Source organism: Xenopus laevis, chromosome 9_10S (genome assembly GCF_017654675.1).
Source record: "Xenopus laevis strain J_2021 chromosome 9_10S, Xenopus_laevis_v10.1, whole genome shotgun sequence".
Taxonomy (NCBI): Eukaryota; Metazoa; Chordata; class Amphibia; order Anura; family Pipidae; genus Xenopus; species Xenopus laevis.
The window spans coordinates 44,128,859-44,273,037 of record NC_054388.1 but is presented as its reverse complement, the minus strand read 5'-3'; the positions used below and the strand labels follow the sequence as shown (position 1 = coordinate 44,273,037).

The window sequence follows — 144,179 nt, the reverse complement described above, 5'->3', positions numbered from 1 at the left end:
CTTCCGACTGTGCTCACATTCTCAGTCATATAAATGAAGCCAAGGACCATCTCAGCTGGTTAAAATAAGATGTTGGGCCCCCAAATGAAACCAGCTTATCCCATTAACTGCCCACAAATCACTGCTGACACTTTCACCATAAGGAGGAACCTACAGGTGGGCCATGTATCACTGTGGCGACTCCATATCCTTGCTAGGGCTCACTAGGTTTCATCAATTAAAATATGACCTATTTTTAAAGGCTGTACAACCAGTGTTTAATGGAACAGTTCTATGTAAAAATAAAAACTGGTTAAATAAATTGGCTGTGAAAAATAAAATTGTTTCTTATATAGTTTAGTTAGTAAGGCAAACATGTAATGTATAAAGGCTGGATTGACTGGATGTGTAACATAATAGCCAGAACACTACTTCCTGCTTTTCAGCTCTCTAACTCTGAGTTAGTCAGCGACTTGAAGGGGGGCCATATGGGACATAAATGTTCAGTGAGTTTGCAATTGATCCTCAACATTCAGTTCAGATTCAAAAGCAACAGTTATAGCCCATGTGTCCCCCCTCGAGTCATTGATCGGTAACTGCCTGGTAACCAATTGATGTTAATTCCAGCACTAAAATATACACAATTTAAGTAATTTATATAGTGTAAGTGAAGTTTATTTTATGACTAACATCATAAAACAGGATTTGGAATTATTTCTTAGGGTGACTTTTTGACATTTATATGTCAAACCGTTCCATTTGTTTCTCACTCAGATCCAGCTAAATGGGAATCTAGAAGGGACTGGAAAGGGGCACTACCATAGAGGAGACTTGCTGTATGATAGTTCCCATCAGTTAAGAATAGCCATTGTACACTAAGATGTAATTGAGGCTACTATCAGCAACAATCTCTTCCCAGAGGATGTCTTCAACTACCATCTCTCTCTCTACTATACCTGTTATCCCACAGTCACAGTCCCTTCCCAGAGGTTATTATCGCCACTGCTACTATAGGCACTATCACTCCCTACTATACCTGCTATCCCACAGCCACACTCCCTTCCCAGAAACTATTATCCCACTGCTACTATAGGCACAATCTCTCCCTACTATATCCACTATTCCACAGCCTCAGTCCATTCCCAGAGACTATTATCTCCACTGTTACTATAGGCACCATCTCTCCCTACTATACCTGATATCTCACAGCCACAATCCCTTCCCAGAGACTATTAAAACACTGCTACTTTAGGCACCATCTCTCCCTACTATACGTTGTTATCCCACAGTCACAGTCTCTTCCCAGAGGCTATTATCCCCACTGTTACTACAGGTACCATCTCTACCTACTATACATGCCATGCCACAACCACAGACCCTTATCAGAGACTGTTATCCCACTGCTACTATAGACAACATATATCCTTACTATACCTGCTATCCCACAGTCACAGTCCCTTCCCAGAGACTATTATCCCACTGCTACTATAGGCACCATCTTTCCCTACTATTCCACAGTGATCCAGCAAATTAATACTAATCATTCCATTGTATGCTTTTTACACTGCCATTATGCCCTATGTGTTTTGGCAGAAGCTTGGTTTTTGCATAAATTATACCATATATACTGTACTCCTGCAAGTAGTATGCTTTCTCCTTTATTTAATTCACTACATGGAATAAGGAATCCAAAATCCAGCAATAAAACTAAATTGATCATCTTTGTCATTGCCAAGGACTGTGGTAACCCTGAGGCAACTTAGAACTGATTTTATATGTAGAGTTTAATGGTGTGCCAATTCTGAGCTAATCCCCAATCAAGATTTAATGTAAGCCATCCTGTGAGCTGGAAACTAACATGGTAACATTATATGAAACATGCCAGATGCCCTAACCATAAATGTCCCTTTAATCGGATCCAGGTTATATCAGTGCACTATAGATACATTATTGCAAGATGGCAACATCTGGCCATGAAGGTGACAGGAAAACAAGATAGTGACACTAGGCCAAGATGGCGATACTGGGGTAAAATATACACTGGGGTGATAGTAGGATACGATGACAGTAATCTACTAGACATACTGGTCAAAATGGTGCCAGTTAGAGAAGCTGGATATAATAACCTTAATGTTTCATAATGCACAGAAACCTCAGCTTCCTGGGAACTGAATCTGGGTGATATTTGGCCATGGCCAGACCATGACCGACTGATCAATTATGTGTGTGTCTAAGTTTTAGGGTGAAAAGGAACAAAATTGCCTTGCAGAAGGGGCTTTTATGTAGCTTTATTGATGCTGGGTGACCTGGCAAACCCACCTCAATGCTGCCATACACTAAACCTGATTTTTCAACCACAAGCATTTTTCTCATAGATAGACTGTTGCCTTATGGGTAAAACATGGCAAAGAGCCTTGTTTTTTGGCATTTGTTTTTTAAATGAACCCTGTATTCTTCAAATGGTAGCCTCTCCTTGGCTTGCTTGTCCTCTGCTGGTGGAACCGGCCTGCTGGAAGAGTATTGGCTCCTATAATGACTGGTAATAAGAGAAGTGCCTGTAACCAATTTTGGGGAGAAAGCAGCATATGTTACAGCACTTTGCAGGCAGTCTAGACATTTTTTTAATAAGGAAAGGACTGAAATTGCATTTACATATCAACACCATATGGATCCCCTTCAGATATAAATATACTTATTAAGAAACATTCAATTAATTACACACTTGGCAGATATTTATAGAGCAGCAATTAAACGTGAAGAAAACTATATCAGTCCCCATATACCTTGCACCTACTTATGAAAAATAAACTTGAAAAATTTTTCCCATTCCTATTTTTACAGTTGGGTTAAAAAATAAATCGGCGAAAGGAAAATTACATACACTTCGGGGCCCATTTACTTAGCTCGAGTGAAGGAATAGAATAAAAAAAACTTCGAATTTTGAATGGTTTTTTTGGCTACTTCGACCATCAAATGGGCTACTTCAACCTTCAATTACGACTTTTAATCGAACGATTCAAACTAAAAATCGTTCGACTATTCAACCATTCGATAGTCGAAGTACTGTCTCTTTAAAAAAAAACTTCGACCCCCTAGTTCGCCACCCAAAACTTACCGAAGTCAATGTTAGCCTGTGGGGAAGGTCTCCATAGGCTTTGCAATTTTTTTTGGGTCGAAGAAAAATCATTAGATCGATCGATTAAAATCCTTCGAATCGAAAGATTCGAAGAATTTAATCATTCGATCAAACAATTTTTCGTTCGGCGAAAGAATTGCGGTAAATCCATCAACTTCGATATTCGAATATTAATTAACCCTCTTCATGTATTTCTGTACCTGATCTGTAGAGTGGTGCAATTACCTTACTGCTCCAAGTTTTCTCCTCGTTAGTTATTGAGGTGGGTACTGTTCTGGGTATGTTGCGATAGAATAGACCCCAGAAAGTCCCAGACTCAAGGAGTGGGCTGGACTAAAACATTTTGATGACAACTTACTGGATGAGGTGCAGGGAGTCTATGACAGTGGGTGGTACTAGGAAACTCATGGCAGATTGCCACTTGGGACTAGGATTCTGAAACTTTGGCAGTGGTAGGGACTAGAACACTCAGGTTTGATTTTTATGTTGGATTGCAACCTCACCAACAGATCTTCACATGTATGACCAGCATAACACAAACTGAGGGTGGGACAAGAACCCCTTGAGCGCATTTTACAGGAGAAGGGTTCAGTGGGCTAGAGAAGAATTTTTAATGGCATCTTCCATGGATAGAGTCTTTAACTGAAAGAGTAAGGGGCAAATTCACTAAGCGCCGAAGCGCCGAACGCTAGCGTCAATTCGCTAGCGTTGGGCATTTTCGTTACTTCGCAAATTCACTAACGAACGCTGGCGTAGATTCGCTAGTGTTACTTCACACCCTTACGCCTGGCGAATTTTCGCTACGGACGTAACTACGCAAATTAACTAACGCGCGCAGTGTACTGAACGCTACCTTTTACGCTAGACTTCCTTCGCCACCTCAGACCAGGCGAAGCGCAATAGAGTAGATAGGGATTGCTTCAAAAAAAGTCAAAATTCTTTCTAAGTCCCAAAAAACGCTGGCGTGTTTTCTACATTATGGGTGATAGGCTGAAAAAGATCGAAAAATTTTTTAGGGCTCCCCTCCTTCCCCCCTACATTTCCTGACTCATGGCAACTTACCTATACAGTGGGCACATGTGTAGAGCAAAATAAAAATTTTATTTGATGTTTTGAAGGTTTTCTAGGCATTTGTAGTGCTGATACGTATTCCTCCATTGAAATTTGAATTTGGCGCCGTATGCAAATTAACCTTCACTAGCATAACTTCGCTTCACTTAGCGAATCAACGCTAGCGCAACTTCGCAACCTTACGCTATCCCTGAGCGCAACTTCGGATTTTAGGGAATTTGCGGAGCGCTGGCGAAACTACGCCTGGCGAAGTGCGGCGAAGCGCAGCGAAGTTGCGCCTGGCGCAACTACGAATCTTAGTGAATTTGCCCCTAAGAGTCTGTCCTCCTTCCCAGGGCAGATGGTGACATTTTTGTTTGGGGAGACTGCTAATAGAATGCTTCCCATTGGATACCATAGAATTATATACAGTATACAGATATATAGCAGTTAGTATGTTGCTGGGAAGACATAGCTTTCCTAAACTATTTTACAACTATGCACTTTCAGTCTTCATTGGCTTCCTGTCCTGTAATCAATAACACCACTTGGCCTCCAGTTTGAGTGTGCAGTGATCCCCAACCAGTAGCTCCTGTGCAACATGTTTCTCTCCAACTCCATGGATGTTGCTCCCAGTGGCATCAAAACAAGTGCTTATTTTTTAATTCCAGGCTTGGGGACAACTTTTGGTTGTATAAAAACCAGGTGCACTGCCATATGGATCTTCAATGTAGGTTGACAATCCACATAGGGCTACTAAGTAGCCAATCACAGCCCTTATTTGGCACCCCAGGAACAGTTTTAATGCTAGTGTTGCTCCCCAACTCCTTTTACTTATGAATGTTGCTCATGGGTTCTAAAGGTTGTGGATCCCTGCCTTAAAGTGTACTCAATTCTTTGTTTCAAGTCTGGAAGATTCTTACCAATATTGACCCTATGTGCATTATGCAGACAGCTGAATGCACAAGGAGCAAGTCATCAGTTAGTACTTGTGCAATACATTGTGGTTTTTTACCTGAAGATCTGTGGTTTCCTACATATTTGTAAAGCCAATGACACCACTTCCCTTGCCTTGTTCTCCCTCCCTTACCTTGGCTTGGATTATTATTAGCCTTGCCCTCCAGGCCAAGCCAAATTCAGCAGTGGGGTTGAACAAACAACATTATGTGTCGCAGCTCAGTCCCGTTCAGCATCCCCTGCTGCAAAAATATATATAAAAAATAGAAGGTGAAAAGGAAATTTGTGCTCCGTTGCTCTTCTGAAAATTAATATTGTGTAATGGGCTCCAATAATAGTGAATAATTGCCCTCACAATAAGGCAGGGCTTGTGGCTGTAAATGTATTTACAAGACATTAGAGATGTCGCGAACTGTTCGCCGGCGAACTTGTTCGCGCGAACATCGGGTGTTCGCGCTCGCCGGAAGTTCGCGAACGTCGCGCGACGTTCGCCATTTTGGGTTCGCCATTGTTGGCGCTTTTTTTTGCCCTCTCACCCCAGACCAGCAGGTACATGGCAGCCAATCAGGAAGCTCTCCCCTGGACCACTCCCCTTCCCTATAAAAACCGAAGCCCTGCAGCGTTTTTTCACTCTGCCTGTGTGTGCTGAAGAGATAGTGTAGGGAGAGAGCTGCTGCCTGTTAGTGATTTCAGGGACAGTTGAAAGTTTGCTGGCTAGTAATCGTTTTGATACTGCTCTGTTATTGGAGGGACAGAAGTCTGCAGGGGTTTGAGGGACATTTAAGCTTAGGTAGCTTTGCTGGCTAGTAATCTACCTTCTACTGCAGTGCTCTGTATGTAGCTGCAGTGGGCAGCTGTCCTGCTTCTGATCTCATCTGCTGACTGCTGCAATAACAGTAGTCCTTGTAAGGACTGCTTTTATTTATTTTTTTGTTGTTTTACTACTACTACTACTACTACTACTATAAGAGCCCAGTGCTATTAGTCTAGCAGTGTTGGGGAGTGGGACTGGTGTGCTAATCTGCTGCTCCTAGTAGTTCAGCAGCACCAACTTTAATTTTTTTTTTTAATATTCATTTTTTTTTTATTTTACTTTTTTTTATTTTACTACCGCTGTAGTAGTGTATAAGTTGACCTTTTAGGCATTATTTGCCCTGTAGGCATTATTTGCACACTGTTTTCTTCAACCCGCCATCGAGCTGTGTGACCTTGTTCCCATTCTGTCTAAATATCCATAATATTACCGTCTCCAGAAAAAACACCGGAGTCACTTTTTTCAAGCAGCATTCATATATTTTACGTAATCCGTATCCACCGCTGTAGTAGTGTATACGTTGACCTTGTAGGCATTATTTGCACAGTGTTTTCTTCAACCCGCCATCGAGCTGTGTGACCTTGTTCCCATTCTGTCTAAATATCCATAATATTACCGTCTCCAGAAAAAACACCGGAGTCACTTTTTTCAAGCAGCATTCATATATTTTACGTAATCCGTATCCACCGCTGTAGTAGTGTATACGTTGACCTTGTAGGCATTATTTGCACAGTGTTTTCTTCAACCCGCCATCTAGCTGTGTGACCTTGTTCACATTCTGTCTAAATATCCATAATATTACCGTCTCCAGAAAAAACACCGGAGTGACTTTTTTCAAGCAGCCATAATATATTTTACGTAATCCGTATCCACCGCTGTAGTAGTGTATACGTTGACCTTGTAGGCATTGTTTGCCCAGTTTTTTTGGCCGCAGCCACTGAAGCACAGAGGCCAGAAAAAATATGCCATATAAATGCTGAAAATAGTAATTTTTTGCCATACGTTGACTCAACGTATATGGCAAAAAATGACTATTTTCAGCATTTATATGGCATATTTTTTCTGGCAACTGTGCTTCAGTGGCTGCGACCAAAAAATGCATATTTTCTGCATTTATATGGCATAATTTTTCTGGCCTCTGTGCTTCAGTGGCTGCAACCAAAAAAATTTATATTTTCAGCATTTATATGGCATAATTATTCTGGCAACTGTGCTTCAGTGGCTGCGACCAAAAAAATGCATATTTTCTGCATTTATATGGCATAATTTTTCTGGCCTCTGTGCTTCAGTGGCTGCAACCAAAAAAATTTATATTTTCAGCATTTATATGGCATAATTTTTCTGGCAACTGTGCTTCAGTGGCTGCGTCCAAAAAAACTGGGCAAACAATGTCTACAAGGTCAACGTATGGCGAAAAATTACTATTTTCAGCATTTATATGGCATATTTTTTCTGGCAACTGTGCTTCAGTGGCTGCGTCCAAAAAAACTGGGCAAACAATGCCTACAAGGTCAACGTATGGCAGTTGTTTAAAGAGAACAGTAGATTACTAGCCAGCAAAGCTACCTAAGCTAAAATGTCCCTCAAATCCCTGCAGACTTCTGTCCCTCCAATACAGAGCAGTATCAAGCAGATTACTAGCCAGCAAGCTTACTATCATCTGTCCCTGAAATCACTAACAGCTCTCCCCCTACACTATCTCTTCCAAGCACACACAGGCAGATTTTTCAGATACATTTTTGCCCTTGATCCCCCTCTGGCATGCCACTGTCCAGGTCGTTGCACCCTTTAAACAACTTTAAAATCATTTTTCTGGCCAGAAATGTCTTTTCTAGATGTTAAAGTTCGCCTTCCCATTGAAGTCTATGGGGTTCGCGAACCGTTCGCGAACCGCTCGCATTTTTGCGCAAGTTCGCGAATATGTTCGCGAACTTTTTTTCCGACGTTCGCTACATCCCTACAAGACATCAGAGGAGCCGAGACAAGGGAGGCCTTATTCACAGGAGAGTGAGACTCACTCTGAAGGGGAATAGTTAAAGCAAACAAAGCTGCCTGTTACAGACATAAAAGGGCCAATGTCACAATGTCACTGATTTGCAGATGGAAGGAATTAAAGCTTAGATTGGTCTGTTACAACTTGCATTGTCCCCCCATTACACATCATAAGTTTGGCTTTGGGTAGGAACTGTTGTGTAGATATGAATGATGAATCATGTGCAAGTGATATAAACCTGGAGCTACTGGCACCCTAAACAAGGTAGTAATTACAAGGTTCCCACATCAGGTGTCAGTACAGCAGACTTGTGCCAAAAGAATCACATGGAAATAATGCCAAGTGAAGTGACAGTTGTACTATAGATATATATAGTGAATAGAGTACCCCCTCTTGTAAAATATAAGGATATTATAAGTTACCGAGGAGTTTCATGACCATATAAAAACATGAGGCCGAAGGCCGAGTGTTTTTATACAGGTCATGGAACTCCGAGGTGACTTCTAATATCCTCATATTTTACAAGAGGGGGTACTTTATTTATTATAATACACAAATTTCAGTGAGTCATGTGACAGAAATTACATCAGAACTCACCGTTTATAACTGATGACATCAGAACTCACCGTTTATAAGGATATAATTTACAAGATATTCATGGCTTTTGTGTATTATATCCAAGATATATGTCCTCAATTAAAGTTAACAATTGAAAGTTCATTAAATATCACATTTAAAATGGTACATACTGACACCACATGGCCCACCTTACACGTTTCATACCCTTTGGGGTCAGTATGTACCATTTTAAATGTGATATTTATTAAACTTTCAATTTTTAACTTGAATTGAGCCTTGGGACAAATATCTTGGATATATATCTGTAGTACATTGTGGGTGCCTTTGGAACTGGGGCAAGTCCCTTTGGCTCAGCCTGGATCCACAGGAATCATTTACATAGACTCCCCAGTTGTGTCCACTTTGCTTTTACACTCCCCCCCCCCACAATTGTGTTCTGACCAAACACCTGTATTTTCAGTGCTTTTTTGTATATGCCCTTTTGTCCTACATTTAACTTAGATTGTAAACTCTTGTGACAAAGGGATTGATAAACAATAACATTGAATGGTGTGTAATATGTACAAGATTCTATGATGGCTGCTGACATTTCTGGGCAGCTATATCATGGTAATTACCTATAGCGCCAACATATTGCACAGCACTCTTAACCTTTTACCCCCCCCCACACACATACATATGCCACATTCAAAGGAGACTCATGTAATTGCTTCTGCTCAGGGAAAAATAAATAAAGTTTTTATGGATTGGTGAATTAGCCTTTGAATTCAACTTGATATAGTCCCATGTATTGGGAGGCTTAGGGCACCCACCCCCCCGGCATAGTCTGATTCTTTCAGCAACATGAGCTGGGAGATGGGGGACATAGCCGGGAGAAAGGCAGAGTTTGCTTGGGTGTCACTTGTTTAATGAAAGCTGGGGGGGTGGGAGGTTTGGATTTTATAGGTTTATGTTGGCTGCAACAGGACTGAGCACTTTTATAGGTTTCTATACACTGGCGCTGGCCCATTCCCCATGAGTCACAAGTCCAATGTAACAAAACAAATAGAAGAATGTGATTGGTTTTTATACTAAAGCATGGCAGTAAAAATGGCTTCATACAAGGCTGTTTGTCTCTGGACCCTGGCGTAGGACCTGTTAACTGGCAAATATTAACACTATATAATGGAGGCCTTATATTATATTATACCTACCTGCACTCAGCCACTCAGTTAAGCAGCACCTTCTGTGACAGCCCAGGGTTTGCACTTAAACCAAGATATTTTGTGATAAGCCATTCAGTATGGCAGTTAGAGTGTAGACTTATATTAACAACAACCACATTTCTTTCAAATTTTCCCTGACAATAAAATACTACTTAATATGAATTTAAAGCTTAAGCGCTCTTACAGGCGAGTGTTTTTACCTGTGCTCCCCTGCGTTCCGGTTTAGCCGCAAGGGAGCGCAGGAGTAGACGCACTGAATTCTTTTCAATGTGGCTGTACTCACACAGACGCATGTAAGCACCGAAACGCAGGTTGGGAGGCAGCATGTTGCATTTTACCTGCGTTCAGTGCTTATATGCTTCTGTGTGAGTACAGCCACATTGAAAAGAATTCAGTGCGTCTACTCCTGCGCTTCCCTGCAGCTGAACGAATGAAACTGGAACGCAGGGGAGCGCAGGTAAAAACGCTCGTCTGTAAAAGCCCTAAGTCATACAAACCAAGCACTTAATACAAAGATATGTTAACGGTTGACTTGTGGAACAAAGGTCCCAGTTCCAACTGGGCATTAACCTCTAAATTGTTTAGGTCCATCTATAGTGATGGGCGAATTTGCGTCGTTTCTCGTTTTTTGACGCCGGCGCCCGTTTTTGAAGAATTTTTTGCCGCGAATTTTCGTGGGCGTTTCGCGAATTTATTCGCTGGCGTGAATCGTGCAAATTTGGCGCGAATTCGCGCCTGGCGAAGAAATTCGCCCATCACTAGCCATCTATTAAAGTCGTGAAAGTCAGGGTGCAAAGTGCAAAAACACTGGTGCAATCTGCAATGCTTTTGCACTTCACACCCTGCCTTCCATGGTAGATGAATTGTCACAGTTAGAGAAGAATAACAACTTCAACCACCACAAAAGCCTCCTGGCGAGCGCAGAGTTAATCAGAGCTCCCCATCAAACCATTATCACATATTTATACATGAGCAGCAGTTTTTCCAAGGCAAAGTGAGCCATCAGAAACAGATGTTCTCCGAATAATTAAGAACTTCTATTTCTGTGGGATTGTGAATGTCTTCCAAGTCTGCCCCCAAATAAATGACCAGCACTTTCCAGCGGTTTCCCGAGGTATTTGGATAAGGGGAGGATTCTCATTAGTGATTGCATTAGAGAGACATGTACAATAAGAGGGAGATTGAACTCGGCTGTGTCAAAGGGTGATATGTCTGCTCCGTGGGTGGCATCTGGGTGATTCCCTGCACCCCTTCCATTTGTTTATTCTTCTTGTTAAAATGTAGTTTTGAATGCAACTTTTGCTAATTCTCATGGTGCAAATCATTTTTCTAGGGCAAATTATGAATATTGCAGGCTGATTACACTGCTATTGCTCATTTAAAGGAGAAGGAAAGGTTAAAACTAAGTAAGCTTTATCAGAAAGGTCCATCTAAATATACCAGTAAACCCCCAAAGTAGTGCTGCTCTGAGTCCCCTGTCAAAAGAAACACTGCATTTCTTTCCTTCTATTGTGTACACATGGGCTTCTGTATCAGACTTCCTGTTTTCAGCTTAAACCTCATTGCCCTGGGCAAGAGCATGCTCAGTTTGCTCCTCTTCCCCCGCCCCCTCCCTTCTCTACTGTAATCTGAGCCCAGAGCAGGGAGAGACTCAGGCAGGAAGTGATGTCACACCACATTAATACTGCAGCTCCTATCCTTAACAAACAGAGAGTTTCTAGAGCTTTTTACTCAGGTATGGTAAAACATTCTACAGAATAAATATAGCATTCTCGCTTGCACTATTGTGGCTAATCTATTGGCAATAAAATGCCTCCGTAGCTTTCCTTCTCCTTTAAAGGGTGACAGAGTAGTTCCAGGTGAGGCTATTGCATGGTGCACAGGTACATGACCCTTAAAGTTATTGTGTAACTCTCTCCAGCCATGCAACACCATTGAGTAAAAGTGTGATGCCTCTCACCCATTCATTTCTCACACATAATGTTTATTATATTCCAAAGAGGGGATTGTAAGAAAGAAGAATAGGACCCCAGACCGCCCCAGTGGTACTTGGGTTGGAGTAGATTCCCTAAAATAATCTTTTTATACCGTGCCTGACCTATCCAACTAATGTAGGAGAGCTGAGTGAAACAAAAACCCTCACTGTGTCCAAGAGAAGGGATTTTATTCCTATAGGTCCCGATTCTTTCTGGTTGGATTTCCATGATCCTAAATAATGCTAATTTGCTTCCCACAGTTAAAGGAGAAGGAAAACTCCAAACCAATGGGGGTGTGCCATATGTCAAGGCACCCCAATGATAACAATGACTCACCTGATACCCTGGGCAAGTGATCTTCTGCATCCCTTCTTCTTTCTTCAAAATTCATTGGCTGTAACATCAGCAGTAGAACAAGAAAGCCCAGAAGGAAGAAGGAGGATCGCTCACAAGCAAGTGCTCTGGGCCAGTGCTGTTTTCTGCTAACAGGAGCACTGGCCAGGGGTATCAGGTAAGTGGTTACAATCCTTGCGGGTGCCCTAAAATTTGGCACCCCCCTTAGATTGGAGCTTTACTTCTCCTTTACACATAGTGATTAAAACAAGGAGAAATATATGTTTCCAATTTTTGGGTCATGAAGCAGATTTTGCAAATCATTTAGGTCAGATGTTTAGTTGTTAGTTAGGTTAGTTGCTGGGGTTCTTTCTTCTAAATCAGCCAATCCCTTCTTTTGCCATCCAATCAAATAGTATCTAATACTATATCAATGAGAAGCTTTTATGTTCCTAATAAATGCTCATAAATTGTAATGGACCTGCTCCTATAACCATGCCCCCTGTGATTGGCTCTGAGTATTTGTGAATTTCAGCCAATTGCAGAGAATAACCTCCTATGAACCATAAAGAACCTGTTCCCAGGCTCGACCCTTAGACCCGGCACTATTTAACCAACAACTGTACTACAGTACTTTTTATACAACCCCCACTGCTACCAACTAGTGTGCAAAACTGGTTAGAGGTTTTCTGTTCCGTACAGTAATTATTTATAAACCCCTTTATCGGATGCAATATACCTACATGCACGGACTAACTGGGATACAGAACCAATGTTTGATGTTGGTTGCTATTCATTTTCTGCACATTTGGAGATGTAACTTGTTGCTACCATTCTACAAGTTGCCTATTGATGCCCAGAGCAGACTAAGCTGCTCAGTGATTAGCTGGTGCCTATCCAGCTTATGGGGTGCTTAGCAAGCAAGCCCATGTAGCATTAAGTCTATGAATTATTTAAATATGTGCAATGACAGGTGCGTGCCTGGAGTCAGACATAAACACAATGAAGGTATAATTTATGGGGGAGGGATTTAGAGCACAGGTGTAGTAATTAAGGGATAATTAGCTGTTAAGCGATGCCTCGCCTCCTCTCTTTCGTTAGCGGATGCATTTCAGCCCCTGTTTTTCCTATTTTCTATAAAAAGGGTAATTTCCGCTCCTTTTTTCTCATAGGCAATTAGATGTACTGGAAGTTTTGATAGAGATATTTCTTTACATGAGATCAATAGAAGGTGGTGATTCCGCTGAGCACTCATTTTGACTCTTTCACTTCTCCTTCCCACGCTCATACCTTCAATTCAGTGATCATGCCTGACATGGGTGTTCATGGGTTTCAGACCAACTATGCTAATTTGCTGGAAATATTCTATCAAACAAAGCCCACCCTTCCCCAAGCAGCAGCAACCATTCAACAGCTTATTATCAGGGGTGTCTTGTGGACTGGTGATTTGTTTTATCAGTTCTTTGACTTTTTTAAGGAAGGAAGTGACAGAAAGTGCTACAGTGGATCTGCCTTCATATCCTTGTTTAGTGCCAAAAATAACAGAAACCATATATATTTCTTAAAAGGGTTATTCACCTTTTTTTTTTTTTAAAGGTTTTTTTTTTTTTTAAAGGAAGGGTTATTCACCTTTAAATAAATTATTAATAGTCTGATGTAGAGAGTAATATTCTGAGACAATGTTTTAATTTTTTAGCTTTTGAGATATTTCACTTTTTATTCAGCAGATCTGCAGTTTGCAATTCCAGCAATTACATAAATGAGATTTGAACAGTTGCTTAGAATAAGCCATTCTACAACATTCCAAGGGGCAAATTCACTAACCTCGGAAAATTCGCCAGCAACGGCTTCGTTCACAGCGCAACAATTTGCCAAGCATAGATTCGCCAGGACAACCCTAATTCACTAAAATCCAAAAGTGCATCCAGGGCGCCGAATGCTAGCGAAGTTGCGCTAGCGTTACTGCGCCAAGCGAAGCGAAGTTGCGATATCGTTGGCTCATTTGCATACGGCGGGTTAAAGTTGAATGGACGTATATGTTGCAGCAAATACATTACACTTTAATAAAATAAAGTTGTTATATTGCCCTACACATGAGCCCAGTGTATAGTTTATGTGCCATATGTTAGGAAATGTAGGTGGTGAAGCTGGTTACCCCCAAAAAAAATGAAGCTCTTTTTCAGCCTATCACCCTGAAAAAGGTAAAGACGCTAGCGTTTTTGGGACTTTCCAACAATTTTTTATGGAACTCCTATCTACTCTATTGCACTTCGCCTGGTCTGAGGTGGCAAAGACAAGTCTGGCGCAAGAGGTAACGTTCAGTAAAATCCGCATCTTAGTGAATTTGCGTAGTTACGTCCATTCGCCATAGCTCCAATTCACCAGGAGTTAGGGAGTGAAGTGCCGCTAGAGTTAGCGAAGTACCGACATGATGTCTGCGCTAGTCACTTTGCCCTTTAGTAAATTTGCCCCTGGTTTACTTAAAGATGAACACCACCGCTTTAATTAAATAATTGTTTTATGAAAAAGGTGTATTCGACATTGAACGCATATGTAAAAGAGCATCTTTAAGAGAAAAAAATCAGATTCTAAAAATAAAATTATCATAGGGGTAATTTTTTTTTATTGAAACTGAGCCTAAGTAATATCTCTGCCTCAGTATGAAACAGGATTGAGACACCAAATAGAAAAGGAACAATGTAATGTGGCACTTGAATCACCACCATTTTAGCCAGACACTACTATTTAGTTGCACGTGGTGACTTGTCCGCACATCAGGTATCAGATGGGCTTCTTGTTCAAGTGAAGCAAAATCCCTTGTGTGTGTCTAATCAGTGGCGTAACTACCGGGGGAGCAGGGGGTGCGATTGGGCCAAGTCCCGCACCCCCTCAGGGCCCCCCGGCAGCTCACGTGCCACTTATTCCGGCCAGTTCCGGGCGCATGGCGGGGGGCCCGGCTGCGCGTCCAGCGCCCCCCTTTAGTTACGTTGCTGTGTCTTATTAATTATAGTAATTAAATTTTTGCTGCTCCTATGTACCTATATGTAGCCAGAGTTGTCTTTAGGGGGTGCAAGCAGGAGCAACCACCCAGGCTGCTGGCTATCCCCACACAAGATGTCTCCATATCCTTACGCACATGCTGCTCCTTCTGTAACAGAACAAGGTGGTGGCTGTTCTATTGTCAGAATTATTCTTGCATGAAATTAAAGAAAAGATCATTCTGGCGCTAGCAGCTATTACAGTAGGAGAATCAGCCGTCTCGCACCATCCCATAGACACGCCACCGCCACAGGGCTTTCTTTTAATCACACTTTGGATTAATCCTGGTGCACCTCTGTCTTTATACCTTGCAGGCATATGATAATCTCTGTAACTGCAACATTAAATGCTTTTGAATCTGGTTTAAATTAGGATTGCAAACTTCAAACTGTCTCTACAACTCCCAGGATTCTTTGCCAGCCACAGAAGGTCATAGAGTGCCAACCCATCTGTGGCATTTGAGCAGCTAAGCTTTTCCCTGATTGAGAAATGAAGATTTTTTTCCAGGCCCATTACGACAATAGGAGTGGCAGAACTCCGTCTCCAGTCCTCAGCATTCAGCCACAAAGGCAGGCCATTTAGTTAATGACTGCACTATACTTGTAGGAAACAGCTGAATATTGTCTGCTAATATTCTGTAGTCAAGGAACTATTAATTCCGACAGCTCTCTTATAATCAGCCATTGTGCCGAGGCGCGCCTGATGGTGACCGCTCAAAGCGAATGGCCGCTTTGCCTTCCTTTCTCATGATGGGTGCCTCTCTCAGAAATAATCGGCATTCCCCTATAGAAAGCACTAATTGAAATGAGAACAAATGGAGAAATGTGTGCTATGTTAATGAGTAAGAGTTTGTGTATATGCTGCTTGCTAGAGCTTTGACCATCCGTACGTAATAGAGGAGAACATATCTGAAACCGAAGATGCAAATGGAAATATCTTCACAGTGAAGAGGTATAGTTTCTTTACAATATGGCACTAGTGTAAACAGTAAATTTCACTGGGCTTTTCCCTTTTTATTCCCCTGTGTGAGCTAAGACTGACTCCAACTATGCAAATGGAAAATGTAAGCAATGCCTCCAGTAACCCTACTGAACACAGGGAGCAATGGCTCATATTTTCCTGCTGAATTGTGCTTAGTAAAGGGGAATTTCTATCCTGGTACAGTCAGGGCCGGAACTAGGGGTAGGCAACAGAGGCTTGTGCCTTGGCCAGGGTTGCCACCATTTCTGGAAAAATACCGGCTTTCCTATATATTTATCTTTTTTTCCCTAATAATAACATTGGGATCAACCATCATTTTTACCGGCCAGGTGGCAACCCTAGCCTTGGTGCAACAGGGTGGGCTAAGTGTAGAGGAGAGATCAGCTGGGTACCATGTTGAATGAATAGAGACTGGGGGAGCATTCTGATCAAGTGCCAGGTGGCCTGGCTCTGTATATAGCTTTATTGTATCTGTCCCCATACAAACTCTGTGCCAACTTGGGAAGGGGGTTTTACCTGCTGCAGCTATGAATGTAAAATTCCATTACAGGACCACAAACGAAACCTTGTTTGAGTGGACCATTGATTTTGTGAGGAGAGCAGTCATACCATGGCTATGTATTTGTAATATGAGGATCTCCAACTTGATGGAAGGGTTGGACTGGAACATTGGATACTGGGAAAAATCCCACAGGACCCTGGTCTGGTGGGGCACACCAGCGGGTGAAGCAACAGGAGCAGCAGGTTAACAGTGTAAGTGTTCTCCATCCATAAGTGTTCTCCATCCTGGCTCTGTTCTTCTGGTGGCATGGCATGGCAGAACTGATAGCAAGCAACAAATAATATAATAAGAAGCATCCCGATTCTGAGCAGAAATTCGGACCACACACACCTTTTATCCATATGTAGACTCCATGCCCTTAATCAACATCACCACACAACACATATAGGCCAAAAGGGGTCCCTAGGACCAGATGGGCCCTAGGCAAGGTCACTTAGTAATTAATCAGGCCCAGGTAACATCTGAGATTCCCCTAATGAAAAGTGAGTTTTGCTATGTACATGTAGTATAAATGATAGAGTGTTTCTGGTGACACGCAATTGACATGCATCCCAGGTTATACTGGCCCAATAGGGGGGGGGGGTGGAGAGGAGAACATCTACCTCTCTAAAGGAGAGTAGACCTTGTGTAGATAGTATGCAGAATAAGTGGGTCATGAATTGCACCATCTTTTTTACCTGCCATAATCTTTGCAAACCTCCCGACCTATGAACCTCTTTGAAATTCAGATCAGAAATTTGATCGCTCTTGGATTCACTTATTTAAACAACCCCCACCACCTGAGTTGGTTAAATTATTCTACAAATCTCTTCCACTTTTCTGTAACTCGGTACTTCAGGCTTCCCCAGAGCACAGCACTCTACTACTTCCACTTAACCTCTCACATGTTCTTTTAGGAATAATAAATAATGTTCTGAATAACTGGTGTTGTTGTGCTGCCGGCAGTGCTGTACAGATGGTGCTTGATGAGGTTTTCACAGACACAGGGAAGACTATTGAATATCATTTAAAACTAGACCTTAATCATCACAGCCTACTTGATTATACCACAAATTCTTTTTATTTACATCACCAGATTTGAAGCCCTTAAGGCCAGTGTTTTTACGATGTTCCATGAGGTTGGCCTTTCCAATGAGTTACTAGAGGGGATGTTCTCAGGTACATGGATGCTGGATTAAAGAGATTGGAATCCCCTTTACCTGTTGTCTTACATTGTGTTACTAGAGTGATTTCTCTTTGGTTCAGTTTTATTCATGGCCCAGTTTTAAGGTCCTTGTGGTCCTCTACAGTCAGTAAATTCAGTGCTTATTTGAACTGCATCTAGAATAAGATTGTAAGCTCTTAGGGTTGTAGCCCTGCAACACTATATACAGTAATAAAGTTGTATTAGTGGCAGTCCATTAATATCAGCTACATGGAAAAAGGTCCCCTTTCTGTTGATTGGCTGTAAACAAAACCAATTTAAGGGTAGGGCATAAAGGGTATTTACCCAACTGGTTATGCTGTGTACAGATTATAGTTTTACTATATAGAGCATGAATGAAGCTGTAGCTGTCCAGAGAGGCCCAATTTACAATGTATGTAATTTCATCTTCTTCTCACCTCCGCAGAGGACTTCAGCCTTCCTGTAATGCCAGGCCTCTGCTCACCAACTTCAGTCCAACTTCCAAGTCCAGTTGTTACCAAATGGAATCGTTCTAAAAATGGCATTTATATAATGTTAAATTGTAAATGCCATGTTGCATACGCTATATCTCACTTATTAACTACACTGTACATTATTTTGGGGTCAATACAGTTACCAAGACCTGATGTATCCCATGTTTTGAAAGTCAGAGATCTGCAGAAATTCAGAAAACTGCAGGGATCAAGTGTGCAAAAACCATGATAGTTATTGCCCATTTTTTGCACTTTGCACCCTGCCCTGAATTGACTCTAAACAGTCTAAAGTCTTTTTTAAATCTCCTTTTGTTTACAGTGAGGCTTTGGTTATTTTGCAAGAACTGATCAAGATCAATGTCCCCATGAAGATATCTTTGTCTCTAGTAGTGATCTTGCTCGTTTTATTTCTTCTTTTGGAAGAAGCCCTTCCTAGCAGGAAGAGAAGCAAGGAGAAAAGTGATTATCACAGCTATACCATTCTTTTTCAGAGGGTGGATTAAGTATGAGGCACTTAGTGAAGATGTATTTTTCATGCCTGAACTGAAAGAAGACAGAAATAAATGGGGGGTAACTCTTTTGCCAACATGGGAGCAGGTGGACAACTACATTCATTATTTGGGCCACCCATCTGGCTTTCAGCTGACACAATTAGACACCCAGCTCAGGTTGGGTTACAGATGTGGGGTGGACCGCTCTAATGAGCTCAAAAGATATCTGCCAAAAAACAGGATAGGCAGAAGATACTAATTTTCTCTAGGGAGCAAGTTGATTTAACCATTGTACAAGGGTTTATTCCTCTTCTTACTTTATCTATGGGACTTGCAACCCCTTATGTGCCAGGTGCATCTAAAATTAAAAAGAAGCTCATCTTATTATATACCAAGGCAGTTTTAATGAAGTTCCAAAATGAAGCCTTATACTTTGCAACCAATCCAAGCAGCGGAAATATACTATACTTATTACTTTCCACAAACTCCACATCCCAGCATGCACCAAGGGAACCAGCAGTTGGCTATAAGAGCATTGATTAGAATATGAAGTCAAGGGTAAATCAGTTTTGGACACTGTCTGTGATGTTTGATGACCCTAGATTGGAACATGTGATCAACTGAAATAAACAAGACTTTTCTACATTTCTACATTTACAGAGATACTTCACTTCTTCTCATGTGATGTTCAACTTTTTTTAAATTTACCCTCAGACGCAAATTGAATATGCCTTCCTTCAATAACCGAGTCTCGTGTTAAGTAGCTGTTCTAAGAATGATTATAAACAGATGAAACAACCTTGAGCAAACTATTTTCCTGAACCACAACTTCTCAATTCAGATAATGACCAAAGTGTTTACATTCAGAAGCTTCTGGGTTGAGGAATCCATGGCAGCATTGATCAAGCACATGATGGGGGAAGAGATAAGGTAACTCAAGTTAAAACATGGAGACGGCAGGTAACGCTTGTCTGAATGCAAATCCGTTTCAATAAGACATTCTTTGTTCCACGGGCTGCATGTGCTTTATCAGAGCCACAGATGTTTGAAAGCTGTCGGGCACAGGAATTCTTCTTGTACAGGAATTCTGATTCCATATTGTCCCAATGTTTTTACTAAAGTCTTGTGTTACGTTTTCTAATCAATAAGCACAACAAGCCATTAAGAATACTCCAGAAGACTTCCTGACAAGTACCACTGTGACAACATTTTGGGCCTCTACAGAGGCCCGAAACGTTGCAACATTTTTGTGAGCTAAATAAACACCTACAGTATCACGGATTCAATTGCATCAGTTGTGCCACAGGTATATTGTTTTGTTTGAATACAGTCTTTGGGCAGCTTTGGGCCTTATACCTGATGGCACCTGAGACCAAACGGTGTTGTATACTGGTGGAAGCACTCCATCTTTGGATTCAGGTACCACTGTGAGTCTGAAAGTGATAGCCTTCCCTACACTTCCCACTGAGCCTGCTCCCTGGAGATGAGACAGGACAACCCCAGCTAAGGAATAGCAGGAGTGCCAGGAAAACTCACTAAATACACAGTCTCTGAGTATGTAGAAATAAGGCATTTAACTGCAGGCAGAGATTAGTAGTTGTGCAGCAGCTGTGGTCAAGGAACAGGTCGGGTCAAAACCAGAAGATCCAGAAGCCGATATGTCAAAGCCAAGTGGGTTACATAAAGAGAGAGGTCAAAGAACAAGCCATAAATCAGGAATCCAGAAGTCATAAATCTCAAAAGAATGCTTAGTGTCAGCCAAAGATGATCACCTCTCACTGAGCATAGGCCTTGGTGTCAAAATGCACATATATGTCAAAATGTATGCTCTTCAAAAATGTGCTCGTCAATGCGCACACTCAAACGTGGGCCTGTGTCGACACGTGCTGTGAGGACACTCATGCGCCGACTGGGAGGACTCATTCCGAAGATTACCGAAGCGGCTGAAGATGGCGCCCATGAACTCTGTGCCTGAATCTGCACCAAGGGGTATGTAAAATGATAGGGGCATTTGCCCGGGGTAATACTTAGGCTGGGGGAGGAGGGAGGGGGGTCTATGTAGGGTAGGGGGGGTAGGGTTTTTTTTTAAGTTTAGGGTTGAATTCTCCTTTAAGGTGGCCATACACAGGCCAATATAAGCTGCTGACAGACCAGGTCAGCAGGTTATTGGCCAATGTATAGGGCCCTCTGACAGGTTCCCACGATCAGTATCTGGTTGAAAATCGGGCAGATGTCGATTGGCCCAGTTTAAAAATCAAGTCAGATGCGGCCCTCTATCCAACAAACTGTATTCTCAGCATTGTGAACCAATCATTGGGCCCAGGGTAGATACAAAACTTGCAAAAAATAGTGGGAGCACTTACCAGGTACTAGGATTCACCTGTGCATGTCACAAAACCGAAGATCCCAACGGTTGCTTCCAAAGAGAGAGTGAGTTTGTAGGTGCAGCACCAAGGAATCCAGGAGGTAGAAAAATTAAAAATATAAACCTTTATTCAAGCATTTTAAAATGGTAGTAGGAAAAAACATGCCCCACACTAAACAAAGGGCTGTTCACTCAACGCGTTTCATGGCTCTCGCCACTTCCTCAGGAGCTAACAAACACCCCAAACACCAGATATATATAAGAGACATCCAGCCCCTCCCTGTAGCAGGCCCCCACCCCTCCCCACAAGGTTTAACCCTTTCAGTGAAAACCGTATGTAAACATGCATCTTCAGACAAAGGTTAACCCCCACATTAATACTCAAAACATATACAATAAAATCAAACCAAACACAATATAACAAATCATCATAAAAAGCAATACATAGTATTCATCTTATCTCTCCCACTCCAGATAAACACTGTTGCTAATAGTAGCTAAAGACTCCAAAAAAGTGAACATTGATGTAATAACCATTTCGCTTATGTAATATAAATCTAGAAAGCCCTAATAATCCCCGAAATAAATATAACGAAATGTATCCCTCATTCAACATTTAACTCATTAACAGCATATTAACATAAAGGATACAAATATTATCAGTGTATCTTAATAATGACTCAATGGATTGAATATCCAAACCCCATGATATCACGAACAATGATCCGCCAAAAATTAATAGAAGCAGGAAACCTCCCACTCCCTATTCAACCCCCCAAAAGATTCAGTTGACCTAAGCTGATATATCCAGTATGCCTCCTTACGTAGTAACAATTTATCCAAATTCCCACCCCTTGGTCCCACTGTAACTGTATCAATAACCTGGTAATGTATTTTAATATCCCCATTATGTTTGTCCAATATATGCTTAGCCACTGCGGACTTAGTGTCCTTTCTGTTCACTGAGGAAAGGTGTTCCAGTACCCGTGTACCCGCTCTTCTTACAGTTTTACCCACATATTGGGCCCCACAGCTACATGTGACAAGGTAGACCACCCCAATCGAGGCACAATTAAAATATCTCCTTATACCATAAGTTCTCCCCGTTGACGTTGATCTGAATTCCTTTGAAACAAGTAGATAATGGCAAGATTTGCACCTGGTTCTGCCACATCTATAATTTCCCTTATATCTAAGCCATGTCTTATTGTTACCACCCCTTCTGGAATCATAAAGGCTTTTCGACAGCCATGACGCTAAATTCCTATTCCTCTTAAACACAAAAGAGGGGTGGGGGTCTAAAACAGCCGCCAATATCGGATCCTGCCTCAAAACATTCCAGTATTTACTTACACTAGTTTTAATAAGTCTGGTGCTTCTATCAAAAGTAGTGCAATACCGTAGCGTACTGTCTTTACGACTCGTTCCCCGTCTACGATCTTTATCCCTAGCCAAAAGGGCTTTTCTATCCAGCGAGACTGCCTTCTCATACGCCTCCCTGATTACCTCAATCTCATAGCCTCGTTCCAAGAACCGGTCCCAAAGTTGCATTGCCTGCACGTTAAACCGCTCCCAAGACGAGCAAATCCTACGTAGGCGAATAAATTGCCCTACCGGGATTCCCTTCTTACAGCTAAGGGGGTGGGCACATCCCAACATCCCAATATATCCCACCTCAAGTTGGGCATATCAAGGAGAGAGCAGCTCATTTGGGGACCTCGCCAAACTAGCAGATCTCTTCGTATATGGCCACCTTTAGCGCATAGTTCCTTTATTAATTTTCACTGGCATCCATGACAACAGAGAAGCATTCACCTTCTCTATGCTGTAGACTGCTAGAAAACCTTTTGCACTCAGTGCTAATCCATAAAAGAAGAAAATCATTTTTTCATGTCTTCCATCAATAGACACTGAACATATTTATTAAATGAATATCTGAAAACAAACTGTCCACAACGGGGGAAAAAAGTCAAAGTATTCACGGTGTGCCAAGCATGGCAATAATAATCACTTCACATTGACACAAACAAATGATGGTCATTACTTATTTTCCAAGTCACCAGGTCTGTCTGCAAAGATTTAGATTTAGGATTTTTCGCTTGCATACAATGCAATTGTAACATGCCTAGACTTTAGCACAGACTTACTGCTCTATACGGTTCTGCAAGGGGCACATACAGTATATATAGGCACTTAGTGGATGGAGAGTAGACTGTTTATTTTTTTGGCTGCCTTGGAACGACAAAGAGATTGAATGCACAACACAACTATCATAGTGTAAAAATAATTTTATTTGGGATTTTCCAATATCTTTAATGACTTCATATATTACAGTGTAGTGAGTAGGTCTAACTAATTTAAAGTGTGCCTGGTTGTTATTGTGCATGCCCAGGTCAGACCAGGAATTCCCGTTTAGGAGAGTTAATTTTGGGATGGAAATTTTACTACGATATTGAAATATTACTGAAATCCTGAGCTTAATAATGAACAAATTTGTTAAAATGCAAACAATTAAATTTGAATTAAGAAATCTCCCAGCTCAAACCAGGCTGGCTTGTTGGTGAAAGGCGTATTGTTTTTGAAAAATGTTTTGAACTGCTGAATCTGTAAAAAATTAAGGTAATCATTTTGTTGCGATTTTTTCTGGAGTTTTTCTGAACTCATTTTTCTAAAATACGCTACAGAAAAAAATGGCACAAATGGTTTTGAGAAATTGGAGAAAAAAAGAGATTTCTACCACTTAGGATCCTTATCATTCCCTTGGTAAATTTTGTATAAATAAAAGAGAGTCTCAAGTTTGCAATGTTTTTACCTACAATGCAGCATTTTTTTTATCTTCCGAATGAAATCTTTTTATTACCTTCCAGTTTTTCAGCACTGTATAAAAAATCTGACAAGTCTTCAGTATTTTTGTTTTCTTGCCAGAATAAAAAATACTGATTGTCTGTTGGAATTTGGAAAGTCTTGATCAGGACAGAATATATTTACAAATGCAAAATAAAATGATATAAAGAGCTTTGACAAAATAACATATTTTATAACAGTTGTCTGTCAGAAAGTTTTTGAATATCAAAATTTGAGGAAATTATTTTCTTTTTACAGTCGTCTGTTGGAAAGTCTGGGACAAACGCAAGATAACATTTTTGAAAGAATCTTTTTTTGCTGTAATATTTTAGAATGTTTGTTGCTCAGAACAGAATATATTTTAAAATTGAAATACATTATTGTCTTGCTAATATATATATATATATATATATATATATATATATATATTTTTTTTTTTTTATTATTATTATTAAAGGGATACTGTCATGGGAAAAGATTTTTTTTTTAAATGAATCAGTTAATAGTGCTGCTCCAGCAGAATTCTGTACTGAAATCCATTTCTCAAAAGAGCAAACAGATTTTTTTATATTCAATTTTGAAATCTGACATGGGGCTAGACATTTTGTCAATTTCCCAGCTGCCCCAAGTCATGTGACTTGTGCTCTGATAAACTTCAATCACTCTTTACTGCTGTACTGCAAGTTGGAGTGATATCACCCCCCTCCCCTTTTCCCCCAGCAGCCTAACAAAAGAACAATGGGAAGGTAACCAGATAGCAGCTCCCTAACACAAGATAACAGCTGCCTGGTAGATACAAGAACAACACTCAATAGTAAAAACCCATGTCCCACTGAGACACATCCAGTTACATTGAGAAGGAAAAAGAGCAGCCTGCCAAAAAGCATTTCTCTCCTAAAGTGCAGGCACAGATCACATGACCAGGGGCAGCTGGGAAATTGACAAAATGTCTAGCCCCATGTGAGATTTCAAAATTGAATATAAAAAAATCTGTTTGCTCTTTTGAGAAATGGATTTCAGTGCAGAATTCTGCTGGAGTAGCACTATTAACTGATTCATTTTGAAAAATTTTTTTTTCCCATGACAGTATCCCTTTAAGGACTGCTGTTAGAAAGTCTCACTAAGTACAAAATATATTTGCAACGGCAGAAAATATTTACATTTTTTTATTATGCCAACAATGGTGAACAGGTGACGGTGATGCCCCTAAACATGCCATGCAAGTGGTTATTGGAATAAATAATAGATAATAACCCCACATCCCCCCCAAATGTTATAGAACTTTCAGCATGGCTAAATACGTTTGGAGCAGGCCAGTCCTTTAAACTTTCTAGGATTAATCTGGAAATGTAAAATGGTGCTTTTCCTCTAGTAATTTGAAATCAATGTCCCAGTTTGTCTGTAATTTAGAGATTCTATTTTTATTGCAGCAGCATCTTGCCCTGCTCAGGTCTGTAAGTCTCCCCTTCCGCACTGCTTGTTCTGTTCCTTTCTGGAACCCTCTTTGTTTGGGCCTCGCACAAGCGTGAAATCGCTCTCAGATGTGACGAGGGTCGGGTAATTATTACCAGCAGAGGCAGAGCACAGAGCTTGGAGTTAGTTCTCTGAAGGGAAAACAAGGTACTTCAAATATAATGCAAAGAACATGTACAGGTCACACAAGGACAAATAAGGTACTGTCTGGGCTCGTTATTTCAGCATGGGGATAGCAAATCTTTGGGGAATAAGCCTGTTGCTTAAAGGGGTTGTTCACCTTTGTTATAACTTTCATTATGATGTAGAGAGTGATATTCTGAGACAATTTGCAATTGGTTTTCGTTTTTTTATTATTGAAGGCTTTTGAGTTATTTTGCTTTTTATTCAGCAGCTCTTCAATTTGCATCTTAAGCAATCTGGTAATTAGGGTCCAAATTACCCTAGCAACCATGCATTGATTTGAATAAGAGACTGGAATATGAAAAACCGAGTCGGCAGCTTATTGGCTTGTGTGTGGAGTCATCCACACACATGGGCATAACGGGGAGAGATGCGCTCGTTTGGCGACAAAACAAGCGGACCTCTACGTCTATGGCCACCTTAAGGGTGAGATTTGAGAAGAAAGCCCACTTGCTCTCATAGATACACTCAAAAGCCTGCTGTGAAGGTCAACAGCCTTGGCCCCCTGTCGCCATTCTTTTTATACAAAGAACGATTTGCGGCACTTTCCTGTAATTGATACACTGCAATGGCACAGGGTCCTGCAGGAACAGACCCCTCTCTCTCTCTGTGGAGCATTCATTGGTCATGGCAATCAGATCATGGTAAGTGCTGGCAGCAAAAGGTCATGCTTTTCCTTGGCCTGTAGGGCTGTGTGGGCAGAACAAGCATCTTGCCAGCTAAAACATTGAAATTACCAGGTTAATCAGCACAGCCACTTGCTTCTCTTCTTTGGAAACAAATATCACACATTAGGCACTCATAGGCAAGCGTTAGGTACTGCTAATAAAATAAGAAAAGGAAAATCTAAACACTGCCTCTGTGCTTCAAACTCATTAGAAATATTCCTATTTTTTTTCTAGACTTTTTCTAGATTAGACTGTTCAATTAAAGTCCTGAGGGCTATGGCACCGGCAGCATTTTAGTTCTCTGTACTTAATGTAACTAGTGATGGGCAAATAAATTCACCAGGCATGGATTTGCGTCAAATTTCCATGTTTTGCCGCCCCCGAAAACATTTGCAAAACTGTGGCGATAATTGGAAAATCCGATGCGCATCAAAAATTGTTGTGCGTCAAAATTATTCGGATCCCCATTGACTTAAATGCATTTGGACAAAAAAGTGGCACATATAAAAATTGTCCCTTTCATCAAAATTGTCGTGCGTCAAAATTATTTTGACGCTCGTTGACTTCAATGTGTTTTGAAAAATTTTCACTGTGTCCCAAATTTTTCAGTATAAACGTATAAACGCCACAGATTCACCCATCACTTATGGCAACAAGTCAATTGTTTCAAACTGTCCTGGCTCATTTTCCATTTAACGTAAGGTTGTGCCAGCACCCAGGTTTGGTGAACATGATCCATTGGCACTGGCTGACCAGCAGCACCTCCTGAGGCAGAATATATTCCATTAATAATCAATGTTCCCCACACAGCAACCAGTACAGAAACATATGGAAAGCAATGCCCTAAATTGTATTAAAAAACTGCAGCATTTAATTATACATGACATTTTCCATTATTTATACCATGTCTAGATGCTGATACTGTTTCTACTGAAGAAGATACTAATAAATATTAGATACATAATTAAAAATACCTCATTAAATCTGTGGCTAAACTGCATGCAACAAGCTTGTTCCCTAAATCATTCAATAGATTAATTTAAATGGTTCCATATCTCTGCTCCGGTGAGGCACACAAGTTGTGTGGCTGCAGGCTGAGTCATACAGGGAACACAGTATCACTCATGTATGGATAATGTACCCCCTACAGTAAATTATAAGGATATTAGAAGTCATTGAGGAGTCCTGTCACCATATAAAGGTGCAAGGCTGCAGGCTGGGAACTTTGAGTATCACTCATGTATTATAAGGTATAATGTACCCCCTACTGTAAAATATACAGATATTAGAAGTCACTGAGGGGTTCTGTGACCATATAAAGGCACAAGGCTACAGGCTGAGTTATACAGGGAATTCTGAGTGTCACTTATGTATTATAAGGGATAATGTACCCCCTACTGTAAATTATAAGGATATTAGAAGTCATTGGGGGGGTCCTGTGACCATATAAAGGCATAAGGCACAAGGCTGAGTTATACAGGGAACCATGAGCATCACTTATGTATTATAAGGGATAATGTACCCCCTACTGTAAATTATAAGGATATTTGAAGTCATTGAGGGGTCTTTTGACCTTATAAAGGCACAAGGTTGCAGGCTGAGGGGAACCTTGAGTATCACTCATCCTATATAATAAAGTTGAAGTGTCTCTGCGTCCAGTCCCATTGTCCGTGGGATTGCGCTACTGCGCATGTGCCCCACGGACCGTCTGACTACATATGTTCTAGCGCCCGTTAATTTAACAGGCTTAATGTCTAGTGTATTATAAGGGATAATGCACCCCCTACTGTAAATTATGAGGATATTAGAAGTCATTGAGGAGTCCTGTCACCGTATAAAGGCACAAGGCTACAGGCTGAGTTATACAGGGAATTCTGAGTATCACTCATGTATTATAAGTGATACTGTACCCATATTCTAAATTATAAGGATATTAGAAGTCATTGGGGGGTCCTGTGACCATATAAAGGCACAAGGCTGCAGGCTGAGTTATACAGGGAACCATGAGCATCACTCATGTATTATAAGGGATAATGTACCCCCTACTGTAAATTATAAGGATATTAGAAGTCACTGAGGGGTTCTGTGACCATATAAAGACACAAGGCTGCAGGCTGAGTTATACAGGGAACTCTGAGTATCACTCATGTATTATAAGGGATAATGTACACCTTACTGTAAATTATAAGGATATTATTATATAAAGACACAAGACAGCAGGAGTATCACTCCTATTATATATTATCTATTATAAATAGTGATGGGCGAATTTCTCCTGTTTCGCTTTGCTGAAAAATTCACGAAACGGCAAAATTTTTTAAGAAAAAATAGTGAAATTAAAAAATTTACGCCCGCGTCCAATTTTGGACGCACATCAGAAAAGTTGCTTGCATCAATTTTGACGCTGGCATTAAAGTCAATGGGCGTACGAATAGTGTTGATGTGCCGCAAGTGACTTTTTAGACGTGCGTCCAAAATCTTTTTGACGCCGGAAATTCGCCGCAAATTTATTTGCCCATCACTAATTATAAATTATCATGTATTATAAGGGATAATATACCCTCTACTGGGAATTAAATGGATAGTAGAAATCAATGCTTTATTAAAATAAATAGCTCTTTTAATTATAAATTATAAACATTTTTTAAAATGTATTTATCAACTGTTTTGCAACCACTTGACTTTAAACGTAAGGTTCAGAAGGGTCCTATTACTAAGTAAGAGGTCATGTTTAGGAAGTCAAGCATGACAGGGAACAGAAAATAGTCCTGCGCAAATGGTGTTGTGGATTCAAAGAATTGCCTCCGAGCAGAGAGGTAAGAGAAGTCCGTAAAGTGCAGCCTTCATTAGCTTTCACAACCTGTGAGTGATCACAATGATTAAGTAATGTGAGCAGCCCAGGTTGGATCCTTCAGTTTATTGTGTCCTTCGCTATGTGAAGCTGCCAAGCCCCTCTGTCTGTGTGGCAACCAGCCCACGAGGAACATCGCCCAGGAAAATAGTGAACAGATGTCATGCTAGGAGGTTCGTAAATATTTAACGACAGCCTGTGAAAGTGCATTGTGGAAAGGGAAAAAAGGGGAAAGAAAGAGCGAAATTGAAGAAGGCTGCAAAAAAGAGATGCATTTTATAGAATAACAGCTGCTGGTAAATGAATAGAGGTGCACTGTGCAATTTCAGGTGCACTGGACAAAAGAACATCTATGGGGTATGATTTATCTACAGATTAGTCTATCTCTAGCTACTTGTACTGTCTCCCTGACAATTATCCCTGGGCCTGCTAAGATTACAATTCTACAAGAATGTGGCATCTATCATCTCGAAACCTGTTATTCATTCAACTATAAAAAAAATTTATCTCGGAATTCCCTGTATAACGACATACCTCCCAACATTATGGGAATAGAAAGAGGGACAAACAGATCTGCTAGGCGAAAAAAAAATTGACCATGCCAATTTTTGAGACCACACCCCCTAATTACCATGTTCATTTTACAAAATTTGGCAGGTTATGAAAGTCTGAACACATTTCTGTGGTTTTTATGTGTTATTACAGTTTTGCTAGTGAAGGTGAATTGCCCTTTAAGGTGCAAGTCACAGTTTGCCCAAGACACCTGCTTATATTAAATTGTTACAATTGATTTTTTGCTTATCTTAAATTGTTACATAGTATCTAAGTGCACCTACCATATATTCTGGGCCAATTCATTTAGAAACATTGTATCATTTTTTGGCTGTTCAGTGTAGGAGATCAAAGAGAAAGTCAGGACATTTCAGTAGCAATCTGGGACTGCAGGCTGGGCTGTCACAATAGGGACTGTCCTGCAAAAAACTGGACAGTTCAGAGGTACGTAACTCAGCCTGCAGCCTTGTGCCTTTATACAGTATGACAACAGAGCACCAGTGGGCCATGAAAATTATTTCTTTATTTCATCATTATTAAAATATCATGAAGCGCACATACAGACTGCGCTTGACACATTTTGTGGCTATCGGCACTTCCTTTATGACCACACTGTCTGGGGAAGATGCGCATCCAGCAGCACAGCAGGTGAGCGAGATCGATTGTGAGTGCTCCTTAAATCGCTAAGCTGGTTGTACCTTTATATGGTCACAGAACCCCTCAATGACTTCTAATATCCTTATAATTTATGTAAGGGGGTACATTATCCCTTATAATACATGAGTGATACTTAGAGTTCCCTGTATAATTCAGCCTGCAGCCTTGTGCCTTTATATTGCCACAAAACTCCTCAGTGACTTCTAATATCCTTATTATTTACAGTAGGGGGTACATTATCCCTTATAATACACGAGTGATACTCAGAATTCCCTTTATAACTCAGTCTGCAGCCTTGTGCCTTTATATGGTCACAGAACCCCTCAGTGATTTCTAATATCCTTATAATTTACAGTAGGGGGTACATTTTCCCTTATAATACACGAGTGACACTAAGAGTTCCCTGCATAACTCAGCCTGCAGCCTTGTGCCTTTATATGGTCACAGAACCCCTCAGTGACTTCTAATATCCTTATCATTTACAGTAGGGGGTACATTATCCCTTATAATACATGAGTCATACTCAAAGTTCCTGTATAACTCAGCCTGCAGCCTTGTGCCTGATATACTGTATCTTTTGTAGGTACCAACACTTGCTCATCGTTTATTTAACACTGGGTTAAAAGGAATGCATCGCATTTGCCTTACAGTATTAGTTCCAGTTGCAGATATGACTTTTCATGCTGAATGCACCCAATATTTTGGATATTACAGGAAACATTGCTTAGCTATATCTCGGGCAAGACACAGACATCGGTTCCATGAGGAGTGATAGATGCACAGAAGAACACTGGATGATTTATTGCTCATTTCAGATATTGTGACGTTATTTTACCCATGACTTGTTTTTCTTCAAATAAATGGACATTTGGGGAATTTTAGCAGTCACTGCTCAGATTTGGTTTATAAAAAGAAATGAATTCATTGTTATTTACACTGCTGGTGCAGCATGAACAGAACCAAATAAATTGTATTTACTTTTGTGACATTTTCTGTCTTCCTTCGCAGGATTTCCTTTGCAGGATTAAACTAAAGGTGGTCATACATGGGCAGATTTAAGCTGCCGATTCGGGTTCTTAAGACTGATTTGGCAGTTTTTTTCTGCCGATGTATGGGGTCTTCCGAAAGGCCTCCATGACGTTTAAAAATTTCAGGTTTGCTCTAGTCCTGTGCTGATTGTCTGTATACAGGGCCGGAACTAGGGGCAGGTAGAAGAGGCACCTGCCTAGGGCGCAACAAAAGGGTGGTGCTGGAAAGGTACCTGTTTTCTGCCTACCCCTAGTCCATGTTCGCTGCTTTCCCCGCCTCCCTTTCCTCCGGCACTCTCTCCCCTCACCTCCTGCTCTCTCTCCCCTCCCTTCTTACGCTCTCTCCCCTCCTGCTCACTCTACCCTCCCTTCCAATGCACTCTTCCCTCTGGCTCTCTCCAGTCGGCTTGGCCCGGCGCTGCCTGTATATAAGGGTGGCCATACACTACAAGATCCGTTCGTTTGACAGATCTTCCCCCCCCAAAATGCCCACTAAAGGCAAGGCAATATCGGGCTAATCTGATCGATCTGCCCAGAGCTGAACAATCGGAATACAATGATGGGGATAGGCGCTGACAGGATGAGGACTGCATCAGCTAGTTAATGTGGTCCTCATCCCTTTAGCTCCTATTCCCATCATTGTAATCATTCTGCTCTATGGCAGAACAATCCGATTAGCCCGATATTGCCTTGCCTTTGGTGGGCATATTGGGGGAAAGATCTGCCAAACAAGCAGATCCTGTAGTATATGGCCACCCTAACATACAGGCAATCAGCACAGGGCTGGAGCAAACCATAGCCAACCAGATCATTTAACCATTCACAGGACCAGAGCAACCTGCAGCCAGCTAGATTATCAGGGCCCAAAGATCAGATCACAACGCGGGGAAAGCTGGTGGTTTGAATGAGGACCACATCAACAAACTGATGCAGCCCCAGATCAGATGGGATTGTTAAACCTGCCTGCCAGATATTGGGGAAGCCCATCAGAGGGCCCCATACACTGGCCAATTAGCTGCCGACAGATCTGGTCTGGCAGATTTTATTGGCCAGTGTATGGCTACCTTTAGGGCTCTTACTGACGAGCGGTTGAAGCTGCGCTCTCCCCTGCGTTCTGTTTTTCTGTGTTCAGCCACAGGGGAGCGCAGGAATAGATGCATTTAGCTTTTTTCAATGGGGCTGAACTCACACAGGTGCGTGTAGGTGCCGAACGCAGGTTGAGACGCAACATGCTGCATTTTTCCTGCGTTCGGCGCCTACACACACCTGTGTGAGTTCAGCCCCATTGAAAAAAGCTAAATGTGTCTATTCCTGCGCTCCCCTGCGGCTGAACGCAGGGGAGTGCAGCTTCAACCGCTCATCAGTAAGAGCCCTTAGATCAACCTATAGCCAAGCAGATCATTAGACCATTCACAGGGCTAGACCAACCTGTAGCCAATCAGAATATTAGCACATCAACAACTAAAAGGTAAAGAGAACCAGTTCCAGTTGAAGTAATAAAATAACTGCAAAGGGAGTCTGTATGGAAGTAAATTGGCACATGCAGCTGTTTATGTACATTTGGGTCAGGGACTCATTAGAGTAGTATTCCTTGAAGCTAAGATTGCTGAACACGTTTCTCTCAACACACACACACAGTCTGCCCTCTCCTGCTTGTTGAAACTGCAGAGTGATGAGGAGGCAAGTTCAGGACGAGTCTTTCATGGGACGAGAGAGTTTATTTTATATGAAAGCAGATCTGTTAGGAAAATAATCAGAGCCCCCTTTCTCTCATTAGAGTGCGTCTGATTCACAGCTGGGCAATCATAAGGCTCCAAGTGCAGCTTTCCTGAAGGGTACCCCCTCCTGATCCATGACATGTGGATGTAAGTGGGGGGCTGGCACACAAAAACAAACAGCTATGATGGCCTCCTAGTAACTGTTAAATGGCTATTGGGCTAATTGTTAAAAAGTAGAATTTGATGGCAGATAGAAGGCACGTGGCCCACACAGGCAGGGCAGCACTAATAACCCCTCCCCAAGTTACACAGCTTTAAGCTATAACAAGCCGCATTTATATGATGTGAAATGCTAGGATACACACAAGGCATCAGCTCCAGCTCTTGGAAATGACAGAGAATTTTCTGGATGAGGTTCAACAGCTGCTATATGCAGATATTAGGAGGCCATTGGTGCACCTTTAACAACCACACTTCATAGATCAGGAGCCCTGTGATTGCCCAGCTTTCCTGCTCTGCCTCCTATAGGATAATTATGGACCTACACAAAACCAACTATTAGGTGTTCTGGCATCCCAAATCCCCTTAAATGGATGCTGTCATGATTTTTATGATGTAGTTTTTATTTCTAAATTACACTGTTTACACTGCAAATAATTCACTCTACAATATAAAATTTCATTCCTGAACCAGCTAGTGTATTTTTTTTAGTTGTAATATTGGTTTGTAGGCAGCCATCCCGGGTCATTTTGCCTGGTCATGTGCTTTCAGAAAGAGCCAGCACTTCAGGATGGAGCTGCTTTCTGGCAGGCTGTTGTTTCTCCTACACAATGTACTGGAATGTGTCGCAGTGGGACATGGGTTTTTACTATTGAGTGCTGTTCTTATATCTACCAGGCAGTTGTTATCTTGTGTTAGGGAGCTTCTATCTGGTCACCTTCCCATTGTTCTGTTGTTAGGCTGCTGGGGGAAAGGGAGGGGGTGATATCACTCCAACTTGCAGTACAGCCGTAAAGAATGACTGAAGTTTATCAGTGCACAAGTCACATGACTGGGGGCAGCTGGGAAACTGTCAATATATCTAGCCCCATGTCAGATTTCAAGATTAAATATAAAAAAATATTTAGGATTTCAGCGCAGAATTCTGCTGGGGCAGCACTATAAAATGATGCATTTTGAAAAAAATGTTTTTTCCCATGACAGTATCCCTTTAAATCGATCATTCCCAGGCCCAATTCTACTTGCACTTCCTTCTGGGAACCTGATTGCAGGGGTCAAGCTTTTAATTGCAGGACAGGAAACTCACAGAACAGCTGCCATAATGTCCCTGTGTTGGCTTCTATAGATCTATTGTGTTTTCTCCCTGGAAGCTGTATAATTACCCCAAAATGCTTATTTAGAAAAAGCTGCCAGAGCATCAAATTGGCGGGGGCGGTGGATTAGAGAATGGATCTCCCTGTCACAGGCAGAAATAAATAAACAGAGATGATGAGAAGCTGGAAATTTGTGCCATCAAGAGAATCTAATAAGAGACAGGTGAGCACTAGTATGGGCACACAGGGAGATTTGTCGCATGCTGTAAAATGCGCTAGTCTCCCGAAAATGCTTTCCCACCAGCAATAATGTAAACCACAGGTGTAAAAACATACAAGACGCTTCAGTTTTCCAAAGCCGCCTGAAGTTCTCTGGCAGGAAACTTTGGGCGACTTTGGATAACTAAGAGACACGTAAGGCTTCCCACTGTCGATTAACATTACTGCCAGTTGGAAAGCAGTTTCACGAGATTTGTCTCCTGCAGCAGTAACAAATCAGTGTGATGTCACATTGCTCTAAAGGGAACCCCAATTGAAAAAGCTCTACGTTATAACAGTAAAAGGTAATTTTGCAAGGGAAAATGAATTTACATTTATTATCTATTTGCGAGCATGTGTGTCCCTACCAAACACAATTTATATGATCTGACTGCGACGCAATTTAACCAATTGTCCATAAGAAAACACTGGATGGCACAGCAAATGTGGGCTTAGTGAATGAGACCCAGATAAGCTGCTTATTTGTCAATCAGAATATATACATTAGTAATGTTTCATATGTTGGACAAATATCCTTAATATTACCTGCTGAGGGGTATGAGCTCATACTACTGGCAGTATAATTCCCATTCAAGTGAAGCAGAAAGCTAAGGGGCATTTCTCCATTACAAAATTGTGCTGATCCAATGATGCAAAAGCTCCACCCATCAACAGTCCCCATTTATATGGCAGGCACAAAAGCCTTAGGGTAAGGCCACACGAGGAGATTCGGGGAGATTTTGTCACCTGACGACTAATCGCCTCGTCTTCTGAGCGACTATCACCCCGAACTGCCTCAGCGTGTTTTCCCATAGGCTATAATGAAGAGTCAAACTTCAGGTGACTATTGAAAACGTATCACCGCGTGTGCATTAGCGCAGGCGACTTTTCATTACAGCCTATGGCAAAACATGAGGCAGTTCGGGGAGATAGTCTTACCCTTAACATAGCCTTAACATAGCCTTACCCTTAACAAGGGAAAAGATTGAGGTTACAACAATTGTATGCTTGAGTCAGCTGAAATCCCCCAACATAAATGCAATAATGGGTGCACGACCATCAGTGGTCCATCCTCCACCATTAGTGCAAAAGAAGGTTTTTGTACAGCACCAGTAGATTAAAATGCCTTTAATAGTACATTACATGGCAAACAGCCTGGTTGAGGTTAATCAGAAATGCACTTATTTATCAATCTCTCCCTGTCTTGCTGCAGGCTCTGGTCAATGGAGGATGCTGGGATCAGTAGTACAGTGTGGCCCTTTACTATAAGGAATACCCAAGATTTTGTGAAGGCATTTGGCATGATTATTAAACCCTTTGCGTTTCCGTTCCTTCTTCAGCCCACCAGCACTCTTCCCTCTGGATAGGACCCAGGCTGGTTGTTAATTTCCTATTGAGGAATATAAAAGTTCTGCCGTGGTTCTATAAAGAGATGGTTGGTTGTTTGTACAGGTGGTGCGAGTAGGCAGAGGGTTTAGCGCAGGCTCCTAATTTTCCAGTGGCTCCCCCACATGCCCTGTCATTTAGTTAGTTAATAATCAGGGGGGGGGGACGTACCACTAGTACCAATCTGCCTTTCTGCGGGGTCTCCATAATCAGCTTGGTGCTGAGTCAGCGGGGGTCATTCCATTCCATGGCCAGGGTGGCAGTACACTCAGCACTTTGCAGTGACTACTCAGCTACTTTACTGATCTGCTTTTTCCAAGCAAGTCTTGTCTGGGCGGGAGTAACAGCTTCCAGAAATAGATATTTAGGGGAACTGCCAATGTTACATTGATGTGTGGGGCCTACTGGCTCCTACCAGCTCTAGCAGAAGAAGATGCAAGCTTTGCCAGGGGTAGTATAAAAATATTGAATCATGAAGCTAAATATTTCTTGATTTTAATACTGCTCTGTTATACATACAGTCAGTCCCCTGGGTTACATACAAGATAGGGTCTGTAGGTTTAGGTTAAGTTGAATTTGTATGTAAGTTGAAGCATATACATTTACTTATTAAATGCAACTTAGAGAGATGTCTGTCTTAACATATGTAAGTTTTAACTTTCTGTCCACATTTATTTTTACCTTTCTGTGCTCCGCAGTAGAAAACACATGCCAGAGGGGATTGGGGCAGTTGGTTTATTGAAGCTAAATGCTAATAAAAGTCAAGTAAACCACAGTACATTACTGTAATAGCCCCCTGATGTAAGTGTGAGTTGTATGTAAGTCGGATGTATGTAACTCGAGGACTCTCTGTATAGCTAGAATCTCAGCCATAAAGCAGGACAGGACTGCTGCTTACAATGGGTATCAAACAGGATCTGTGCCACTGTGACAGAATGCTCTGTTATAAAGATAGCTAGAATCTCAGCCATAAAGCAGGACAGGACTGTTGTTTCTGTGGGTTTCGGGAACTGATGGGAGCTTTCTTTTCTGGCTAAATGTGGCACTGAACCTTTGGTCATTAATGAGGCCCAGATCTGTTCATTTGGTCACAAGGCATATAATCAGGAGCCTTGAACCATGTCTGGCCAAGAATCACAAACATGGGCCAATGTGATTATCAGACAAATTATTCAAAAAGCATGCAGTTAAATTATAGTTGACAACAGTTGGTAAACTCACCAAAGTAAGTTTGGATCAGGCCCAAACTGGCACATGCCAGATGGGCCACTCTATGTGATGTTCAGTGGGCCGGAGAAACCGCAGAAGGGAGCCAAAGCAAAGCCTTCGAAGCCAGTTGAAAGGATCCAAAGCTGCAGAAGAGACCGCCTGCCAAATTTCAAAGGTAAGTTCCACTGAACACCAATGGTTTGTTATTTTTTTTTTTAACTTTTATGGAAAGAGCCCTGACCACCAGAGTTTTTTTTATGGGGGGGGGGACCCTGGCCACCAGTGTTTTTTTTTATCTTGGGGGGGGCTGGCCACCAATGTTTGTTTTTTTTGACTGCCAATGTTTTTTTTTTTACTTGTAAGGGTGACTCTGCCCATCAAACTTGGGGGGGGGGCTGGCCGCCATTGTCCCACATTTATATAGTACGTGGACTGCTTTGATTTTTTTTGCCAGGTCTGCCTTTTACTCCCAGTCTGGTCCTGCATGGGGTCCGGATGATCACACCCAAGATCTTCAGCTTGGGGGTCTTTAACCTCCCCTAATGTGATCATCAGTCAGGTGGATTTACCAATGAGCGTTACTAACTGGAGTAAGTTGTTATTTTTAGAGAGCTGATTCCATTATTACAAAACAGTTAATGGATAAAGCAGCAGTACATTCTATCTTAGCACAGAGAAGGAAGCAGGCCCGGATTTGTGGAGAGGCCACCAAGGCCTAGGGCGACAGGATTTTAGGGGGCGGCATGCTGCCCAATCACACCCACATTGGTTCAAAAACACTGGTGATGCGCAGGAGATACGATCGTTTTTAAAACTTCCTGTACGCCAATCCCCATTGCTTTGGTCCCGATGATGAAAATTTGATTGAATAAAAGGGAAGGGAACGGAGTGACGAACAACTGCGGGCCTAGGGGCACCTGCTATGTAAATCCCGCCCTGGGAGGAAGGTGCATTTTTCTGACTGTAAAAAGCTGTATTTATATTGGACAGATTTAAATCCCGTAGGTACATGAGGACATGTGACTATATAAAGTGACTATATATAGATAGATATACGTCCTCCTGGGGTGTTATGCCACCACTTTTATTCAGCAGAAGCCATAAATGATTTCAGTTCTGTGCAGACACTGGGACTGTAACCTTAGGCCAGCGTGTGTTCTATCCCAATCCCTTGCTCTTCCTGCAAGCCTTATTGCCACTAGCTAATTACAGTATCACATTAACGACCCTGCAATCAGTTGATTGGAAAGCAATAACCCCTGTCACTAACTGCCTCCCATGAACCAGATTGTGATGTGTTTGAGTAACAGTTACACGCAGCTTGGTTCCTTAGATCGAAACAGGAGAATGATGGGTGTTGACTCCATTGTGCCTCCACTGGGGGCCATCTGCCACTGGGCCATGTTGCTTTCCCAGAATCCCTTTGGCACTCAGTGGCGTGTGCATCATTGAGCATCTAACTGCTCTTTGGTATGTAAATGCCAGCAGTGTCCAAGCAGATGTGAAACATTTGGTTCAGTTCTTGTCCTCTTGTAAGGAATTAAAACATCCTATAAAGGCTCAATGAGCAAACAATGTTGGGAACAATGGCTTTCTCCCTTGGTGGGCTTTTCTGATCTAAATGATACGTGGCCGGCCTGTGCCAAGTGTTTATGACAAGCTCAGCCCAAAGGGAAGGTGTGGTTCCAAGCCGACCACTTCTAAGAACGGGACTGAAGCAGCACAAATTCCTACATTTCTCCCCATCTGTCTCTGGTTAGTAAGGATTGCTTCCGTCTGAGGAATGTAGCTGTGCCGGCTTTATAGTGGCTGCACCTGAGCAAACCAGCAATATAGAACATATCAGGATCCAGGGTATTTTTGGATCATGACAAATACACACGCACATCCACACACACACACATGAAGGGGAAATGAGAAGAAAGTATAGAATTGTGGGTAATGCAAGTAATAGCAATAAATATATAATTTTATCTAAAACAGGTGGCCCCCAGGATGCCCATTTAGAAATTGCTCCCCCAGCACTAAGGGCCTGTGGGTGTGAGAGTCTAAAAAGGCCCACAGTTGGGTGTGGTGGGGTGGCCTGGAGATCCCAATGCAGGAATGGCAATCACCCCCTAAATATATTATAGATATAGTCAGAATACTTATGCCTATTTCAGTCAGACCCCCTTACAGCCCCAAGCCAACTTCGAAAGTGACAGTAGCTCCTGGCCTCCCACAATTGCCTGTGTTAATCTCTGGGCCTAAAGAATCGGCCAATCATGTGATTTTGATGGCAAATAAGAATTTCTGTCACATGTCCACCAAGAGCAACTTTTACTGGTGTCTTAATCCAGAATTATAGGTAAAAAAACATGGCTATTGCATCCTATTGCATCCCAGCATTAGAAATGTCAGTCTGGACATATAACTGGGGCAGAACATTCAGATACAGGGCCGGGAACAGGGCCGGACCTAGGGGTAGGCAGAATAGGCACGTGCCTAGGGCGCAAAGCTGGGGGGGGCGCCAGGCACATACCTCCTCTGTCTCTCCTACCCCTAGTCCAGTCCCCGCTCTGGCCAGCATGTATGGTCTGTCCCTTTTGTGGCGCATCTTTGTTTCACGCATGCGTGCTCGTGGGTTGTCGCGTATGCGCGCGCCTATTCAAAGATTACATTGGTCAGGCTGCCTGGCCTGACACTGGCTGGGAATGTCAATCTGGACATATAACTGGGGCAGAACATACAGGGTAAGGAATGTCAGTTTGGACATATACTCACCACCCATCCAGGGCGATTGCGCATACTTTCCCTGTCCTATCAGTCCCCTGAAATCGTGCTGGCCTAGGCCCGGGCCTTTGTGGCCTTGCCATAAATCCGGGCCTGCCCCCATCCTCCTGCCAGCTCACGTATTTCTATACTATACATCAGTGATCCCCAACTAGCGGCTCAAAAGCAACATGTTGCCCACCAACTTGTTGGATGTTGCTCTCAGTGGCCGCAAAGCAGGTGTTTATTTTTGAATTCCAGACTTTGAGACAAGTTTTGGTAGTATAAAAAACACATGTACTGCCAAACAGAGACTTTTGTAGGCTGCCAGTACACATAGGGGCGACCAAATACACAATCACAGCCCTTATTTGGCACCCCAAGGGACTTTTTCATGCTTGTTTTGCTCCCCAGCAACATTTGAATGTGGCTCACAGGTAAAAAAAGGTTGGGGACCCTATTATAGAGGAAGCATACTTTGTGGTCTGGGTCTCCCCTTCCCTCCAGCAATCACAGGGACTGTTTCCCCAATAGCGATGCTACTGCATAGAGGGCTGGGATTGTCAGTCTGAGCAATACATTTTTGCCCACCGTGAAGAGTTCAGCATGCACATTGTAACACTGGTGCCAGTGATCACATGGGTGAATTAATCACACCATTACATGTGTCCGTCATTTTTTTTTTGTTTTTTTTTTACAATTTAAAGAAAAAAAAACTGATTAAGGTTAATGGTAGAATTCCGCCTTTAAGAGGCGAATTTCTGTTTTTTAAACTGGAAATTCGGCTTTACTAGAACAAGAGAGCGCAATTGTGCTCTCCGAACTAGTGCTGCAGCCTCCCCCTGCGACAGGTAAGCAGACAAGGGGGGGTGGCTCCTGCCTCAGAAACGGCGCTGGAGGCATTTGCATATAAATCACGCTAATTCATTTGTGTCAGCGCTTGCCCAGTCTCATTTGCCTGCGTATTGTAAATTATACATATAGATTACAGTCACGGGTTTCATGGCAAACTGATAAATTGCTTGTGAATTCTGCCTCTGAACATCCATTACTGCTGGTTCCTTCATTTAACCCTTAATGTGTCTATGACAGTGCACCATGATGGGACCAATGAGAGTGAGAGTATTTTCAGGGCGAGCACAACCTAATTGGGAATATCTGAGCCCATATTTCATCTAACTGATGTGATTGTTTCTTGTTTGTGTGTTTAGCTCACATTGAAAGCTGAATATATATATATTATGCATATGGCACCAACTGAAAACTGAAAAAATAGTGGGCATTGCTTAACAGTGCCAATATTGGAGCTCTTAGTCTGGAAAAGCTCAGCAGAGATTTGAAGGCTGAATAATAAAGAAAGAAAGAATAGAAACATAGGCTATAAAAATAATAACATCCTACTCTCACAAATTCTTTCCTTTTTTGTTTGCCACATGGTACCTTCAGTGTAGTACAGAACATGAATATACTGTATACTGTGTGTGTATATATATATATATATGTGGGGACACTTCACGTGTATTTCAAAATTTGCGATTTACGTGTTGACATGTCCGTGTGGTCTCATCTACGTGGGTGAGACCACCCAGATGGTCAAATCACGTATATCGCAACATCGGTCTAGCATTAATTTGGGCAATACCACATTACCTGTCTCAAAGCATTTTGTTGATTTGGGACACACGGCAGATCAGCTTAAATTTATGGTTTTGGAAGTAGTACCGCCCATGAAAAGAGGGGGGGATCGAGAATTGAAACTTAAAAGAAGAGAGGTATGGTGGATTAATATGCTCAAATCTTTATATCCTCGGGGTTTAAATCGTGATTATGACCTGTTTTTGTTTCTATAGATACATGTATATGATAATGCTCTGTACCTGTGTATATGCAAATTTTGAGGTCATTTCCTGTTTTTTTGCCTATATAATGTGATACCTGTGATAAGCTGAGAGAACTCTTTTTGGGCTTGACAAAGGGCACATATGTTGTCCGAAACGTTGCCTTGAGTGATGCTCTGATCTTTTAATACACTTTTTTGCAATTGACGAGTGCTGCTTCTTCTTTACATACTCTATTTGATGTGGGGATGTGACGGCGTCTCCTATTGGAGCGAGCACCGACCAACACAGCAAGTATACTTCTAAGAGTGCTGGGGCACCCATTGTGTCATTTTCTATATATATATATATATATATATATATATATATATATATATATATATATATATATATATATATATATATATATATATATATATATATATATATATATATATATATATATATATATATATATATATATAGCTCTGGCGATGTGTAAGTGGGACGATGTTCCGGGCAGACCTCACCTGGGTCCATCTCTGCAGCAAAGGTTAATGTGCTGCGGGTTAACTTCCTCCAGTCTTATCGGTGATTAGCAGCCCAGATGTATGGAGTGTGCCACCAGCTTGCGCCAGAGTGTGCCACCGGTATTGACCACCATCAGAGATGGGCCGACGCCGGGTTGATGGCCTTGATGAAATGGTTAATCCAGTGGAAAAATGGGGGATTGATATTTATTGTTTGATTCCGAATTGTTTCTCAATAAGCGACACATTTGTAACATTAATAACAATAAGTAGCATGCTTAGATGGATTGAGTAATATAAGGCTATATTGTGCCTTGTTTTTAACTAGGGGTTTGATAACTTGTTTTTAACTTGCTGTGTATTTTTGAACATATGTTATACCTTGCCGATATATGGTGAATGAATGTGTTAATTGTTTAATTGATTTTGTCTGCGACCATGATTATATGAGTTTTGTTATAGCTGATGTTTCCCGCCAGTGAGTGAATATAAGGCATGACTGTGAATCATTTGGCACTTTGAGAAAGGCCTTGGGTAGGCCGAAACGTCAGTCCTGTGTAACTAATAAATTATTTATTTTTCTCTATAAGACCTGTGAATGCGGATCTTTCTACAGTTGTTGGTAGATAAATAGATGCTGGTGCACACAGGGATTTTTTCTTCAGAGTCTGTTTTTATTTAATCGACGTTTCAATCCACCTTTGGGATCTATAATCAATCAGGTAGGTACCAGGCTGGGTAGATGGGGGACTGGGTTTGTGTTGCACCATGGGAGGAAGGTTGGACAGAAATTGCACATTTCTTATAGATGCTGAAGAGCCAATTTTCTGTCTAAATAAAGGGGAAACAATGATCCAAAACTTAAAACGGGCACACAAGTGAACTTGCTGCTTTAAACTCTGGGCATCTCCACTTACCTTATCTTTATTAATTCATGGCAGCACCTGCCCACTATCTTCCAGATGTCCCCTAGTCTGTGCCAAGTTCCTACAATGCCCGGCTGTCCTTTCTCTTGTGGCAAAGGTGGTCTCTGGTGGTTGGGAGTACAGAGCAGGTGCAGACGGCCCAGAGTGCTGGAAAGGGTAGATGTTAAGCTCAGCAGATGAAAGGTTATTACTCCTTCGCTGAGCCACCCGTGCCCTCCTGCATCTCCGATTTACAGCTTCTAAATTCTCCCATTGTGCCCATTGCAGAATTATTAGAGTGTGACGCTGGATAAAATTCAACACCTGAGTCTTGTGTATCAAAAACAGTCACATCTCTGCCTGGTAAAACAACTAGAGCAAACACACAGCTAAGTAATAAAAGGCTCCTGGAGATGGAACGGTTTCCCTACAGACCCATTATTGTACCAAAGGAAAAAATACAATTAATTTCATAAGGGAAAAGAATTCTTTTATGGGAAAGGCATGCTGTAAAGTGAGACCATGTTGCTGATACTGGCTTTGGCTTAATGTCACATGACTAAAGGGACTCGCTATTATGTGAAATTGTTAGTAGGTTTTGAAAAATAAAATATTTATTTTACATTTTAAAAAGTTGAACTAACCTTGATTAGGTAAGTAGGTGTCTTATACTCATTGTAAGCAGCAGCTAAAGGGGCCCTGACCCAACCTACCAGGAAGGTTTGAACTGAAATAGCCAGACCACACTGATGTATACTAACAGATGAGTGTCACAATCATGTTATAACAGTGCCCCACAACAGTCTTACACTGCAGTCCAATAAGTACCATGTGACTGAAACCAGTGATCCCAGAGCGCAGTTCAAAGACCACCTCAAAAATTATTTTCCACTTTAAAATGGGGTGATGGAACATAGAGACTCAAGGTAGAGGAAAGTGATCTGAAAATATAGAAATATAGACCAGCCTGTTGTACGGAGCTTTCCTTGCAACAGCCTGAGGTCAATCCTGTTCAATAACGATGCCATCACTTATAATGGTTGCAAAGTTAAAGAAAATGATAATGACAAATCCAGATGTGCAATTGGGGCTATAGGGCCAATTACAAGCCTCCTTAATATCCCCTCCCTTTTTTCTACCAATTTTGGCAACAAGAAAAATAACCCCCTGACACAAACCTCTTCCCTGAATTGGCTGCTGAGGGAAGACTGTAATTTAAGAGGTTTAGGCAATTACACCATTTTAATTAAATGTGTATATATGAGACCTGGGTGCGCACACTAAATTATTCCAATATCAGTTTATTATATTAAACAGCCATATCAAAGCCACAATGGCGCATGTTTGCTGATAAGGGATGGGTGGAATTGATCTCTGACCAAAGTTAAGCTATTTATTTAAGTGCAGACATTAATTTGTTGGAATTCATCGAAATGTTGCTTTAATTAATTTTAATTAGAAATGTCACATATACAATATTTATTTAAAGGGATACTGTCATGGGGAAAAAATTTTTTTTTCAAAATGACTCAGTTAATAGTGCTGCTCCAGCAGAATTCTGCACTGAAATCCATTTCTCAAAAGAGCAAACAGATTTTTTTATATTCAATTTTGAAATCTGACATGGGGCTAGACATTTTGTCAATTTCCCAGCTGCCCCAAGTCATGTGACTCTTTTGAGAAATGGATTTCAGTGCAGAATTCTGCTGGAGCAGCACTATTAACTGATTCATTTTGAAAATTTTCTTTTTCCCTTACAGTATCCCTTTAAAGGATATTTAGACATGTGAAGGCGTGACTTCAAGTGCTGCCCTATCAACACCAGGGGGCAGTACAGCATGGGTTAGTATAAACCCCATTACAACATGGCGCCTAGTTTCTCGTACGACCAGATAATTATGGCTCTTTACAAACTCCTAATTCCACTCTGAATTGAAATTCTCTCATGACTTTAAAAAATAACCCTATATTAAGGGTTTTACATCATTTGGATGGGGCCCAATATCTGTATTTTATGCTGATGGCCCAGTTGTACATATTAATTGCCTGAGAGCAATAAAGAATGGGGCATGTATCTCTCACTCGGGTCCTCTTCAATCAGGGGAAAATGCCATTATGAGATGGGCTGCCAGGCTGTGATGTTATATGTTGGGTTAAAGGAAAACTATACCCCCCAAACAATGTAGGTCTCTATTAAAAGATACTGAGTAAAACAGCTCATGTGTAAAACCCTGCTTCATGTAAATGAATCATTATCATAATAATATACTTTTTTAGTAGTATGTGTCATTGGGTAATCATAAATAGAAAATTGCCATTTTAAAAAATAAGGGCCGCCCCCTGAGATCGTAAGATTCACTGTGCACACATACAAACCACATGTAAGGTCACATGAGCCAATTAACAGACAGAGTTCTGCCTTTTGCTTCCTCACTTCTTCCTGTTACAGTTAGAGTTGTAGTATTTCTGGTCAGGTGATCTCTGAGGCAGCACAGATAGAGTCACGAAATGGTGGTTCAAGGCAAGAGATGTAAAAGGGCAATACTTATGTAAATATATATTCCAGTTTGGTAAGATTCTTTAATATGTCATTCAATTTGATATTAACTATCTGTTGCATAAGTATTCATTTTGGGGGTATAGTTTTCCTTTAAAGAGATGAAAAGAAATTCAATCACTGACCCATTATGAGAATATTTTATTTGCTGCACCTGCACTCCTGAATGTAAAGACGTAGGGGGTCTCAAGATGGCACCACAGCAAAGTCTCTATAGATGGAAGGGTTATCCTTGGTCCTTAATTTATGCATCTCAGCTAAATGATGTCTTGTAGGAGCTTTAAAGAAGAACTAAACTTCAACTAAAGAAGTAGGCTAGAAATGTACATTATGTTTTGGGCTTCTGTACCAGCCCAAGGAAACCACAGCCCTTTAGCAGTAAAGATCTGTGTCTCCAAAGATGCCCAAGTAGCTCCCCATCTTCTTTTCTTCTGATTCACTGCACATGCTCTGTGCTGCTGTCACTGAGCTTTTAGGGACCCACTCACAATATACAGTACACATAGAATAGAAATCTCACTATATACGACTTAATAGTAATTAATACAGATAACTAATACATGAGTGCAACTAGCATCAGCTCTGTAGCCACTTTCATTTTCTGCTTGATAATTTGCATCAACCCCTAAGCTTAGCTTCTCAACAGCTGCTCAGAGCCCACTGAGCCAAGATGGTGACCCCCTGTGACAAGTTTGAAGTACTGGATCAGTGCTGCTATTGAGAAGCTGAAACTTTAGGCTGGTGCAATAAGTTCAGTATATAAAATATGGCCATATTTATTTTTAGGGTTTGGTTCTCCTTTAATTATATTATTCAGAGAGGTCTCAATGGGTTCTCCTCAAGGGGGCACAGGCTATAAGTCCCATGTCCCATGTACTACCCATGTCTGTCCCAATTTTAGAAAATTGCTTGCAAAAACTCATCCACCCTGTTATGGCCAAACAGTAATGTAACTAGGGGGCGTGGGGCCTGGGTGCAGGCCATGCGTCAGGGCCCCCCAACCCCCTCCGGAGATTTTTTACTGCGGATTTGCGTCCGTGTGAGCAGCGGGCCTGTGGGGGTGCGGGCCCTGGTGCGATCCCTTGCAGTGGTTCCGCCACTGTGGCCAAACACTCCCCCCATCTGCTCAAACCACACCTACTCATCGTCTGATTCTGACCCTAACCATAACAATGTGTGCCATGCTGAATTTTGAAATTCCAACCTGCAGTTACTAAAATACAACTACCAGCACCCCCTGTAGTTGAAGTTTAACAACAGCCATAAAACATCAATGTTCCCATATGCCCCAGGCTGTGTGGACATATATACTTCCTTCCGGATAGGGAGGGGGGATCACTTGAATCATACATAAATAGTGGGGCCATCCAACCTCTCTTAACCTTCTACTCACCTGCGTACAAGTATTTCACATGCAACACTCAATAGGCCAGGTGAGTTTTGCAAGGTCATGAGTGCAGGTTCTGAGTGCTGCTATATATTTTTCTCTATGCACTTTAAATGTATCGATGATATGATTTTATCAGCCACCATTTTTTTGTGCATGGCTTTAGGGGCAACAACTCCCTTCAACCTCATCTAGCAGAGATAACTACAGCAGAGAGGCTGTGTTAGGGGGACTGCTGGGGTATAATTTGCACAGGATAGCCTCAGGGCACCCAGGGTCAGAGTTGTGTCAGTTCAAACACAGATAATTAAGGATAATGAAAGGGTTGCACTTTGGAGCCAGTCGTTAAATAAGCATAACAACCAAAACAATCAGCAACGTAAACATCCAGATATACATGTTGGAAGCTCGTATTTGTTCCTGTCACTCTCAGGATTATCGCTCAGGCTTAGTGTTAGCGAAACACATTGGAGTCCATGGGCGTCAAAAAATTTTGACGCAAGCGGCAATTTTTATGCGCGTGACTATTTGCTCCAATGTATTAAAGTCAATAAATTTCAGAATAATTTTGATGCTCCATTTTTTTTAACGTGTGCAAATAGTTTTTTTGCACAGCGGACTTCTTTGCCATGAAAATGCAGAAATTAGACGCAGATTCATGTCTCGTGGATTTATTCGCCCATCACTACTCAGGCTTAATCCACTACCCTCCGGTGCCACTTCCATGTTCAACATGTTCTGCTATTCCCATGTAAAGAAGAGCAAGCGTGGTACAGTCAATTGTCTGCTGCAGATCATTATGATGTGGGGGAATGCTGTAACCTCATCTGAGCAATCATGGCAGATTCCATAGATATGAATAAAACAAATATACAGATGAATGTCTCCATGTTTTGATCAACCTGTGCCAATAGCTTGTACTAAATATTTATAGGGAAATAAAACCCATGCAGATAATCAGGCATTTTGCTGGCTAAGTTACACACATGGAACCCATGCCTGGAAGTGGTTACTGAATAATATTCTCCAGCTGCCACAGACATACTAAACTCATTTTCAATATTTACTTTCACGTATACATATATATCTTAAAACATCAATGTTTTGCATGAATGGAAGAAAAAAATGTAAGTCAGGATATGTGGCCCTTATGCAAAGGAGAACTTGGTTTCCCATGCAAATGAGGGCTCCAGTATTTCCATAGACAAGCTGAAGCTTTAGGTGACAGTTCTCCATCCCATCGCTAGGAGCCCCAGTGAGTGCAACATCTGAACAACCTGTTTCTGCTTTATAATGGATTGCTTTATTGATCAGGGCATGTGTGTTTGCCTTATACCTCTCCTCCTATCCACTCCCCCAGCCCAGAGAGACAGATCTCAGCTAAAGATAGGGGTGTGTGCAGAGGTGAAATGACACACAGTTATACAGGCTCATAGAGAGATGGATAGAGGGGGTGAAAAATAAAAGGGAGATGTATAGGTATAGAGAAAAGGAGAGCCCAACATAGACTAGAAATAGGTAGAGAAACACAGAGTAAGAGATTCTGGAAAAGAGATAGAGAAAGTGAGTGAGTGAAGAGATTAGAGGGGAGGGAAAGAAAGAGAGAGCTATACATAGATAATAAAATAGATAGATAGATAGATAGATAATAGATAGATGATAGATAGATAGATAGATAGATAGATAGATAGATAGATAGATAGATAGATAGATAGATAGATAGACGATAGACAGACAGACGGACGGGCGGACGGACGGACGGACAGACAGACAGACAGACAAATAGATAGATAATAGGGGTTAGCAGACAAATAAACAGAAAGCATGGAAAAAAGAAAAACAGTACTTAGATTGCAATTTGCTTGGACCATGAAAGCCCTTCCTCTTGCCTCCCTAGGTGCACATTACTTCCTTTCCTTCTAATTTGTTTCCACTTCTGTATTATAAATAGTATAAATATTTAGCATTGAGTACTGGTAAGGTAACATGCAAGTGCAACTAAAGACAGAGAGAGAAAGAGAGAATCGAATAAAGAAAGAGAGAGAGAGGGATCAGCGATGTGATGTGCAGGAATCATCAAGTCCAATAGGGTCTCTGTATCCTGGCTTTCAATTCTATTTTCATAGGTGTCTGGGACACACCTCCCTTTCTCCTGATTGGTAAGCCCACACCCCCATTCATCTCATTTCCACATCTAATTGGCTGAGGCTATGCCTGTTCAGTGCCCTGATGACATTGAGAAGTTTGCTGTGCTGGGCACCACGTGCAGAGGGATTGACATCCACAAGCAGCTCACAGGCAGGGGGAGAGCTCTGGGGCAGAGGATGCTGGAGGAGCAAAGTGGCACTGGTACTCGCTTTATAGTGGAGGGGCCTGTAACAAACTGAAAAGACTGAGAAGTGTCAGGAAGCCCTGAGAATATTCCCAAGTAGCCCCCTCAGCAACAGGAAATTTGTTCAGAGAGACATCAGACCAGCACCACAGCACTGCTGGTTGTGGATTTAGAATGACCAAGAAAGGGGAGCCGCTAAAGTGCTGGAGAGAAACGAGACTTGATCTCTGCCTGTACTTCATCACAGTCTAAACTACCAATGCAGCCTGCGGCAATCATATCACTAAATCTCCTCCAGCCATGGCAGGTGCTATACAAGTGCATATCGTCTTGTTTTAAGGCCATTCTGAAAAAAATTGTTTCTGCATTTGTTCAATTCACTGTTTAAATAAATAGGGCAGAGGAGCTTGCAATCAACTTGTTTGTGGAGACAAGAAGTTGAGGAAAATGAACTGCTACAATAGCTACTAGCCTGGCTTTGGGTGTTTGGTGCGTGTTTAATGCTATGGCATTGGCACTTTGGCAACCTTAGTATGGCGAACTCAGCATGCCTTCGGCTAGCATGGCACTCCCTGCATCCCTGCCTGAGCCACTGCCCAGAAGCATCTTTAGGAAGTTTGTGCTGATGCTTTGTTCCCTTCTCGTGTCCCTCTATGTCTTTTACTGCCTGGCTGAGCAGTGCCAGAACCTTCCAGGACCCATCATTCAATCCCCTGAAGAAGAAGAAGGTGGGTATCAGGAGTCGGATATGACCATCTGGCAGTCAGTGAAAAGGAAGAAACTGTTGCAAAAGATGAAGAGGCAAAGATCAACAAAGGGTAAGGAAGCCCCCTGGAATCGACTTTTCGTTAGCCATGGAGTAGATATCTCCTTCCATGCCCACACTGGGGAAGAGAACAAGGCAAGTCATAGAACATCCATGCTTGATAGCACCCTGACTCCCTTGGGAGAAGGCAGCAAGAATCTGCCCCAAGCTATCATCGTCGGGGTGAAGAAAGGGGGCACCCGAGCTCTGCTGGAGTTCCTCCGGATCCACCCAGACATCAGGGCGGTGGGGGCTGAACCCCACTTTTTTGACAGGAATTATGACAAGGGACTGGACTGGTACAGGTGAGTTTGAAGGAAGAGAAATGTATGTAAAAGGCTTTATTGGTTTGTGTGTGAGATGTAGTGAATCTCCAGTGCCACTTGCTGGCCAAACACAGGAGAAGGCTCAGATAACAGGGAGTGCTCAATCCTACAAGACCAGCAGAAACCAGGCACTTGTACACTGACCACTATCTGTGAGACAAGAAATGATGCACACTTAGTTATCTGGGCAAATACAGAAGAAAAAATATCACCATTGTATCGATGTACCTATAAGGTTTATATCACAATAGGAGGTAGTTTATTTACTATACAATACACTAATGAAAGTTATTAGAAATAAGGTATGCCCTACTATAAAAAAGTTTCCTCAGCATTCCCTGCAGCCTTGTGCCTTTATATGGTCACAGAACCCCTCAGTGACTTCTAATATCCTTATAATTTACAGTAGGGGGTACATTATACCTTATAATACATGAGTGATACTCAGAGTTCCCTGTATAACTCAGTCTGCAGTCTTGTGCCTTTATATGATCAAAGAACTCTTCAGTGGCTTCTAATATCCAGATGATTTACAGTAGGGGGCACATTATCCCTTATTAGAACAGGAGTAAAACAAAGAGTTCCCTGCGTAGGAATTACATCAGTCATAATTGGTTTTTAGAGATGTCATCTGTGTCATCATCTGTGACTAAAATTTGTGTATTTATGTTTTCAGCCATCTCTGTTTATGTGTGTCTATATATATATATATATATATATATATATATATATATATATATATATATATATAGATAGACAGAGATATATATATATATATATATATATATATATATATATATATATACATATATATAGATATATATATATATATATGTATATATATATAGGTCACATAACGCCGAGGTGACTACTAATATCTATATAAATTTAAGTAGGGGGTACATTATGCATTATAATATACAGTCTTTGTGTAGAGTGTCTTACTTGCTTTGCTATATGTATAGACAGTATTTTGGCTTTGCTCTATCTGCTACAAAATTAAACTTTTAAAGGGATACTGTCATGGGAAAAATTTTTTTTCCAAAATGAATCAGTTAATAGTGCTGCTCCAGCAGAATTCTGCACTGAAATCCATTTCTCAAAAGAGCAAACAGATTTTTTTATATTCAATTTTGAAATCTGACATGGGGCTAGACATATTGTCAATTTCCCAGCTGCCCCAAGTCATGTGACTTGTGCTCTGATAAACTTCAATCACTCTTTACTGCTGTACTGCAAGTTGGAGTGATCTCAGCCCCCTCCCTTCCCCCCCCCCCCCCGCAGCCAAACAAAAGAACAATGGGAAGGTAACCAGAAAACAGCTCCCTTACACAAGATCACAGCTGCCTGGTAGATCTAAGAACAACACTCAATAATAAAAACCCATGTCTCACTGAGACACATTCAGTTACATTGAGAAGGAAAAACAGCAGCCTGCCAGAAAGCATTTCTCTCCTAAAGTGCAGGCACAAGTCACATGACCAGGGGCAGCTGGGAAATTGACAAAATGTCTAGCCCCAAAATTGAATATAAAAAGATCTGTTTGCTCTTTTGAGAAATGGATTTTAGTGCAGTACTCTGCTGGAGTAGCACTATTAACTGATTCATTTTGAAAAAAACATGTTTTCCGATGACAGGATCCCTTTAAGGTTTTGCCTTTGCTCCCCCTTGCAGATTAAATTTTCTCCCTGTAGTTCTTTTTTTTGGGGGGGGGGCAAGTGCTCTCTCTATCTTATAAACTGAGCATACTGACATTGGAATACTCAGTTTATAAAGATATTATTTACCGTTCGGTCCCATAGGAATACCCTATACCTGTATTTGTGAAACCCATGTCTCAGCATTCTGTATATTTATCCATTTATTCTTTATTTAAAGGGGGTGATTCTGGCACCATAACCTAAAATCGCCCCATAAATAGTCCCATGCTCCTCATTATTTTGGGCGACAGAGAATTCAGAGGGTTCACAGTGCCACAAGTGCGACTCATGAGCAGTAATACTGGCAGCCCCTGTATTATGGGAAGCATCTCATCACGCCGATGTCGAACAATTTGATTTTTAGTGCCTCACTTAAAGCTCTGGCAGAAAAATAAATCACATGGAAGCTTAAACTGAGCAGAGCTGAAATTGCCTGATTTGTCTAGAATTTTTTTTTTATGCAAGTCAGAAACTACTCCAAGCGAGTTAAAGTCGGACACACCAGTGCAATCCATAATTATGAAGTGACATCATTTTGTAATATATCACCCCGTGTTTACAGCCATTTAGCGGCAGGTCAGCTCAACCCCTGATTTTTATGAATGCAGAATTATTTTATTTCTTTTCTGGATGTTTAAGTCAAAATAAACGATTATTTTATAATTTCGCTGTCATTTCTTTACATTTCCTGAAACAGCGGCTTCTTCAGAAGAGCAGAGAGAAGTGATTGCATTATAGGGAACATTATAGTGATATATATGACAGGGACCTTCCCCCCCACCTTGTAATAAAACCGCGCCAACGTGGAGATTGGAAACTTTATATTTTTATGATTTATGGATTTTGTGCCATTGGGATATTGTTACAGAAGTAAAGGGAAGTAAATCTGTCTGAGATTTTTTTCATGTTGCTTATGAAGTTTTTGAAGTGGAATTGGTGAAAATTGTTCAGGGTGAGCCTGGAAGCTCTAGGGGAAATTTCCTTAATGAAGCAAATCGACGGCGATAATCTGGCAATACACGCTTATAACATAGGATTGCAGGCAAATCAAAACAAGGTCATTTTGGGAAAAAAACTTCTGCTGATGTTACTAATTAATGGGAAGTTTTAGGCAATGGACGAACACTGGAAAATGCTATTGCAATATATAGAGAATGAGAGATGTAAACCATAAATTACATTTATACATTATAAAACAAGTGCCCTGGGTAATGTAATAAAGGAGGAGTCTTAAAGAGATAACTTGAAAAGAGCTTAAGTTCAGCAACAATTGCCTGCAGGCTGATTATACCCACAGGCCTTACAGCTACTGAATCTATTCTATAGTGTTGAGGAGGCATATACCGATAAAGGGAAATTACATTGCCTACCCCCAGTAGTTTTGATTTAGTCCCATAGTGCAGACTCCAAATATAGGCTATGTATATTAATTGGTTGTTAGGGTCACACTCACCCTAGCAACCAGACACTGGTGTGAATAACAAACTGGAGGATCAATAGGGCAGAAAGATTCAATCCCCAAAACGATGAGTAAAACTTTGAAATTATCAGGTCAATTTAAGATTATATACTTTATTATATAAATTGCTGAAGAGATGATCAAATCTGACAAGCCAAGTGAATTTTACTGCCTCCTACAGCTGGACGTGAGGTACTACAATGAGGAGGGTTTTTTGCTCTTTTACTTACTGTTACTGAAGGGAATGAAGAGAAATCAAGAATATCCTTATTACTAATACAGGTATGGGACTTGTTATCCAGAATCCTCAGGACTTTTGGGATAACAGACATTTCCGTAATTTGTATCTTCATCCATTAAATTTACTAGAAAATCATGTAAAGTAAAACAAAGAAAAGAGTAGGCTGGTCTACAAGGTACTGTTTTATTATTACAGAGAAAAAGGGGATACTTTTTAAACATTTAGATTGTTTGGATAAAATGGAGTCTATGGGAGATGGCCCTTCCGTAATTCGGAGCTTTCTGGATAATCAGATATGTGGGAATAAAATTCATATGATGACTGCAGAGAGTCCCACCATTTCAAAAATATGTTTTTGTAATGAGTTCCCCTAGTGGCCAAAAAATAGGGGCTACATATATTAAAATATTTTGTTACAGGCATAGGATCCCTTATCCGGAAACCCGATATCCAGAAAGCTCCAAATTAGGGAATGGCTGTCTCCCATAGACTCCATTTTATCCAAATAATCCAAATTTTTAAAAATGATTTCCTTTTTTTCTATAGTAATAAAACAGTAGCTTGTACTTGATCCCAACTAAGATATAATTAATCCTTATTGGAGGCAAAACCAGCCTACTGGGTTTATTTAATGTTTAGATTAATTTCTAGTAGACTTAAGGCATGAAGACCCAAATTACGGAAAGATCCGTAACCCCAGGTCCCGAGCATTCTGGATAACGGGTCCCATACCTTTATAATGTGTCGCTTAACAGTAGCAGAGCATGCTGGGAAACCTATCAAGGGAAAGAGTGGAGAGCTCGGTGTTCTGTTAAAAATATCCCCCTAGTTTCTAGAACCCATCAACCATCCAACCCAACCATTCCACAGTTGGTTCTGGGCATCACTTAGGAAGCATTTCCATTGGTCACAATAACTGCAAGTAGTAAGTAACTCTGTGCCGATAGACTAATATGTACGACTCATGTTTGTCAGGATCATAATGATTTGCTTGACTGATATGGAAAGGTCCAAGACTCCAATTTGCTTTGCATACAATTTGCGCAAACATGGAACATTGCGAGTGCGACAGCTTCACCAGGGAAAGGTCAGGGAAGCTCTGTGTGCTGCATTCTTTGTAACAGCTGCGTCCAGCTGCAAGTCTGCAGCACAAAGGGCTTATCCCAGCATCCCTATAGCAGAAAGCAAGAGAGGAAACATGAGAGCCTGCTGTTAAGCCAGATGTGGCCCCTTATGTGAGCTTGTATGCTTTCTAAAATGTATGGATGCAAAGATAAAGATCCCGCTTGCCTCAAGGTCCCAAATTTCCAGTTGGTAAAAATTCTACACTCACCTGAAGTGAGACACAAATCCACCGACATCTCACCGTGGTGGCACCTCAGCAAAATCTGGGTTGTTTTAATGTATAGGCAAAACGGACACTTGGCCAGGGCCCTCTTTTATAACCTTTACATGAAGCATCAGCCAGAACGCTTCTCGGCCTTTTGGCTAAGATCAAGTGTAGTACCTTTGGAACCACTTGGTCCTCTGGCTGGCAAGACCAAAGAGGAGTATCTGTTCTAATGATCCTATCTGAAGAACGGAGAAACCATTGGTCCTCTGGACTAGGCTGACAAGCAGAAGCTTGATGAAAGCTGGGCCGCTGTGCTCCCATGAGGGTGGCCCCTGACTTGCATTTTGAGTCAGGGGAGATGCACATGCACCCATGCTTAATCAAGCTTCACTTCCTTTGCCCTTGCCATTAGGTGGGCGGGAAGTCTTTTCTTTTTCTGGCTGCCAACCAGAGCCTTGCAAAAGGCAACCAATGGCCTTGCACCGCCCACTCCAGCACCTTTTTTGTGTCTGGTTTGAGCACCCTGGATGGGGTCACGGTCTTTTGGCTGGACTCGCAGGCCATGACACGCCCTGGGGGAAGCTTCGGCAGAACCCAGGGTAGACGGGACTCCCCCTAGCTTCGGCGAAGGGGAGTCCAAACGTCCCCAAACCCCTTCGGGGGGGCGGGGTGGTGGGCCCTCCCTAGCTTCGGCGAAGGGGGACCCACCCGTTCGAGCTGTTCGCTGGCGGTAGCTGGGAACAGCTTGGGCAACGGAGCCCATGCCTTCAGGTAGGACTCGGAAGGATGATTCAATATCATCAGCCAGAAATGGCTTCTCTGCCTTTTGGCTAACATCAAGTGTAGTACCTTTGGAAACACTTGGTCCTCTGGCTGGCAAGATCAAGGAGGAGTATCTGTTCTTATAATCATATGTGAAGAACGGAGAAACACTTGGTCCTCTGGACTAGGCTGGCAAGTGCAAGCTAGATGAAACTTGGGTTGCTGTGCTCCCATGAGGGAGGCACCTGATTTGCTTTTGAGTCAGGGGCAATGCACATGCACCTATGCCTAATCATGCTTCACTTCCTTTGCCCCGGCCATTAGACGGGCGGGAAGTTTTTTCTTTTTCCGGCTGCCAGCTGGTGCGGTAGCCTGGGACACTTGGGCAACGGAGCCCATGCCTTTGGGTAGAACTCGGAAGGATGATTCAATATCATCAGCCAGAAATGGCAGGCCCCTCAATTTAATTACCCACAAAAACACAAAATCAGATACACCAATCCTGATCCTTTCAAATCTGGGTACATCTTGGCCACCCACAACTGCTACAACCCTAATCATGTACCCATTCCACCAGAACCCACCCATTCTGGTGACACTTCAATGTATTTCAATGGTGGAGTAAGTTGAGATTCAGTTACAGTGGGACAGTGGGTGCATGTCTGGACTGGGAGTCAAAATAGGCCCTGGCATTCCAAGTATACATAGGCCCAAATAGTCTTCCACCAGCCCACTAAATAGTGACTGTCTATGGGACCTTACAGCAGACCCTTTGGCATTTGCCAGAACTCACAGATTGCCAGTCTGGACCTGAGTGGGTGTCCAAGTGAATGCAGGTGACCAAGTGAAAGGGTTAAATCCGGTTGTTAATCAGATCTTTCTAATAAAAATCATTAATAAAGTAATTTTTTAAATGTCCGGTGTATAGGTGGGTTGTGAGATTCAGCTTGTATTCCATTAGTGAGAACAAAATGAGGAGATCTCTGGGTTGCCTGCTTTATGATCAAGGTCATCTCCTTAAGGTTTTTCTTGCCACAATTTTCTCAGGTCAGCTGTAGGAGAGATCTCTGATTTGGGTCCATTGGTACCTGACCCTGAACAAAAATTTCTACATCCATGTGCAATGTGACAGCCATGATGCTATATCCTTGCACATTGCAAGTCCTGCACTGGGCCTATATCTTTGGAAAGTTTGGACTAGTCTATCTATCAATTAATTAATGGCAAATAGTGAGATTGCAATCTGACAGAACCACAGGTATTAACTGTCAAAAACACACAGACCTATAGTATCTATGAAAAGTTGCTAGATATGGAGGGTGCAAGTGTGAGTCTGTTTATATAAAGACTGGGCAGTTGATGACAGCTGGACTCAGCCCAAGTGGGACCAGATGGTCTAGTGATGACCACTGGAATATAACAACTGTAGCTCAATATATAATGTACATAACAATGGGGTCACGGATGCCCCTTGATACTAACAGCTGTTATCTGCAATCGTTGTGAACAGTTGGGTTCAGATAAGAAAGATTTTCAGAGTCAGCTCTGTTCTTGATGGAGCTCGTGCAACCTCTTGCCAAGTCAGTGGAAGCTTGCAGATAAAGTCCAGAAGAGGTGGTGGGCAGCAGAAGAAGCCAGGCAAAAAGGGTTGATATTAAAACCAAACATCCCTTAGGGCCAGGCCCAGACTGGCAATCTGTGAGTTTTGGCAAATGCCAGAGGGGTTGCTGTAAGACGCTATAGACAGTCACTGTGAAGTGGGCTGGCGGGGGACTGGTTGGGCCTCTGTGTACTTTAAATGCCAGGGCCTATTATAACTCCTAGTCCACACCTGCTTAGGGCTACAGTTGTCTTCTCATAAGCCCATTTCATGTTTCTGAATCCTCAAAACCTTTTCCTCTAAAACTCCAGCCTATATTTTTTACCTCCTTTTATCCATATTTAATCGTAGCTAACATGCAAACACCACTTTGCTTTGAGTGTTCAGGGCACAGGTTGACCATTAAGCCCAAGGCTCTTGTCTGGAAGGGAATTTGCCACTGACTTTTTCCTTCTGCTTAATATTAAAGAGGAAGCTTTCTCTGTTCACAACCATGCTAATTTGTGCAAGACATTGACCATTGCATTGTAGGTTAGGTACTTTTTTAATTTAAGTGATATGCTAATTTCTTCCACTCCGCATACTAAACGCTTGAGTCTTCTTCTTATTTGATTGATGCTTGGCCTTTCCCATAGAGACCTACTGACATTGACCCTCTGAAAGGAAGTATCGCCAATCAAAGCTTACATCTAACTTACCTATTCATCCTCTCACTAACCTCTGGCCTATCTCCTTCTGCTGCTCATCACACTTCTAATTATACAAATCTTTGAGAACCTTCCCATGACCCTGATACTAATTACTGCTTCTATCTTCCTTTGTAAAGATATCTTTCTGAGCACCTGAGCATGATGGTTCTATTGCTCGTCTACAATTTTTGACGCTGTATGAAATATAAATGGCCCTTTATAAAAGAGTATACTACTATATAAAGGTTGAAGTCTTGCTCAGTGGTCTAAAGATGGTTTTAAAGAACAATATCCACAGCCATATTAATAAGATCCTAAAGGCAAAGCAAGGAAAACCTTCTTCAGTGGAAGAGGAAGAGAATGACAAGAGAGTCTTATCTATTTATCATGAGCGGGTCATGAAAACCAAAACAGAAAAAAAATATTTAAAGCTATTTTTAAGCACAAGCTCCAGAGGTCAAGTCAGTGGTTTCTGATAAGTTTGAGAGCCTTGATGGGTATCAGTCACTCAGTCAATATCACATTGAGTTCCAGGAAGATCCCACGCTTCTGTTGAAAACATAAATGCTTTAACTGGGAGTTGACACATCCTGCATTTACTGCACTTCACATACTTCTTAAAGGCACATCGTGATATCTTTAAGTTTTACGTTTATGGAAAATATATCTGAATTATTGCCTTGGAAAACTCTCTAGTCTTTCTCAAATACAATTACATAACACAGTATATCAAAATGGGTACGATGATGGGGACTAAGTAGATTTTCAGACAACAATGACTATTGTAAGGCAACTGAATAAATACAAATGTATGAAGAGTCAATAATATAGAAAAAAAAAATATAAACACCATAACATTTTATCTCTTCTTTATTTCATTGGGGTTGGAGCTGTTCTGTACATACAGTAAGGAGAGTGCTGGCTGGAATCCCTGTACCTGCTTACAGGTGCGAGTAGGTCCCTAGTGATTGATCTAATGGATTGTATTTTATCTGACACCTGTGGGAATGGGGTGACAGGGTAATCTGTCCTTTTGGCAGATAAGTAAAAGCTAAGGTGGAGCAGGTCTGATCCAACAGGAATAGCTGCTGAACAAACATAATACTAAACGGATTTGGCTCCTTTGTACTCTGCCGCTTTGGGGCTCTATAACCTGTAATTAGCAACCTTTGTTTGACCTAATCACATTGCCTTCATGTCAAGCAACTACTATTAAATCAAACACAAAATCGGATTAATGTGCTTAAAAAAGGAAGGTGTAGCTATTGTCAGCTTGGGATCAGAGAGCTGCGTATTTACATGTTTAAAGGCGAATTTCCCTCGGCTCGTGCTACCTGAAACCCTGCATCAAAAACAACACGCTAGACAATTAATAAACATAGGTACATTAAACTTTTACATTTATAAAAAAAAAAAGTCATATAGCAATGCATTGTCATCGAGTGGTTGGTGGGCTGTACATATGTTCCACTGGCACCAAAGGACACTGATGCTAAATGTGTAAAGAGTGGAAGCTTCTGTGATCTCAAAAGATATGACCACAGTCTTGTCATGATTGCTCCATCTGATTTATTATGTTACTCTACTGCAGGAGACCCCAAACTTTTTTTTTTTTTTTTTACCTGTGAGCCACATTCAAATGTAAAAAGAGTCGGGGAGCAACACAAGCATGAAAAAAGTCCCCGGAGATGCTAGATAAGGGCTGTGATTTGCTATTTTCAGCCTCTATGTGGACTGATAGGCTATATGAGGCTGTATTTGGAAGTATATTTGGTTTTATTCAACAAAAACTTGCCTCCAAGTCAGGAATTAAAAAATAAGCACCAGCTTCAAGGCCACTGGGAGTAACATCCAAGGGGTTGGTGAGCAACATGTTGCTCTCAAGCCACTGGTTGGGGATCACTGCTCAACTGTTTTCATCTTGTCCTACTGTCTCCATCTTGTCCTACTTTTTTTATCTTGCCCTACTGTTTTACAGTATCTTGCCTTGCTATACCTTACTAAGGGCATGTGATTCCCACATTGTTAATTGCTCTTCAAGGACACACTATGTCCCAGATTTAATGTAATCACCCCTGTTATGGGCTCTACTCATTCTAGGGGCCCACAGAACAGGAGTAATAGGCCCAAGACAGTTATTCCAGCCTTCCCTTTTGGCCTATTAACAAACCAACAGTTTCCAAGCGTTTTCTCCAGCTGAAAATATATCCATGAATCTGTCCATTGACCAGGAGTCATCTGTTCAGCTAATTAATTGCAATTATCAACTATTCCCTGAGGCTGGCAATCAACCTGTCTGAACTCAGGTACCTCTCGCCGCTCCCCATCTGCTTTCTGACATTCATACGCCTTTCGCCTTATCAGACCGAACCTGAAGCGCACGGCAGTCTGCTGCCAAATCAGGGTAAACTAAGAATTTCCTATTTATCTCCATTTCATCATTCACCAAATACTGATTTTGATCTTAGAAAGTGCTGAAAGGGCCCAGTGGGCTGAAATATTCCACCCTCGTCCCATACTTAATGAAAAGGTTAATTGTATTTAGGCTGGAGATGATTCATTGAATATTATTCAGCATCTGCAAACAATGATGTGTCTAAATAACTTGGTAAAGACCAAGTACATCTCTAAATGAATGTCCAGGTCATTTCACGCATAAGTTAGGGATGTATTTAGTCTTAGAATAGAACTGCCTGCATCAAACAAAATATTCATTATTGACTTTGCAGCTGCAGATTACGTGTGTCAGGTCTGGATAACAGGTCCCATACCTGTATATATCCTAGCCCTATATCCTGCCCAGAAAAAAGCCAATTGACTATGAGCTGGTAGAACCAGCAGGTGGTTTGTCAGCTGATAAAAACAATATTTAAAACACCCCCCACACACAAACACGGAACTTGCAACGATGCAGCTTAGGGGAAGGCGACAATCAGAGACCCATGTCATGCTTTGATATGTGTGTTCATTAAATTCCCTGATGGCTCCCGTCATTACTCCTCTTCTATCTCCCACCATTAAGATATCAAGTTCATTCAGTTACATCCACACTGGCAGTTCAATTATGCTCGGGCACCCTCAGTTGTTTAATTCAAGCACTATCTCTAGGAAGTCTGTCAGCAGACCTCCCTATAGAGGCGCAGTGATAGGGACAGCGAGAACCTCCTGTGCCCAGGGTGACAAATACACATGGTTTTATTAACCAAGCGATCATTCCAATCCATTAACAGCGCATACATCAGCAGCCTTCGGACAATATTATTACGCACATTCATCTCTCCATAAACAGTTATCCGACAGAGTCTGGTGGAATTAATGGGATTGACTCGGGAGCTGCAAGGCTCGGCTAGAATTAACCCTTAAAGGGGAACTATCGCGAAAATAAAAATTTCATTTAAGCTTACTCATACTGAAGTAAGAACCTTTCTAAATACAAAAATTCTAAATTGTTTCAGAAATAATCAAGTTTATATTCACTATTACTCTCTCAGCATCTGTTTCTCTTCATTCTCTCTTCATGCAGAAGTTGGGTGTCAGATGAATGATCCAATATATCTTATATCCTTTCCTAGCAGATGTATTAGAGCTCACTCAAATAACTGATTCCAGTACAAACAAAATCGAACAAAATAACTGCCTTTTGCACAAATTCTGCACATAGAGAGACATTATGTCTGGTGATTTTAATAGAGTGAGCTCTAATACATCTTCTAGGCAAAAGGAGCCTCCCTATAAGATCTATTGGATCATTCATCTGACACCCAACTCCTGAAAAAAGACAGAATGAGGAGAAACAGAAGCTGATAGAGGAATAGTGAAGATAAACTTGATTATTTCAGAAACAGTACAGAATTTTTATTTGATTGTATTTAGAAAGATTCTTATTTCAGTTTGCTGAAGCTAATATTACATTTTCATACTGGCATTACATAATCAGTAGTTGGAACAGTAGTTGACAGGTATGTAAATGTGTGCATGTTAAATTATCCATAACTGAAAATGACATCAATTAACAGAAGAGCTTTGAGGGTCCTTACGAGTCACCTCGTGTTTGCAACATTAAGGGCAGCTCAATTAACTGTGCAGCATAGCAATGTATATTGATTGGTAAAGTCGACTTGGAGTCAAAATGAGAAACTGAGAAGGGGGATCTGTGACTTGTGTGACAGATTATGATGATCTATCAAATGCACCTTTTAGGCTGGTTCCTTAAGCTGGCCATAGACGCAAAGATCTGATCGTACGAATCGAGGATTCATACGATTTTCGGACCATGTGTGGAGAGTCCCGACAACTTTCGTACGATTGCTGTCAGGGGCAGAACATCGGCTGATCTTTTCTTTTCTACTTTATTTGATCTGAATGGTTAGTGGCAGGTCGGGAGATGGGGATGTCCGATCGTACGATGATTTGTGCGATCGGATCATTGCGTCTATGGCCAGCTTAAGGGTTATGACACAAGGGGAAAATATAAGTGATTTGACCAGGGTTGGATTGAGGGGCCCACCAGGGCTGCAATTTTAGGGCCCCCTCCGGACACACCCAATGTGCGTGCACATGTGCGCGTGCATGCCACGACCGGCCCGAAAAAGGGAGGTTGTGGCAGGAAGAAGCAGCACAGGGTGTGGATCTGGGCCAGCGGGGCCCACAAGAGCTGGGGGCACACCAGGTTTTTTCTTGTTGTCCTTCTGGCCAAGTCTGACCCTGGCTTTGACCAGGTTTGGACTGGGTTGGCAGATGGGGAGAAAAACGCCATTGGGCCCCATCAACCCATACCTGCTCTAGCTCTCAGGTAGGACCCTTGCTGCTCCAGCCCACCCCCAGATTGCAGCTCCAAAAAGGATGTACCCGAGGTGGGCCCGGACACCCCAGTACAAAACTGTCTTTGATAGCCACACAATCGTCCAACCAATTATAGTATAAATCTAAAAAGAGGCAATTTTAAGCAATTTTCCTCCTGCCTGCCATGCTGGAAATCACACAGGTGGCGCTTTGTCAGTTTAAACAAACAGTTAAAATACAAGTAAATCCATGAGATTATGCAAACGCATGCTGACATGCTGAAAAACGGTAGCGCGGTGCTTAGTGCACTTGGTGTGACAAATGGCTCGGCATAGGAGCATATGACACAATGTATTTCATATAATATCCAGAGAGAGACACATTTCATATCATGCTGGGGGAAAGGTGTGATAGAAATCATAAGATGTAAAGAATTATGTTCCATGGGTAATGGCAAAAGCAAATTTTCCATCAGTACAGTAAAGTACAGTATAAGTCCCTGCAGGGGGGGATTCATTACAGACTGCCTTCCCCAGTGGTGTCATGGGGAAAAATCGGCACCCACAGCAAAATCCTTTTAGGGCTGTTCTACATGTTGGGCGTAAGACAATTTATACTTTTCAGTCAGTATCCAACTGGGCCCCCAGCAGTCTCAGAGTCTGCTTTCTCTACTCAAGCTAAATTAAACTGCATTTTTGCTCCATGTCCAACATGTTATCTATATGGAGATGCTTTATTTGCTTCTAATCTTGAAGGGAAATTCTTCTATTGCCTGAAATGTGTGATATCTGCTACTCCAACGTGATTTCCTTGTATAAATAAGGTACAAGATATTTTTTTCATTCTCTGTTAGTCTCTTGTGCCCAATTAAACCAGTTGCAGCTAGGGTTGCCACATTTTCTGAAAAAGATTACTGGCCGGTGGGGGGGCGGGTACAAAAGGGGGTGGGTTGTGATGCACAAAGGGATTGAGCCTTGCAATGTGATGCAAAAGGGGGCGGAGCAACATTGATGTCCAGAAGATTGAAAAAAAGGTAAGTGCTGAGCGAATTGGGGGTGGGCCAATGGCTTTTTTGAAGGGTATTAAAAATTACCGGCAACTATATTGCTGGTAAATTTGTAATACTGGCCCCAGCCATGGCAGGTGTTTTACCGGCTACGCCGGTAAAATACTGACCAGGTGGCATAGTTGCAGCCCAGGTGCCATGCTAGCTAAACTATGTACTAAGCACAATTCAGCAGGAACAGTCCCTTATTTGCTCATAGCCTGTATAGAAAGATACCATAAAACTATGTCAACTTAGTTATTCCCCGTACTAAGCACAATTCAGCAGGAACCTTCCCTTAAGTTTGCTCATAGCCTGTACAGAGAGATACCATAAAATTATGGTAGCACAAGTATTCCCCATACTAAGCAAGATTCAGTAGACATAAATATATGTCTAATCATGAAATCTGAACTAACAATAAGACAGAATATAAGGACATTGAGTTACTGAAAGGGGGAGTTATTATATGACACAATACTCCATGTGGAAACAGTTCTGTGAACAAATGAAGTAAATTGCACTGGAGCAGACTAAAAACATATCTCTGAGAGCATTGTGGTGGGTTCCAAGGGCTGGAAAGGGTTAAATTATATAAGCATGACTAGTTCATGTCCTGCTGCATTTAGGGGATTAGAATCAGGATTGTGGCAGAACCGCGACTCTTCGAGGAGATAAATTTCCATTCCTATAAGTAGACAAGAGGTAGCAGGAGGGGAACAGACTAATAGGAATTTGATGTTGATTGATACAACTTGATGAAAATTTATGACGTGGAATCATCGATGGTCACAAATGCAGGAGAGCAACGAGGGATTCTGGGGTCAAAGCCAAGAAATGAATTTGTGTGTGTGTGTTGTCTTTAGATGATAGAGAACTTTTCAGGGTATTGGGATTCTGAAATAAGAATAGATTCCATATGAGGCTATTGAAAGAAATAATTGTTGGGGCTGGGAACGCCTGCCTACTGATCGTCTCTGCTAAATTCTTTGCTTTTAACTTGGCTGCAGAAAGCTAGATATCTTTTAATGCTAAATTATTAGTGCTTTTTGGGGAAAATATGACAGTATGGGTGTCTCTAGCACAGACAGCTCATAGCCAACCAATGACCACCAGCAAGTATCACTCAGTATTGACTGACTGATACTTGCCAGTGGTCATGGATATTTCTAGTTAGATCATGATTGACTGATACCTGCCAATGCTCCTGATTTTTTTTAGGATGATCTTGATTGACTACTTGCCAATGGACATGGTTTTTTTAGGAACATATGGATCAATTCATACTTGCCAGTGCTGATGCAGTTTTTTTAGTAAGATCCCAACTGACTGATGCTTGCCAATGGTCATGGTTTCTACTGGGAAGATCTTGATTGATTGGCACTTGCTAAAGGTAATAGGGTTTTCTATAAAGATCCTACCAATGGTCATGGGCTTTCTATGAAGATCTTAATTAACTAATACTTACTAACTTAGTTTTCTATTAACTGATATTTGTCAATGGTCATGGATTTCTCCAGGAAGATCTTAACCTGCCAGTGCCTATGTTTTTTTAGGAATACTTGCCAATGGTCATGGGTTTTTCTTGGAAGATCTTGAATAACTGCTGCTTGGCAGTGTCCATGTTTTTCTCTTGATCTGCAGATACTTGCCAGTAGTGATGGCGAATTTGTCCCGTTTCGCCATGAATTTTCCAAATTTCCCACGAAACTCAGGAAACTGGTGAAAAATTTGCGAAACAGCGATTTTGACACCAAGTTGATGCCGGTGCCAATTAAAGTCAATGGGCGTCCATTTATTGTCGGCGACGTCTAAAAAACGTTGACGCTGGCAAATTTTCTAGCAGTTTTGCCTGATTACAACTACAACCACAGCCTCTCAGCTATGATAAGTGTTTGGAGTACCCATGCTCCATGGCAGGGAGAAGAAACAAAAGATTTCTGTATTCCTGGTTTTGCTGTAACATTTTAAGTCAACATTTAGATTAATGTTGGCTATTTACAATGTGCAGAGAATATTCATGGAGAAGCCGTGCAGTTCAGTGAGACATCATTCACGCCCCAGGGTTTAGTACAGAAATGCATAACTGTGAAGTCTACAATCTCCTACTATTCACTGGCTGAAAGATTTATCTCATAACAACTCCACAGATTCCCTCCTTCGCCTTAGCCGTGGGTCTTTGGAGACATTCTTATGGTGAATCCCTTGTTCAGCTGCGATGTTCGGATGACAGATTTTTTTGCCTTGCCAAGATCCCTATCTGCTTAACTAGTATGAATTTTAAATCATTTGGCGTTGTTCCCTCTACAAGACAAGATCTACTGGATTTGTGGCCTTCAATATCAGTGCCCAGTTCCATGGAAATTCCTTGCACTCAAGAAATTGACATTAGTTATGGGAGTCGTAATTCATACAGAGCACCAGGCACATTCTTATATTATTCTTATAGAATACTAGATAAGCAGCGTGTCATTGATCCATTCAATATAACACATAGTAACCTCAATAATACACTTCAAACCTTGGCCTCTTTGTCATAAAACTCAACCTTTTTTGAGTCAATACACCTGGAGGGTCACCTAGACTGCCGCATAGATACAAATGTGCCAATTACAGAGCAGACCTGAACAAAAATATGCATTTTTAGAAGCACAAATGATATTTAGAGTTCAGAATCATCACTCTTTTTAAGGCTTTCTAATGTCCGCAGTTAAAATGTTAAATGCTAGTTTTGCGGCGCACACACCCCAGGTTGGCTTCAGTAACTCATGAAAATGCCAGATGTAGAACCTTGTTGGCCTTGTTTGGCTTATTCTATTTTTTTTGTTGGGGGATGTATATTTTACCCCCTCCCCAGCATCCCCCTTTTAAGTTACAACAATTTGGGAGCCCTAACCATGTGGCAAAGTTATGATCCAAAGAAAACCAGCCTGTGTATAGCAAGATCATTCAAGTTATACTATATAAAGTTTTGCAGCAAATATAATTTGGATTTAATGGCATGAAATACTGTTGATAGATGGCTGTTTTAAGAGGCTTTAAAAGCAGCTTAAAATAACATTTGGAAATAAAAATGTGAAAGCTCAAAAGCTTGCTAGACTCATATAAAGTTTATAGACAGTGTATTGATTTTGCTGCACAATTAAGACCAAATATCTTGAACAAGAAAGACCTGTGGATACACTGTTTGCAGAGTTATGGAAATAATCTTTGAGCTCAGAATCTGGGTTTGCGGTGCAGATGTAGAGGAAGATACGGAACCAGGCAATGTTCTCTGGAAACCTTGGCTGGCAGTTGAGAATATGCCAACAACGAGGTAGAAAACACTTGTCCACTGATGCCTTTCCTAGAGGGAATGTAGCGGCGTTACTCCTGAGAAAGTTTGCACTCAATTACACCATGTCCAAATAATTACCAACAAAGCTAAAATAAGCTGGGGGTATATTGAGCTGTTAAGATTATACAAACTGTAGAGGTTTTCTTGTTAAAAGGAGAAAAATCAATGGAAGCCTCAGTTAATGGTATGGAAGGTCTTATCCTTTTCAATAGCACTTAAGCACTGACAATATCCATGGCATCATCAGGCAAAATTCCGTTAATGTCTTCTCTTTTTATTTTTGCTACATCTCCCTGCTAGCCAGATGACCTATTCAATAATGCCCATAGACAATATTAAAACAAATTAATTCAGGGGCAGATTTATTAAGGAGATATGGATTTTTGGTAAAAACTCACAATTTCGAGTACTAAATTTACCAGCTAAATTTCAAATTGCAATGTGAGATTTATAACAGCCAAATAATCGCCACCTAAAACCTGCAGTGTTCATGGCAGAGGTCCCTTGAACTATTTAAAGATGTTTATAGTAGAGTTTAGCAAATTTTTTCGCCAAGTTTCTCTGCAAAAATGACGCCCATAGACTCCAATGGGAGAAAAAAAATTTTGCTCGTCCAAAAAATAATTTGATGTGCAATATTCAAGTTTTTTTTTATGAAGTTTGAATTTGATTCAAATTTTTGGGTCGGGTCTATTCGATCAAATTTTAGAAGTTCAAATTTTTTCATCGATTATATACCATTCGAATTGTGAATAAAATCGAATTTATTAGAGTTTGAAAAAATTCACATTATTACTAAGAAGCATAAATAAGCAGGTTATTCCTTGTTCAGGTTCCTTCTTCCAGGAAAATGTTCCCAGATTATCAAATATGCATTCCCATTCTCTAGAGCGAGACATTCAGGCTTCAATAATTCACAAGGCTAATTAGAGAGAAGTGATCATCAGTAATTAGGGTTGATGAAGGCCAGTAAAGGCTTCTTCTCCTGATGGTCCCTAATGGCTTCTCAGTTTACGATATAGGAAAACTGTTTGTGATTCTTCTTTGAAAAGAAATGAAACAAGGGAATCTCATCAGTCTTTGTATTGATTCAATATCAGTATGCAATATGCCCCTATATTTGAACATTTTCAACTGAATTTAATTAAGATTTTTTTCTATTATATATATATTTATAAGTAACCAAAACTGAATGTTTTTAGGTAAAGCTCCTTAAGACACGGGTGAGTTCCATAAGGCATAACTGGCTGTTTGTTCATACAAAATACCCCAGCTGAAGGCATTTCTGACTCCAAAAGGACAATAGGGCCAGTCTCTAATGTAGAAGGAAGCCCCAAATTTCAGATTCTCATAAGCCATTCTGTGAAATGAAAGGTTGTCTCTTTAACATTCCAATAGAAGCTACGCTGGTGGTATGGGACCTGGTGCTGAATAAAAAAGGCTTTGTCTCATATCACATAAAGCCATGAAATCTACATCTGGTTCATATGCTGCTGCAGACATACACGCAATACTATGTGGTTTAATTACTTCAAAATTAGAAAACAAAGGAGAAGGCAAAGACCATAATTGGGATTAGGCACCAGCCATAACATTATATAGCTGCACATTTCGGAGAGACGACCAGCAACAGTGGAAAATCTCAAACTGTGATGTTTTATATTAACTTTTGGCTTTTAATTATGGCGTCCTTTGCAAAGTTATCTGTAGGACATTGTAATAACTCTTTTATGCCTGCTTTCTTTTTTTATCCATGCACTAGTGGGACCTTTTTAATAAAGCGGAACGTTTCCGTCAGTTAGTTGAGTTGGCTTTGTGTTTGCATTGACTTATATCGTTGACTTATTGTCCAGTAATAGTGTCAGGGAAATAAGAGCAGATCGGAAGGTGGAAGAGTTTAGGGGAAATGTACAATGATCATAGTATAGTGAGGATAGGAAAATGGATGAGGCCTAATATCGCAAGCCCAATCACGTCTTGTGTCTTGTAAAGGTAAATCACATTATTTAAGCTAGTAAATTGTGCTCCCATTCAAAACATACTAGTTTTGTAACACTGATTTAACTTCATTCCTTCATCCTCTTCCCTCCGTCTTTCTTTCCTACTTACCCTCTTTGTCTCACTCTTTCCTTCAACTTTGTTTTTTTTCCTACTTAAAGTGGCCATAGATGTTAAGATATTACTCTCCCTAACGACCAATTTCAGTGCGAACCGACAAATTCATCAAATTATCATGAGGTTAGTGGTCACCGAATGATCGTGCATCTAGCAATTTTTCATCCAAGATCAGTCAGAAAATTGAGCAGGTTAGGCAAGTTAGAAGATTGTCATCATTCACAGTGAAATCTATCCATTGTTTTGCAGGGCCAAGCAGGCAGCTACCCACCCACAGTTTTCCTGGCTTCAACTAGATAATATCACTTGTAATGGTCTTTTTAGTCGATGGACAAATCATCTTTCTTTCCTATTTAGCCTCTAGTTTTACTTTCAGTCTCCTCCCTTTGTCTATACCCAGTAATGGAACAAGTAGTTCCCAGCACCAGGCCCGGATTTGTGGGAAGGCCACCTAGGCCCGGGCCTAGGGTGGCAGGATTTTAGGGGGGCGCCATGCTGCCCACATTGGTTCAAAAACACTGGGAATGCACAGGAGATACAATCTCCATGAAAATTTGCACGAATAAAGGGGAGGGGACAGGGGCGACAAATTGCAGTGGGCCTAGGGGCGTCCGCTATGTAAATCCGGCCCTGCCCAGCACCCGGGCCCCCCACCCCTAAGGGGGTGCAGGGGTGTGATTACGGTAGTTCTGCCCCTGTACATACTCCTTTTCTCATTCTTTTCTTCACCCTTTTCCTTCTGCCTTTCTTACTTACTTACCCTCTTGTCACACTCTTTCCTTCACCTCTTCCTTCTGTCTTTCTTTTTTACTTACCCTTTCATTTTACTCTTTCCTTCAATCTATTCTCTTTGCCTTTGTTTCCTAATTACCTTATTTCTCCCCACCCTGTTTCCCTACCCCTCAGTATTTATTTCCCACACATATCTTTGCTCACTCTTTTCTTTATCATCTTCTTCCTGTTCAGCCTTTTTCTTCTGCTTCCCTCCACTCTTTTACACAAGAAGGGAAAATGCCTGTGATACAAACATGGGAGGCCAAATGGTTGGGAGGATAGAATAATCCACTGGAAGTTTTGCTGTTGTTCTTGTGGTTTTGTCCAAATCAGCTTTGAAGTACAATTCCCAGCATCCATCCTGAAAACTATCTGTTGTAACTGGATACATAATATTGCAGCTGAACCAAATCTAGAGGAACATTGGGTAGACATCTCTATATTAGTAGTGTATGCAGGACCAGATTTGTTGGAAGGCCTCAAAGGCCCGGGCTTAGTGCTGCAGGAATTTAGGGGCATTTGCCTCCCGGCTGGAAATAATGTAAATTTTTTCAGAAGCCTTTAAAAAATCTCCAGCGCTGTTCTCAAGACCCTGTGAAAAATACTAATTCAGCAAACTTGTGTGGAAGGGGCAGGGGCAGAGTCGGTATTGGGCACCTTGCCTAGGGGGCGCACAATTTAGAAATCTGGGCCTGAGTGTATGGCTGACCTAGTCAGTATTCAAGACAGATACTTGCTAAGGACCCATACTCCTCCCTTTTGCTGGCAGCACCTTGTGACTATATATCAGTGGCAATCACTCTGCAGTTGGCTGACAATCAGGGCAGGTCACTGTGTCTGCTTCCAAACTGCTGATGGTTTAATTAAGTCCATTTGCAAGAGATGTTCAGGGCACTCACTTACCAAGAATCATAACAATGTGCTGAAAGTGCGAGAATCTTCACACTGTGACGGACAGGAGCTCTGATCCTGCCCATGAGTTGGATCTCCATCAAAGGCAGAAAACTCCTGGAATGAAAAAAGAGGAGAATGTATTGCATGCAGCACAGCCAGTTAATGATATAAGACTAATTAATTGAGATTAAGAAGTTGAAATCAGAGCCATAAATACACAGGCGGATGTCACAATTGCAGAGAGGCAGAGTCTGTAAAGTAAGATTCACTATTACATTAACCCTTTTATTAGTTCCATTATCCAGAAATTTGACTGAAGACTGAATATACGAGGTGGGAAATGTCATTTAAAAGGTAAAAACATCTACCACCCTTGCGTGCCTCACTTGCTTTTCTGGAAAAGATTATTTGTTCTTTCTCTATTCTGATTAAGTGCAACTAAAGTCCTTTATTAAATAATCAACATGCTTTCCATTGCTGTCCCTCCCCTACCCATGTTATAACACACACATCTCATGACTATGGGAAGGAGTACAGTTCCAGGCAGGAAAATCTGTGCAACCTGCTTTCACTTGTGGGGTTTTCTAATAGGATTAAGGCAAATGATCAGGTTTAATAGAATTCTAATTGTTTAACTAGTGTCAATAGATCAATAATGGACAGGCTGCCAGATGGACAATTGCAAAGAGGTGCAGAGAAAGCAATGGCTTTTTTTTTAATGAGATAACATCAAGCTTATTTGTTTTAGTTAAGGGTAAGGGCACATGCTAAGATTTGGGAAGATTTAATCGCCCGGGTACAAATCGCCTCTTATTCGGCGACTAATCTCCCCGAAAAGCCTTCCCGTAGGCTAGAATCTAAATTGCTAGCGGATGGCACTCAGAGTGCTGCGTTGGAAACTTTGGGCGACTTGGGAAAACAAAGCGCTCCGAGTGCCATCCCGCCGGCGATTTAGATTCTAGCTGTCAGGAAGGCTTTTCGGGGGAGATAAGTCGCCCGAAGAAGAGGCGATTAGTCGCCGGGCGACTAAATCTCCCAGAATCTTCCCATGTGTCTCTGCCCTTAGAGTCAAACATCAGAAAATCATCCTATGTTGCTTTTGTGTGAGACCAAAACAATAGCCCAAATATTGATATCACACTATAGATGCCGGGCACCAAACATAATATGCTCATTGCTTTGTGGGAAACATTTAAGGATAGGAAAGATATATTGTATAGCTCTACTGCCTATCCAAGTTTTATACCAGTCAATCCAGTCTGGTGTGAGCTTCCCTATAATGAGCTTTCCATAGTCCAACAGTTTGGAAGCTTTTGCTTAGTGATAGTGTTTCTTGGTTACAGAAAGGTTTATCATTGAGTTTAGGGATGTCCCATTATACAATGTAGTTCTGATGATTATCGCACCATCTTGCCTCACGCTGTTTGTACCATAGTGGAACTTGTGTCCTCTTTGGCTCCTCACCTTGGCTTGAGGGAACAGAAGCAAGAACTTGGGAAAATGACTAAAAAAAAAAGACAATAAAAAGCCAGACTAGATCCAAATAGCAGGGAAAAGTACAAGTTAGGTTAGATTAACATATTAAGGTCTGTGAGGAACTCCCTGGTTTCAAACCAGGGACCTGTTGCATTTCAGGCACTGCTCCTCCTGCCTGAACCACAGGAGGCAGTGTGGCAGCAGCCTGAAATATAATATTGTCTATAATACTGCCTCCATCTTTCAAGAATGTCTGCCCTCTACCCAGCTGTGGGTAATTGCTTGTTTAAGGGCTATTTAAACCTGAATCCCAGACTCCACAGGGCTGGATTATTGGCCTTCTGCTGACTCCAAGCCTCATGGAAATCTTGACCTTGATCCTGTTTCTGTTCCTGTTTCTGCTCCTGTTCTAGAAACTGGTAATGCTGTCTTGTTCCTGCCTTTTCCTGTCTGGTCCTTGTTCCCTGTGATATTGATCTCCCGGGTATTTAACTCGGCTTGTTTTTTGACTCTGCATGTACTCTGCTTATCCTGACCTTTGGCCTGTCCTTGATCTGTTTGTATGCCGCCTGCCCTTGACCTTTTGCCTGAACTCGGACTTGTTTTTGCTGCCTTGTTATATTCCTCTGCAGAGGTTTGTGCATATTTTTGCCATATTAAAAGCTAAGTTATACAGCACATTGGCTCCTGTCAGTCAATCCTTACAAGGTCAAAGTAAGCAGACAACCACAGAGAGGAGTGGTTTGATCATAATTTAACCTTGATAGGATTTGTGGCTGCATGAGTAAATGACCTCTCTCCTGTTTATATTTTTGGGAATGAAAGCAGATGAAGGACAGTGTGACCCTAGGCAAGTGATAAGACCTAGGGCAGAAATGCTCTCTACATGAGCACAAGAGGCACATTCTTGCACCCCTTAGTTATATTTCACTTCTGCTCCGGGACTGATAGTAGAAACAAGAGTAAAAATAGACTCCGGCCAAGTGTACCAAGTTGAAAAAGCCTTCTCTGGTATTACAAAATAATGTTAATTAAAGTAGGTGATTTGGTTGTTTGCAGCAGGCCAACATGTTGGGTTGAGTCCCCAGAACTACAAGAAACAAAGCCTATTTGGGATAGATTTATGATTATTCCAGTCATGATAGTCCCCGTTTAAAGAGCAATAAGCCGTTCATGAGTTTTGTCGGTCCTTTCGCATTATTCATACCATTCGTCCCGCAGACCCTTGGAACAATGTTTGAGCAGTGAGTCCCTAGTCCAGGTGGAGCGGATCATGCTGCTTGGTTCCAGCACTCAGCATAAAGTGAATTGTAATTAATTGATGGACAACAGAGAACTGTTCTTTCCAATAAAGGCCATTGCCATTAGCATCAGTGATGCAGTTTGGAGCTAATGAGCCGTGGGTGCCAGCGGTTGGAGAGTGCAGATTGGAACAATGTAACGAGCAGCCGTTTTTATTCACGTCCAGTATGTCATTATCATTTCCGACGCTGGGGACTGGGGAAATGCTGAAATGGCAGCTCTTTCCAATAAACCTGATCATGACCTCATTCCTGTCATCAGGTACAACAACTTGGCTTGTAGATTTAGTCACTCCAGTGTTCTGTTAACATCCCTGGAACAACGAGAGCTTTAGCCGTTGCTTAAAAGTTACAGTTTAGTCAGGAAAGTCATTTTATACTTGGGGGTGACAAAAGTTAGGCACCTCAAGTGAATGTATCTACTTACCTAACACCCCGGGCCGGAGCTCCAGCCTGGGGTTCTTCAAGCGAGCACCACAGAGCAATCCTCTTATGCTTCTTTGCTCTTCAAATTTCCCGGGGGAGGCACATGTGCAGTAGAACGAAATAGCCGGCTGTTTTGTTTAAGTTCAGCTTTTCGATCTACTGCGCATGCACAGCCGCGAGCTGAAGAAGAAGCAGGAAGAGGATCCAGAGCAGTTTTCTGCTGATAGGAGCACCGTCCCAAAGAGTCTGGTAAGTAAATACAATCATTTGGGGTGCCTAACTTTTGACACCCCCAAGTAAAAAATGACTTTGCTTCTCCTTTCAAAAAGAATGGCGTTCAAAATGTCACGTAGGTCATTGGCAACATTTCATTGGCAACTGACTTGCACCTACTGAACTGTACGTCAAAGTTTTTTGTGCCCGTTGTGCACAAGAAGTGACACCATTCGCCCACACACATAGTATCACCACAAAATAGTGTGTTTTCATTATGTTAGAGAGTTAGCCCTGCTCATATCTCTACTTTCCTTTCGTTCCTGTGCAGTAACCTCACTGCCTGTTTTTTGCGTTTCCTTTAGCCACCCGGCTGCTAATAAAGAGCCTTTTTATCTGGGTACTTCATGCCAGGGAGAAAGAACATGTTGTGCACTTAACTGCAACAAAGGAGACTGGGAAGCTCCAATCCAATATCCAGCAGCCCATTAGGGTCTAGATTAACCTAATTAACCTAAAATAGAATCCCCAAAATCCTTAGCCAGTCAGGCTGATAGAACTAATATACAGTAATTAAGTCAGAGCTCTGCTGGAGATAGGAAGTCAAATGGCTACAGCATTTAACCATGCACTTGCCATATAAGCAGGCATTCTCAGCTGATCCCACAGGGAAGTTTCGGAGAGATAAGCATGAGAAATGGGTAACAAGGCTATTTTCAGAGAGAGAGGGGCAAGTACAGCAGGCAGGAAAGGAATTCGAGCCAAATTAGAGTTACAGTTTTCTCTCAGACACCAACACCCGCCCACCATGGAAAATGGATGATTTCGATGAAGAAACAAAAAAAGGCAAAGCCACATAATAAGCATGTTTGTTAATAAGCAAATAATGTAGCCCTGTCTGGGACAAGACATCCACAGAGTATAAACTTCATTTAACATACTGTGTTGGGGTCCTGCCCCGGGCCATTTTAAGCAGAGCTGGGGCTCATGGCAACATAGGTTTTCTGAAGTAGCACTATTCACCTTACTGCACTTCAGACCTCAGTCGCTGCTAGATTCAAACTTCAACACTGTTACTGCTGACATCTTACCCTACTGTTTTCATATTTCCCTACTGTCTCCATTTTGTTCAACTGTCTTTAACTTGTCCTACTGTCTCAGTCTTGCCCTACTGTCTCCATCTTGTTCTACTGTCTTGCCTCTTGTCCTACGTTCTCCATCTTGTCCTACTGTCTCTGTCTTGTTTCACTGTCTTCACCTTGTCCTACTGTCTCTATCTTGCCCTGCTGTTTTCCCTCTTGTCCTACTGTCTCAGTCTTGCCCTACTGTCTCCATCTTGATTTACGGTCTGCATTATGTTGTACTGTCTCCATTTTGTGCTTCTGTCTTGCCTTTTGTCCTACTGTCTCCATCTTGTCATACTGTCTCCATCTTGTGCTACTGTATTACCTCTGGTCCTACTGGCATTATCTTGTCCTACTGTCTCCATATTGTCCAACTGTCTCCATTTTGCTACTGTCTTGCCTCTTGTCCAACTGTCTCCATCTTATCCTACTGTCTCCTTCTTTCTCTATTGTTTCCATTTTCCAGACTGCATCTTGACATACTGTCATATTTTGTGCTTCTGCCTTGCCTCTTGTCCTACTGTCTCCATCTTGTCCTACTGTCTCCTTCTTTCTCTATTGTTTCCATCTTGCCAGACTGCATCTTGACTTACTGTCATATTTTGTGCTTCTGCCTTGCCTCTTGTCCTACTGTCTCCATCTTGTGCTACTGCCTTGCCTCTTGTCCTACTGTCTCCATCTTGTCCTACCGTCTCCTTCTTTCTTGCCATTGTCTCCATCTTGTGCAGTTGCCTCCATCTTTCTCTACTGTTTCCATCTTGCCAGACTGCATCTTGACTTACCGTCACATTTTGTGCTACTGTCTCCATTTTGTCCTGCAGCCTCCATCTTGTCATACTGTCTCCATCTTGTCCCTTCTGTCTGTATAACAGTTCTTTGAATTGTTGTGGTGATGGTGCAAACATTTTTGGCACAAGGGGGCAATAGGATTTAATGGCACAAAGCAGAATTGGGTGCAAGCCTGTACTAGAGAAGAACTTAGGACCCTCACATCACATGATACATTAAAAAGGGTAAATAAAAAAAAAAATATGACTGTGATTAAGGCAGCAGCCCAGCACTGAAAAATAAGGACAGAGAAATTCTCAGATACTGGCCCAGATACAATCACTACATTCCTTTCTGATGTGATATCAGTTCTGTAATATTCCTAGTTATTTTAGGACAGCTATGAAAAAAAAGGAGTGTAATCTCTATATAATCCCTTTATTAAATATACAATACATTCCTGCCCATGAATCAGACCCTTTCAAAACCAATGTGTCCCCCTAGAGGAGCTGCTTGTCTCCAGCCCACCCGTTACTCATTCAGTTGGGTTGGATCTGTTATCGGGGGGGGGGAGAATTAGTGTGAGCTGGTTAATGAATGAGGGAAGAGGTACTTTGAGTATCACTTGTGTATTATAAGGGATAATCTACCCCTACTGTAAATTATAAGGATATTAGAAGTCACTGAGGGGTTCTGTGACCATATAAAGGCACAAGGCTGCAGGCTGAGTAATACAGGGAACTCTGAGTATCACTCGTGTTATAGAGGATAATGTACTACATTCAGAAAACATAGTCTATGTTTCAAAGCTTTGAAATAAAAACATGTGTTGAGTTTTTAGTATTATTTTAGTATTTCAGTATTATAATGACCTAGAGCTGACTGTTACACTGATATGACTCTATTCACAGTCACAATATCTCAGTGTGAATTCACCTTTGCACTGACGGAGGTAGCACAGAGCTCTGTTTTAGAAACATAAGGACCCCAAATATTTTGAAAGTGAGAGATTTATTTCTCCCACAGAAGGGCCCCTCTCCGAGCTGAGGTAGCCAGTCCAGTTAATGAATTTCTTTTAAATCAGTTAATGGATTATCACTGGGTAATCTAACCCCTTTACTTACAAACACACGGGACTGGTGTGGTGAAAATGAGTCTAATCCTTTCCTGCTAATGCTTTGGGGTTTATAAATAAGGTCCCTTTTGTATTTTGCCGTTCAGCTGGTGAAAAGCAGCAGAAAACTCGGTTCAACAAGGAGTCTGCCAATTCGTACATTCAAATCCATCTCCTTGCACAGTCCTGCTCGCAAGTTGGAACAGAAATTCAGTTCCTTTTGAAGTCTCTTAAGGGCACACTAAATGCTTCCATTCAACCAGCTTCCCACCCAGAAAGCCTTTGGAATCCACACTGAGAATTGGCCATAGCGACCTTTCCTCCTGCAACAGCAAAATAGCCAGAAAAAGCTTGTTTTCAACCACATGTATCTTATTTGGATACAGACAGCACTGGCCATTTAATCACCCACTAAGAAAAAAGAAATATATCAGATATTGGAACCCTTACAAAATAAATTATCAGTTTTGTGGGTCTATGTATTAAAAGAGAATACCTTTTCCCAGGTACATTAACCTTTATCAGCAGGTAGCATTTACTTGTCCCCTGTTTAAAAGCAAGCATCTTCTTGGTTGTTATGGGTTACTGTACCTGGACAAACTTAGTGCCTTTTATTACATAAGGGGGATAGTTACGAGTAGTGAGACTTGGGGCAAAGCAGAAGCATCATTTATATAAAGTACTTTCTTGTCTGTGGCCCTTGAGCTGTTGTTCAAATACAAAGCCGTACAATACAGATCACCATCTTGCTCCACAGTCCCCATCCTGTCCTACTGTTCTTCATCTCGTCCTGGTGTCTCCATCTTGCTTCACTGTCTCTATCTAGTCCTGTTGTCTCCATCTTGTCTTACTGTCTCTGTTTTGCTTCACTGTCTATATCTTCTCTTTCTATCTCCATCTTGACCTACTATTCCCATCTTCTCCTACTGTCTTCATCTTTCCCTCTATCTTGTACTAGCGTCACCATATTGCTAAATTGTCTCTTCTTCTCCTACTGTCTTCATCTTTCCCTACTGTGTCCATGTTGTTCTAGCATCTCCATGTTGTCCTATTGTCACCATCTAACTCTATTGTCATGTCCTACTATTTCCATCTTGCTCTTCTTTCACAATCTTTATCCACTGTCTCCATCTTGCCTTATTATTCTTTATCTTATCCTAATATCACCATCTTGCCCTTTTATCTTAATGTTGTCCTAGTTTTTCCACCTTGTCCTAGTGTCATTGCTTTGCTCCACTGTCTCCAACTAAACCTGCTATTCATCAGTATTCCTACCTTCAAACTTCTTCTTTATGGGTTTGCCTTATCCAGCCACTCTGATTGGGATGCAAGCCTCAGGATAATATACGTTAAAGAAAGAGGTCAGACTTTGCCTGAATATTATAACACAACTCACACAACTCATTACATTTGCACGCAGTTGTATGGAATAGAGCAGAGTGTTCCCAACTTATTAGCAAGATAGTTAAATGTGTGTCAGCAAAAGCCCACCCTCATTTTATTACCAATTCATTTTCATCCCAGACTTCAGGATGTGCCCTGCTCCACATGAATTTAAGACAATTCTAGAAGCCGGTGGAATTCAGCTTATTGATAAATCTTATCCAGCGTTGTTTTGCAGAGATACTGCAGCCATGAGACTGATAATTGGGACCAGGGTGCAGCCAAAGCAGATTTGTTTCCTTGATATTAACTGCATTTTGGCTTTGATTCACTGCCGCTAGCGAAACTGCACTTCTGCATATCAGTCCCTGAAAAAGAAGCGCATTATAGCGTGTCAGGGATCTTTTTACAGAACACAGTTCTGTGGAATTAGTCCAACTATTTGTCACTGCGAGGCAACCGACGGCAGCATTTTTATTGATATGATGTTTGTGTTTTTCAAGGCATGAAAAAATATCGTACAGGGTTTTTTAGAGACTGAGAAATATTGCTCAGCCACTGACTCGGCTATAAATAGAGGTTAACTTCCCCTTAATGCTTCTGTCACACTAACAACTTTCGGAACAGTTGCTGTTTATGTGGCAAATTGTTCCCTAAGGGCCAATGGGCATGAACTAATGTCAGCTGGGACACACTTGTCCACATTCCCAGACAGAACCCCCCAACCCAAAGCAATGGATTTCTCTGTAGAGAACTATGTAAGCTTTACACTTTCATTTGTGAAACCTGCTACATACGCATCTGGCTGCCACCATAGGGGGCTCAATAATACGACTGCCTAGTGCTGTGCAGCCCTGTGCATATTGTAATTGTTATAGTATATACCTCATACTGTAGAACCCACATATACTGTAAATAAAGTATCAAATCTGGAGCCCAAAATTTCCTAGACAGCAGATGGTCTTTGCTCTCCAGAAATGGGGGTTGGGTGGATCACAGTTGAGAGTATGGAGCCCCACTACTGCTTGATTCTCTTGAGGTCTCTCGTATTCTCCAGTGCGGTACACAAAACTATAGGGCTGATTTACAAATGCAGCAGTCACATAAATAAAAGGAGCAGTTATTGCCGGAATTTGAAGTCATTCATTAAAGGTATCTGGGTTCAATGACACCCCTTGCACTTAAAGGGAACTATCGCGAAAATGAAAAATTAATGTAAGCTTCATCGCACTGAAAAAAGTAACTTTTTAAATACAATTAATTAAAAATTCTGTTTTGTTTTCTGAAATAATCAAGTTTATCTTCACTCTCGCTCTCTCAGCATCTGTTTCTTTTCATTCTTCATGCAGGAGTTGGGTATAAGATATATTTGATCTAACTGTCAATGAATATCTCACACCCAACTCCTGCATGAAGAGAGAAGATAAACTGGATTATTTAAGAATTGTGAATTGTGAATTGATTGTATTTAGAAAGTTTCTTATTTCAGTATGCTGTACCTTATACTAAATTTTCATTTTCGCAATAGTTCCCCTTTAAACATATTTGCTTTCAGCTTCTGTGTCTGACCCACCTCCTGCACATAATGCACTAAGCTGTCTGCATTTTTGGGCAGAGACACACGGTCAGATTCGGTGAGTCACCCGGCAACTAATCTCCCTGAACTGCTTTCCCCTGTCTTCCCAACGGCTACAATGCAAATTGCCGACGGTTATCCGCCAATCCATGTCTGATGAAAACATTAGCTCATCACTAAACAGAAACAATGGGACCCCACAGCTCATTTGCCCTTATCTGTTATAATTTCAATATTATTATCTGTTTGCAATTATGTTTAACCTGGGAGTTACATGATCACAATATTCAGTGCTGGTTATTAACCCTTGCCATTCAGTGGTCTGTTGACCAACAAGGTGCAGAGCTTGGGTGTGATTTCTCTCACTGCTCACTAGGGGACAAACGCGACTAACGCGAGCGAAAATTTGCTAGCGTTATGTCATTTCGGTACTTGCCGACCAGTCAATGTCGTAACTTCGCTAGCAAAGCAGATAGACTCTAGTGGTACTTCGCTCCCTAACGCCTGGCGAATTTGTACCCTGGCGAATGGACGTAACTACGCAAATTTACTAAGATGCGGATTTTGCTGAACGTTACCACTTGCGCCAGACATGCCTTCGCCACCTCAGACCAGGCGAAGTGCAATAGAGTAGATAGGAGTTCCTCAAAAAATTGTTGAACATTTTTCTAAGTCCCAAAAAACGCTGACGTCTTTTCCTTTTTCAGGGTGATAGGCTGCAAAATAGTGTAAAGCGCAATATATTAACTTTATTTTATTTTATTTCATTAAGGTTTCCCAGGCTTGAGTAATGTAATGTATTTGCTGCAACATATACGTTCATTGAACTTTAACTTCCCGTATGCAAATTAGCCAACGCTAGCGCAACTTCGCTTGGTGCAGTAACGCTAGCGCAACTTCGCCAGCGTTCAGCACCCTGGACACAACTTCGCATTTTAGTGAATTAGCGTTGTCCTGGTGAATCTACGCCTGGCGAAGTGTTGCGCTGTGAGCGAAGCCATCGAATTTTCGGAGGTTAGTGAATTTGCCCCTAGGAGTGCAGGAAGAAATTTCTGTGGCATTTCAGATACAATACACCTGACATTGATAAGAAAGTGTAAATGGGGGGAATAAACGCTTGCAGGAAGAAGCGATGATTGTTCTTATTAGCTAAAAATCTTTCCTTTAAAGACCAAACGGAGCAGGAAATTGGAAACATAATGTCCATCCAATAATATCTGAGCTGACGCTAATAGTCAATGAGCGTAAAGATTTCAGCCTGAGATACGGTAATTGTGGGTTGCAGTGATTTTCTGCTGAATGCCTGGGTTACCATCACCTGAAATATTAATCACACTCATTCCTTTACGTTCAGAGTAACTTTCCCTGTCTGCTGCTCATTTGTGCTGAATAGTTACAGGGGGGGGGGGGATTGCATTTACACAAGCGTTTATTTGTTACTAATCTTGATAAAGATCACAGCATGGGAAACCATAAGTGTAAGAAAACCTGTGACCAGTGATGGGTGAATTTTTCCCGTTCCGCTTCGCTGAAAAATTCTCAACTCATGAAACGGCACAAAACATTTGCGAAATGCCTATTCTGACTCCCGTGTCAATTTTGCCGCCGCATTAAAGTCAATGGGCGTCCAAATAATGTCGACGCATGGCAGTTTTGATGTAATCGACTATTCCGACATGCGTCCAAATGTTTTCGACGCCGGCGAATTTTCACCATTCTAAGGAAACTTCAGAAAATCAGCTTTTCTAGTGCTAGAGAGCGCTATTGCCCCCCCCTCCTCCCTGCCCTCTCACCCTTACCTTTCCTTGAACAATATGGGGTCTGGGGAGGGGAGCATCGCAATTGTGTTCTGCTCTAGAAGAGTGACATTTTTGGTGGATTTTTGTCTTGGTTACTCGAAGGCTACTTCTACTTGAGGCCAGTCTCTCAACTTGCATCATGGCAGAGCGCCTCCCTGCCTAGCCCCATCATTCCTTACAACAAGCCTGTTACGGATATGCTGTAAGTGTTTGAGTGAGCGAAAGAGTAGGCCTGCTTTGTAATAAGTCCCACCTCTGGCATGGTTTCCTTGATAAAGGCAAGTACGGAAGAGCACTGGGGCCAGCAAAAAAAAAAAAATTATGGTGAATTATGACTTATGACTTTAAATCTCATAATTATGACTTTTAAACTCATAATTATGACTTTAAAAAGTCGAAATTTTGACTTTTAATCTCATAATTATGACTTTTATTCTCATAATTATGACTTTAAAATTTCGAAATTATGACTTTTAAACTCATAATTATGACTTTAAAAAGTCGAAATTATGACTTTTAATCTCATAATTATGATTTTTATTCTCATAATTATGACTTTAAAAAGTCTAAATTATGACTTTTAGGGGCACATTTACAAAGCTCGAGTGAAGGATTCGAATTAAAAAAACTTTGAATTTCAAAGTGTTTTTTGGGCTACTTCGACCATCGAATGGGCTACTTCGACCTAGAAACTACTACTTCGACTTCGAATCGAACGATTCGAACTAAAAATCGTTCGGCTATTCGACCATTCGATAGTCGAAGTACTGTCTCTTTAAGAAAAACTTCGACCCCCTACTTCGGCAGCTAAAAGCTACCGAAGTCAATGTTAGCCTATGGGGAAGGTCCCCATAGGCTTGCCTGTGATTTTTTGATCGAAGGATATTCCTTCGATCGTTGGATTTAAATCCTTCGAATCGTTCGATTCGAAGGATTTAATCGTTCGATCGAACGAATAATCCTTCGATCGTTCGATCGCAGGATTTGCGCTAAATCGTTCGACTTCGATATTCGAAGTCGAACGATTTTAGTTCCTAGTCGAATATCGAGGGTTAATTAACCCTCGATATTCGACCCTTAGTAAATCTGGCCCCAAATCTCATAATTATGACTTTTAAATCTCATAATTACGATTTTAAATCTCATAATTATGACTTTAAAAAGTCGAAATTATGACTTTTAATCATAATTATGAGATTAAAAGTCATAATTTTGACTTTTTAAAGTCATAATTATGAGAATAAAAGTCATAATTATGAGATTAAAAATCATAATTTTGATTTTTTAATCTCATAATTATGAATTTAAATGTCAATTATGAGATTAAAAGTCATAATTTCGACTTTTTAAAGTCATAATTTTGAGATTTAAAGTCATAATTATGAGATTAAAAGTCATAATTTCAACTTTTTAAAGTCAAAATTATGAGTTTAAAAGTCATAATTATGAGATTTAAAATCATAATTATGACTTTTAAAAGTCATAATTCACCATAATTTTTTTTTTTTTTGCTGGCCCCAGTACTCTTTCGTAGGCAAGGACAAGGAAAATCAGAGATGAGGCCAAAAATATTCTGATCTTCTGATGCTACTTGATACTTTCGTGGGCCTGGATGTCGTTGGTTTAATTGGTCATTCTCTTTGAAAATTTTATTTTTTGCTCTCCCCTTGTTTTCTTTAATATTTCTCTATCACTTGTAATTTTCTGCTTGTCTAAAATATTTCCATCCTCCATGTGTAGCAGTTATTGCAAATACAACAGCCTGCTTGTTATTTGAAGGTGCTCTTTTCTTATTTATTAAATTTTCTTTCCCCAAAGATAACCCAAATCTCATTGCTTTCTAGTTCATACCATGTGAATCTGCTGGATACCAGTTTATTTTGTTATCTGGCTCTGCCGGTGCCTTACTGCACAATCTCAAATAAATTCCGGAAAATAAACATTAAAAAAAATGAAAGTAAAAAGGGATAAGGGGAATGTTACATTATCCTGCAGTGTCAGACAGGAGTCTGGTATAAATCACAATAATAACATTATATCATTTCTGCTCTCTGTTTTTCCCCCCATTTCCCTTGCTCCAATATTGATATACTTCATCCGTCTGTGTTGTGTGTAACACATTTACGTTATCAGCTTGGCTCACATATGCAAAGACCTGATAATTCTGCATTAAAAAGACATCATTTTTAACCTGCAGCCATTCCTCGGCGGGAGAAGCAAAGCGAGATGAAGCTGAACTTAATGTGATATGTGATTAAATCATTTATTAGCCCGTGTCGTTGGCAGACTGATGAAGATGATAGGGTTATTTACATAGCTCCCTGGATAAAATGCTTTTAAAAATATAAAAGGTTCGAATTTTCATTCTCCATGAGTAAAAGGTTTGAATTTTAATTCTCCGTAACTAAAAGGTTCGAATTTTCATTCTCCGTAAAGCTGGACAACTGAAGGGGCCAAAACAGAAGAGTGTTTGCTCATGTTGACTTGTTCATTATTGTGTATAATGGAGGGGGTCTTTAATCTTCCGCCTTTTATTGAGTTTACTTGGACCTTTAGGGGCAAATTCACTAAGCCGCGAAGCGCCGAACGCTAGCGTTAATTTGCTAGCGTTTGGCATTTTCGCTACTGCGCAAATTCACTAACGAACGCTGGCGTAGTTTCGCTAGTGTTACTTCGCAACCTTACGCCAGGCGAATCTTCGCTAGCGACGAAACTACGCGAATTCACTAACTTGCGCAGTGTACTGAACGCTACCTTTTACGCTAGACTTCCTTCGCCACCTCAGACCTGGCGAAGCGCAATAGAGTAGATAGGGATTGTTTAAAAAAAAGTCAAAATTTTTTCTAAGTCCCAAAAAACGCTGGCGTGTTTTCTACATGATGGCTGATAGGCTGAAAAAGATTTTGGGGCTCCCCTTCCTCCCCCCTACATTTCCTGACTCATGGCAACTTACCTAGACAGTGGGCACATGTGTAGGGCAAAATACAATTTTTATTTGCTGATTTGAAGGTTTTCTAGGCATTTGTAGTGCAGATACGTGTTCCTCCATTGAAATTTGAATTTCGCGCCATATGCAAATTAGCCTTCGCTAGCGTAACTTCGCTTTATATAGCGAATCAACGCTAGCGCAACTCCGCAACCTTACGCTACCCCTGTGAGCAACTTCGGATTTTAGTGAATTTGCGGAGCCCTGGCGAAACTACGCCTGGCGAAGTGCGGCGAAGTGCGGCGAAGTTGCGCCTGGCGCAACTTCGCATCTTAGTGAATTTACCCCTTAGTATCTGCTCTCAGTAGTGCTTCTTGGCCCATTAGCCTGTTGGTGAGGGTCAAATTCGTCCCGTTTCGCCAAAAAAATTGTGAATTTTCCACGAAATGGTGAAAAATTTGCGAAATGCATTGAAGTCAATGGACATCAAAGTTGTTTTGACACGTGACAATTTTTAGGCGCTCGACTATTCTGACGCGCGCCCAAATGTTTTTGACGTGGTTTTCGCCGGCAGTGTAGCATGGAGATTTGCCGTGAATTTGCGCCTGCCGAATTTATTCGCCCAGCACTATTGATGGTGAAAAGAGGCCTGAGTTCACTGATGCACAGATCCACTGTGGCATTTAGTGGGCCAGATTCGTTTGGGAGTTTGCAGGTGCCAGGAGGAAAAATGGCTTCTACCACAGACAGGGTTGCCAAGTCTAATTTTCAAAACCAGCCAAAGTCGGCCACAAAACCAGCCCAAAACTAGCCAAGAGGCACTTCAAAAGTAACCCATAAATAGCACAATATGTGCAGTGAAATAAAAAGTCTAGAAAAATAAGTGCATATATGTGAAAATTCGTAATTTTTTCCGTGAAGCAAAATTTGACAGATTCGCTGACACCAGGGGACGTAACTGCAGAGCGGGGCCCAAGAGGTATAGGGGCCCCATAAAACCCTAATACATATACAATTTCATTAAATATTGGTAAAACAGGTGACATTTTGGTGGCCATCTGATTTTTGCCCCAAAATGGTCTGAATTCACTGGAAAATGTGAGAATGCTTAAGAGGGATGAGAGACTGGTGTACAGAGCCCAAAATCCGGTAACTCCCGACTTCTAGATAAGTCAGTCCCATTGCATGCTGGGTATTGTAGTCTTACATTAAACTTGGCAGTCAGGAAATTGTTGACCAACATGCACTGGGAGACGTAGGCTTGGCACATTAGGGCAAGAAAAAAAGTTTGGCTAGTTTCCAAAGTACAAACCAGCCAAAGTCCCAAAAAGTAGCCCAAACCCATACCTTGGCTAGTTTGTACTTTCAAAACTAGCCTGGGCTTTAAATCAGTAGTCCAATTAGGCTGGAAAACTGCCAACCTGGCAACTCTGACTACAGACTACATTTTGTGAACCAATCATTTTTCATTCTCTGTGATTAATGGCAGGCATAATGCTGTCACAAAGGTGGATACAATGAATATATATGTATACTTGGCACACAATTGGCCTGGATGGGTCAGTATGAAAGGCTTATCAATTCTGCAGGCCAGAGAACTCTTCCAGGACATGGAAGTTCCAAGGCTCGGAGAAGAAACATCCTCAGGGAGGTTTCTTGGCACAATGGTGAAATATAGAGTGGGATATGAGCTCTGAAAATGATTAACGCATCAGCCAGCGAGTAACCGGACAGGAATAATTCGCAAAATCTGGCAGTCCTGATAACATCTGAGTATGTGTGCACATTTGGATGAAATATAGATAGGCCATCCAAAGTGTATGCAGGAAGCAGCCTGACACTGTTCCTCCTTGTCCTACAGAACTGATAAATCAAACAGCATTGCTGGAGTCTGGAATAAGCCCAAGAGGATGAGTTCTGGAATGATCCTGCATTGGCAGGTTAGGAGGCACATTTTTAACTTGGGCTTCCTAAAGTGAATGCTCACATTGAACAAACTTAAGGGCAAACGAACTGTAAAACTATTATTTGCATAGGACCCTGTCTCTTTTGGAGGAAATGTTAATTGTCATATATATGGATCCTGTTATACAGAATGCTAAGGACCTGTGGTTATCCAGCTAATGGATCTTACCGTAATTTGGATCCTTGTACCTTAAGTCTACTAGAAAATAATTGAAACATTTAATAAACCCAATTGGTGGGTTTTGACTCCAATAAGGACTGATTATATCTTAGTTTGGATTGAGTACAAGGTACTGTTTTTTATTTTTTAAATTTTCATTATTTGTATAAAATGGCGTCTATGAGAGATGACCTTTTTTATAATTTCGATTTTTCTGGATAATGAGTTTCCAGATGATGGATGCCAAAAACATCAACCAACACCTGTAAAATACCAGGAAAGTTTTAACTAGAATGTCCCTAAAAAGCTTTACTAGCATTAGCCAGCTCTTTGGCATCCACTGATCTCTTTCCTGGGCTTTCAGGAAGGTTATTCACATGAAAGGTAGTGATGGGTGAATTTATTTGGCAGACATGGATTTGCGGCAAATTTCCTCGTTTCGCCACCCCCAAATGTTTTTGGAAACTGCGGCGAAATTTTGCCATGACAAAAAACGATTGGCGCGCGCATAAAAATTATTTGGACGCCCCATTCACTTTAATGCATTTGGACAAAATAGTCACAAATACTATATAAAAATTGTCGAGTGCGTCAAAATTGACGTGCGTCAAAATTATTTTGACACCCATTGACTTCAATGCGTTTCGCAAATTTTACCCCGTTTTGCAAACTTTTTGGCGAAGCTGGACAGATTCGCCAATCACTACTGAGAGGCTGATTAGCTGTATGTTTATTATCAGAGCAGGGCAAGCTACCACTACCTACCATTAGCCTTTAGAACGATGGGAAGAATCTGATGCAGACACACAAATTGCTCTTAAAAAGTTCCTCCACTTGGAACTGAACCCAAGATGCCAGAGCTGTGCCTTTATTCTATCTAGAGGTAGCCCACAACCACACAGATAGTCATGCAGTTTTTTCCTTTAACACACTATCCAGCCATTCCTGGCGGAACACTTTATTTTTGCATTAAGATAAACAAATGGGAATAAAGAAGTAATGCCATAGGAGTTGTTATTTCTGGGCAACAGGCTTGCGACTTTTATAGCTGTGAAATGTGAATATTACCAAACTGTTTAAATGATCCTGACAGCAGGACATCTGCACCGAGGTGTTATTCTATTACCTGCTCCTAAGCTCCACATTGCTGTCATTTAAGGAAGGTTAATGCGCTGTTCTGGCACCAGGCCCTGGGCACGGGCTCCTCACATCCCAAGAAATGTCACATACTGTAATTGATTGATAAAATCTAAGCTTGGCTAATGCCTTAAATGTCCCATCTGTTCCCCCAGCCCTGTGCACGCAAACACTCCGGCGCATTACTGCTTCCAATTAGACAATTGATTTAACAATGGATTATGTCAAGAGAGTGTGCAATGAGCTTTTCCTGAGGGTTGGCCAAGAGGTAGAAGAAATTCTGAAAGTTATTAAAGAGGAGAGTTATTAAAGGGAAAGTCACTTAGTGGGTTATATGAAAGGTAGAGGTTGTCTGGGAAAGACAAAAGTGTCTTCTGAGGATAACAAAACTCACACAGGTTTAACTTCAAGCACAATTGGGCCAATCAGATTGTACGATGGCTGGTCTAGCTGAATGCTTTCAACATTGCTGTTGCATTGCATTGGTTGCATTGCTCAACCAATATGATACACCCAATTTTGCCAATATCACGTTGCCAAGCCTCGGAGAGGTGTATTGGTCATCCCATGTGAGTACCTACTACCTATCAGGGGATCTCTCATTGCTAGAATCAGGGAAGAACATTAATCTTTAAGATGGGGACAGTAGGGGCCCAATGGAAGGACAAAGGGAACAGAAATAGGCAATAACTCCAGAACAATAAGCAAGGAGTACCAATAGAATGCCAAGGCGATGAACCTAGAAGGCAAGACAAAGTAGAAAAATGGAAGGTAGGGCTCATTTATAAACACTGGAAAAATGTATACCTGGGCAGCAGCCCATGACAACCAATCAGTGATTAGCTTTTTTTTCTTGCCAGCTGCAGGGTGAGCACTGAATGCAGTCATTTTATTGGCTGTCATGGGTTACTGCCCAGGTAAAAATGTGCCCAGTGTTTGTAAATGACCCCCTGAGTTAAGGTGAATCAGGCAAAATATTATACACATGAATACATATTGTTGATGAAGTGGCATTACAGGAAAGATATTTTGTGTGTGGATATATATATATATATATATATTTATTTATTCCAAAAGTGATTATTTAACACTGACAGGTGTCAGTGAAGATACATGTTTCCTGCATTTAAATAAACTACAAAAAGAAAACACCCTTGTCCTAGAAAAGCCTCCCACCCTGGGTGCTGCTGGGGCACTGGATACGCAGGCCTATAGCAATGCTTAGTCAGCACCATGCCCCCTGGCTTTGCTTTATCTTGGCTCCTTAGATCAGCGGGTTATATAGACATCATTATTCCTGTCGGAGTGACACATGCTATTATACAGCAGCCAGGAATAACATTTGGGATAATGTGTCTTTCCTGTGCAATAACTTTCCTCAATTGCCTCTCGCTAAATCATTATTTTAGTATTTGTTTCCTCAATTTGTGCAGCTGCTGTGATGTATCATGCGGTCAGCCTCGCACCCCCAGCTGCCATATAATTATTCTTAGTGCAGAAAGCTGAGACATTAGCCTGGTTGTCACAAATAACAATTTCTTTTTTGTTTCCTCGGCAGTTAAGAGGTCAGGCTAGCACCCCTTCCTTCCATATCATGTAACAAGCCATACATCAAGAGGCTTCACTCACACAGTGTTGACTCCAAATAATGATGGTCCATAAGGAGGTATGTGAGGTGACACCAATGTGACTGTCATAGGAGCTCATCTGTATATAAGGGTCACATGTCATGCACACTGCCAAACAGTGGTCTCATAAGGGGGTTCATATAGGGGTAAATTCTCCAGGCCCTGCAAAGCAACAGATGTAGATTGGAAGAATGGGGGCCAGCAGGTGTAGCAGAGCAAGATGGCAAGTGTAGGGCAACATCATGAAAGTAGTATGATAGTAGGGGATAGGGGATAGGGACATAAGTAAGTAATGTAGAAAACTTGTCAGAATGGCAACAGTATGGCAAGATGGAGTATGTTGGGAGATAGTAGAGAAAGATGCATTGAGGAGATCAGGATGGAACCACTACTGCAATATTGAGCAGGGTGAGATGGATTGAGCAGGGAAGATGGAGACAGTAGGGCAAAAAAGAGACAGCAGAAAAAGATAATGACCACAGGACAAAATGGAGACAAGTGGGTGGGATCAAGACAGTAGAGTAAGAAAGCAGCAGCAGGACAAGATGGTGACAGTGGGCCAAAAGTGTTGCCTACCTGTGCCCCATTTTATTACTATAAACAAAAACTGTCATTTGCACATCATTGGTCTGTGACATGACTTAACCGGGCAAAAAATTGTCAGGGTCCTACCAATGACCTTCACCCTTATATTTACTATGGCCCCTACACCCAGCTGTCTCATTGGCTTGTTTGTCAGGCAGTAGGGTGGAACCATACCACAGACCCGGGGCCCCCCATAGTCTGCTCTATGGTAGTTATACCACTTATTTACATCTGACCCTCAACACTTGGACTGGTCTCTGTCATGTGGTAACAACTATGTGGGATGGTCAGGATATTCATAAAATACAAAAAACTATCTTGAAAATGATATCCTCTACAGTAAATGGTTATCAGTTATAAATGGTTCTTAGTGATGTTATCAGTTATAAATGGTGCTTAGTGATGTTATCAGTTATAAATGGTGCTTAATGATGTTTTCAAGTTTACTTAGCAGACTTAACAATGTAAAGTCCCTTTGCAAAAATGGAAAACCCCAAGTTTATTTGTATTGGCTACAGTGCAGAGGGGTAACAATATGATAGATAGATAGATAGATTGATCGATAGATCGATAGATCAATAGATCGATAGATAGATAGATAGATAGATAGATAGATAGATAGATAGATAGATAGACAGACAGACAGACAGACAGACAGACAGACTGATAGATGATAGATAGATAGATAGATAGATAGATAGATAGATAGATAGATAGATAGATAGATAGATAGATAATAGATAGATAGATAGACAGACAGACAGACAGACAGACAGACAGACAGACTGATACATGATAGATAGATAGATAGATAGATAGATAGATAGATAGATAGATAGATAGATAGACAGACAGACAGACAGACAGACTGATAGATGATAGATAGATAGATAGATAGATAGATAGATAATAGATAGATTGACAGACAGACAGACAGACAGATAGATATATAGATGGATAGACAGACAGCCAGTTAGATAGATAATAAATAGATAGATAGATAGATAGATAGATAGATAGAAAGATAGATAGATGATAGATAGATAGATAGATAGATAGATAGATAGATAGATGATAGATAGATAGATAGATAGATAGATAGATAGATAGATAATGATAGATAGATAGATAGATAGATAGATAGATAGAAGGACAGACAGACAGTAACAGCAGTTATGATACTGGTATGATAAGTGCAATACTTTACATGAGATACGATACACAGCGTAGAACCTTCATCAAGTTCCTGGGAGAGGGAAATATTTCAGAAGAAATGACAGATTTGTAACATTAACAAATTGGGCTAATTATCTCTGGTGCCCGGGGCTTAGAGTGTCAGCTGCCGCCATGCTTCATTATTTCAAGGGCTAATTGAGTCTGGGACATTTGGTTCTCCTGTACGTGTGCTGAAAGGGTCCTCACTCCCCCACAGTCACTGAGAACCTCATGAATCAGGATGTAAAACTCAACAGCACCAGACAGATCACATGCTTTTTTTTATTTTTTCAATAATCCCATTTAATATTTTACAGAGGTTCTGTGCTATTACAAAGTTTCGTATTTCATATTAATGTAAGTTAAACAATCAGAGGTTTAGAATTCAAAGGCTTTACTAGACTCCTCCGAGTTTTATCATTCTCAGGCACCTGCAGCCAGCAGTCCTGTAAAGGAAAATAAGCCTCTCATATAAACGATGCCTGATTCTGTGATGTGTCTTGTCAGACCAGTGGTGTAGATTTCCTGCTGTCATAAAGTAGGATAGTGATGCTGTTAACCTGAAAGGAATAGGCAGTAGCAGGGGGACAAGGGGGCCCAGACTGCAGTGTCTGCTGTTTAGTAGTTTCCCCTAACCTGTTAGTGGGGAGCATGTCTTCCTTGCAACACTGGGGTCATGAGTTCAATCCCAGCCAAAGTACTATCTACACTGCATGGGGTTTCCTCCCACAAAAACATACAGGTAGGTTAATTGACTTCTGATGTGAGAGGGACCTTCGATTGTAAGCTCCTCTTGGGCAGGGACTGATGGGAATCATGTATAATCTCTGGATTAAATAACAAGAAAAAAATCAAGCCACCACTGCCCGTCACAAATGAGCAATTTAAACTTTGGTAAAAGGGGGGTTGGCTTTAGGGTACACGCTGACCATCCCCAAATATTTTTTTCATGGGGTCCAGTGAGAAAATATACATAACTGGTAGAAGGGGTCACAGCTGTAGCTCGACAGCTATTGTTACACAGTGCTAGTGCAAATTTGCAGCCCTTTAGGACCCAAAATGCACAACTTGCACCAATGGAATTTGCCTAGGACAATGTGCAAATTGCAGTGCTGTGAGTGCAACATAGCATATAACTTGAAGCCTGGTAAAGGCAGGTGTTAGGTAGGTGGCTCCACTGTGTTCTGCTCCTACATACTTAGTAAATGAGGTGTAATGTTTTGGTAGCCGAGGATGAGTAGAATATAACAGTACTTTATTAGCAGACTCATGCAGCCATTACTCAACAGGAAACAACTCTATCACTCTTAAGCAGTTTTGATAGCACTATGTATACACAGTATAACTCATGTGTACAGTGACACCTGCAGGCCATTTGTATAAACACCACATATTCCCCCTATAGTAGGAAAGCATTTGGGCAAAAGTAATAAACAACAACAATTAAACAATATGCATCTTAAAGCAATATTATGCATTATTCACATGATATAGTCCTGGGTCCATGCAGGTAGTTTTCTGATTCTCTCCTTATAGGTCCACTTTCTTCAGGTCTATTGCAGTTGGCATCAGGGGTAGGAAAATGTTCTTCATCAAATGGAGCTTCTCCAAAGTCATATCTAACAAGAGCAAGACGACTTGCATTCCATATGCGTCCATCAGACAGTTCATATGTGTATGGTCCTCGCTGGCATCTCACTTCAAATCGTGTAGTAAATTTAGATTGTCCTTGTTTCAGTAGTCCTGTTTTCATAATTCTGACTTAAGATCCAGGCTGAAAGTGCACTTCTCTTGCACCACGTTTTCTGTCAGTATAAGCCTTGCATTTGGCTTGTTGACGTTTCACAATGTCAGCAATAGACGATTTTGTAGGCAGAGTATTTTGTGGAAGTTTGATGTCTGCAACATGTAACTTAGTGCGCATCTGTCTGCCATGTAATAATTCAGCTGGAGATGATTGGGTTGTTGCATGGCCCATTGCTCTGTAGTTATGTAGGAACTCTGTTGTAAATACTTTCCAAAATTTCCCAGTAAGATTTGCTCTTCTGCAGTACTTCTTTCGATTTCTCCATTTGCTTGTGGGTAATACACTGAAGATTTCCGATGCACAATATTCCTTTCTCTCAGAAAGAATTCAAACTCAGATGAGACAAACTGTGGTCCGTTGTCTGATATTAACTCCTTTGGATTACCTTCTCTGCTGAAGACTGTAGACAGAAATGTTATGGCTGTGTGGCAGGCACTGGTGCTGTAGTAATGAGACCATCAACTAATTGTAGGTTAAATGCAGCAAAGAGATCCCTTCCAAGTATAGCAGTACCCTTATTCACAATGTAAAAGTCACATTTTGCAGTATTTGATTCCAATTGTACAGTCACTGGCAAACAACCAAGCACAGGGATTGGATCCTTTAAGTAACTGACCAGTTTCAGGGCAGGTGCAACAAGCAGATCTTTTGCAAAGTATTTCAAGAAAATATCCTTTGGTAGTATAGAAACAGCTGAACCTGTATCAAGCATCAGGTTAATGGAGTGTCCCTTGTCAGCAGACGCAGTACTAAAATCTAAAATTTTGCATTTGCGGCACCGTACAGCTTTTGCAGGACATGTAGCATAATTTGCAGTGTGTTGTGTTGAACCACAACGAAAGCAGTATTTTTTATTTGTATTTGCTGCACGTTTTTGCATTGAATCCCTTTCCTTAGCACTGTATTTTGCCTGTGACTGTGCACAGTGTTAAATTGACAATCTGTACATTTCCAGCAGTTCCCTGACTGAGAGTTTTAGGCTCTGCCACTGCTGTTTCAATTTGGCTAGCAACTGTTATACATATACATATGTTATACATATTCTTTTATGTATTGTATTCTTCCCAAGCTCTTATTATGCTGGGGGGTCCCAGTCCCTCTGTACCCTACCCTAATACAGCCCATTTCAGGAGATATTTCCAACCCTTTGCCCCCCCTTCAAACAAGGGCACCTTTAATCCTATGAGATTCTGGTACCTGATGGTACCTGATGTCCCCTTGCGGTATTTCTGTTACAAGTGTATTTTCATACAAGAATAACAAGCCTGAGGCCTTTGAATTTTCAATTCTAATTTAAGTGCTGGAGCTGTTTGGGCAGAGGATAAAAACATTTCTACAATGCTTCCTTTCGTGGAATTCCAGTTGGCAAGGGGAGGGGCCTTCTCTGCCACCTCAGACTTGGAACTAGAATAAAATAATAGCCCATATTTCATTAGCATGGAAAAAAATAGCCCATTTTAGAGTCAGTCATTCTGCTTTCACACTCAGAATAGCACCATGACTTTATTTAAATAAAAACACATTTTGCAAATCATTAAATATTCTGCTCCCGTAAAAGCGACAGCGATAATGCCAGCCTGTTATTAGGGCACCTTGTAGATGACTTGGCCATAACAACAAAAAGGAATACAAAGTTGGGGCCAGTTATCCTGCATTCTGGAATGCTGTAAAACATGGCATGACATGGAGCCTGCATCCCGCTACTGAAGCGGGTTGTGAGCTTTCTCCTCTTTCTTTTTCCTAACACATCTACAAGAACAATGGGATACCCTTTAATAAGAATACAGTACTCTGCATAGTACAATACTCTGCAGAAGATGATTGTATAGTTGTTCTACTTCCTTAAGTAATACAAGGAAACTGTATGACATGATATTTTATGTTTTTCTTTTCTGTAGGGATCTTATGCCCAGGACACTGGATGGTCAGATCACCATGGAGAAGACTCCCAGCTACTTTGTAACCAAGGAGGCTCCAGCGCGTATCTCAGCCATGTCTAAAGAGGCCAAGTTGATTGTGGTTGTAAGAGATCCTGTAACGCGCGTTATCTCTGACTACACCCAAACCTTGTCCAAACGACCGGACATCCCTAGTTTTGAAAGTCTAATTTTCAAAAACAGGACTACAGGCCTCATAGACATATCATGGAGCGCCATACAAATCGGCATCTATGCCAAGCACATGGAGAACTGGCTACTGGATTTCCCCATTGACCAGATGCTGTTTGTGAGTGGGGAAAGGCTCATTAGAGATCCTGCAGGAGAGTTGGGGCGGGTACAGGATTTCCTGGGTTTAAAGAGGATAATAACAGATAAACACTTTTACTTCAACAAGACAAAAGGCTTTCCATGTCTGAAAAAGGCAGAGGGGAGCAGCAAACCGCACTGTCTAGGGAAAACTAAGGGTAGAACTCACCCCAACATAGACCCTAAAGTGGTGCAAAGACTGCGGGAATTTTACCGGCCTTTCAACATGAAGTTCTACCAAATGACTGGTCAAGACTTTGGTTGGGATTATTGAAGAAATTAAATTATAATATATATCTATATTTTTCTAACACATAACTGGAAAACAAATACAATGCTTGATACCTCTTGGAAAGGAATGGTCATCCCAGATGTACCTCCATTGTAAACCCCTTGAATGTCAAGCAAACATGGAGTTCATGGTCTTCCCAGGACACTAAGGGCAAATCTGTTACAACATGGGACTGTGGTCAATGGTGTCTAGTGTATTTTTTTATATTTCTGCAGCCTGTACCAATCATTGCCCTAATAAATATATATTTCCCTGTTATAGGTTTCCAAGAAGAGGAGAAAGATTATCAGGAAAAGTTGAAAATTGCATTGAGCTGTTTTATACTAGAAAGATTTATATTTATTCTCCTGAAATTAGGCTATTTTTATATTAGAATTACCATCTTTCATAATTAATCACTATCCCCCTTCTGAAATGCCCTTTTAAAAAAAAAAAAATGTTTAACCTATTATATTTCGAGTGCCACTTTCAATAAACCACATTTTTTTTCAATAAACCACATTCGCCTGGCGTAAGGGTGAGAAGTAACACTAGCGAAACTACGCCAGCGTTCGTTAGTGAATTTGCGCAGTAACGAAAATGCCAAATGCTAGCGAATTAACGCTAGCGTTCGGCGCTTCGACGCTTAGTGAATTTGCCCCTAAGAAGGGAGCGCCAGGGTTCCTGAGTCAACAGACTCACTTGCATGCTATTTAGCAGAGAAGATGGGACAAACGCACTAGTGCTGGCAAAAGTTGTGCTTTTATAATTATTTTGCAATAAGGCTGTGACCACTTAAGTATCTGATGGGCAGTGGGGAGACAGGCTACTTGTTAGCTGACACAGAGAAAGGTATGGTTGCTCATTACTGAACATTAAAACATAAAGGGGCAGATTCACTAACCGGGAAGATCCAAGTGACCGCTTCGCACCCATTGCTACACAAAATTCGCTCAGACAATGCTAATTCACTAAAATGCAGAGTTTTGTTGTGGGCTCCGAACGCTGGAGACTTTTCGCTAGACATTTCTGCCTAGCGCACTAGAGGTCTTGCGCTCAGGTTAATTTGTATACGGCAGGAAATTTAAAGTTGTATGGACGTCTTTATGTTATATGTTGCAGCAAATACATTACATGTCCACTGTTAATTACACATCCAGGGAACCTTAATAAAGACAATAGAGCTGTTATAATGCCCTACACATGAGCCCACGGTATAGTTAATGTTCCATGTGTTAGACAATGTATGAGGGGAAGCGGTTACCCAAAAAAAGATTTTAGGACTTTTGCAGGCTATCACTCTGAAAAAAGGAAAAGACCCCAGTGGCAATAGAGTGTGAATGAGCGCTAGTGCCTATCTCTTACACCACCGAATTGGCGCCTGCGCCCGTTAGTAAATTGACGATGTCCTTGCGGGCGGGAACGCTGGGGAATTGTCGCCAGCGTTTGCCACTTCACCCCTTAGTAAATCTGCCCCAAAGCATTAAAGCTGTGTCCATTAAGTCTGTGTTGAAAAACAACCTATTATTTTTCAAACAGGCACATCACATGCTTCGCAGCTTTTTAACAGCCTCTTAAAATGTAGATTTCTTTTTACATTGCTGAAATCATAAATATTTGCTGTTCTTGAACTGTAGATAAAAAGAACACTGACATACTGAGTCGCATTTAATAAGGTGGGCTGGGACATGTTAGTGCAGTAAAACAGTCATTAATAGGCGCGCTTTATCTGGATTATCTACTGACATTCAGTGCTGAAAGGCAAAGCAGACCCTATTTATATGCAGTGTTTATATTCCATTTGTTCCTTTATATTTCATGGCTTAGACTTTCAGTTTCTTTAGTAAGAACAGAGTATCTCTCCTCTGTATATCTATATTACACATATATTTATATTTATATATTATATATGGAACAGTCCCTGTTCTCTTGGGAAGGTTCCCATTAGACGTTGGAACATTGTGGCTGAGATTTGCTTTCATTCAGCCACAAGAGGTTGAGCTCTGATGTTGGGAACCAGACCTCGTTCATAATTGGGGTTCCAGGGCTTTGTGCATTTAAGTTCTTCCGATCTCAGCAAACCCTTTTCTGTACAGACCTGATTTAGTGCATGGGGGCATTATTGTGCTGTAACTGCAAACAGTGTCGGACTGGCCCATTGGAATACCAGGAAAACTCTTGTTGGGCCCAGGTTTCAGTTTTGGACCCTGATGTTGCTAAACATTTGGCCCGTTTAATGGCAATTCCCTATTGTTATATGAACAAAGAGGCTAAATAGATTAAATAATAGATTAGAGTATTATAGTATGTAAAGAAAAGAGACTAGGAGGATAGAGGTTGAGTGAGCAGAGGAAGAATAATAGTACTGAGAGTGGGCCCCTGGTCTAAGGTTTTTGGGTGGGCCTTTGGTTTCCCAGTCCAATACTGACTGCAAAGAACTTGACCTAAACTGTTGTAAGTGAAAATGTCACTGTACCCTGTAGTCTTAATACTTTAGTTGGAACCAGGGATCTAAACCTTGGAAACATCCCTAGGACAATAATTTTCTTAGTGTTCTTCTGGCATCTGCCCAACTAGGGTTGCCACCTTTTCTGAAAAAAAATACCGGCCTTCCTATATATTTATCTTTTTTTTCCCTATTAATAACATTGGGATCAGCCATCATTTTTACCGGTCAGGCCTGTAAAATACCAGCCAGGTGACAACCCTATGCCCAAACTTTCTAGAGCCCAATGGTGGTATCCTTTATACCTCTCAAGCCGGCACTTGCCCTTGAACTCCCTTAAAAAAAAACACACACACACCCTATGGATAGTTCTTTTGCAGACATTGCATTTTAAATGAGTGTCCATACTCATATATATCGTGTCCATACTATATATATATATATATATATATATATATATATATATATATATATATATATATATATATATATATATATATATATATATATATATATATATACAGTATATATATATATATATATATATATATTACATAAATATAATAGATAATAGATATAAATTATTCAACTTCTCACACGGACACGAGAAACTAAGAATACTTTTTATCTATGGCAGAGAGTATTAAGGTTTTTGTATTTGCTTCTCTCTACCCTGGTTCATCCCATGGCAGAGCAATTCAGAAATGGCTATCATTATTAGTGGCAGGGAGAAGATGAGTTCTTAGAATTCTATCTAACAGATTAAACCAGTCAACCCGAAACAGTATATTAGAGCTCAGAAATCCTGTTCATCGTCAGGAACCTGAGACGGATCTGTGCTGCTGCTATGGGCAGATATCATCTCGGGCTCAGACAAGTGACGTGCAGTTAGAAATCAAGGTTTTGAAGCTTGGGCTTCACTGATGTTAAGGGCACTTCTGTTAGAGAGCAATGACTGAACCAATGACTTTATCTTGACTTTTAATGTTCTACACACATGCTATGCACGCCATGGCTTTCATTACTGAATCCTATTTTATTTTTTAAGACAAGAACCATGGCAAAGTCATTTTTTATCTTTGAACCTTTTACAGAGACAAATCTTTTTTTAATTTATAACAATAAATCCCATCCTAAAAGATATAACAATAAATTCCATCCTAAACAAAGCATACAAATCCCATTTTAATAAAACCATAACATTAGGCTAAGATATGTAGAGTTAAAAATACAACGCTGTGACTATTAGCAAGTCAAAGGCTTATCCTAGACATATACTGTAAGTGCTGTAAAAGCTGTCTAACAAACTGCCCGGGCTCCTTTTTTTTTAGCAACCTAGGGACAGACGATGGCAAATCTTCGCCTGCGTTTTTCCGCAGGAGGAGAATCTGTTGCTCTGCTGCTCTTCCTCTTCTGCTCTTCATGCACCTGGAAGTATTGTTTACTCTGTGGATAATGGATGGAGACAGACCAGGAGACGCAGTAGCTATGCTGCACACATCCTTTTATTTGACATGACATGTTTCGAGCAGAGTTGCCCTTTATCATGTTTTCCTTACACCTTTTGCACACACTCTTATAGGATTGATCAGGTGGTGTGAGGTGTGCGGTTTCTCCAAACTCATTTGGAACTGGTCTGATTTCATCCATTTTCTACTTATTGACTACATTGTGGTACCCAAGATGGGGTACAGGAGCAGACAATTAGGATAAAAAGTATTTGGGGATAGATACATGACCTGTTGGAACAAGTGGTGGATTTTGGTGCTGAAACGTGACATTTTGCATATTGCGCCAAAATCCTCCTGCAGTTCAAAATGCAAGGGGAGCAGAAGGGCTGTGGTTTCTCTATTTGCAGGGAATTTGCATTGGTATACATCTCCTGGCCCTAGCCTAACACCACCACCAGTGGGACAAAGCTGGGGCTAATGTTTTCATATTACTTAAGTTGCAGAAAAAGAGAAAACAAATGGAAAAACCATCAAGGCTCAGATGAGAAGGAGCCATAGGGTACAATACAAACAATGAAACTGAAATGGTTAGAGATGCAAATAACTACTATATATCCATCTGACCAACTGTACATCCAGAACAGCTGGGTTAATAAACACATTCACTAATAATACTAATGATTCTGAACTACAAATCCAAACTTGCACTTGCAATAAATTTATAATCATCTAGATCATTGATCCCCAACCAGTGGCTCACAAGCAACATGTTGCTCACCAACCCCTTGGATGTTGCTCCTAGTGGCCTCAAGCCAGGTACTTATGTTTGAATTTCAGACTTTTAATTGCATAAAATCCATGAATACTGCCAAGTAGAGCCTTCCGTAAGATGCCAGTCCACATAGGGACTACAAAAAAGCCAACCACAGACCTTATTGGCACCCCAGGGACTTTTTTCATGCTTGTGTTGATCCCCAACACATTTTACATTTGAATGTGGCTCATGGGTACAAAACGTTGGGAACCCCTGCTCTAGATCTTATCACTACAAGATATTTAAACATAGCATCTGCTAAGTAAGAAATAGAACGTAACCAACTGGTAAAAACCCTAAAAGTTAAGGTGAGAAAAAGCTTGTATGCAGTGAAATCATCCCAAATATAGCATTGTCTTAAAACCAAAATTGAGAGGCTTTAACTCTCACTCAAGGAATCATGGGTGGATAAATGTGAATTACTCCATCATGTCCCTGTGGCCTACTTCCCTTCCAGAACTGGAAGGAACAACCCTTCTGCCTATTGTCCACTCCCCCCTACTTCAAGACTCAAGCAAGGAATGTGATCAATGAGTGCACTCTAATGCCAATGGATGACCTAGATCAGGGGTCCCTAACCTTTATTACCCATGAGCCACATTCAAATGTAAAAAAAAGTTGTAGAGCAACATAAGTATGCACTTGGAGGTGCCAAATATGGGCCATAACTGGCCATTGGTAGCACCAATATGGACTGGCAGCCTACATGAGGCTTTGTTTGGCAGTACAGAAATTCAAAAATAGGCACCTGCTTTGAGGCCACAGGGAGCAACATCCAATGGGTTGGTGAGCAACATGTTGCTCACAAGCAACTTGTTGGGGATCACTGACCTATACTCTTGGACCCATTTTAAAGTGACACTGCACAAAGGAAAGCATTTGGATGACCAATAATATTTTTATAATGTTGATAACTATACAGAAATGAGACAAAGTAGGGAAAAAATTACTTTACAATATGCTATTCTGTGTCCTCAGAATTAGGTGTTGCAAAGGCTTTTTTTATGTGCTGGAATGATGGGTTTCCGCTGTAAGGGAAAGAACAAAGAACACTTTATTTGCCTCCTTATGGACAGAACACAGTGTAAAAAGGTTCCATTAGTCACAGAGCTACTGCTAAAGTGTTTTAAGGCACACAAATTGTGTCTCCTTACAGCAGTACCTGTTGCCTGTAGCTTTTTAGCAACGTGATGTTCTGAGCAAATCTATACAAACATTACAACTGCAGGTACTGTATTGAGTGGGAATAAGGATTGTTTGATTCCCCAGGGATTTCTGGGGAAAAAAATACAAAAATAAACAATGAAACCAGATAGATCTGCACGGAGACAGAGGTATCTAGCAAGGAATAACCCATAGGTGCATGGTGGCTGAGTTGAGCCGACTTTATTTTTTACAAACATTCATTATAACTAATTGGTGTTGGTTATTCTGCTCCAAGTTTTGCATATGATAGCTTACATATAAGTGGAGCTGCTATACTTTCCCTCACTATATTAAAACAGCATCTTCCGGGGCGAGGGATTTGATAGTATTCAGAGTTTTCAACAAATCGGACACAAACACGGAGTGGGGATGACATCCCATGGTGGGAACCATGGAGTTACCTCTCATTAGCTTCAGGTTTTCCCTGCGTTAGTAGGTGCACTTGTGAGCAATTCATCACATAGCAGCTCTTTATTGTGTGTTTTAGTGCATCCCTTTTAATGGAGGGGTGTGTGTGGAAAAAAAGCATTGACTAATAAGGACTTTTATTCACACTGGAGCAGTCAATGTGAAGATGGATACTACAGTCCTGTGGCCAGTGAAATTCACATATTTGATATGTTGTATCTTTAAAATCATTAAAAAGAAAACAAGAAATCCAATAACAATGAACATTAGAGGAAGGTTGTTTTGCCGATGTTATTGGAGAGAGTGATGCTTGTTGCAGCCTGAATAAAGATAAATGTTACGGCAGCTGATGGTGCATGTTAATATATGGTTAGAGTACAGGCACATGTGAGAATGGAATGCTGTAGAAGGGTGACTATGCCTAATGAGCTGTTCATATGATAGAAAGCACCATTTTCTACTTGTGTTCCTCCATCCTTAATGAACATTTATTATCAAGCATTGATTACACTGAGGCATGTTCTGTTCTGCCTGTGTGCTGCACTATGCACAAAACAAGTGTACATTTGAGATTAAATGTGAGCTCTGCCCATTGGCCTCTATCATCCCTTGCTTCTCACTCTAGAACCCAAGAACCTTTACAACTGTTTGGAGATGGAGGCCACTGATGTTATCTCTTATCCTCAATGAGAAGCACATGTAGACTTGTATATAGGATCAACACCATGGCCTTTCCATTCTTCGTGGTGAGATCCATGTATTCAGGTTTGAGCTGATGGACAGTCATTCAGGTTTCATCATTCATTCTGATTTTTATGTACCAAATGCCGACTCTGTAGAAATAGGCATATCTTTACAAGTGTGTTCAAGTTTGAGTTATGTCTTTTGCATTGGGCAAAAGGAAGGCTCATTTTAATTGCAAGTTCCCAAGAAAAAGAAAATAATGTTGCATTGAAAGACAACTTAAGGTGGCCATGCATGCAGATATCCAATATCCATGTATTATGGATAATGGTGGGTTCATGGATCAGGTGGGATTAAACTAGGGGCATAACTACAGAGTATGCAGACCCTGCAGCTGCATGCGGGCCCTGGAGGTATAGGGGCTGCATGATACCCTAATTAATGAACAATTTCAACATATATTGGGAAAACAGAACAACCTCTGGATATGTTGGGGGCCCTACAGCCCTGTTTCTTAGGAAAGAGCTGCCTGATGCGGCTCCTGTAATGCTGCACCCCCTGCCCACTTATCTTTCCGGGGGGAGGCAGCAACGCTAGTGCGGGATTTGCAATTTCGCTCTCTCGCACTAGTAAAGCAGAATTTCTGGTTTCAAAACCGGAAATTTGGCTCTTAAAGGCACCAGGAGCGTCTTTTTGCAGCCCCTGGAAACCTATCTGGCGCTGCCGCCTGAGGCTAGTTACTCAAATCGCCTCTGGGGCCGTAAAAAGAATTAGCTGTGGGGCCCAGTAACATCTAGTTACACCACTGGATTGAACTTTTTTTATGAATCAACTTGGCCAGTGCATCTTTGCAGGCATGATCAGAACAATAGAACAATAAAAAGGCAGCCATACTGCATGTGATCCCTTTCTGAATACATCGGCTTGGCCCATGGCCTGATGGGTTGGTCAGCAGACTTTAGATCTCTTGAACTTTTGTATTTTGCTTTAACTCAAGCAAAGCTGCTGTGCCTTTTGCAAGCACTACAGTATCTAAAGCCACATACAATTTCAACTTTTCTGACACCATTTTGACATGTTGTGCAATCTGGAGCTGACATAAAATTGTGGGTCAGGTTCAAAAACAACAAACCCATCAAAAATGTCCTTTGTTCAAATAATCACACAGCTGATAGTTTATTTTATTCTGACATTCAGTATGAGAATAATGCTCCGAGCTTTCCAGTTAACTTGTTTCAGATAAGCAGGATTGTTAAACATTTTCCGACACAGTGCAGAGATCTGACAAACATAGTGGGGAACAGATTCATTCATAAAGCACACACGGGTAAACAACTGGCTCCCTAAAGAGCTTACAATCTAATTAGGCCAATATGTTATGTGTTTGGTTTCTGGGGTGATTTGTCACGTATCCTTCCGCTCTGAATGTGGTGTGGCATGAAGTCTTAACAAATCTCATGCTGGTGTCAGCTTGGAATAAAAACCAGACCTATAGACCATGCTCCATAGGTGAATGAATGGGCGCTGTCTGCACATTAAACTGGAGTCAAAAGAGGTAACATTCCTCACATGTCAAACATGGTTTCACCCAAACCTCACGACGTCATCCGTCCTTACAACTCAACAGGGTGAGAGTATTCTCAAAAGATCAAGCAGAGAAGGATGAATCAGTTTGGAAGTAACTGTCAGCAAGCTTTATATATACATAGTACTGCCCCAGGCAAATGGAAAGTAAGATCAAGTACAACAGCAGCCGTGCCTCTGCATCACATACATTGTGTCTGTCTCGAAAACAAGAAGAAGAAAAAACATTAGGAAAAGTATAATCTGGAGACTCTCGATCATTATATTTCTTTTCACAGTAAAGAAGACAAAGCCATTACCTTGATGTAATATAAAATCAACATTTCAACTATAAAATCTAATCTCTCAACAAGAAGAATGAAAAGTGCATTGTGATTTCTTTTGGCCGCATCTGTACAAATCAGCAATATAGATATATGATCTGATAGATATGATCTGTATCTTTGGTTTTCCAAATAAGGGGTCCTTCCGTAAATTTTAATCTTCATACTTTAAGGGTCAGGGCACACTCTCAGATTCGGGGAGATTAGTCGCCCGGCGTCAAATCTCCTCTTCTTCGGGGCGGCTAATCTCCCCGAACTGCCTCCCCTGCCTTCCCGCTGGATAGAATGTAAAGTGCCGGCAGGATGGCACTCGGAGCAATTCATTTTCCGAAGTCGCTCGAAGTTTCCTCGTGACGAAACATTAAATAAATCTGATAGGCTGGCTTTGCTTCCAAGAAAGATTAATTACATATTTCTTAGTATGGATCAAGTACTGTTTTATTACTACAGAGAAAAAGGAAATCATTCTTACAAAATTTGGATTATTTGGATAAAATGGAATCTATGGCACATGGCCGTCTCACAATTTGCCACTTTCTGGATAACGGGTTTCCAGATTACAGATCCCATACCTGTATATGCCCCATTGGGATAGAGTGAGGTAAGAAAAAATTGTCATCAGTGGACTTGAAGGATTTAAATTTCACTACAAAGGTGAGCTGGCATCGTATCCAGGATTCCTCAGGAATCGCTAGTGGCTAGTGCACATGTGACAGTTATTGGCATGGAACTGCTGGTATCATGGAATCACCAACCCAGTGATATTACCGACAAGTGTTGTGCAGTTTAGGCCAATGTCACATGTGGCCACTACTGTCCGAAAGCATCCACTGCTTTATTTCATAATGCCACGTGTCCATGTACACATTGGGGTGCAGGCACACCAATTGAAAATTCAAATTTTTTTATGGTCAAAACTGTCAAATTTGACTAGGGAGTTATCCAAATTCGATTTGAGTTTTTTTAAAAAAATTAGAATCTGATTATAGAGATATATCATACTCTGGCCCTTTAAGAATTCAAATTAGACTATTCACCACCTAAAACCTGCCGAATTGCTGTTTAAGCCAATGGGAGAGGTCCAGGGATCAATTTGGAGATGTTTGCAGCCTTCCTGACAATCAAGCTTTTTTCAGAGAAAAAACTCGAATCGAGTTTGATCGAATTTGATTTGAATTTTCGGATCATTTAAATTCATCCAAATTGGAAAAATTTGATTTTATCAATACATTTAGATTAGTCGAATTTAGAATTTTATGGGATTTATGGGAAATTTAAAAAACTCACATTAATTCTAAATGTGACCCTTGATAAATGTGCCTCTCTGTGTTGGCTCTGCTGATCTCAGCCTGCGTTTTTGTTTGCAGGCTGAGAGAAGCGGATCCACCACTTAAGCACATCAGTAAAACTGTAATGACGAGTAGAGCTTCTGCCTTCGCTCAGCTTCATGAATTGGGCTGAGCGAGGATCTGCCCAAAAATGTGAAAGCAGGTATTTTCAGGTTGATCCCCGCTCTGCTCCGCTGTCAATCAAAGACTCCTTAAATCAGGGTTCTCCAACCGCTAGGCAGTGGCCCACTACTGGGCCATACTTGAACTGGGCCGCGGAGTCCTAATTTGATGTGGGCGCACGAAATTTAACGATGGGGCACCCGAATTTGATGTGACATGCACAGTTGAAAATTAGGACTTTACACCAGTCCCCAGAGCAAAAAAGGTTGGGTAACGCTCTCTTAAATGACAAGTGCTCAACCTGCTGGCAGTTATAGGTATGAAATCTTGGGACCTGGACTATTCCGGATAAAGGGATCTTTCTGTAATTTGATTCACAATACCTGAAGTCAGTTAGAAGTAACTTAAACATTAAAAAAACCAATTAGGGTTGTTTTGCAATATGAATTGCAGCTTAGTAACCATCAAGTACAATATTCTGTTTTATTATTAGAGAGAAAAGGGAAATCATTTTTAAACAACTATAATTATTTGCTAAAAATGGACTCTATGGGAGATGGCCTTCCCATAATTCGGAGCTTTTTGGATAATGGGTTTCTGGATAAGGGATTCCATACCTGTATGAAAGTAAACACATTCTGTGCTGCAGGTTACCTCAGGCTTTTGAGTGTACAATCTGATTTGTAGATAGAAGTCCTATGCGCATCCATGCATCACACATTACAACGTATCTCATCCTCCCCTGCTGAATGCACAATCTGATTGGGTATTACACGAGACAGGACGGTACCCCACGGCAGAGAAAAAGGGCACACACAATGTAATCATGATCCTATAGATATTACATTAGGTCTGCCTAATCTTCTGATATGTAGGGGTGAGAGACTGTCTGGGTCTCTCAAGTCCCGGAATTCATTTTTAATTCTCTTTCTTTCCCTCCCTTTGTTCTTTCTTAGCCATTATCTTGCCGTGATCACCAGTCCTTTCCCTGGCACCACTCCAGCACTTATTTATGACAAGCATATGCACGGCACATGTACAGAGTCAAGAAGCAGAGATGTGTATCAGGCTGAATTACAAAGCAGAGAACAGGAAGGTTCAATGTGTGTTTAATTCCCATGCCATAAAACAGGTATTGTGAGCAGGCTTGAGAGCATTTATGAAGAACATTCCTTTTTATGTATAATGACTACATAATGGGCCAATATAATAACATTTTAACATTCTTTCATTCTTAATAACCATTTTCTTTTGTCTGTTACAAATGTACCATGCTTGCCAATCTCTCGAATCCTGTTCCATATGGCATGGATTGTCAGAAAACATTCACTTTGGGAAAAACTTATAAGTGGTGACAGAGACCAAGAACTTAAGCTGGGAAATACTGTTTGGGAAACCATATTGTAAATCACCCTACTAATGTTTAAGCACCTACAAATGATATTGATAATAAAGAGTAATACCTGGGGTTTCCTTTTCAGATATATACATACATGTGCCTTGTTAGATGTTGTGTCCAGGGATATAGTGGTGAGCATGTGTGAGGAAATCTATACAGAGATGCAGTAAAAAGGGTGAGAAAGCAAGGACATTCAGAAGGAATGAGGCATGGAAATGCACACAGAGATTAAGGAAAGAGTTAAATAAAGGGGATGGGCATGCAAAGATTAATTGCAAGGGGCAAGTGCATGGAGACCATGGAATTAATAGAGAGGATGTAAGATTGCACAAAAAGTAAAGAGCAGGGAAGAGGTTAGAAAGCATGGAGACTTGGGAGAGAGGCAAAGAGGACATGGAGATAGGGAATTAGCAAGTAAAATGAAGCAATCAATAATCATGTTCTATTAAGTTCACCTGCTCTCCCCAGAGGGTCCAAATTATTAGCCCAATGGTGTCCTGGGTGCCCCAGTGGTGGACCCTGCCAACAACTAAAATGTGGCCTTATTTAAAAAAAATCTAATCCAGTGTCCGACTGGCCCACCGGAATACAAGAAAAACTCCTGGTGAGCCCTCTTGCTTCTAACCATTTAGTCAATTTCATGGTCATTCCCTATTTTTTTAATAGAGTACAGTATATAAAGATAAAAGAGGTTTTATGTAATAACAATGCACTAAGTTTGCCCTTTTGCAGTAACCAATAGCTACCAATCAGCAGGCTAAATTTACTGGTCACCTGTTTAAATGCAAACATCTTATTGGATGCTATGGTATGGGGTTACTGCTTCTGGGCAAACTTAGTGCCTTATATTACATTTGGGGGTGGGAGAATAAAGAAGTTGAGTTAGGAGAATAGAAATAAAAGTTTGGAACATGTTTTCCTGGTGGGCCATTGGCATCCCATTCCGACACTGATTGCACCTCATATGTATGACCTACTACTCCTCTCCACCTACTCGACTCTCAACCTACTCTCCCATAAGTCCTGACCCTTTTTTACTCTTTTCCTTCTTGGGTGCCCCTCTGAATAACCTAGTAGCTACAGATAGCAGCTCTGAGCAGAGGGGAAGTGAAGAGGACAAATGGGTTTGAAGAGAAGCAGATTTTCAGACAGGTTTTGACTATTTATGTGTGACCATTAAATACATGTCCCATTAAACACCATTATCCCATGTGTGCCACCATTAACATCAGTCATGTTCATGTGTGCTGTCATTATTATATACAGCTAATTAATTGAAGTATTTATTACATAATATTGAATATATTGATTTGATACAGGATGGCCAGTTAATTTATTGCTTTAAGACATGTATATTTATTCTTCACGGTGCTGTGGGTTATGCCCTTAGTTCCAAGGAGGAATGAGGTGTTTGGGCACTATTTCATTCCCTTGTGTGCAGGGTCGAACTGGCCTGCTGGGGAGAAAATACGGTGGGCCCCAGCCTCGGTGGGCCCCTGACCGTGCGGTTCTGGTGACACATATGCAGGCAGTGGGGGGTGTGGGCCCTACTAAAATTAAATCACAAATATTATCGGTAAGTATCACTGCCGCCTGCTGCCCGCTTCAATCACTTCCACCCCGAGCTACCTGCATGCTGAGGACCCTACTCTGCTAGGGAGTAGTGGGTTCATGATTGGTATTTATCACACAATATTATACGTTGCTCTCAGGGCCAAAGACACTTTATATTACTGCATATTATTATTATTTTATTATTCTGTTGACTACATTATCCATTTAACATTCTAGCTAATAAAGAAAAAACCGACTGAGCCAATTTCATGCTTGCCGGCACAATCGTCTTTTCCAGAGGTGCCCTAAATTGAATAGAAAAGTTGGCTCCCTTTACGCTGACACTTTTCATTCAATGCAATTTATTATCAGAGTGAATACATCATAGTTCCAATGCAAATTCACAGAAAACTGACAATAAATGCATTCATTTGTGAGAGCAACATGTCAGGGGAGACTTCTCAATATCACTTCTGTTTATTTATAAAGTTCCTAGCAATTTCCATAAAGCTGTAACACAGCAGGAGAGTAGAGAGAGGAATAAACATATGCACCTTCCAGAACCATTATTTGGGGGGGGGGGCGCAAGTGGTGTTCTGTAATAGGTCTGTGTGAAGCAACTATGTTTTTTGGGGGACTCTGAAAAATCTTGACACAGCCTGGGCCTATAGTTACCTACCCTTAGTGGTAACGTTTCAGGCCTCTACAGGGCCCTTTGTCAAGCCTAATGGTGTATTACATGTGGCAAACATAAATAGTGAAAGAGAGGTAGAACCCCCCTCTCACCCCGCCCCTGCAGGTCAAAGTTCACAGAGTCTTTGTTGCTCTTCTCATCAACCCATAGTTCATAGTGATAAAGTCCAAAATGTCAACGTTTTGTAGACGTGGATTCAAGTGACTGGTGACAATGTGTCCATAATTATGTCTTTACCATCAAGGTTGCAACAAAGTATAAATAAAAAATGTAGTAACAGTTTTGTTGTATAAAAGTATAAAAAAGTGACAATAAAGTAACACGAGAATAATAATGTCTTTTGGTAAGTCAAATTGGACCCATATACTGGAATTGATCTATACATGCCTGTATATGACATAGACATGTATAGACATCCTCTGGTACCCATGTAACATACAGTACTCAGCACTTTACTTGAGACACTTCATTGGATGCTGCAGTTGGTACCGACACTCATGGTGTTCGATGGACAGATCATATTCCTTTGAAAAAATTAGAAAAAAAAGGTTAGAGAGAAGAATTAAAAACAAAGTTATAGAGAAATTACCAAGTGATGCATTGGTTTTATACACCATTCTAAACAGGACTACATACTTTAGTCAGATTAAATGAACATTCCTGGGGTATAATCCCTGTTAAGGCTTTGAGGCCAAATGGTATCCAGTCTGTGCATCCATTGCATTTTTTAAGCATAACCAACTGCTGCCTGGGCACACAGGTGTCTGTGCTCTGGAGCAAAGAGACCTGAAAAAAACTCTTATGTACAGGGAAGGGAGTAAAGTGCAAAACACCAATTTTGCACTGTGCTCTCTGCCCTGAACATAAATTACCTTTCAAGTGTTCTGGAAAAAGAGCCTCCTGCAGGCTGGCGGCTTACATGGGGCTATCAAATAGCCAATTACAGCCCTATGAGAAAGCCATCATCCATATAAGGTTTTCCAAAACATTTTATATCTGAGAGTAAATCACCAAAAACCTCATCTGCTTAACTTATCACACACACACACACACACACACACACGTGTATATATATTTAATAAATCTTGTCTATTAACATCTCTTGTCATGAGCCACCATTTTGTGATGGTCTGTGTGCTGCCTCAGAGATCACCTGACCAGAAATACTACAACTGTAACAGGAAGAAGTGTTGAAGCAAAAGACAGAACTCTGTCTGTTAATTGGCTCATGTGACCTAACATGTATGGTTTGTTTGGTATGTTTGTGTGCACAGTCGATCGTACGATCCCAAGGGGCGGCCCTTATTTTTTAAAATGGCAGTTTTCTATTTATGATTACCCAATGGCACATATTACTAGAAAAAGTATATTATTATGAAAATGGTTTATTTACATGAAGCAGGGTTTTACATATGAGCTGTTTTATGCAATATCTTTTTATAGGGTTTTCCTTTAAGAGAAACCGCTTGGTGGATATTGCCTTACATCTCTGTAGTAATAGCTGGGGGTCACTAATGCACCAGAATTGCATGAAATCATTGTATAGTCGAAAATAGATTAAACTGTGTGTGTAGCCAGATTAAGGCCCATGACAGAAAGGTTTAAGGTAAAGAATTGCATGTCTAGAAAACAATCGTACAGAACCTGGGTGTGAGTAAGCAGTGTGAGCCCTCTTGCACAATCAACCCAACAAAGCACAAGAGCCTGGTAAGGCTGCTAATTGGAGAAAGCCTGACTTGCTTCCTTGTTGTGCTAATAGTAAATGTCAGCTGATGAAAGGACCTATTCACATGGCCTCTGTAACTCCAGGCTCTGCTGATGGATACACTGTGTCCAGAGTCTAAACACCAGCACCCAGGGGCCCTTGCAGAGCAGAAGGTCTCTGTCCCCGAGGGCGGTTTAAAGATTCCTAGTGGCAAAGCTGATTTTCTATGTTTGCATCAAAGGTCGTTTGTGTAGGCAATTTTACTAGCTCTTCCCCTCCTGATTTGGTAAGTGCAACAAAGCCACGGGGCCTTTTCATAGCTACTTTCTGTCTGTGAATAACGTGCCCTTTGGTACCAGCAGTCACTATTAGATTACAGTTATTTACACGTAATTGTTATGCACACTTGTGTTCCTGGTGTAGAACTTGCTACGTAGCCCTAAATCTGTGTTTGGAAAGTGGGGAGAACTCTCGGTACCTTTGATGGGCAGACATGAAAGAGTTCTAATCAACATAATTCTTCTGCCAATGGCATTCCAATGAGCTCTGATCAAAGAGCAGATTACCCACAGTTTAGATATGTTTAAAGATTCCAGGTGCCCCTAAAATAATGATGCATCCCCTTCAAAGTCTCCTGCTAGGGTTTAACCATGTCTAGTACAAATCTTTTCTACCACAAATGCTGCAATCTAATGCCAAGGCCCCACAAGTCTCTGGGATACAAATATAACTTACTTGTAGATATTCTTGGAACCAGTGGTGTAACAAGATGTTACTGGGCCCCACAGCAAATTCTTTTTAAGGCTCCAAACACATCCAGAGAGATATTGAAATTGCTCATTATTTGGGCCTCGTGGGGCCCCCTATACCTCCTGGGCCCCCCTGGAACTGCAGGGTCTGCTTCCTCTGTAGTTACACCCCTGCTTGGGACTATGGCCAAATAGCTAATTTAGCAATGTTTGTATATATCTGTAGCCTTTTTAATCAGATAAGGGGGTGTCAGATCAAATGTTGTACCTCAAATAGGTTCTTGCAGCCATAGTTCCAAGAATATCTCAAACTATATTTTCACCTTCAATCTTCCTTTACTTGGCCTTCAAACTGAGTGTGCAAGGGTATTTAGAAGAGCAATTAATCATTCTCCATTAATGTCTTGCTTTAGTTGCACTAAGAAATTGAGTCCAACCAGGCCCGGACTAGCAATCTGTGGGCTCTGGCAAATGCCAGAGAGGCTGCTATAAGGTGCCATAGAAAGTCAGTATTTAGTGGGCTGGTGGGTAGGGATGTAGCGAACGTCGGAAAAAAAGTTCGCGAACATATTCGCGAACTTGCGCAAAAATGCGAGCGGTTCGCGAACGGTTCGCGAACCCCATAGACTTCAATGGGAAGGCGAACTTTAACATCTAGAAAAGACATTTCTGGCCAGAAAAATGATTTTAAAGTTGTTTAAAGGGTGCAACGACCTGGACAGTGGCATGCCAGAGGGGGATCAAGGGCAAAAATGTATCTGAAAAATCTGCCTGTGTGTGCTTGGAAGAGATAGTGTAGGGGGAGAGCTGTTAGTGATTTCAGGGACAGATGATAGTAAGCTTGCTGGCTAGTAATCTGCTTGATACTGCTCTGTATTGGAGGGACAGAAGTCTGCAGGGATTTGAGGGACATTTTAGTTTAGGTAGCTTTGCTGGCTAGTAATCTACTGTTCTCTTTAAACAACTGCCATACGCTGACCTTGTAGGCATTGTTTGCCCAGTTTTTTTGGACGCAGCCACTGAAGCACAGTTGCCAGAAAAAATATGCCATATAAATGCTGAAAATAGTAATTTTTCGCCATACGTTGACCTTGTAGACATTGTTTGCCCAGTTTTTTTGGACGCAGCCACTGAAGCACAGTTGCCAGAAAAATTATGCCATATAAATGCTGAAAATATAAATTTTTTTGGTTGCAGCCACTGAAGCACAGAGGCCAGAAAAATTATGCCATATAAATGCAGAAAATATGCATTTTTTTGGTCGCAGCCACTGAAGCACAGTTGACAGAAAAATTATGCCATATAAATGCTGAAAATATAAATTTTTTTGGTTGCAGCCACTGAAGCACAGAGGCCAGAAAAATTATGCCATATAAATGCAGAAAATATGCATTTTTTTGGTCGCAGCCACTGAAGCACAGTTGACAGAAAAATTATGCCATATAAATGCTGAAAATATAAATTTTTTTGGTTGCAGCCACTGAAGCACAGAGGCCAGAAAAATTATGCCATATAAATGCAGAAAATATGCATTTTTTTGGTCGCAGCCACTGAAGCACAGTTGCCAGAAAAAATATGCCATATAAATGCTGAAAATAGTCATTTTTTGCCATATACGTTGAGTCAACGTATGGCAAAAAATTACTATTTTCAGCATTTATATGGCATATTTTTTCTGGCCTCTGTGCTTCAGTGGCTGCGGCCAAAAAAACTGGGCAAACAATGCCTACAAGGTCAACGTATACACTACTACAGCGGTGGATACGGATTACGTAAAATATATGAATGCTGCTTGAAAAAAAGTAACTCAAGTGGTTTTTCTAGAGACGATAATATTATGGATATTTAGACAGAATGTGAACAAGGTCACACAGCTAGATGGCGGGTTGAAGAAAACAGTGTGCAAATAATGCCTACAAGGTCAACGTATACACTACTACAGCGGTGGATACGGATTACGTAAAATATATTATGGCTGCTTGAAAAAAGTCACTCCGGTGTTTTTTCTGGAGACGGTAATATTATGGATATTTAGACAGAATGTGAACAAGGTCACACAGCTAGATGGCGGGTTGAAGAAAACAGTGTGCAAATAATGCCTACAAGGTCAACGTATACACTACTACAGCGGTGGATACGGATTACGTAAAATATATGAATGCTGCTTGAAAAAAAGTAACTCAAGTGGTTTTTCTAGAGACGATAATATTATGGATATTTAGACAGAATGTGAACAAGGTCACACAGCTAGATGGCGGGTTGAAGAAAACAGTGTGCAAATAATGCCTACAGGGCAAATAATGCCTAAAAGGTCAACTTATACACTACTACAGCGGTAGTAAAATAAAAAAAAGTAAAATAAAAAAAAAATGAATATTAAAAAAAAAAATTAAAGTTGGTGCTGCTGAACTACTAGGAGCAGCAGATTAGCACACCAGTCCCACTCCCCAACACTGCTAGACTAATAGCACTGGGCTCTTATAGTAGTAGTAGTAGTAGTAGTAAAACAACAAAAAAATAAATAAAAGCAGTCCTTACAAGGACTACTGTTATTGCAGCAGTCAGCAGATGAGATCAGAAGCAGGACAGCTGCCCACTGCAGCTACATACAGAGCACTGCAGTAGAAGGTAGATTACTAGCCAGCAAAGCTACCTAAGCTAAAATGTCCCTCAAACCCCTGCAGACTTCTGTCCCTCCAATAACAGAGCAGTATCAAAACGATTACTAGCCAGCAAACTTTCAACTGTCCCTGAAATCACTAACAGGCAGCAGCTCTCTCCCTACACTATCTCTTCAGCACACACAGGCAGAGTGAAAAAACGCTGCAGGGCTTCGGTTTTTATAGGGAAGGGGAGTGGTCCAGGGGAGAGCTTCCTGATTGGCTGCCATGTACCTGCTGGTCTGGGGTGAGAGGGCAAAAAAAAGCGCCAACAATGGCGAACCCAAAATGGCGAACGTCGCGCGACGTTCGCGAACTTCCGGCGAGCGCGAACACCCGATGTTCGCGCGAACAAGTTCGCCGGCGAACAGTTCGCGACATCTCTACTGGTGGGGGCTGATTGGGCCTCTGAGTGGGCTGATTGGGCCTCTGTGTACCTGAAATGCCAAGGCCTATTTTAATTCTCAATCCAGACCTGAGTCCAACTGTCTCTACAGTCAGCTTTGGGAATGGACTACTGGTCTAGAAGCAGAAAGGCACCTTCTAAAAAAAATGATATCAAGCTTGGATGTTTTATAGACATATTGGCTTAAACAACATATTTTTCTATCTTTGACCTAGCCATAAAAAGTTTCCTGTCTGGCATCTAGGCCAGGAGGATTTTTAGGAATGACTAGCAGCTACTATGCTTTCTACATGTGTTCATTCATTGGTACCATTGCACCTGTCACGTCTGTTTGGATCACATCCAAGTGTGCCTGGCAGTAGCTTTAGGTTTCCATGTGAGCTATATGTCGCCCAATAATTTTGAGCAAAATTCACATAAAAAAACAAGCAATTGCATTTTGACACATTAGATATTTTGAGACAGCAGATGCATTTGCATTTTCATTAAGCACAAATCCCCCCCCCCCTCGTACCTGCAGTCAGGGTCGGACTGGGCCGACGGGACACTGGGAAAAAACCCTTTGGGGGGTCCAACGCTGTCTGCAGTTATGCTATAACTGTGGGGGTAGGGGGGAATGATGAATTATGGGTATAAAAATGGTGCATTGCATCCAAAATTGCACTGCAGCATTCGTAAATGAGCCCTCATACTTTTTCTTATATGTATATAGGATTTGACTCCTAAGACCATCCTACCACCTTAAATAAGCCTGCATTACTGAGGAATATACACACCCACATACATACCAATATCTGTAGATATTTCTTTAATCTGGGGGGCTGAGAGACAGCGGAGAGACATCTCACATCTCTAGCAGGCTCTCCCCTGACTGCCCAATCTACATATGACCACAGCGCGGGTAATAAAATCCGACAGATGCTTTGAGTACAAAGAAAGTACAAATAGCGCACACCCTGGAGAGCGAGTGGCGTAAATAAATAATCAGGGCTGCGCTGAGCATATGCACTGACTCGATAAATAAGTGAGAAGAGTTTATTTATCCTATGTGTAGTACTGTTTGTATCACAATGGGGAATTACTCCATGTTAATCCAACAAGGATCATAATTATGCCATTAATCAGCTGATAGAGCATGAAATGGAAGTACCATCACACAAGAGACCATGATTAACCCTGAGAATCCCAAACTGTATACCCCCAGCAGATGCTTCAGAGGATGTTGGAATTGTAGCCATTGATAGCTGGAAAGAAAGTGTTTGCTGCAGATGTAATTATATTGTCTAGAAATGTACTAACTGTTGGACAGGAGTGGCCAGGGATATCACAAAGTGATTTGCCAAATAGCTACCTCTACAGCCATTTGTTACCCTACATTACTGGGTGTCATTGGAATAACATGGTTCAGAATCAAGCATTTCCTTTGGGATAACAGTGGCTGCATGTTCCCATTTAATATTTGATGGTACTGAGGGCCAAGCAACACCAGGGACCTGTAGCAAGTTTAAGATTAATGTGAGTAAGATTGAGTTATATGATTTCTTAGTTTAATATAGGGTTGCTGACACTTTAATATAGGGTTGCAGAAAACAAATATACATTGCAAAAGCGCTCAGAGCAGCAGTGAGTATCTATATATTCACTTTCTATTTGGTTTTATATCCCCTTTAATTGTAGTATACCTCCCAACTGTCCCGTTTTCTATGAGACAGTCCCCATTATGACAACTCAGCACGAAGTCCGGGGTTTCTTACTGAAATGTCCCAAGTTTCTCTTTGATCTCCTGCACTGACACAAAAAATAGATACAACGTATCTAAAACTTAATTAAGATAAGATGTATTTTTGACAGAGAGCCCAGAACACCCAGCACCTGCACTTAGATACAGTACATTTTTAACAATTTAAGATAAGCAAAGAAACAATTGTAACTAATAAGATAAGCAAGTCTCTTGGGAGAACTGAGACTCATAGCTCAAAGGGCAATTTCGGCTTCATTAGCAAAACTGTCATAACACCTAAAACACTCCCAGAAATGTGTTCAAAACTTTCATAACCTGACAAATTTTGTAAAATAGACATGGTAATTAGGGGGTGTGGCCATAAAATAGGTGTGTCTTTTGTTCCTCTTTACATCTTTCAAATGTTGGGAGGTATGTATTGTGCAGGTTGACAGTTTTTAACCCCACTGACCAGAACCTAGTCATTACTGAGCCCAACCTGCTATGCTGAAATGTCTCAAAAACCCACACCCAACCTGCTCATGTCTGACATCACCACTAGGGCAGAGCAGGTGTGAGAACAGTGACACCAAACTTTATTTAAAGTATTGAAAATATAATGTACTGTTAAAAATGTGTTTGCTTCAGAAACTCTACAATAGTTTATATAAACAAGCAGCTGCGTAGACATGGGGGCAGCCATTCAAAGCTGAAAAAGGCACAGGATACACAGCAGATAACAGATACACTCTGTAGTATACAATGAGATTCTTCAGAACTTATCTGTTACCCACTGTGTATCCTGAGCTTGAATGACTGCCCCCATTACTACACAGCCTCTTGTTTATATAATCTATAGTTTAATATAGTTTTACCAGTGCAGGCAGAATCAGACTGGAGCATTGGTGGCCCACTGGGTTTGCAACACCAATGGTTTACCTGGTAGTCACTGGGGGCCCCCTCCCAACTTCCAAACTCCTGCACCCCTCCCTTCTTTAGGGGTGGCAATTGGGGGAGCAGGTCCTGCCGGCCGAGTCCAAACCTGAGTGTCATTCCTTTAACACACTTTCAGTTTTTGGTGTTACTGTTCCTTTGAAGAAAGTGTTAGAAAGAGTTGGAGCTCAGCTGGGCAACAATGATCACACTAGGCAGAATTAGACCAGCTACCATCTTCCTTCTAATTCCTTCTCAAATATGTGCGGACAAAAAAATATTTTGTGCACACATTTTAAACGTGTGTGTGTATTTTTAAAAACTGTGTGAGCAGGTCAGAATAAATGCAAAATTTTTTTGTGTTTTTGTGTGCACCGCAATTCATTGTACAAGCTGGTCTTAAAATTTGTGTGCGCGTGTACAAGAGCACAACTTAGAGGGAACATTGCCTGCTAGTTACCCATGACCAGCTGTGTAATTAGTCTGCACATCACTAGTTGCTTCATCAACAATGGAAAAAATAAGTGAGCGGAAAGGCTATCTACCACCAGCAGTTTTACAAGGGCAGGGGCAGGGTACATTATATTGCCATTCCTTTTTTTTGGTGTTACCTTTAAATGAAATCTTGAAATCTCTCCCATGTACACCGCAGGGAGCTCATAAAGCATTTTAAATACCTTGACATGATGAAAACCCAGACGAGGAGGTTCTGAACCCTCCCTGCATTTAGCCTTATTTATGGCTCTCCAGAAAACAGCAACTCTTTTCACAATAATACAGATTGAATTTCTACTTATGGCTGCACACGGGGAGGCACATTTATCAAGGGTCGAATTTCGAATTCATGTGAGTCCCATAAACTCCCATAAATTCGACCAATTGAGATTTATTATTAAAATCAAATTTATTAAACTCGGACGAATTGAATTCACCTGATAACTTGAATTGGATTCGATTTGAATTATAAAAACTCAAATTGAATTTAAAAAACTCAATTTGAGTTTTTTCTCAGAAATGTGATCCATGGACCTCTCCCATTGACATATACAGTAATTCGTCAGGTTTTAGATAGCAAAGAGTCGAATGTGAGTCCTTAAAGGGCTAGAGAATGATAAATCTTGAAATTTGAATTCAATTAAACTCGAATCGAGTATAATTGATCATTTACAATTTGAGCGTTTTGACCAAAAAAAAATTCTATTTCTAATTTTCACTTCCATTAATAAATCTGCCCCTAAGCGAGGGGCAATACTATTGCATGATTCCTGGGCTCTTTCTGCCGTAAACCATTCAATACTAATGCAACAAAAAGCTTAAAGAAGCAGTGGTACCCTTGAACTCAATATAACTGGCTGATACTTCAAATGCTGTTTTTTGCCTCTGAACACACAGCAAGTTAAATGGACATTATATCATCCAGTTCTGGATTTCGGTTTTGTACCACTTTTCTGCCTGTTTGAGGGTTTGTTTGTTCAAAAGACATTGCTCAGGAAGGAAGGGCAAATGTTTCTTTCCTGATAATGTCCTCACTGGAGGGAGCACTGTTTCATTAGAGTCTGAGGATGATGCTGTCAAGTCATGGCTGCAGATAATCTAGATTATAAAATATTATATCCTGCGAAATTTGTGAAAAATGAGTGAAAAATAAACAAAACTCGAAAATTGAAAAACTCGCAAATTTTGGACGCGTGTCCGAAAAGTCGCTCGCGTGAATTTTGACGTTGTCGTTAAAATCAATGGGTGTCTGAATGGTGTTGACTCGCGGCGATTTTGATGCAATTGACTTTTCGGACACATGTCCAAAATTTTTTGACGCGAAATGAAATGCAGAAGTTCGCGTGACTTTGCGCCAGGCAAATTTATTCGCCCATCACTACTTTCCAATTATTGCTAGCCTCCGGCTGTTATTAAAAGTTGGGAGTTGTGGTTTTATGTATGATCACCACCCAGCCGATATTTGACCAGGTAAATCACCAGCTGGGGCCATAGTTGGAATTAAAAATCCTCCTGCAACGAAATAGCCATTGAAAGTAACCCTTCTATGGTCAAGCCTGCCTATTCCCTGTCCATCCCCCCGCCTATTCCGTACTCAGTAAATGACCCTCACTGAGAATTCCACCTGCTTGATCCTTAATCCCAGGTTTTCCCAGGGTTCCTCTTGTATTCTCTCCCCATAGAAGTGCAATTGATTGAATAAAGCCATAACTGTCAGTGCACATTACATACAATCTGTAGGAGCCGCAGTGTTTACTAATATGATTGTGGGATTCAAGGCAACATTACTCTATAATGGCATTTCATATCGCTTCCCCGAGAGTTACGCTGGGGGACAAGATAATGAGAAAGCTATTTAGTCCCAGGAATGCGGCCGCTGAATAAAAGATGCACATTTTGTTGGAGTTAAAACCTTCCCGCACGCATCAGAGGTTGTTAGTGAAATTGTACAGAGGAAATAGGTGCTGAAATATTTATTCGCTGACGGGCAATTCAGGCAAATGGCACATCAAGATGAAGTGCTGCTCCGTGAATTCATTCCTGCCTAACTACTCACATTCAGGAGATTGCTTTCTGCTGAGACCTCTTGCTTTTGTGCCTTCATATCCCTCCCCACTGGCACTTTATTTTCATCAGGAACATTTGGGGCGCATTATGTTGATCTCTTCCTTTGTTTACTAGAGAACCTAGCCAGGGAGATCTATTGGCCAGTCAATAAATCCTGATCTCCAAGTAACTGTTAGTTTTACTGTCATTTCAGAAACGGCAACAGAATGGAAAATGTTAGCACAATCTTTCAAACTTTTGTGCCTCAAAAACCTTTAGTCAGATCCCTGATCATATCATAACAAGGTTACAGATATATAGAAACATTGGGGTAACAGTCACCCTACTGTTTATATACAATAGTTGAAGGATTCTTTCATGATTTACTGTAGGTCCATCTGTAAGAGAATGAACATTTTGTACTAGGTACTTATAGGAACTACTCTATTCAATTGCTGGGATTTGACCCCAGTCTTCTTAAATGTGTTGCACTATATGTAATCAGACAGCTGTCTGTCCAACATCTCGTTCCAAAACCAGGGGGGTTCTGGGAAGTTTCCCACTAGATTAGTGATCCCCAACCAGTGGCTCGTGAGCAACATGTTGCTCACCAACCCCTTGGATGTAGCTCCAAGTGGCCTCAAATAATGTGCTTATTTTTTAATTTTTTGCTTGGAGACAAGTTTTGGTTACATAAAAAACAAGTGTACTGCCAAACAGAGCCTCCTATAGGGTGCCAGTCTACATAGAGGTGACTGAATAGCCAATCACAGCACTTATTCTGCACCACCCAGGGAATTGTTCATGCTCTTTCGACTCTTTTTACATCTGAATGTGGTTCAGAGGTAAAAAAAATGGTTGGGGACTAGATGTTGGAACAATGTTGATGGGAGCTCATTCCATACATCTACATTAGTGAGGTTGGGCACTGATGTTGGGGGATGAGGCTTGACTCATAGTTGGGGTTCCAGTTTATCCTACAGGAGTTCAGTTGCATTAAGGCCTGGGCTTTGTGCAGTCAGGTTCTTCCCATCTCAGCAAACCCATTCTGTACAGAACTGGCTTTGTGCATTATTGTGCTGAAACAGGAAAGAACATTCCCCAAACTGTTCAATAACGTAGAAAGAACAGAATTGTCAGGAATTTTATTGTAAGCTGTCGCATTAATGCATTCTTTCACTGAAACCAGCGACAAATCCATGAGAATAGCTCCACAACACCATACTTCCTTTATCAAAATACAGTTGGCATTGTACATGGATATAATAGTAAAGTGGGGCTACATGCCCAAAAATAAAAAAAAACATGCTCCCGAAAACAGTACTCATGTTGCTTTTAGAGACCCCTTGGAACTTGAGTGAGTGTTCTGTGCAGTTTTTGAAGGGGTGTTAGGATAATTTTCACCATATACCATGTACAACTAGAAAGCAATACCCATAAAACGGAGCCAGACAATTTCAACTAATGAGTTTGGCTAATTACAGTAGAGAGCATATATTCTTCCTGTAGTTGGGAATGAAATGCCAAAAGACTGGCCACTGGGCTTTTAAATAAGTGAATGTCAGATGGGACAAATCCAGACAGGAATGCCATGAATTACTCTCTGTGTGGAACTGGCTTTTATGTCATAGTGATCACTGCTGCCAAAAGCAACACAGGACATATGTTTAGCGGAATAAAGGAGGTTTGTCGAGGACTCCATGTCCAAAAGTCACTTAGAATTGTAAGGTGATCTCCATGGAAACAATAAACATGCACGACAGTAAATGAACTCACGCATGTTCTCCTAGAGAGAGAAGTCTCCCTGGGGTACACTGATCTTGCCATAAAAGGCCGGTAGGCATTGGTGTTGGAATCAGAAGAATTCCCAGCCAAGTGAGCTCGCTGCCAAGCTTGCTTTCATTACCACTGTCAAATTGCAAAAAAAAAGTAGAGTGTCTCCTCTGTTTATCCTATTGCGGTTCACTCTTCGGGGGGGGGGGAGCAAGTACAATATCAGGATTCTAAATGGACAGATTTCATCACTTCATTAGGGCAGCTTGGTTTCCCAGCACACACAATACTGCCTCCATCAAGTCTAATGTAGTTTAACAGAACCTCCATGATTACATTTCATGTTCATGAAAATGATAGGGAGCAGGGACTTTAAAGTAGGCCCAACTAGTTTGTTTCCCTTTACCATTTATATCGATCTCGATCTATTATGATGAACGTCTAAGAATGTGGAAAGCAAGCAGTGACAGCAGGGAGAAACCACTGTTTGTTTGCTGAAGAATAAGGATTAATGGAGTATCGCTAGAATGGCTGAAAGCTTTGTCAACATTCCATATACTATAAATTGGCACAACATGGCAGGCCTTCCTGGGTGCAGATTAGTTAGATCAGGTGAGACTTTAATATTTTTTAACCCACTCTACAGGCAGGCAGTAAAGACAGAGCCTATGAATGAAGCACAAGTTAGAGAAGGGGTAAGTATGGGGTGGCTGGGTGCCTTCCCACTGCCCATTCCTCTTAAATACAGCACCACTGATCCCAGGAGCATTGTATTCAAGCAACTAGGGATGTAGCGAACGTCGGAAAAAAAGTTCGCGAACATATTCGCGAACTTGCGCAAAAACGCGAGCGGTTCGCGAACGGTTCGCGAACCCCATAGACTTCAATGGGAAGGCGAACTTTAACATCTAGAAAAGACATTTCTGGCCAGAAAAATGATTTTAAAGTTGTTTAAAGGGTGCAACGACCTGGACAGTGGCATGCCAGAGGGGGATCAAGGGCAAAAATGTATCTGAAAAATCTGCCTGTGTGTGCTTGGAAGAGATAGTGTAGGGGGAGAGCTGTTAGTGATTTCAGGGACAGATGATAGTAAGTTTGCTGGCTAGTAATCTGCTTGATACTGCTCTGTATTGGAGGGACAGAAGTCTGCAGGGATTTGAGGGACATTTTAGCTTAGGTAGCTTTGCTGGCTAGTAATCTACTGTTCTCTTTAAACAACTGCCATACGTTGACCTTGTAGGCATTGTTTGCCCAGTTTTTTTGGACGCAGCCACTGAAGCACAGTTGCCAGAAAAAATATGCCATATAAATGCTGAAAATAGTCATTTTTCGCCATACGTTGACCTTGTAGACATTGTTTGCCCAGTTTTTTTGGACGCAGCCACTGAAGCACAGTTGCCAGAAAAATTATGCCATATAAATGCTGAAAATATAAATTTTTTTGGTTGCAGCCACTGAAGCACAGAGGCCAGAAAAATTATGCCATATAAATGCAGAAAATATGCATTTATTTGGTCGCAGCCACTGAAGCACAGTTGACAGAAAAATTATGCCATATAAATGCTGAAAATATAAACTTTTTTGGTTGCAGCCACTGAAGCACAGAGGCCAGAAAAATTATGCCATATAAATGCAGAAAACATGCATTTTTTTGGTCGCAGCCACTGAAGCACAGTTGACAGAAAAATTATGCCATATAAATGCAGAAAATATAAATTTTTTTGGTTGCAGCCACTGAAGCACAGAGGCCAGAAAAATTATGCCATATAAATGCAGAAAATATGCATTTTTTGGTCGCAGCCACTGAAGCACAGTTGCCAGAAAAAATATGCCATATAAATGCTGAAAATAGTCATTTTTTGCCATATACGTTGAGTCAACGTATGGCAAAAAATGACTATTTTCAGCATTTATATGGCATATTTTTTCTGGCCTCTGTGCTTCAGTGGCTGCGGCCAAAAAAACTGGGCAAACAATGCCTACAAGGTCAACGTATACACTACTACAGCGGTGGATACGGATTACGTAAAATATATTATGGCTGCTTGAAAAAAGTGACTCCGGTGTTTTTTCTGGAGACGGTAATATTATGGATATTTAGACAGAATGTGAACAAGGTCACACAGCTCGATGGCGGGTTGAAGAAAACAGTGTGCAAATAATGCCTACAAGGCCAACGTATACACTACTACAGCGGTGGATACGGATTACGTAAAATATATGAATGCTGCTTGAAAAAAGTGACTCCGGTGTTTTTTCTGGAGACGGTAATATTATGGATATTTAGACAGAATGGGAACAAGGTCACACAGCTCGATGGCGGGTTGAAGAAAACAGTGTGCAAATAATGCCTACAAGGCCAACGTATACACTACTACAGCGGTGGATACGGATTACGTAAAATATATTATGGCTGCTTGAAAAAAGTGACTCCGGTGTTTTTTCTGGAGACGGTAATATTATGGATATTTAGACAGAATGTGAACAAGGTCACACAGCTCGATGGCGGGTTGAAGAAAACAGTGTGCAAATAATGCCTACAGGGCAAATAATGCCTAAAAGGTCAACTTATACACTACTACAGCGGTAGTAAAATAAAAAAAAATGAATATTAAAAAAAAAAATTAAAGTTGGTGCTGCTGAACTACTAGGAGCAGCAGATTAGCACACCAGTCCCACTCCCCAACACTGCTAGACTAATAGCACTGGGCTCTTATAGTAGTAGTAGTAGTAGTAGTAGTAAAACAACAAAAAAATAAATAAAAGCAGTCCTTACAAGGACTACTGTTATTGCAGCAGTCAGCAGATGAGATCAGAAGCAGGACAGCTGCCCACTGCAGCTACATACAGAGCACTGCAGTAGAAGGTAGATTACTAGCCAGCAAAGCTACCTAAGCTTAAATGTCCCTCAAACCCCTGCAGACTTCTGTCCCTCCAATAACAGAGCAGTATCAAAACGATTACTAGCCAGCAAACTTTCAACTGTCCCTGAAATCACTAACAGGCAGCAGCTCTCTCCCTACACTATCTCTTCAGCACACACAGGCAGAGTGAAAAAACGCTGCAGGGCTTCGGTTTTTATAGGGAAGGGGAGTGGTCCAGGGGAGAGCTTCCTGATTGGCTGCCATGTACCTGCTGGTCTGGGGTGAGAGGGCAAAAAAAGCGCCAACAATGGCGAACCCAAAATGGCGAACGTCGCGCGACGTTCGCGAACTTCCGGCGAGCGCGAACACCCGATGTTCGCGCGAACAAGTTCGCCGGCGAACAGTTCGCGACATCTCTACAAGCAACTAGTTGCAGGCCTTTGTGCTCCATAACAGAGGGCAAAAGCCTTGGGATATTCTGCAAAAGAGGAAAGCAGTGCGCAAAGTGCAAAAACATGCACTCTACATATGTTTTTGCACTTTGCACACTACCTAAGAGCCCAGGAATGACCCCTATAAGGTTTAGGGGTTTTGTACCAGCCCAAGGTGACCCCCAGCCCTTTAACACCTCTATGTGAGAGTTCTGAATCCTTTTGTTAACAACATGAAAAAAACATATTTGACCTTAAAGCCAACATATTGTTAAACCCTAAAACACAAGAACAAGGTACATTATGACTGGACAGAACCACACAGAGTGATGGAAACTACAGATATTGGAAGTGGTTCTTTTCATTCTAGGAACTAATTAAGTAGAAATAAAACTTGTAAAATCAGTCTTGAAATCATCCAGAACAACCCAGAAAAGTGTAATGGATTAGTCTAATTTAATTAATGGTCCCCCCTACTTCCTGATAATAAATTAAAAGAACAGAAAGAGATTTTTATTGCCAGCTCAATTAAAGCCTCCATAATATTTAATTGATTCAGCGAATGAGCTTGTCCGAGACTTGTATTTATCTGGGAAAAAAAGAACAGCATTTTCCGGATAATTAACTTTTGGGAGTTTGAAATTCAAAACAGAACTTTTTAAAATAAGATTTCTTAATCAAACAAGTGAACTATTTTGTGTTTTGCCAAACAGTATCTGAGCTGTGAATGACATAATTTGGATTACTGGAAGGTTCCTGACTCCAATGACTTTGCCTTCCAAGTAGAAGCAGAGAAACCGTCCATAACTTTCCTTCTCTCATTACCAGCCATAAATAATGCAGGTTGCAGAAGAAATAAGTGAACAGAGGCAGAAATCGGGTTCTCTGAGGGACACAGTGTGGCATGGAGCCCAATGTTAAATGTGCCGCACAAAGTGAACTAGACAAGTTCATTCTATTTTGAGAAAATCAAAAGATTAGAATGTCAACAAAGTAGAACAGGGTCCCCAACCTTTTGTTTACCAGTGAGCCACATTTAAATTTAAGACAGCAACACAAGCATGCAAAAACGTCCTGGGGAACTATAGCAGGGTGACAGTTACCCCAATGATTCTATATATCTGTAACCTTGTTATGAGCTAAGGGGGCCCAGCCTGAAGACCAGTTAGGGTGAGATTTGGGGTGAGTGTTTATTTGTGCCCTGGGTACCCCTGGAACTATAGCAGGGTGACAGTTACCCCAATGATTCTATATATCTGTAACCTTGTTATGAGCTAAGGGGGCCCAACCTGAAGGCCAGTTAGGGAGAGATTTGGGGTGAGTGATTATTTGTGCCCTGGGTACCCCTGGAACTATAGCAGGGTGACTGTTACCCCAATGTTTCTATATGTCTGTAACCTTGTTATGAGCTAAGGGGGCCCAGCCTGAAGGCCAGTTAAGGTGAGATTTGGGGTGAGTGCTTATCTGTGTCCTGGGTATCCTTGGAACTATAACAGGGTGACTGTTGCACCAATGTTTCTATATTTCATAACCTTGTTATGAGCTAATGGGGGCCATGGTGAGATTTGACCAAATATTCAACATTAAAAGCGAGCTTGAGCCAAAACAACCCAACAACCACTGTTCATAGGTTTGGCACCTTAGAGTTAGCAATTTTCTCACATTTAAACTTACCCAAACGTTAAAAAATTGTTCAAAACCCTAAAAGCAAAGAACATCTCCATCGCATCCAATGAGAAACTCACATATACTTTAAAAAATGACTTGGAAGCATATGACAAAATATGGCTCCCTTGGCTGGCGCATGAGCCTGCTGTTTCATCACAACCATTAATCCTGTGTTCATATGCCAATATTGAGAATGGGATACCGCATGATGCGGATTAACCCCTCAACGGCTATGATGATGCTATGATATTCAATAAAACTTGTCAGTTTAAAAAATTATTCAAAATGCAACTTGTGAAATTCCCCCTAATATATTATACATCAATTGGGAGTCCACATCTGATTTACATTTAATTAAGCCTAAGGGACTCGCCCCTAGGGATGTCGCGGACTGTTCGCCCGCGAACTAATTCGCGCGAACATCGACCGTTCGCGTCCGCCGAATGTTCGCGAACGTCGCGCGACGTTCGCCAATTTGGGTTCGCCTTAGCTGGCGCTTATTTTTGCCCTCTCACCCCAGACCAGCAGATACATGGCAGCCAATCAGGAAGCTCTCCCTCCTGGACCACCCCCACACCCCCTGGACCACTCCCCTTCCATATATAAACTGAAGCCCTGCAGCGTTTTTTCATTCTGCCTGTGTGTGCTTGGAAGAGCTAGTGTAGGGAGAGAGCTGTTTAGTGATTTGAGGGACAGTTGTAACTTTGCTGGCTAGTAATCTACTTGATACTGCTCTGTATTGTAGGGACAGAACTCTGCAGGGATTTGAGGGACATTTTAGGTTAGGTAGCTTTGCTGGCTAGTAATCTACCTTCTACTGCAGTGCTCTGTATGTAGCTGCTGTGGGCACTGCTTCTGATCTCTCATCTGCTGACTGCTGCCTGTAACCCAATAGTCCTTGTAAGGACTGCTTTTATTTTCTTTTTTGTTTTTTTTACTTTGCTACTGTAAGAGCCCAGTGCTATTAGTCTAGCAGTGTTGGGGAGTGGGACTGGTGTGCTGCTCCTCCTAGTAGTTCACCACCACCAGCACCAACCAGAGTCAAAATTGTTACAAAGTATCTTATTTGCACCTGTTAGCTGTTCTGAGCTCTCTGCCAAAAGCTAATTAAGTTAGAAACAGTTTTTTTTCTGGCTGTTCAGTGCAGAGAAAAGAGGGACTTTCCAGTACAAAAGAGGGACAGGGGGTTGAGTGGTCAAAAGAGGGACAGTTGGGAGGTATGCAAGTGCCACCTAGCTGTGTGAGCTTTTTCACATTCTGTCTAAATAACAATAATAATTCCGTGTCCGTAAACATCACCTGAGTGATGTTTTTACAGCAGCAATAATATATTCCGTATCCACTACTGTATACGTTGCCCTTGCAGGCATTGTTTGCCCAGTCTTTAACCAAATGCCACCTAGCTGTGTGAGCTTTTTCACATTCCGTGTCCAGAAACATCACCTGAGTGACGTAGTGTGATTTCTGCCCTTTACAGCACAAAACGCAGCGCTGTGTCAACAATGTATTTTTCAGATACATTTTTGCCCTTGATCCCCCTCTGGCATGCCACTCAGAACAGGTCGTTGCACCCTTTAAACAACTTTAAAATCATTTTTCTGGCCAGAAATGTCTTTTCTAGCTTTTAAAATTCGCCTTCCCATTGAAGTCTATGGGGTTCGCGACGTTCGCGAACCGTTCGCATTTTTGACGCAAGTTCGCGAATATGTTCGCGAACATTTTTTCCGCCGTTCGCTACATCCCTACTCGCCCCAGTTCTCAGGCGATCACATATAAGAAAATCCTTTATCCAAAGATAACTGTCCCAAGGCTTTTGTTTTCATAAAAAATATTGTTTTATTAAATTAGCATTAAAATTCAATTACAAACAACCCCACCAGGCCCACCTTACGCGTTTCGCACCCTCCGGCGCTTAGTCATAGGTGTATCAGATACACCTATGACTAAGCGCCGGAGGGTGCGAAACGCGTAAGGTGGGCCTGGTGGGGTTGTTTGTAATTGAATTTTAATGCTAATTTAATAAAACAATATTTTTTATGAAAACAAAAGCCTTGGGACAGTTATCTTTGGATAAAAGAAATTCCCCCTAAGCCTAAGATGTCTCTCATCTGAAGATAGTTTCCTAAATAGCCATCCAAAGAAGTAAAATATGATGGGATGAAGCAAATGTAACTTTAAGCACTGTGTCTGTGTATGAAAGATTGGCCCCTGACTAGCTAACAAACATTCTAAGCTCAGCACAGCATAAAAGGGGGTCCAAGTTACTAATCAGAGGGTTGTATTAGGCTGGCAAGTTCTGCCATGTCAGTAGGAAGAGGGACCAGATTATTTGTGATTGCTCAAGCTCAATAGAGTGGTAGTTTTCCTCATCAGTTGTTGTGTGATTTAAATATCACTCCTTAAATCTTCTGCATTTTCTTTCTGTTTTTATAATCTGATCTTCACCTGTTGGGCCTCTAGCTAGGGTCTAGGGCACAGAAGCAAGAGCCTTTTGGGTCCTCCTGCTCATATGCTTGTAAGGCTCTGGTCATGCTTACAAAAAGTCTACTCTTCTGTGTAGATCACAGGACTATTTATTTTTCATAATCTATGATGGGGACCCTGTACAAACATAACCAATATAAAAACATTTAGCTCCTCTCTTACATATTGGGCCCCTTGTAGCAGCATTCTCCTCTCTAGAACATGACGGGTCAGGTGAGATGTTGTTTAACAGGACTTTTCTCTGCACAGGCACATTACTCATGTAGAACTCTAATGATTTATTTCCATCTGAGCAGCAGGCAAATATCTGAGGTTTGCTGCAATCTCTGAGTCAAGGAAATATTTTTATTCTTGGACTGAACCAGAAGAAAAGCAATGTTCGCTGTTACAATGCGAGCCAAGTTCTTATCAGCTCCCAGCAATCATATGATTTGGTTAAAATAATTATGTCAGTGCTGTTGAAGTTAATTACCCTTTTGATCCTGCATTGTTAGCCTGACAAATCTGCCTGCTTTATGTTCTGAGGGGCTGTTAAATGTTTCTAGCATAAAGCCTTAGACTAGATTGCTGTAATAAACATGGATAAAATGTAGAATATAGAACACCATTTATTCCAAAGTATCTATACTCTGTGTGTGTTACGTAAGTCAGCTGCATAAAATGCTGGTATAGTTTTATGGTATCCCTTTGTACAGACTAGGAGCAAAGGGGGTTGTTCCTGTTGAATTATGCATAGTATGGTGGTAACTGCAATGAAAATTTTAGGGGTTCATTTATTGAAGTATAAATGCCAAAAACTCAAATTTTTCTGGATTTATTATACCCCGAGGATGGAAAAAGTCAGAATCCGGAAATCCAGCATCTCAGATCTGCCAAGGTTGTATATAAGTCCAAGGGGCAAATTCACTAAAGGACGAAGCACCTAACGCTAGCGTTTATTCGCTAGCGTATCGCATTTTTGTTAATTGGCCGACGGACGCTGGCGTAAATTCGCTAGTGTTACTTCGCACCCTTACGCCTGGCGAATTTGCGCAACGGACATAACTACGCAAATTCACTGACGAGCGCATTTTTCTGAAAGCTACCTTTTACGCCAGACTTCCTTCGCCACCTCAGACCAGGCGAAGTGCAATAGAGTAGATAGGGATTGCTTCAAAAAAAGTTAAAAAAATTTCTAAGTCCCAAAAAACGCTGGCGTTTTTTCTTTTTTTATGGGTGATAGGCTAAAAAAGATCGAAAAAGTTTTTGGGGCTCCCCTCCTTCCCCCCTACATTTCCTAACTCATGGCACCTAAACTATACAGTGGGCACATGTGTAGGGCAAAATAAAAATTTTATTTGCTGTTTTGAAGGTTTCCCAGGCTTGTGTAGTGATGCTACATATACCTCCATTGTAACTTCAATTTGGCGCCGTATGCAAATTAAGCATCACTAGCGTAACTTCGCCTGGCGAATTAACGCTAGCGCAACTTCGCAACCTTACGCTTCCCCTGAGCGCAACTTCGGATTTTAGTGAATTTGCGTAGTGCTGGCAAAAATACGCCTGGCGAAGTGTGGTGAAGCACGGTGATGCGGACGCTGGCGCAACTACGAATCTTAGTGAATTTGACCCCAATGGAGAAGTCCAGAAAATATACTGATCTGCGCTCCAAAGACTTGTGGTTTTCGGGCAAAAATCCAATCCGGCGAAAAAGCTGAAAAATGTGTACGTTTGGTTTCTTTCACGATTTTCTCAAGTTTTTCCCATACAGGAAATTTTCAGGAAAATGTATTGATAAATAAGGGGAAATAACCCATGCAAATTTCAGAAAGTAATTTTTGGATTTTGATAAATAACCCCCTTAGTGTTTCAAAGAAATCTTGGTGCACACGTCTATGCAAACTTTCCCCATGCATTATAGTGTACGTTACTGCCCAACATGATATAGTTAGTTGATTGCATGATAATAATGAAGAACCAGTTGACTAATTTTTGAGTAGGGCTAATAGGCTTCTACACATTTTAGCCAGCGTCAAAATTTGTGTTTTGCGAATTTCACAGGAAAATTCGCAAATTTTTCTGCGAAATGGGAGAAATTCTGGAGAAATTCACTGAAAATGTCTCCTGATCATTTGGTTTGGATTCTCTGCCAGACATGTTCTCCCTTCCGATGCAAGGCACAGTCACCTGCTCAATCTATTTATCTTGCCTGGGTCATAGCAAAGTTACTCATCTCTGTAATCTGTTACAACAGTGCCTTCTCACAATAAAGCTTTTTAAGACCTGGGGCTTATTTAATTGATAACGTTTTCAGACTATTCAGAAACATGGGGTCATTCTGCTATAGCTCCAGGGTCCCCAGGGCACAAATAATCACTCACCCCAAGTCACTCACCCTAAATCTCACCCTAACTGGCCTTCAGGACTGGCTACCTTAGCTCATAACAAGGTTACAGATATATAGAAACATTGGGGTAACAGTCATCCTGCTATAGTTCCAGGGGTACCCAGGGCACAAATAAGCACTCACCCCAAATCTCATCCTAACTGGTCTTCAGGCTGGGCCCCCTCAGGTCATAACAAGGTTACAGATATATAGAAACATTGGGGTAACAGTCACCCTGCTATAGTTCCAGGGGTACCCAGGGCACAAATAAGCACTCACCCCAAATCTCATCCTAACTGGTCTTCAGGCTGGGCCCCCTCAGGTCATAACAAGGTTACAGATATATAGAAACATTGGGGTAACAGTCACCCTGCTATAGTTAGATCTGTCTTAATCTACCACTTTGAATACCATATAGGGGTCAACCCTACAGTTTGGTAACCATATAAATTGTATGTGAATGATCCTATTTATAATTATACAAAAAAAATTCTGTTTTGAAAAATTAGCTTTGAAATGTTTGTTTAAAAAAATCTGTATTGAAATGTCCTAGCCATTATGTTTAGATCAATTTCATCTCCCTGCTAACTGTTTTTACACAGTTTCAATGTAAATATTATGTGTCCATTTATTTTATATATTTTTGTAACTTTCCATGGATGAGGCCTGTTGTAACTTTGAACCCTAAAGGGACAGGACCCCAATTCTGTAATTTTATTCTATAACAGCTTGGCACCACTGGGAGGGTCAGACAGACCAACCATAAGAAATATGTTACTGGAAAAATATAATTTAACAGCGGTGGAACGTGAAATGCATGTGGTTAGCGATTGGTACATGAAAAGTAAATTTCAGATATGTAGATAAATATGCAACTGGTGCTGGCAATCATGAATCTTGCTACAGTCTGAGACAATTCTTATAAACAAAGCAATCACTTAAGATTAATGTCAAAGGAGTTGGGAAATGGGTTCAAGATGTTTGGTAGATTGTAGCAATGTGCCCTTCAGAAGGCAGCAAGTGAACTGGCAGCTGCTATCATAATAGGGTTGTATTTATACAGGCACAGGCATTATAGGATCACAGCACTGTAAGGCACAGAGAGGAAAGAAATACTGAAACACAAAGTGTTGGAATATTTCATTGCTCTTTGTATCAATAAGTTTCTGTTCTAAAGTTGGATGCCCTGGGGAAATTCAACTTAAATCAGATTACCTACTGGGTAGCAAAGCTGCCATGAACTATTAATTGGCCAAACACTCGGCAGTGTAAAGGTGGTCTGCCATTACCATGTACAGTCAGCCAATCAAATGCTATAGAAGCACATCAGCCAGTAAGATTTTGCACATCCAAGTTCTATTTGATCAGATAAAACATCAGCTAAGCACTTAAAAGCACAAGTGTTGCAGCATAACTGTTGGACATTAGAGGACTCACCTGTCAATATTTGTTGTGTAGCCAGTTAGACATGACTATTACCAATTGGCTCAATGACTAGTGGTATGAAGGCGGTCTGCCATTGTCATTTACAGTCAGCCAATCAAATGGGCCAAAGAAGATCATTAGCCAATCATTTGCCAATAAGACAACTGATAATTATTTGATCAAATAAAACATTAACGATTATCCGACAAGAGTTGCGGTGTGACTGTCAAACATTGCAGGACTCAACTGTCAACACTTGGTGGTAACATGGCACTTTACTTTGCAAACTCATAAAAAAACTCCTTTGCTTTGCTTACTAGCCTAAATCATGTCCTACTTCCTACAGTCAGTCTGTTATATATACCACAGAACCACATTAAGATGAGGTATATGACCTGGTACGTCTCCAGAAGACCATAAATGCACCAATTACTGAACAGTACGACCAGTATCAGAAGACTGGTGCCTGTGTGTCCAGCTTATGGTTTCAAATTGGGGTGCAGCTGCATTTTAAAGGTAAGCACTCACATTAAGCATATTGTGCCACCCATGTACAATTCTCCATTGCCAACCACTGGCCATGACCATTGGATCTAAATGATGAAGTTGGGCAGCACCTGGTTCCAATCATGAGGACAGCCACCTTTGAAGGCACTAAACAGCCCTTATTCTGTGTGAGGTTTGTGAATCCTAAACATGATTTAAGAGAACATAAAACTGTACCAGAACAATGCTACTTTATACTATCAGCCCCAAAACCAGCAGCATTCTCCAAGAAATCCCATATGAAACGAATCACCTTCATACATAACTTCCAGATTATAATCACTTAATCTTCATTTTCCTTTTAAATAAACGTCTGGACATCAGAACAACAAAAAAGAAATATACAAAGGAACATTCTTTGTCATAAAACAGAGGAACCGGTCTCCAGTTCATCCATATAATTTGTACATTCTTATTTCATTACATCGCTGTTGTGCAGAGTCTTTCTTGGCCTCCTAATTGGCAAGGGATCAGGGTAACCACGAAGAATTCACAGCAAACAGTAACCTGGCTTCCCCGTTGAGTGTTCCCGCTTGGCACACACACGTGGGCTTTGAAAGCCAAACACGGATTTGGTAAGAGCTTGAGCCTTATTTATGGCTAAGTAAAAGGGTGAAAAGGATCAATCCAATATTTATTTACATGAAAAGTAGCAGAAAGCTGGGCAGAACTTTATAACTTTTAGAATATGTGCCATGGCATGAATGCGTGCTGGGAAAAGGAAATGCAAGAAGTCATGCTTCCATCCTTGGAAACCCATTGATAAATGCACACAGTTAGATGTTGTATGTGTTTAAATATAATACACAAGTGTGTTACACCTGAGGCACGGGTAGGTTAACAAGAAGTTAATACAGGAACCAAACCTTGCATTTAACCATCTCATAAGAAGGTACAGAACAATTAAAATAATAATGGGATTGGGGTCAGTTGTGAAGAAAGTATGAACCAAGGTGGCATTTGGGATGGACAAACAATAAGGGGAATATGTTAACAGCTAGTTATACTTTATAGTTATATTTTCTGCATTTTAAAGCAATCACTGGCTGTGGAGATTGGGGGAAATGTTTTGGAAAAGTTTTATTGTGCAATGTTGCTTTAAGAGTACATCCCCTGATTTTGCTGGACAACTTCTCCCAGCATATCTCAACCTTCATTATGGGGGTTATTTACTAAACTATTACTAAACTCTGGTCAGGCTTTTTGGGGCCAAATTAAACTATTTTTTTTTTTTAATTAAAATTTTTCGAGATTTATTAAAGCTTTATGCAGCAAAAAGCCAGAATCCGAAAGTCCACCATGTCCGACCTGCCGAGGTTGTGTATAAGTCAATGGCTTACCCGATTATAGAAGTTTCTATAGTTTGCGCTGGAATTAGCCAAAAATCAGACCAAAATTTTGGCTTTTTGGGAAAAAGGCCAAAAAAATCAGCAATTCGGGAAAACACTCGTACGATTCGGGTTTTCACTCAATTTTATCAAGTTTTTACCCGAGCTGATTAAATCTAGCTTTATTAATAATAAGGTCAAGTCGTGGATTCTTGTTTGGTCGGACTTTTTTTATTTAAAAAAAATGGAAAAATTTGGATTTTGATAAATAACCCCCTATATGTTACATTATTCTGGGATTTGTAGTCTAGTAACAACTGGGTAAAGTTTGGATGAGCAGTGTAACAGGTTTTACTGTACCTTTAATACCTTTCATCTTTTATTTGTTATAGTCCCTTTTAGTCTTCTGCCTCTTTCCAGCTTTCAAACGGGGATCACTGATCCCTGCAGTCAAAGAAATATTGTTATGTAAGGCTATTATTTTATTGTAATCATTACTTTTTAATCACTTAATATCCTGCTCATCTATTGATATTCTAGCCTCTCATTCAAACCAATGGTTGCTGGGGTAAATAAGGATCTAACAACTAGTGATGGGCGAATTTGCGCCGTTTCGCCGAAAAATTTGTGAATTTCCTGTGAAATTCAGGAAACGGTGAAAAATTTGCGAAACGGCACCGGCGTCTCATTTTTGACGCCGGCAAATTTTCGTGGGCTTTTCGTGAATTTATTCGCTGGCGGTGAATCGCGCAAATTGCCGCGATCATCACTACTAACAACCAGATAGCTGTTATAATACCAAACTGGAGAGCAGCTGAACAAAAACCTAAATAACTAAAAAACGACATAAAGTAAAAATGAAGGCCAACTGCCAACTATCATGGAATATCAATATCTAGGCAAAAATCAATGTAAAATTGAACGAATCTTTAGAATCCATGTAATCAGATCCATTTGAATAAGGCCCTATTAACTATTTTAACTGTATAAATTAAGATTCCATGAAGAAGTTAGAACTTGATGCGCATGTGCTTTTTATCAACGTCGGCTACGATGTAACTATGTAATACCTTTTTTAATTACGACGAAGATTAACATCCAGAAACCTTAAAAAGGCCAATAATGAAAGGAAAACACAATTACAGGAACTGAGCAGTTAGTCAGTTCCAGATGTAATGTAGCACTGACACGGGCAGAGCATTAGCAGAGCGGCTGTGCATTACCCGGCAGAGCTTGTAATGCAAATCTATGGCCCAGCAGGATTCACTGTGCATTGCCTGTTCTTTGCTCTGAGGGTGGAAACAAAAGTTTGGCACAGCAAATTTCTTGATTATTTCTAAACTGCCTAATGAATGTGGCAAATTAGGTAGGGTCTGGGAAATTAACTCCAGGCACAGAATTCATAATTTACTGTTTATCCTTTCAGCAGTTATTGGTCTTTTGAAAACACATGAGAATTTGGTAAGGGAATGTGTCTATGCTCTGGCATTGCCTTGGATTCCAGGTTCTCTACAAAATGCTGCCCCAGGATCCCCTGTTGTATGTGTGTGTACTAAATGAATGCTAATACTCTCTGCATATTTTGACGCCCATTGACTTCAATGCGTTTTGCAAATTTTTTGCCATTTCACCACACAGATTCGCTCATCACTACTGTCGAATATATAGTCCTTCTCCCATAACTTTCCTGAATTGTCACAAGTGTGGTCATTTCCTGAAGTATCACAAGTGCAGGTATTCACCCACCTCCTGCATCTTATGTATGTGGTGATTAGGGATGTAGCGAATGTCGGAAAAAAAGTTTGCGAACATATTCGCGAACTTGCGCAAAAATGCGAGCGGTTCGCGAACGGTTCGCAAACCCCATAGACTTCAATGGGAAGGCGAACTTTAACATCTAAAAAAGACATTTCTGGCCAGAAAAATGATTTTAAAGTTGTTTAAAGGGTGCAACGACCTGGACAGTGGCATGCCAGAGGGGGATCAAGGGCAAAAATGTATCTGAAAAATCTGCCTGTGTGTGCTTGGAAGAGATAGTGTAGGGGGAGAGCTGTTAGTGATTTCAGGGACAGATGATAGTAAGTTTGCTGGCTAGTAATCTGCTTGATACTGCTCTGTATTGGAGGGACAGAAGTCTGCAGGGATTTGAGGGACATTTTAGCTTAGGTAGCTTTGCTGGCTAGTAATCTACTGTTCTCTTTAAACAACTGCCATACGTTGACCTTGTAGGCATTGTTTGCCCAGTTTTTTTGGACGCAGCCACTGAAGCACAGTTGCCAGAAAAAATATGCCATATAAATGCTGAAAATAGTAATTTTTCGCCATACGTTGACCTTGTAGACATTGTTTGCCCAGTTTTTTTGGTTGCAGCCACTGAAGCACAGTTGCCAGAAAAAATATGCCATATAAATGCTGAAAATAGTAATTTTTTGCCATACGTTGACCTTGTAGGCATTGTTTGCCCAGTTTTTTTGGTCGCAGCCACTGAAGCACAGTTGCCAGAAAAAATATGCCATATAAATGCTGAAAATAGTAATTTTTTGCCATATACGTTGAGTCAACGTTTGGCAAAAAATGACTATTTTCAGCATTTATATGGCATATTTTTTCTGGCCTCTGTGCTTCAGTGGCTGCGGCCAAAAAAACTGGGCAAACAATGCCTACAAGGTCAATTTATACACTAATACAGCGATGGATACGGATTACGTAAAATATATTATGGCTGCTTGAAAAAAGTCACTCCCGGTGTTTTTTCTGGAGACGGTAATATTATGGATATTTAGACAGAATGTGAACAAGGTCACACAGCTAGATGGCAGTTGGTTGAATAACACACTGGGCAAAAATGCCTACAGGGCAAATAATGCCTAAAAGGTCAACTTATACACTACTACAGCGATGGATACGGATTACGTAAAATATATTATGGCTGCTTGAAAAAAGTCACTCCGGTGTTTTTTCTGGAGACGGTAATATTATGGATATTTAGACAGAATGTGAACAAGGTCACACAGCTAGATGGCAGTTGGTTGAATAACACACTGGGCAAAAAATGCCTACAGGGCAAATAATGCCTAAAAGGTCAACTTATAGACTACTACAGCGATGGATACGGATTACGTAAAATATATTATGGCTGCTTGAAAAAAGTCACTCCGGTGTTTTTTCTGGAGACGGTAATATTATGGATATTTAGACAGAATGTGAACAAGGTCACACAGCTAGATGGCAGTTGGTTGAATAACACACTGGGCAAAAAATGCCTACAGGGCAAATAATGCCTAAAAGGTCAACTTATACACTACTACAGCGATGGATACGGATTACGTAAAATATATTATGGCTGCTTGAAAAAAGTCACTCCGGTGTTTTTTCTGGAGACGGTAATATTATGGATATTTAGACAGAATGTGAACAAGGTCACACAGCTAGATGGCAGTTGGTTGAATAACACACTGGGCAAAAAATGCCTACAGGGCAAATAATGCCTAAAAGGTCAATTTATACACTACTACAGCGATGGATACGGATTACGTAAAATATATTATGGCTGCTTGAAAAAAGTCACTCCGGTGTTTTTTCTGGAGACGGTAATATTATGGATATTTAGACAGAATGTGAACAAGGTCACACAGCTAGATGGCAGTTGGTTGAATAACACACTGGGCAAAAAATGCCTACAGGGCAAATAATGCCTAAAAGGTCAACTTATACACTACTACAGCGGTAGTAAAATAAAAAAAAGTAAAATAAAAAAAAAATGAATATTAAAAAAAAAAATTAAAGTTGGTGCTGCTGAACTACTAGGAGCAGCAGATTAGCACACCAGTCCCACTCCCCAACACTGCTAGACTAATAGCACTGGGCTCTTATAGTAGTAGTAGTAGTAGTAGTAAAACAACAAAAAAATAAATAAAAGCAGTCCTTACAAGGACTACTGTTATTGCAGCAGTCAGCAGATGAGATCAGAAGCAGGACAGCTGCCCACTGCAGCTACATACAGAGCACTGCAGTAGAAGGTAGATTACTAGCCAGCAAAGCTACCTAAGCTTAAATGTCCCTCAAACCCCTGCAGACTTCTGTCCCTCCAATAACAGAGCAGTATCAAAACGATTACTAGCCAGCAAACTTTCAACTGTCCCTGAAATCACTAACAGGCAGCAGCTCTCTCCCTACACTATCTCTTCAGCACACACAGGCAGAGTGAAAAAACGCTGCAGGGCTTCGGTTTTTATAGGGAAGGGGAGTGGTCCAGGGGAGAGCTTCCTGATTGGCTGCCATGTACCTGCTGGTCTGGGGTGAGAGGGCAAAAAAAAGCGCCAACAATGGCGAACCCAAAATGGCGAACGTCGCGCGACGTTCGCGAACTTCCGGCGAGCGCGAACACCCGATGTTCGCGCGAACAAGTTCGCCGGCGAACAGTTCGCGCCATCTCTAGTGGTGATGCCACTACAGTTTAAAAGGGTTCCACTGACCCATATTCATGTTTGTAATGTCTGGGCTCAGGGTGCTTTCACGTCGGGTAAACTCTCTCTCAACTACACAAAAATATAACTTAGTCAGATCAGGGAACTGGAAGTAATGTCCGTTGGCAAGTCTAGGCACTAGAGGGTCTATATGCTTGTATCCCTGGGGACAACTAGGTACTACAAACTTGCATGCTCCAAGACTTAATGGTACTGTATTGTGACAAAGCTAAGGGCTCAGTCCAGGACTGCCATCAGAAATCACAGGGCCCCATATGACAACATTTCCTGGGCCCCCTGGGCTGTGCCCACCGCAAGCCTCACCTACAGGTCCGCCCTCCCCACCCCACGGGTCCGCCCCCCACCACACAGTAAAAAAACAAAATAAATATTGGTGGCTAGGGTTCCCATATGTTAATAAAAAGATATTGATGGTCAGGGCCCCCCATTAAAAAAAAAACATTTGTGGCCAGGCCCCCCCCATCAAAAAATATTGGTGGCTAGGACCCCACAGGGCCCTTAAACGTCATGCCTTCCCGAAGTCAGCAGCTCTCAGAACGATGGGGGGGCCCGTCTAATCAAGTGGCATGTCTGGGGCCCCCATTACCCTCGGGGGCCCCCTACAACTCTCCCCCCTGTCCCCCCCTGATGGCTGCCCTGGCTCAGTCCTACTGCATGCTGTTAAGTCTGGGAACTAGAAGGTACCATATGGTGGCAATCATGGAAACCAAAGGGTTCTCTAAGCTGGGAAGTCTAGTAAGTAAAGGATAAAATATACTGGCAATCCTGGAACCTACAGGATACTATAAGTCTAGAATCTAGAGGGCACAGCATCCTGGCAATTCTGTGAACAAAACTGTACTGTGTTTGGGAAATCCTAGGAACTACAGGGGTCTATTTATTGGCAAATCTGGAAACTAGAGGACAGTGTAACTTGGTGTGCCCAGGCATAATCCTCTGGTGCCCATACTTACATTCCACCCATGATCCCCCAGCCGCACATACTACCAATAAAGCAGACCCCCCCCACTGGACCGGACCCCCTATACCCTCAGGATACCTGGTCTGCTTCCTCAGTACTTAAGCCACTGCTAGAGGGTGGTGCTATATCTGAAACTGGAATTAAATTATTGCAATCCTGGGAATAGGGATGTAGCGAACCGCCGAGTATGTGTTCGCGAACGGCGTTCGCGAACACCGGCAAAAAATGCGAACAGTTCGCTAACTGTTCGCGAACTTCGAACATCCGAAAATCGTTCGATTCGAACGATCGTAGGATTTTTAATCGTTCGATCGAACGATTTTCGTTCGAATCGAATGAAAATCGTTCGATTTTAGCGATCGAATGGTCGAATGGTCGAACGATTTTGACGCGAACGCCTATTGGCGAACGTCGCGCGACGTTCGCGAACTTGCGGCGGACGCGAACAGCCGATGTTCGCGCGAACAAGTTCGCCGCAGAACAGTTCGCTACATCCCTACCTGGGAACTGCAGAGTACTGAATGCTGGTATGTTGGGAAAGTGTATATACCATATATATTATGGTAAAGGTCTTAGAGAGAGACCGAAACGTTGGCCGGTTCCTGTTTTAAAGTTATTTAATAAACATGAAGTTTTAATTTACCAAATCCTGGTGTGCACCCTCATCATTGGACTATGAATAATGCAGCTTTTTTAGGGCAGCACCCAGGTATGTGTTTTTTGAACCTTTAACTAATGGTGTGCGCTAGGACCTTGATTCTGTACCATATATATTATATATATATTATTCTTTGAAAACTATTTTACACAAATGTATAAACACAGTCCGTGCTGCACCAATTCTTTAAATAGCCATCCGTAAATGTGAATTGGGATACTGCCACGTTTCCATTAATTTCACAATTTGCTCTCTCTGGAAAAAGCAAACACTCACCCAGCAAAGATCTTTCCCAGTGATACACAAAGAGCATATTCCAAGGACTATGTATATAATGTGCTAAGTACATCAAATCTGGTACTTGCGCTTTTACTGTGGTGACCTCAGACAGACTGGAGCTAATGATCATCAAGAGGAAAACAATCCCATTGCCAATCCATTAAGCCATTCCATTCCCTTTGGTTTTAAATGCTTTTGGAAAAAGAGATGAGCCTCTGTTCCACGTTTATACTCCCAATGTGCATGATAAATCAGATGCCATTCTTTTCACTCAGAGACCTTTTCATCGCCAGTCTCAAAACAAAATGCTTTTTCTGTTCCTGGAGTTCACCGAGTGATCTGGCATTGGCAATATCATTGTGACGTCACTTCTGCTCTTGGCTCATACAGAGCACTGATTAAGTGTGACAAATGTATATAATTTTTAAATTATAGGAGCTTTATTGTTGAGAATAGGAACAATTTTCCTGTCTTATTTGATACCTCACCCCTGCTTTTATTTGCCCAGATCTTTTCCAGTGCCCAAAGGTAATATCTGCACCAAACAGGAAACAATAGTAGCTTAATCCAAGGAATAATTCCAAATGCTATGCTATCATGCTAGATGAGTAAAATAAACTTTATTTATATTAAATTATTGTACACCTACATTCCTGGCAGACCCGGACTGGCAATCTGTGGGTTCTGGCAAATGCCAGAGGGGCTGCTATAAGGTGGTGGGGCCTGTTTGGGCCTCTATATGGGCTGATTGGGCCTCTGTGTACCTGAAATGCCGGGGCCTATTTTAATTCTCAGTCTGGACCTGATTCCTGGTACTAGGTAGAGATCAAATAGAGTCTCCCCTTATTTAAACTAGGGGCAGGTATTAGTCATACTACCCCTGTGCCAGTTGGGGAACTTTCCTTCCACACGGCATAGAGTGGAGACATCCTGAGCTGCAGGGGAACTTAAAGGGGAACTATTGTGAAAAAGAAAATGTAATATTAGTTTCATCATATGATAAAACTAATGATGATCCAATATTTCTTATAGGGGGCTCCTTTTGCCTAGAAGATGTATTTGAGCTCACTCTATCACCAGAAATCATGGGGCAGATTGACTAACGGGCAAATTTTGGCCAGCGTCAAATAAGATACAAATACGCTAATTCACTAAAATGCGAAGTTTCGTTCCTGGCGTCGAACGCTGGCAACTTTTTGATAGCGTTACTTCAGCTGTGCGAGCATTTCATAGCATAGATGCGCTAGCATTCATTTGTGCCTAGCGAAACTTCCCTAGTGATCTTGCGCTTAGGTCAATTTGCATAGGGTGGGAAATTTAAAGTTGTGGATGGATGTCTTTATTATAAATGTTGCTGCAAATGGTTACAAATAACACATGTCCAGGGAACCTTAATAAAGACCAGAGAGTTAATATAATGCCCTACACATGAGCCCACTGTAAAATGAATTTTTCATGTTAGGAAATGTCTGGAAAAAAATGGTTCCCCAAAAAAAGTTTGTTAGGACTTTTGCAGGCAATCGCACTGAAAAAAAGGAAAAGTCGCCAGGGTTTTTTGAACTTTGATGCATTTTCGAATCGCAGGATATGATGTAAGTGAAGCTTGAGGAAGATCTAGCTTCTTTTTAGAACTTCGCCTGGTTTGAGGTGGAAAAGGCAACT

General features: G+C 41.2%; 1 protein-coding gene and 1 long non-coding RNA gene across 2 annotated transcripts; both read left to right on the top strand.

Annotated features, from left to right (window-relative positions):
* Positions 1–29,182: 29,182 nt before the first annotated feature.
* On the top strand, positions 29,183–31,329 carry LOC108702396. Its single transcript, XR_001933267.2, has 2 exons — positions 29,183–29,311; positions 30,931–31,329. It is a non-coding gene; the product is annotated as an uncharacterized LOC108702396 (long non-coding RNA).
* A 17,935-nt stretch (positions 31,330–49,264) lies between these two features.
* On the top strand, positions 49,265–97,079 carry LOC121399046 (heparan sulfate glucosamine 3-O-sulfotransferase 3A1-like). Its single transcript, XM_041578843.1, has 2 exons — positions 49,265–50,648; positions 95,902–97,079. Exons 1-2 carry the CDS (start codon positions 50,086–50,088, stop codon positions 96,521–96,523), a joined length of 1,185 nt encoding a protein of 394 aa, XP_041434777.1. The 5' UTR covers positions 49,265–50,085; the 3' UTR covers positions 96,524–97,079.
* The last annotated feature ends 47,100 nt before the right edge of the window (positions 97,080–144,179 follow it).

Bases quoted from the DNA above. Each gene is read 5' to 3' on its own strand.
- LOC121399046 (XM_041578843.1), top strand. From the start codon at position 50,086: ATGCCTTCGGCTAGCATGGCACTCCCTGCATCCCTGCCTGAGCCACTG. The intron at 50,649-95,901 runs GTGAGTTTGAAG...TCTTTTCTGTAG, and splicing joins AAGGGACTGGACTGGTACAG to GGATCTTATGCCCAGGACAC.